Source organism: Odontesthes bonariensis, chromosome 12 (genome assembly GCF_027942865.1).
Source record: "Odontesthes bonariensis isolate fOdoBon6 chromosome 12, fOdoBon6.hap1, whole genome shotgun sequence".
Lineage (NCBI taxonomy): Eukaryota > Metazoa > Chordata > Actinopteri > Atheriniformes > Atherinopsidae > Odontesthes > Odontesthes bonariensis.
The window spans coordinates 13077288-13221466 of record NC_134517.1 but is presented as its reverse complement, the minus strand read 5'-3'; the positions used below and the strand labels follow the sequence as shown (position 1 = coordinate 13221466).

Here is a 144179-nt window from a genome sequence, read left to right as displayed (position 1 = left end):
ATAACCTTTTAATCCGCGGGGCCGTTTTCTCCCGTGTTCGGACATACAGGAACTCGGGGCTTTCTCCCTTAGTTCCTATAACTATTTAGCTCCTTCTCCGGGTCTTTTCATAGTTCTATAGAACTAATCTGACAGAGGTGTTTGGTGGTCGGTAGCTACGCCCCATGCCATGCTATCACGGCTAAAATGTTTCCCGGCAGTGTTTAATAAGTTAAACTTACACTGGTCTCATTTGTCTGCAGCGCTGCTCTCCTTTCTTCCTTCATGAAATGAAAAAGTATCGTCTCCTGCTCTGTGAGCTTTTCCAGCCTCGATATTAGACGCCTGATGTGATTGTCCATGATTAATATCACCATCATGTAGACCATAAACACGGTGGCCTCCCCGCTCTCCATATTAGCTTCTTGGTGGTGTTTTTTCTTCTCTCCTTACTTTTACCGTTTTGTTTTGTGTTTGAATGTAGAGCTAAACGGCTAACACGTCACTGAAGCAGACGGCTGTGCGCGGCGCATCAGTCCCTATCAGGTCCCGACTCATGTGTGAATGCAGACTGAAACAGTTCCTTCCGCTGGGGAAGGACAGTTATCAGAACGAAATTCGAGGAGGGTAGTTCTGATAACTACTTTCTTAGAACGGTCTGTCCGAAAGCGGCTATTGTTATTTAAAAGACGAGCCATGGGCCAAACCATCTGAAACATTTGGGAGGAGAGAATTCCCTTACATGGTAGAACCTATTTAATCTGCTGTGATGCAGCAGGCGGCTGCGCTGCAATGGTGAATTTATGCAGACTACAGTTGAATTGATATTAATGTAAGAATAAGATAAGTGACAAAAATTAGTTACAACTATTTTCCCCATGGGCCAAGCAGCCCAGGTCGATGGTTTGGGCCGGGATAGGTCCCGGATAATACCATTGCCAAACCGGCATTGACTGAGAACTCTGCCCTCAAGGAGTCATTGAAATCCCTTACAGAAGGAATGACCCAACTCCGAGAAGAACACATCAAAGAGATGGTGATCTCCAGGCCCGCTGCCTGAGGGACAATCTTGTTTCTTCAGGTATCCCGGAGCATGAGGAAGATTCCAAAACAACAGTATGAACTTCAGACACCTTAAACTTCCAGATGACACTTCCAAAAACATTGCCTTTTACTGAGTTCACTGCCTGGGAGGGAAGAGAACAGCTGGCCCCCGTCTGAGACTGATTGTGGCCATATTCAAACATTTCAAGCAGATGGAGCAGGTAAAATGCAGCGGCAGTGAACTTCGAAGAACAGACTTCAGCGTCAATGACCAGTTCCCGAGAGAGATCCAGGAGCAACCCAAGGTTCAACTTCGTTGACAAATTTTACGTCAATGGGCAGCTCTACCGTGATCTGAACACCACTCCTTATAAACTCAGGTGATTGCTGTAAAATATTTCTGTTTTCTCCCTTTTGGTGATAGATATAGGCACTTAACTCACTGACACAAATGTTGAACAAGAATATTATCATCACTGTCTTTACTCAAAAAAGAAAAACTATCAGTTTATTCCAGTTTCTTCACTCAAACATGTAGTTTGTACAGAAATAAAATATGTCTCTAAGATGGACATGATTCATTTATGTATTTTATACTTAAAATCTTACAACTCAGTATTTACTTGATTAATTATAGTTGTACTAAGATGAAAGAATCAAGTTCATACGCATTCCAGAGAAATCTCTAAAGCTATCGCAACCTTTTTTTAATAGGCATAAAATGTACAATGTTCAAAGTAGGAAATTACCCAAAAACAGGCAAAGGTCCTTTTCTCATTTCTTCTGTAGGTCAAATTACAGAAATTTAGCTGTAAATGTAAGACAAGCCTGGGGAAGGTCCAATTCATTGTATTCTTAATGAAGACCATGTTGATTTTGTCAGAAAAACTATTGTCATATAAAGTTGGAATTTACCTGACGCTAATATTTTTCATCACAAAAAAAAACATTTTTTAATTTTTGATTGCCTGGCCTCAAAAGCTTAATGTTTTTAAAGAGTCTAAAGAGTCTTACAATACAAGATCAGAGTTTTACAAGTTCAAACATAGACTTTGGCTACACTACTCAAAATCATTTTAATAGATCACAACTTTAACCTCTTTTATTACTAGTTTAAAAGCAATTTATTTTAAATTAATGCCAACTTTCATTTACTGGTAATTGTTCTCCTGTCCTGTCCAGTATTACTGATTGGTGGTTGACACCAATTGGTTGGTTGATGTGCGCGGTGTGGTGAAGGAGGACTCGGATGCAGATATTTCAAATGAAAAACTTAATTTCTTTAAATCCAGACAAAAAACCTGACTATGACTGGGAAAAACATGGGGAAAAACATGAGAACAAACCTGACATAGACGAACCTGAATTGAAATGAATTGGCTGTGACTTCAGTGACGATGAGGATCTGGCAATGTGCATGAGAAAACCTGGAAACTAAATACTGAGGAGGGTGATTGGTGATGGAGTGCAGCTGAGGGGAGAAACACAGGTGATGTGAGTGAAGCTGATGGCAGGGCAAGAGAAACTAAGGAACACAGGGCAAAAACTAAAGACTAACCAGGAGCTTAAAACCTAAAAAAACTAAAAGACATGACACTGATCATTTCTGCCACAGCAGTGACTGCTGTTAGGAGGAAATCACTTTTGTCAGGAAAAGAATTTCATTGTTATTTGTTTTTCAAATACTCCACAGACCTAATTGTGGTTTTTGCTGAAAATCTTGTTCCCCATCGCCATAGCATCTTTGTTATATCTCACAAATATCTTGTTGTGATAGCTGATTCCATTTAAGAACATTAGAACACAGGGTTAGAAGTTTTTTATTTGTTAGTTTAGATGTTTGGTTTCGAAGTATTGTTGTGGAGAAAAGAGTAGTCGGACTCAACCTTGCAGTCTCTTATGGGGAATTTATTGATCGGAACAACATAGACATGTGCATGGCAGCATACACAGAAATTCCCAACGACCTTAGTGTGTGAGATCCTCTTATACTTCCTGATATCATTTGTGCATATGTGGCCTAAACCCAATCTCTGTCAGGCACCTCTGTCATGCGCTTTTTCTCTGTTCTCTTTTTTCTCTGTGTACATATGTGTACATATGTCGTTAACTTGTGTTTCTCTTACTCAGCAGGTATGCCTGGTCTGGCGTTATGATGTTTGTTGTCCCATTTTTCCTGTACTCTCAAACCCTAGCTGGTTGAGGCAGATGGCCACCCTTCCTCAGTCTGGTTCTACCAGAGGTGTCTTCCTATTAAAAGGAATCTTTTTTTTTTTCTTTCCGCAGTCGCCTTGTACATGGTCAGGATGGGAGATTTGATTGAAGAGAAGTTTCAGTGCAATCTGTTGGTTATCCAAAGTTATCATTATCCAAATTGAGCTGTTTCCTTGGGACCTGCGGTCCAAACACCAATGCTAAGTGGGTGTACTTTGTTACAGTTTAAAGACAAACCCAGCTTTTTGATGTAGCACTTTACCCTTTCCAAGTGGTGTTTGCTTTACTCTCATGCTGAAACGTTTGTCATGCCTGTGCTATTATATAATAACTGCTCTTCTATGTGAACAGCAGGATACTCTCAGAGTTTTCAACATTATTCCGATTTATCTGATCTTTGACAATATTCTCACTGCCCTACTGCTACAAAGTTTTTTTCATGATTACATAGTACAGATTGTTAGATACCTTCTGTGGTATGAAGGTGAGGTAGGCTCAATTAAAATGAGTCATGTTTGGCTCCGAAGAGTATCTAGTTGCGTACAGCTGGTTCTTGAGCCTTATTGAACCTTTTCAGTTTAATCTTAAGGCCGAAATAAAATACATACATACCTATAAACAAAAGCACTCATGCCTTGTTATTGTCATGATGTGTTTCGGGGAGGACCCAGGTGCAGACACGACGGGAGGCAAAATAAAGTTAAAGGGTTTATTTGACAAGGGAAAAAAACCAAAGGTGCAGCAAAGCTGGAATATCACAAACTAAACTGGACATGAAACTAGAAAACCACAAAACACTACCAAAAGGACAGACGAGGAAGGCGGACTAGAAATAACAGACCAGGGGGACAAAACCAGACCAGGGGACATGACGAGACTAAAGACCAAAGAATCGAAGACCAAAGTTGTGGAGGAAATTAAGAGGATCCGGCAAGGAGTGGTTGGACTAGACAGACACATATACTGGGGAGGTGATTACTGGAGTAGGAACTGGTGGTTGATTGGGAACAGGTTGCAGGTGAGTGAATGAGAGCAGAGGGCAGGAGAGAGACTGAGGAGAAAGAGAGATGGCAGAACACAGGGGGCGAGAGAGAGCACACTAAGGGAATACACAAGGAGAAAATAAAACAGAACTGAATATTGAATAAACAGAACTAGAATGAAACAAAGACTAAATCTAAATATAGAAAACACAAAGTACAGAATAAATACCAATATCCAAGCCACAAGAACACAACTTAAATTCCAGATCCTGACAGTTATCTCATTTCCTGCCTCCATTCTGTGAAACATTGTCTGCTATTTTTAGAAATGAGAGAACCAAACAGTTCGCCTGATGAGCAAAAAGTATTTGCAGATGTTAGACAAGCCCAAGCTCATTTGCCCAAATCATGGAAATTATAACTTCCCAATGTAAATACCACTCATGGACGGGGGTGGAAAAGGTGACATTACAACGAGTCAGCTCCTACACTTTTGCCACTCTGAAAGGTCTTTTCAGGACAACCAAGGACTATGAAATACAGTCCCACCATTTTTCATTCTTGATTTTGTCTTAAAACATAATTACAGTCCAAGAACATGTACATTTGTTAAGTTGCCATGGCTGCTGGCAACTGCATTGATAGATTCCAGCTGTCAATAACAGACACCCATTGAGAGTTCAATGGTTGGCATTGTTCAGTCAGCTTGATGAGTCAGAAAAGCAACAGAGGAAAAGAGACTGTGTGGCTATACTTGGCACAGCAAGTGGGAAATGTGATACACGAAAGGCAAGCTAACCGTTGGAAAGACGTTGAGTCCCTGCCCCTTTTGTGGGAAAGAGCAGGAGCCAGAAGAAATGCTTCCTTTCTTTTTTTCAGAATAGGCAAACTTCTCTGAACAATACTAGTTGTCAGGAGTTAAATTGTAAATGGACTGTACTTGTATAGCTTTTCTAGTCTAGTTGACTACTCAAAGCGCTTTTACACTACATGCCACATTCCCTCATACACTTACAGCACATCTTTATCCATATACTGACTACAGTGCTTTCTTCTACACATTCACACATATTCATACACAGATGGATGTGGGCTTCAGGGTCTTGCCCATTGACGTTTCGAAATGTGGTTTGGGGAATCAAATTACTGACCTTCCGATTGGTAGGTATGGTGAAAATCTGACACAAATGAAGACTGTGAGCTCAGAATGGTCTTCAACAGATCATTTTTATAAACCTTTGCAAATTGATTACAGAATTCCGTGAAGCCTGCAAGAAATCTGCATGTGTCTGATAATGAAAAACAGAGTTGGTGAGTATTCAAGAACTTTAGAACGGAGAAGAAAAGTTTTTAGGGGAGTATTAGCCACTTGAGTCCATTAACTTGAGGTTGTAAAACAAATCTGTCTCCTAAAGCAAATCCAGATATCTCTCCTGTTACTTATGGCCCTGTCACACTGTTGCGTATGGCACTAGTGTTTGAAAATTATCACTCATACGCTGGTATACGCTGACATACGCCAGGGGAACGTTAGGCATAGGTTGTATACGTTTCAAGCACGCTGGCATACGTTGGCATACGCTGAGGCAGAAATAAAATTTTGAACATGCTCAAAACTTTTGTGCGTATGGTTAATACGCTAAGCATACGCTAGGCATACGCTGAATACGCTATAGGTACGATATAGGTACGTTACTGATGGGTCGAGAACGCTGGACATAAATTGCCATATGTTGGCATGAAGGTGTACCGTACAGCTAGCGTATTTATAGCCTCCGCCCGTCTGCCGCCGATTCACGGGAGCGGTCAGGAGGAGGAGTTGGGGATCTTGATCGCTCAGAAGCATGTAACTCATCAGCCGCAGGTGCATCAGGCATTTCAGCAGGTTTTGGTGAGAATGATTCTTGTGTTTTTTTGCCTTTTCCTCGGCCCAGGGCACGGGGAAACGACGATTGCTTCTTGGGAGGCATGATCGAGATGAATGTCTCGAGAGATGTTGATAGCGCGTCGTCTACTGCAATAATGGAGCAATGTGGAAAGGCTGCTGAGTTAATGGCGTTGCCCCTGGCAACCAATAGCGTCTTCTGCCAACATGGCCAACCGGCCGACCGGAGTCACGTGACTCCTCATTCTCAATAGGCGCGTTGAAACGTACGCTGGGCATGCGCAGTTCATATGCTACTCATACGCTAGTCATTCTTTATTTTCAAGGACTTTTCGTGCATATGATTAATTTTCATATGCAACTCATACGCTTCTCTCATACGCAACAGTGTGACAGGGCCTTTAGAAATGCACTCACACTAAAGAAAATCTACCACGTAGGTAGAGAAGTATATAAATTGTTAAATGACAATGAATTGCTAATTTTTCTACTACATAGATGACTGCTCTTACTTCTGATCTACAGACCCTCCCACAGGCCCAGTTATTAGTTTGCAGGCCCAGTTGATGCATTTTCCCAAAATATGCAGTCAGAAAGTGTATTCAGTTCAATACAGTTTTATTCAAGGCACCAATGTATGATGACATGAACTCTTTAAAAGATGTGCAGCCCACAATGTAATCTATTGACTTTTGAATACAGAATTATACTTTCGTTCCCAGTGAGACGGTGTGTGTCATAGGGAGAGGGTGTGGTTACTGGTCAGTTATTCCATCGTTGTCACGGAGACAGAGGTGTAACAGTAGCCAGGGGTTGGCCATTATGAAAACTATGGAATGTTACAGAATCACGTTCCAAAACCAAAATGAGTATGGAAATGTTCATGTATGATTGGGCATGTTACTGAGGTCTGTTGCTCAAAATGACCTGTTAAAAAAAACTGTGGAAACATATTTCTAAAAAAAAAAAGAACTGGGTAATAACACTGACTGAGATGACTTGTTCCTTCATTCTGAGTTGTAGAAAAGCCTAGACAAGAGATATGATGCCTTACGTTCACTGCAAATAGTGGCCTGTTTTGTATGAATGCTAACAGTGAAGAATAGAAATTGATGCATTTTTACATGTTATATAGTTTATATAAATCTGTTTGTGTAACATGAGTGCCAAATTCATTGGGTTTATTCATATTCATTATAAACTATATTTCCAAGTTATACCAGATTGCTTTCTAGCTGTGTTAAAAAAATTGGCACCATAATCTTCAATATATCATATTGTGGAGCCCAGAGTTAGAAACAATACGATTCATACATGTACATGGCAGACTAGAGTTTTGTCTAAAGCAGCTTTAATGCATGCATACTTTCTGCTGCTCCAATTAATTTCATGTATATGATTCTGAGTACTGATTAGATGTTTGTGAGGCTCTGGACTATGGCAAACAACTCTTTCAGCATTTTCAGTAAGGTAGCGTTCTGATGTTGACCTTCTCTGTCCTGTGTCCTGCATTACTCTTTGATGCTTAAATGACTGCAGACTCTAAATCATCTTTTGCTTTAAAATCTCCCAAAGTGTGTTACTTGGAGCTTTCATCAAACCCCCCCCCCTGATGATACATGAGCTTTTTGACAAAATATTGTTTGGTTTGACCTCTACATAACCACAAAGTGAAAAAGCTATTTTCTGCCTCGGCATTAATGTTATAATTTAAAGCATTATGTAGGTATAGATTTCTCTTGCATAATGCTTTCACTTTATCATCTTATTACTGACAGCATATCAATGTCAAATGAAAAGATCTTGTTTATGTCCAACACTATGGTGTTGGACATATGGTCCCTTTTTTATTTGAAATAAAATAAAAAAAGCTCTTGTATCACTTGACAGTTTTGCAATGTCTGCGCAAAATCTTAAGACCACATGAGGATCTAGGTATGATATAAAAAAGGCCACATCAATGTGATGTCCACCAGTGTGCATCATCTGGACAGCTTGGTGTCATTCCAGAGTGCCAGTGTTTAGTCCCAATAAGAGTGAGGGAAATCAAAGGAAATTGGATGACTGAAGGATAGTACACAGCTGTGCTCCTCATGTGTGCAACACATTTTCATTTTATAACTCCTTCTGGGCCTAAAAAAATTCTTTCACTTTTTTCCTCTTGGCCAGCTGTCAGGCTTGTCTGCTTCCCATTTGGGTTTTGTTTTTCAAAGTTCCTCAGTTTCTTATTGACGCCTTAGGTAGTGTCAAAGCCACTGATTAAAATTAAAGCAACATATTGATATGCTTGTTAATCCTACGAGGGATGTTCTGCAGGTAAATATTTTAGTTCTCAGCTAAATTTACATTTAACATTTAGCTCTTTTCAAATCACTTGGAAGTCAATGAAAAGGGAAATTGCACATGCTCTTTCAGTCATAGCCTTTGATTGTTTATTTCACAAAAAAAAACAAAAAGCCTAATAAAACACATCATAATGCTAAAGCAGAGGTAGGTGGAAGCCTCACACTATTCAAAAAGAGCCAAATAAAAGACCTTTTATGCCTGTCATCTACATGTCTCACATTTGTTTCACTGTTTATCCATAATGTTCTCAGAAGTTTAATTGCTGAGCTTTGAAGCTCAAGATAATGAAATAGAAAAGGGCTTCAAGGCCACAAGCTTTTCTGCCTCTTCTCTATTACATTACATTACATTACGGTCACTTTTGCAGACACTTTTATCCAAAGCGACTTACAATAAGTGTGTTCCACATCGGTAGGCAAAAGAACTTCAGGTCACAAGAAATCATAAGTGCATTTCCTTCCAAAACCAAGCAGCTAAGAGCATATCATCCCTGCCAATTAAAAAAAATCTAGATAACAAAGCTAAACCATCAGTGGGATGAGGGGGTTACAGCATCTCTACAACAGAAGGTCAAGCATTTTGGTAATTAATTTAAGGGTCAGGGCTCATCCTTTCAGAGGAAACAGCCTGTATAAATAGATTTTGGCCTTGTTTGGAGGTTTGTCCCTTAGCAACACACACAGACACACAGTAATACAAATACAACTAAATAAATAGAGAGAGAGGAAGTATGGCATTTCATGTGATTTGCTTGCTTGCTTACAGCGAGATGAGCTGGGACAATCTACAAGCTCTTTATTATTGTGATAACTATGAAGTTATCACGACCATCTAGTTGGGAATACCCCAGGACAAATTATATACAGCATGGTTTAGTGTCAAGATGACAAGATCAATAAGGTTGAATTTAAATCAGCTCACAGATGAAATACAACCTTCCCTTGAAGTTAACATGAATAGTTATTTTTCATGTCATAATTACACCATACGAAGTAGGATATTTTGAAAAACCACAAACAAACTCACACAAAAGTGAGTCATGTCTCATGACTCAGCAGAAGTGTGGGTGGGTATATTTCTTGGCAGAGATACAGCCCCCCGTTTCTGTTCAGGATGTTTTTTGGACAGAAGTTGAGTAGACTCCAGTTAATCACAATGTGTAGTTACTTCTATACATTTCTACTACACGTATTCAGAGTCTGTCTGCAGTGTAGAAATTTTTACATGAAATCTGATGACTGAACAGGCTCCCACAATGATGTCATTTTTGTTTTGAAATTGAACTGTGATGAAACAACTGGTATTTCAAGTTTTACATGATTTACTGCTTTGTCCTTCAACTCACTCAAGATTGAAGTCTTATCCTCTTTCTGAAAACTGCAGCTGCTCTAAAAGAAGTTTAAATGCTGAATTTTGTATAATAATCAGTTTGTATTTAAAAGTACATGGTCCAGTTTCCAACTGTAGTGACAAATCCAGATCACTAAGCCTGATTTAATACATTTACTTACTACAAAAAACCATTTAGACAAAAGAAAATGCAAAAAAAGATATGTTTTAGTACTGAACTTGAGACAACAGTGCTATGTTGACTACTATTCTATTAAGCCTCCATTATAATTTCCAACCACGAGGCCAAACTGACACCTGGGGCCCGTTGCACAAAACTAAGATAAGGGATTAAGCCGGGATATGTTGGCTATCCTGGCTCAACTTATCCGTGATCCAGTTGCACAAAAGTGGGCTAGAGGGAAGTGGGATATGTTAGATGTAAGTTACCATGGAGATTCATTCTGTGAAGCTAGCCTGCTCCAGACCAGGCTAAGTTCCAGGATCTATTTAATCTCATTCCTTATCTCAGTCAGCGGTCGCCACAAATGGAAACCAATATTTATTCCACTGCCTAGAACATATTGTTAAAACATTTAACTATACCCACTATCATTATTGAAACATTTGTGATCATTAATTACAATCGTTTTAGATAACTGATGATTTTAGATGAACTTTCAATCATTAGATAATTTAGTTTCCCACAGACTACACATAAAGTACATCACCATATAGATATAAATACACATTAGAGAGTACCATGATGTTCCTTTATTGAACAAGGATGAATCAAAGTAAGTAAACCATCAGCTCCTTTCAAAACTGAAGTCACACAGTGCTCTACAAGACAAAAAGCACAGAATCAAAGCATGCAGTTTGAGACAAACTGTTTGTAAAAATGGGCTATACAAATAAAATTGCCTTGCCTATACAGCACAAAAACCTAACAAAAATTCCTCTGCCATTGCAGGCCCAACTTAAATCAACATGCATATTGATTAAAATAATTTAACACATATTGGTCTCTGACCAGCCGACCACAGTCGTCATCCCGGAAGATGGCAGGAATGTCCCAGTCTATGAGAGCTGGCACTGGGGGCCCTCTCCTTTCTCAGGCAGGCCACATTGAGGAGGACAGCACAGGCCACAATGATATCACATGCCCTGTCTGGGCTGACTCTCAGGTGGTTCAGACACTGAAAGCGTGCCTTCAGTAGGCCAAATGTCATTTCTATCCGGGCCCTTGTTCTGGCATGGGCATGGTTGTATGCCAGTTGTGCCTCCAGAGGGTCTGCAAATGGAGTGAGCAGAAAAGGTTGGCAGGCAAACCCTCTGTCACCCAGCAATACACCCAGGAATTCACCTGTGAATACAAAATGTTACAATCACAACCTCATAAGTAGTGACATTCTTAACACAGCCATGATGTTAAAAGTGGTTCTCAATAGAGGTTCTGTGGCTCACCTTGTGATAGGCGCCAATAGATCTCTGAGTTCTGAAACACTCGGGAGTCGTGGACCGAGCCGGGCCACTTTGCCACAACATTACTGAACAAATAGTTAGCATTGCAGACCATCTGAAATGATAAGATGTTAAACCTATTAATGCACATCACAGGCAATTTACAGTGTTCATTAATTAACTTTATCAAAAGTCATGTTCACCTGTACATTGATGCTGTGGAAGTTTTTCCTGTTCACAAAATCCCCCTCATGGCCACCTGAGAGGGATTTTATTTTGATGTGTGTGCAGTCCACTGCACCAATGACATTGGGGAAACCTGTAATACGATGCAATGAGTATCTTACTCTGAATGTTAACATTGTAATTGTAACTGTAATTAAAAAAAAAAAAAAAAAAAAAAAAAAAAAAAAAGTCTTACATGCAATCCTATAGAACTCCTCCTTGATGTCACAGAGTCTTCTATGCCCAGGGAAGGAGATGAAGATGCTTGCAATTCCTTTAATTACGTTTTTTTTTTTTCACTGCTAAAACAGTACAGGCAATGTGTGGGCAGGCACATTCTTAATAAAAAGTACACTTGTTAAGTATTTGTCAGGGGACTTACCATTCTGCAGGATGTTCTTATATTTTACTTTGACTTGCTGCCATGTTCGTTTTGGCCCAGTCATGTTAAATCTACACACACAAAAACACAATGAAACAGTGGAGGAGCATGGAGTTACATTTAGATAGTTTCACTCACATGCAGTCAATTTCAACTTATTCATAATCAAGTAGGCTACAAATATCTTTTCAAATATGTTAAGTAACATTTTATTTGGAGTGGTGAGTGTGTATTTGTGCACTACTTACGCATTCAGGCGGTCAGCAATGGTTTGCCACGCTTGCTCCCTTTGTTTTTTAATTGTGGCAGTATTTCCTTTTTGTTTTATTTTCTCCTTCACCTCTTCATATGCTTCCATTAATAGTTCTTGCGCCGCTGGGGAGAAATACGCCGCCCTTGTTGCCATGGTGAATCAGTGAATCTATGATAGCATGTGGGGTCTATTTAAGCAAGCCGTGTGCAGCACTTATCCAGGATTGGTTTCACCTGGCTTAATGAATCGGTGTCTGCTCATTCTGGCTTGGCCTTTGTGCAACCAACTAAGCCTGGGCACCCATGTTTTGGATTCCTTGAACCTGGCTAAGTAATTCATCCAGGATGTCTAAATCCTACTTTTGTGCAACGGGCCCCCGGTATCAGGACAATCTGACTTCACCTGACAAAAATGCAGTTAACAGTCTAAACTCCAAATGGTTTACACCAGAATAGGAAACCCATCACATGTTCAAATAGTATCAGGCACAGTAAAACACAAACATTTACAGCCTCAAGCTGTAAATGTTTGTAGACATTTACATCCCTACCAATGTCTGTTAGCAGTTTACTTTAACACCTGAACACACCCACAAATTAGTGCACATCCGGTACATCTGTCAGAGTTCTGGCATCTAAAGTATCTCTGTAGCTCATGACATGAAAAAGGTTTTGAGAACCTCATATCAAGACATTTTTTAGTATATATTCTTTTTACTTCTGTGGCTAATCAGATGACTGTAAGGACTGCTGTTGCTCAGGAGGAAGAGTAGTCATCTGCCAATTGGAAGGTTTGTGGTTCCCTAACCACATGTTAAATTGTTTTTGGGGCAAGACGCTGTACCCTACATTGCCTCTGATGTGTCCATCTGTGTGTGAATGTGTGTGATAGAGAAAAAAAACCACTGTTTAGCCTATACTACTCTATAGACTAGGACGCTTTGTATGAGTGTGTGTGAATGGGCAACTGTGGCCGGTAAAAACGCTTTGAGTGGTAAATTAGACTAGAAAAGCGCAATATAAGTACAGTCCATTTACTATTTATAGTATATAGAGATTATAGAATGCCACTGATTGTTTAATGAATTGACGGCAATAACTTTATTATATCTGGCACACTTTAATTTCCTAAGGGCAGCATGGTAGAACAGGAAGTCAAAATAACCTAAGGAAAATCTTCTTTTTATTGAAGAAATACAATAAATAATCCACAATGGGATGGAAAGAGAAAAGGAACTGTTACATAACCTAAAATCGAAGACAGAAAATTCCCAAAAGAATAGTAAATGGCTATAATGAAAGTGACTTAATACAAATTATATAATTGAATCATAAAACAAACTTGAAACAATACGTAAATTTTGTTGCACTCACCCATTACACATTCACACAGTGACCAATTAACAAGAGACAGATGTGTGGGAGAGCTGAGGAAAACCAAACCAAGGGAATTGGGGACTACTACTGTTGAGTATGTGAAACAAAGATAAAATAAACTAGAAACTAAGCTGAGGTCAGGACTGAGAGATAAACACAAAACCAGAATTGTGGCAAAACAACAATAAGACTACATTAGATAAATTTAAAACAAAGTCAAGAATAACAACTAAGGCAAGTCATAAAAGAGAAACTAGAAACAAAAAGGCCCATGAGGTATAGATTGATACAAACGGAGCATAAATCCTAATTCACACCCAGAACTCCAAAATAGCATGAACACAAACAAGACAACAGAATCAAACAAAGCACAGAAAAAACTAAGACAAGTAAATCAAACCCAAAGTCTCAAATAAAAAAAACCCATCTACTATGATACCTTTTGGTAATTCAGCTCCATTCAGTTATGATCATGGTCATAGCCATTTGGTCTGAGACACAGGTACCAATTTCAACAAAATATTTCCTGTCCTCCAGATAGGACTTGAACCAGTTTAAAGCACTACCAGAGATTCCCACCCAGTCTTCTCTGTAATAAGATTGCATGGTCAACTGTGTCAAAGGCAGCACTCAGATTCAATAGAACTAAGACTGAGACTTTGCCTGCATCTGTGTTCAGGCGAATGTCGTTTGTCACCTTGATCAGAGCTGTCTCAGTGCTGTGGTGGGGCCTAAAGCTTGATTGGGAAGTTTTAAAAGCATTGTTAGACAGGAGAAAGTCAGTAAGCTGTTGGTATACAACTTTTTCTAGGACTTTGCCTCAGAATGGCAGGTTTGATATGGGCCGGTAGTTGTTCAGTACTGTGGCATCAAGATTGCTATTCTTTAGAAGAGGCTTAATGACAGCAGTTTTTAAGGCCTTTGGAAATGTTCCAGTCTGGAGTGAGATGTTAACTAGATGAGCGAGTTGTGATAACAAACTGCTCAACACAGACTATCAAATCTAGTGGGCAACTCATTGATGAAACTGGAGGGTTTGTTAATTTGTTCACTGTAGCAAACACTACACAAGAGTTGTTAATGCAGTTTTTGATGATTTCAGAAAAATAACTCTCCCTTGTTCTGCGCAAAATAATGTTACTTCCTTCCTTGTCAGTCACAAACGTTGCAAAATAGCGCATTAAAACAAAAGAAAAACCTTGCTTACCTCCATTTTGTAAACTAATCTTTCTTCTTTTCTCTTGCACACATTCTTCTTCTCCGGTTCAATGTGGGGACAAGTGGGCGGAGCCAAACGTTGAACTCCGCCCACGTTGAGTGGTCTGCAGTCAGGGGCAACTCTTTTGCTCTGGGAGAGACTGCTGTGGTCAGCTCCCAGATGCACTAGCTTACTTGTGAGCTTGACTATGGGTCTTATGTTCCCCTACGTATGCCTCAGACTGATACATAGCTTTAATTTGCGGTCTTGTTCTCCTTTCATAGCTGTCATGTTAGGTGGTTCTTTCTTGTCTTGTGTCCTTGCTCTTTCCCTGTTTTCTCCCATCTGCTTCATCTCTTTCCACTTAATGAAGAAAATATTTGTCAATATGGAAAGCTGTCTAGGAAGAAATTCTACCACTCTTGAGATTAAAATATTGTCCTATTCTTACCCCAGACTACTACATTCATTGCTGTCCCTCTAGTGGTCATCTGAGCTGCATCAGTGGTTATGTTATTGCTTCTCTCTTGTCTCCATGCTTTACTCTTTCTCTGTTCTTGGCCTCCTCTGCTGCTTCTCTCTTCATAGTAACAACTTTGTTGAAAGTAAATTTACACGGCCTCTGTCTTTGCTGAAATGGCATCAGAAATGATCTTAACTTGTTTACATTGCTGTAATTTGTTGTCTCTTTCTCCATCTCTTTGAGCTGCATCAGTCCTTAAACCTTTTGGTTATTCCTTCTCTCTTCTCCATCCTCTCTTTTTTCCCCTTTCTCTGTCTCTGATTCATTTCTTTCCAGAATAACTGTTTAAATGATAATAAAAAATTAGACCGTCTTCAGTCTTGTTGTCTAAACAGTCTTTTCTGACTTGGAATCAAAAATTTAATCAACTATACATTGCTGAAATTTGTTAGCTTTGTGCTGCATCAGTGCAAGTCTTTCTGATGGCCCATTCTTCCATACTCTGTTTGGTCCTCTGTCTCCTCTGCTTCATCTCTTTCCACTTGATAAGAGCTCTGTTGAAATTAAACTGCAGTACACCACTCATATTCAAGAATAGATTATTTCTTAGTAAGCAGTTCTCTGATGAGTAATATTTCAGACACCAAAATCCACCCCATCACCATCAGTGATCACGCTCCAGTTTCTATCACACTGAAGAATAACAGAGTTACACCACCAGTTAGAAATTGGAGATTTAATACATCATTACTTAAAGACCCTGATTTTATTGATTATTTCAAAAGAGAATGGTCTATATATCTGGAAAATAATGACCTGCCACGAATGTCAGCTTGTGTTCTCTGGGAAGCGGGAAAAGCAGTTATGAGAAGCAAAATAATCTCTTTTTCATCAAATAAGAAAAAGAGGGAAAGTTCAAGAATATCAAATTTAGAACTCAGGATTAAATCATTAGAAGTTGTCTACAGTGTCTCCAAAAAGGAACACATACTGAATGAATTAAGGAAAGCTAAACTTGAACTAAATGAAATTATTGATAAACAAATACAGTTCCTGAGACAAAGACTTCGCTTGGAGAATTTTGAGCATGGCAATAAATCTGGAAGGTTCCTAGCAAATCAATTAAAGATTAACAAAGAGACAACAACAATCTCTTCGGTTAGGGATTCGGAAGGAAATATTACTCATGACCCTGATGTAATCAACAATGCTTTTAGGGACTTCTATAAAGCCTTATATTCATCACAAAATGATCCACCAGACAGAAACATAGATCAGTTTCTTAGTAACATCAACCTTCCAAAATTACTTGAACAGGCCATAGCTCTAGATTCACCTCTCTCAACAGAAGCCCTTCAACATATGCCTAGTAACAAAGCCCCAGGACCAGATGGTTTTCCAGCTGAGTTCTACAAAGAATTTTGGACTGTTTTGGAACCTACATTTCACAAAATGGTGTTACCAGTCAAGGAGAATTGCAGATTATCCCCTAACATGAACTCTGCTAACATTATCCTTCTACAGAAACCAGGAAAAGACCCTGTACTCCCATCCAGCTACCGCCCAATATCACTAATAAATGTAGACCTCAAAATAATCTGCAAAGCTCTCGCCAAAAGAATAGAAAAAAATAACTCCCCTTATAATACATCCTGACCAGACAGGTTTTATAAAGGGTAGACACTCATCCACTAACACACGCAGACTAATTAATCTCATGAATTATTCTACCATCAACAACTTGGAAACCACAATTGTCTCTCTAGATGCTGAAAAAGCATTTGATAAAGTTAACTGGAAATTTTTATTTGCAGCATTAAACAAATTTGGGTTTGGGTCGTACTTCATTAACTGGATAAGGATACTATATAGCTCCCCAAATGCATGTGTCAGGACAAATGATCAAATTTCTCCAAGCTTCAGTCTGCAGAGAGGTACCAGACAGGGTTGCCCACTTTCACCCTCACTTTTTGCCATCTTCATCGAACCTTTAGCAGCTGCTAGCAGACAAGATGGAAATATTAAGGGCATCCATCCCAAAAATATTGAACATAAAATAAGTCTTTATGCTGATGATGTATTACTTTTCCTTCAGAACTCAGAGACATCTCTCACTCACACGATCACACTCATAAATAAATTCTCAGCACTTTCTGACTACTCTATCAACTGGTCTAAGACCACCATTCTGCCCATCAACTGTAGTTTCAAGAATATACCTGCTATCACTTTACAGTCAGGAAATATTAGATACTTAGGCATAAACATTTCCTCCAGGCTGTCAGAGCTAACAAAGTTAAATTATGTTCAACTCTTAAAGACAGTAGTGGAGGATCTCACTCGTTGGAAGTCATTACCCATATCACTTATGGGGAGAGTCGCTACCATTAAAATGATGGTATTACCAAAAGTTAACTATTTGTTTTCAATGATCCCCATAAAATCATCCGCTACTTGGTTTAAGTCACTAGATTCATGCATCTCCAAATTTTTGTGGAAAAACAAACCACCACGTATTAGTTTAAAAACTCTACAGAAGACCAAGGACAATGGTGGATTAGATTTACCTAATTTTCAGCACTATTTCTTAGCCAATAGGTTACAATATATATCAAAATGGTTTAAATCTAGCCCACTAGATGAACCATGGATAAATATAGAACAAGCTTTATGTGATAATATGGAAATCTCGGACCTGCCACTTATTAGTCCAAATGTAAAACATCACAAATGCTTCAAAAGCATTAACATCAGCACCTCTCTCACAGCCTGGTGGGAATTTCTTAAAATTACAAAGTCCTCACTTCTCCCGTGTAAACTTACACCCATCTGGAACAATCCTGACATCCTGCAAAACAAAAAAATGCTAAACTTAACTCTATGGAAGAACAAAGGAATAAAACATCTGGAACATGTTGTCCAAAATGGAAATTTTATTTAATTCGATGCGCTCATATCACAACATGGGTTAGGAAGCAATACATTTCTAGAATACCAACAACTTAAATCTATAATAACTAAGAAATATATCCTCCAACAACCAGACTTACAACTCCCCATTAGAGTAGCAGAATTTTTAAGCTTCTGCACACCAAAACTGCTATCAAAAATATATAAATTACTGTCTAAGATGGATGATACAATTTCTTTACCATCCTCAAAATGGGAGGCAGATCTATCCCTCAGTTCTAATTCTAACCATAACTTCTGGCCACAAATATGTTTGAACACCTTCAGAATGACTCGAAATTCTAATTTGCAGCTCATACAATACAAAATCCTTCACAGAACGCATTATACAGGACCAGGGCTCTCAAGTTTTCAAGTTTGCTTGGAGTGAGATTCGGGCGGGGCAGGGGCCGGGCCATGTGCGTGGGGGGATTTCTTTCGTTTTTTTTTGGGGGGGGGGTCCCTTGCAGTATCCCATCGCCATAAACTAGCTACTTAAAGAACAAAGAAATTGTTTTATTTATACCAAAATCACAAATCTTCACTTTTACACTAAATTCTGCTATATTTTAAAATAAATTGTTTTAGGTATGCAAAGTCTTAACAAAAAAAAAAACAGACAAATTAAATTAAGAAAAACAAACATAACCCCAAATGGGCCCCTTGAGCAGTCCCTCTCTGTGTGTGTTTGTTTATGAGTGTTGTTGTAAGTGTTTGTGGCAGATTTTGATGTTTGATGACAGATATTGGGGGCTCTCATTTAAAGCACTGTGGCTCAATGTCAGCCATTTTCACAGTCATGATGGATGACAGAGTTCCATTCAGAAACAGTGTTCCTGGTCTTGGTTTTATTGAGCCCCACCATGGAAAAAACCCTCTCTGCATCAGCATTTCAGTGTGGCAGAACTAATACCAGTTTGGCAATTGTAGATAGCCTTATTGGGAATCTGCTCATACCAGTCACCTTTGAAAAAAATTAACCACGGAAGCCTAATTACACTCCTACATATTTTTCATTTTTCATTAAGTTGCTCATGTCAAAGGGTGTGTGCTGAATATTTAGGTCTACTACTCCAACGAACACTTTAATTGGCAGGTATTGGTCTTTTACAAGGAGTAGGAAAACTATAGTAACTAATAAAAGATTCAAATAAATGAAGATATGACCTGCTGATGATCCTGACGGTTCTCTTCCACCTCCAGCTCCTCTACAACTTCTGCACGCATTCAGAGCATAATAGGCTATGTCCGCTGTGCATTCATGGGACGCGTGCTTGCAGCTGAAAGCTATTTCACACCCGGCAACAAGAAATTCTGTTTTCTGATTGGCTGAGAAATTCTATTTTGTGATTTGCCGATGGGTTGCTAAATCAAGACAGCTGTACCAGAGCTATAGTTCTGAGCTGTACGAGCGCACAGTAACCTGCCATTGACTCGTTTATAGTATCGGCCATTAGAATTTCTGTGCGACGAAGTTGATCATTTCTCAGCGTGAGAAATGGCATGTGTGGCGTGTGAGCGTGTGAACTTGTTGAAATGCGTGTGTCTCACGCTCATTGCGTGAGACTTGAGAGCCCTGTACAGGACAAAGGATGTTCAGGATGGGTCTAACACACTCAAATATCTGCTCGCATTGCACAGATAACACACCTGATAATTATGCACACGCTTTATGGTTTTGTGCGCCTGTCCAGAAGTTTTGGCTTGAGGTCTGTGAGGACCTATCAACATGGCTTAAGTGTAGTATTCCTGCATGCCCCACACTGTGCATACTGGGTGACTTGGACAACATCAACATGGAAATTAACTCCCCACACATGGTCCTCACAGTGCTATGTATCGCAAAGAAAACTATTCTCATGAACTGGAAAGCAAAGAGGAATCTGTGTATTAACCAGTTTAGAACTTTTCTTTTAGATTATATTAGCATGGAAACAATGTCTGCCTCCTCAAAAGATCAACTGGTTGAATTTCATTCTCTCTGGTCCCCGCTGATTAGCTTTATCACATAGTGGGGGTGGTGTGTTGCTGTCCCGCCGCTCTGGGCGGTCGGTTGTGTGCTGGGGGGGGGGCTGTGTGGCTTCGGGTTTCTGGTGGTCTCTCGGGTCATGGGGGCTGGGTTGATCATTGCTGGGGGGGACTGTGTGTCTGGCCTGGTTGACAGTTTGGGGGACTTGGGTGGGTGGAGCTGTCTTGCGGTGTTGGGCGTGGTCTCTAGGTGGGCATGGGGGGGTGGTCGCTGGCTCTGGGTCGGGTGGCCACGCCGCTCTGGCATGGGGTGTAGTGCTGGGCCTGGGCCCTGGTGTCTGGGCGCTGCCTTGCGCCCCGGGGGGTGCCCTGTCTGTGCCCGGGGGGGTCTGGTTGCCCTGTTCACGCCGCCGTGAAGGTGGGTCGGTGCGGGCCCTGGTGTCGGGCTGGTTCCTCTGGGGTCTCTGATATGCCTGCAGGCTGTTCTTTGTTAGGGTGGGGTGGCGTGTGGTGGGGTGTGGCAGTGCTTATCCTCTGTTGGGGGCGGCTTGGGTGGGCCTGGGTGATGGTGGGTCTCAGGCCCGGGCTGTTATGACTGGAATGATTGTGTGGTTTGTTTGTTGTGTTCTGTTTTGTTTGTTTTGTTCTTTTCTTTATTTGTAGGGGCCGTCTGGGGTGGGGCGGGTGGGTGCCTTCGGGTTGCCAAGTGGCTCCCCGAATACGCTGCGGGCCCCGGACCTGGTGAACATCGAGCCCTCCTGCTCTGTGGCGGATCCCAGGAAACAGGGGTGCCTGTTGCAGCCATTCCGTGGCTGCCCTCTCCGGGGGAGTCTCTCTCCCCCGGTCTTCTAGATCCCCATACCCCTCTCCCTTCTGGCTCCTGTACACAGCACACATTCACACACGTAGGGTTTGAGGGCGGGTGTGTTCTGTGGGGGGCAGCGGATGGGTCCACGTAGGTGGTCCCCTTTGCTGCACTCTGCAGCCCCCCGCCCTTGTTTTAATTACACCTTAGACATTACTAATCATGAGACACACACACACACACATTAGGTTTTGGGGGGCGATAGCACTGAGTGGTATCTGGTGGGCGGGGCTCTTTGGGTATGTAGGCTGCCCGGAGGGCCACGCTCCCAGTTCCACAAGGTTGCTTGGCCCTCAATTTTAAATGCTCACTATTAGAAAATATCAAAGAGCCAGAGGGGAGAGGGGAGGGGTCTTCCCGCACCTCTGTTGCCTGGTTGCTGCCTGGGGCGGGGGGGCCAGGAGGAGGAGTTGTCCTGCTGGTTTGGGGTCTGTGGTGGCTGGGGGGCTGCTGCCCCCCGGATGTGCCCGCTACGCCACACTCCAGCGGATGTGGGGGATGGATGCATGTGCTGTGCAAGTGTTTGTGGATGTGTTTTTGTTTTGTTTTGTTTTTTTTCTTTATGCATGTATGTATGTATGTATTTATTTATTTATTATTATTATTCTTTTTTTTCTCTTATATGATTTATGGGGTGACTGGGTCTGGGTCTGGGTCCTGCTGTCCTCTGGCCTGCTTGTGCTGTTCCTGATGGGGGGGGGGGCATTGCTTCTCCCCGCTGCTCGCGGCTTCACCCACCTGTGGGCACGTCTTGACTCCATTGGGGCTTGCCCAGGGGCACTGGGGCAGGCGCTGGCCCACTGCGGTTGGCTGTCTGGGGCGCCTGGCCCTCTTGGGTGTTGGGCGGGGCCCCTGCCGGGGGGTTTTGGTGGCGCGTCGGGCTCGCTCGGGCCTGTTCCGGCGCGCGGCCCATGTCTGGGTGGCGGGGGCCTGGCGGGGCTGGTAGGCTGCCGCCTCTGGTCGCCGGGGGGGCTCTGCCCGATGCTTGTGGGGGCTCTGTCCGGGAGCTTCCTCTGCTGTCTTCTGGGTGGATGCGTGGTTGTCCCTATAGTGGGCTTCCCGGGTTCTGTGCTCCTTGGGGGCTTTTGGTGGCCTGGGTCTGGGGGCCTGCTTCTGATTGCTGGGGGGGGGGGATTGTGACATTATACACTGATATTTAAGCATGGTTATTATGTGGGACCATCTATGTGTATTGCATGTTCATGCACACACACACACACACACACACACACACACACACACACACACACACACACACATTCATTAGCCCAGTAGCATGCTCACTAAGCAGTTGTTGTGCTGTCCTGTGGTTTAAGGTCACCTGTGTATCACAAGAGATTGCTGCTGCTTGTGTTTTTTTGTTTGTGTGTTTGTTCTCTGCTTGTCAGCTTACAGGTGCTCCTGGTGCTTCTAAGGTTGGATTCCCCACAAAAGCCGTGAATTGTCTTCAGTTTTGTTTTTACAGGTGTAGCAGCTGGTTGTCGGATTTTTCATGTTTGTCTCTTCGTGTTTCTGTTTTTTTTGTTTCTTCTTCGCTTTCCCTCTCTCTCTGTCCCCCGGTCCAGTTTGGCACTATTAACATATAATATTAAATATTGTAACAAAAATAAATAAATAAAAATTAGGAAAAAAAAAGAGAAATTAAACTGCTCTTGAGGAGGACCAAGCTCTGGAATGAGAATCAGATAGGTGAGGTTTGTGGTTGTCAGTGAATTTCTGAATCTTGTTTTAATCCTGTTTTGTGTGCTGAATCCACGTTCATATGACACACTTGCTATTGGTATGACCAAAGCTATTTTAATCAGCTTCTCCATTAGCGTGAACACACCACTATGTTAATTCAAGACAGCTTCTGCAAACTGTTGAAAGGAAAATGAGGCATACAAGTCACTGGAAACCATAATTTGCTTTAGCATAGCAAACTATGACCGTGTATCCTCTGCACTTACATTACTTGAGAATTGTGTCAGTAGGTTATCGAGCTTCTCTGCACCATACTGAGAAAAATTATCAGACTGTTTAGCCACAATGGCTTTTTTTGGCTTGAAAATTGTGAACCAGGACAGAACATCCGGTGTGTCAGAAGGGATTCTTCTGTCAATTTCTCTTATCAAGGATCCAACATACCTGCTCTTCATGTCATCAAAGGCTGTTTTTTGAGAGTGGGTTTAGAAAACCTTTTCTCCTTTAAACTTGGTACCTTGAAGAGAGCTGAAGAATTCCTCTTATCTTATCTTTGAAAATATTTTGAGAGAAGAACCACATGCATCAGTATGTCCTTCATCATGTGACAGAGAGCAGTTGAACTTTCTGACAGCCATCAGTAGACCTTTGGCTTTTTCAGCATCTTGAGCATCAGAGGAAGCCATGTGCTCCAGGACATCTCTCAGGGATTTCAGTGATCTACGCACTACTGACACACACTGTAAAACCTGATGAGTTAGTTGAACTCAAACCGCTTGAGGAAACCGATTGCCTTAAATTATTGAAGTTTATTAACTCAAACGTTTAAAGTATAATGAATAATTTTTCCTGAGTTAAAGCAACCTCCGTCATTTAAGTTATAATTATTTAAATGGTTGTTAAGAATAGTTCAAATGATTCAATTGATCTTTTCATATGAATTGAGTACCATTAAATGCTCGTTTTTAATGGTACTCTTTAATGGCACTGTCAGGCCCAGAGAATGGAGGACGCAGGAGCAGGAGATGTTGTATCCACAAGTTTTTAATCAAGGAGCAGGAGTTCACAAAGCTCTCCAAGAGCACGTTTGAACCAACAAATACGACACACTGGCACAAGACAAGGGGAGACGCAGACTCTTAAACACACCGGGTTAACAGGGAACAGGTGGAATCATTCATGCGACAATCAGACTGGGACATGAGAGGAAAGGCAAGTGACCTGAAACGAGAGGGGAGTTAATCTTTCAAAATAAAACAGGAAGTGACAAAACATGACATGGAGACGAGACAAAAAACCCACTTGACCTCACCACGGTGTGACAGGTAGACTTTTTACACAAATTACTACACCTAAGTTTAGCTTACTTTGTTTTTCTTTGTTGAGATTAATCTTTACATTCTAGTTGCTTTGCAATGTTTACTCAGTACACTTAAGGAAACTGATTGTCTTAAACAGTTTAAGTTGAATGAACACTAATTAAACGTTATTTTACACAACTTTAACTATTTATTTTAAGAAACTACAAACATTTATTGCTGAACATTACATTTTCCATGTACAAAATGTGCAACTATCCTGTAAACATTTTCAAGTCAGTCCTCCAGATATCTTTAACTTTAATTTTTGACATTTAGCTGATATGTTTTCATTAACAGTACTGAATTTATGATCAAAGCCAATAAAACAAAGAGTGACTCTATCAACAGAGAGTGGATTTATGAACAGTCCATATTCAACTACTTTCCACAAATGTTATCAACCAGCTTACTTTGTGAAAATCTTTGGAAACGGCAGGGTCAGCTTTAAGGAAACAAAAGCCAAAAAATGAATCCGAGATTTAAATCTAATTGTTTAATGGGTTTTGTTAACATAACAAGGCACTTGCAAAATGGTATATAAAACAGTGACATTACAAAATAAAGTGCTAAGTCTCAAAGTAAGCTAATCCTTACATCTTCAAGACAAAACCAAAAACCTTGTATAGATTTCTCAACTTGAATTACAATATGTTATTTTATTTTGTAATTTAGCTACAAAATGTAATCATGCTGTCAAAAACAGACTTTTGAAACCTCTAAATATGTCATTTAGGTGAAATAAGTTGTTAATGATCCTTACATCAAAGTAGAGGCTGACTGATTTGAGTTTTAGATACTAACACTGAAAAAGGGAGAAATAATATGACAGAATACAAAATGGAAGATAATTTCACATGGTATTCAAAACAGAAAATACAGCAAACGCCATATAAAATCACAATGGTGAAAACTACAAATTTGAACTAACATCATTACGTCAAGTGAAGTGCCTGATCCAACACATATCAATGACAAGCTAGATCAGATGCTTTTTAAATAAAACACTCTTTCTAATCTGCCCTCAAAAACCCAAACCTCCACCACTTCATTCAAGCTCATTTCTCAAGGCCTGCAACTTAGGTTTCAGCTGCTTTCTACCATCATCAAGGTTCAAGAAGACAACCTGGATAAACTCAAAGAACCCGCTCAGCTTCTCAGGCTAGTTCAAATGCAGCGCATAGATAAGTCCAAACAAAATCACAAGTGCATCAGGCCAAGATCTGTGAGACATTACAACCTGACCCTCGAGGATGACTGGCACATGGTGTGTTTCCAAAGGAAGTCTAGCTGGTCCCTCCTCATCGTTGACCAGAGCCACCAGAGTCACTGCTTCTCCCTGGGTTGCCTCCAACTCATCTTGCAAAGCAAAAAATGTTCAGTATACCCATCTTATTCAAATAAATAAAAAGAAAAAATCAAATCTGCTTAAAAGACAAATTTCTGTTTTGTAACTGGACCAATGATTTTATTTCTTATTGAGCCGAATTGCTAAATTTGTTTTCCATTAGTGGTTACCAATGATTACTGATTAACTTTGAGAACAGAATAGCCAGTGTATATGGGAAAGATAGTGTATAATACCTGGCAAGTTTTGAAGACACCAGAAGAATCCTCCTTCAGGTAGAGTGTAAGGCCGTACAGGGCTGCTGACCTCGCTGCACCAACGTTGTTCTTGTCCTGAAGTACACATAGACAAGGTGTGCATATAGGGGATTAGGCTGTGTAAGCAGTGCTCACATTTCATCATTAATTTAGTTATATTCACACCTGCTCGCCATATGCCATCAGAAGTTCTTGCATCTTTTCACGAAAACTTCCAGCCTTCCTTCCAGAGCTTTAGAAGTTGAGGTGTATACTTGTCAAGTGCAGCAAAGAAGGAAAATGGAAGATTCTGATTGGCGATTCTTTGGAATTCACAGTAAAGCTGCATGGAACACAAAAAGGACAGGTTATAAAAATCCATTCGTTTTCAAACAGTGCCCAGTTCACAATGTAGAAGTGCCACATCTCAAATTTGAACTTCTGATACAAATTATGCCAATAGAAAAATGGTGACTTTGGCATTACATGTGACCTTTTAAAAGTTTCTCACCTGGGCTTCACAAAAGAGTGCAACCATCTTGCGACAACTTCGACAATGGGTGGGCCTGAATTCACCATCTCTTCACACCTCAGTGCAAAGGTCGGCTGCATGTGTTGATTAGGGCTGTAGCTATCGAATCCTTTTGTAATCGAGTAATCTACTGATTATTCCATCGATTAATCGTGTATTCAAAACTAAGCCCATTTATTGCAACTTACCCATTTAGTACTTTTACGTGCCAGTGCCCCTTGGATCTCCGCCATCGCGCCAACTGAATTCCAAATGTAACGCCATAGATATAAAATACGTAGAAGCCTCATGGCGTGCTGGAACGTAATCCAGCGTTGCCGCCATATTGGGTGGGTCTCCTCACTCTAGGCAAAATGTAAATGTAAATGGACTGTACTTGTATAGCGCTTTTCTAGTCTAACTGACCACTCAAAGCGCTTCTAACACTACATGCCACATTCACCCATTCGCACACAGCACGTCTACATCTATACACACTACGTGCTTTATAATCATTCACACAACCATTCATACACTGACAGATTTATCGGTAGGCAACGTGGGGTTCAGTGTCTTGCCCAAGGACACTTCGACATATAGCCCATGGAAGCCAGAGTCGAACCACCGACCTTCCGATTGGTGGGCGACTGCTCTTCCTCCTGAGCTACAGCACCTGAGTCAATCGGAGTCAACGGAGAGCAAGCAACTATCCCCGTATTTTGTGCAGTTTACGGTTGCAATAACCAGCACAGTATTGATACCAAATCGCGTGGGTTACCTTTCACAAGTAAGATTGAACAATAATTTAGGTTATTTTACCATATATAATATTATGTCATTGTAACTAATGTTAATTACGTGTAACGTTAGCGGGAACTGGTACTGTCTCTCATCGTCTCTTGCTTTTTTCTTCTTCATATTTTGAAGGTTTCCCAGTGATACAGGCTTGAGGAGGCAATGAGAAGTTGCGGGAGGGTTTTGTTGCGACTGAGTCGTCAAAGCTCTGTAGTGAGCACTTCAAGCCTGATGATGGGGATGGGTGTGTGAGTGTGTGAGAGAGAGGGAAATAAATTCAAATGAACAATCAAACTCATTTCTTTATTAAAATATACAATGAATTAATTTATACATTTATCAATATGCCATAGCCTACCATATGTATTTGTTAAAGAGCATAATACAAAGTCTTTCAGCATGAAAGCACATATTTTTAATGTGTGACAGCATCCTGTATCATAACCAAATCTCTACCGTTTGTAACAAACTAAACCGTGTGAAAAGCCGGTAAAAATTTGGGGAGTTATGATTATTGTAGTTGGGGATATACACCTTCCTCATTCGAAATAAATGCAATGGGGGGGCACTGGGGACCCATCCCAGATGGCGCTGATACATCAGCTCCAATAGGCAGCATCAGTCTATGAGGCGTCTACGTATATTATGTCTATGTGTAACACCATAGACATATAAAGTCTTTTCTTTTTCTTCTTTTCTTTATATGTCTATGTGTAACATGCTCTAGTGGTGTGCTTCCTCAGAAACGGCACGTGTGGAACAATGATCCCTGCACTGAGCAGGGAGCATAATGCGCATTATAGGAATTTAACGAAGCTTCAAGGCAGAGTTTTTGACTCAAGGATTTTTTGTAATCGAGTTACTCGAGTAACTCGAGGAATCGTTTCAACCGTAGTGTTGATGAATGAGAATAACGTCTCTCCGTTGAAGTCTTATTAACTGCTCCACAATCTTGAGTCTCTGCGTCTCCAGTGTGCTCTTAGTCTGTCCTTGAGGGTAATTCGGAAGAAAGTTGACTTTTTTGGGTCTCTTGATGTTGACCCTCATGCTGCCTACCTTCTGGATTGGTCCTGCTGCGCTTCCCCGAGTTCACAGGAACATCTTTTATGCCTGCCCTGCTCTATTTAGTTCTGTAGTTGCCCATTTTAAAGCGCAAGCTTTTCTTCCACCCATCATATCCTGATTTTGAACCACTTTCATTAAGGCATGGGTGTTTGCACACAAGGGCCTCTGCAGCTTTGCCAATCTGTTTGCTGCTGGGATATATTTCAGAAGAGTTGGATTTACGTTTTAACCAGCGGTCCGTGTTTGGATTGCCTTTCAGTTAAACACTGAATCCAACAACTGTTCGTTTGCTAGCGAGAGATAATGCGAGGGATTTAGCAACTTAAAGAAAAGTGGAAAGCATGCCAAGGATATCTTTTTCTTCATTTTATTTTCATCATCTTCTTCTTCTTAGTTTTATTTTTATTTTAGTTTTATGGCTGCGTTTCAAATATGTGCATTATTACACATCACTGTAATGGTATGCTTAGCGTACTCAAGTGTGGAATTAATACAAACTTAACCCTTTGGAAGACCCAAACATTCCTGTGGGGTTTTTCTGTGTAAGAACCAGATGTAGGCCTAGGACAACTTCTTCAAAGGAAAAGACTGAGAGACTAATTCACAACAACCTTCGGCCTATGACAGCATTTGGGAGTGTATTTAGTAACAGTACTGTGCCATAAAACCTATGCGGCGTGCATTAACAATTTAAGCTGAACAAAAAAAGAACCCTTTTTGGAGAAATGGGAGACTAACCCATTCCCTACTTTATCTGGACTAAGTAAATCAAAGGTGACATTTTCCCCTCGTCCACCCAGATAAGAGAACCAGACGCCAAAATAGAACTGAGCATTACTTTACTCAGAGTCACTTTCAGTCGAATCTTAAAACTGTACTAAATGTGTTTGTTATCTTTGTACAAGTTCTTTCAGGTTCTCAGTGAAATCAAGTTTGCAGAAGAAGAAAGAGAATCATGCAGAGGTTTTCAGAATGATGTGAAGAGAATGAATCATGAAGAAGAAAGTTCAGAACAGAGAAGAAGATGGGAAGACTAAGACAAGATAGAAAGATGAGGAATAAGAAAATCCGAACAACGAAAGAAACAGAATGAAAGATATATGTTTTGTGTTTTTGTTCTTCACTCGTCATCCATGTCTTTTTACGTCGCACGTTTTTAACCTTCGCTGCTGCACGTTATCACATAGTTTTTCTTACAAAGAAAGCCAGCGTCAAGCTTGTCAACTTTTTGTTAATATTTTGTGAACTTAAGTTCACCTCATCATAGTTGGTAAGCAACCAACCAACTCCCGACACTTGGACAATTTTGTCATTTTGTACGGTGAAGTCCTCGGTACCAGCCAGTCCCGTCGCCTTGGCAACGAGAAGCACCGGTGGACTGCAAAGTCCGCTAAAGTCATCCATAACCAAAGGAAGGCTCTGAGACGCGGAACCGAGAGAAATCCACTCCGCTGGCTATCACCTGGTGTGTTGCGAGCTGACTAACGACTACAGTGAAGTAAGGTCGGCCCGTTTCTTTCATCTTTCAGATGGAAATGGATGGGTGTTTTGAGATTTTCACTGTTAAAATGATAAATGAATCCAAGATGTCAGTCTTTAGCTACAAATAGTAAACAAACCTAAACTATTTAAGTAAATCCGGTACCTCTCCATCCCCCTCTATTTTATTTTCAATTCACTAAGTGTTATAGGTTATATAAGTGTTATATGTGTTATATAATCACCCATATTCAACGTATATCTTCTTTTTGTTTTAAGGTTCATGTTTTGGTCATATCGTTTTAATAAATAGTTCATATATATATGAACTATTTATTAAACTATTTATTAAAACAACCTGTTAATTTTATATATATATATATACATATATATATAATTAACAGGTTGTGTTGTATACTTTATTTACGTAATGTCTGTCAAACCAAACGAGAATTCACGAAAGTAGCGAGATATGAGACTAAGTTAATATTTCAATTAATAATCAAAGACAGAATCGTTTTTCCTTCTTTGAAGGTGCTGCCCTACATACGAGGTTAAATAAGGTTTATTGAGATAGTGAGAGTTTCTGGTAAATCCTTATATTTTATCAAGTGAATTTCCCGGATTATAAGAGCATGATTTTCGGGAGTTGATTGTATTATGCGGGATACTCGCAATCCCACAGTGAATTTCAGGCCCTCGGCAAAGAGCCATGCAGACTACAAGTCCTAGTTTGTCCGTAATTTTCCATCTCAGATCAGCTGTCCTTTTGTTGAGGCCATCGGGGCTTTTTAATGGGGCTTGGTACTCATTCTTGGATGGTGCAGATAATGAATTATCCCCCATGACCTGGCATCCTGGCTCCCCCTTACTGTAGCAACTTTATTGAACATAATTGTTTTCTCGATGTTATAGCATATTTTGTTTAAAAATATTAGAACACTAGGTTTTAAATAGTTTATTGTTAGTTTAGATGTTGGGTTTCAAAGTATCCATTGGTCCCACATCCTCTACATACATTTCCTCAAACTGGGATTGCTGTTATAGTGGAATCTCAGTTGTAATTTATGCTTCAATACAAGAAAGTCATGTTCCAGTAGCCCACTTTGCATCTGTATATCATCTGACGCCTTGCAAATCGAGGTGATGTCCAGGCTGGCATATTGTTCCTTGATTGAACACCATCAACCCTTCCAGGTTGGGGTAGCTGTAGCCAGTCCATGAGGTGGCTTTCTGGGGGGAGTTCCTTTCCTCCCAGTCCCATACATTCCCATACCTCTCTCTCTTCCTGGTACGCACAGCACCAAGGGGCCTCTGAGCAGCCCTGTCACTCTTCCCCGCGGTTCGCTGCTACACCCCCCTCTTTGGGTCCCGGGGCACTTTGCCAGGGGCATTGGGACGTGGGCTGTCCCACTGTTGTTTGTTGTCAGGGTCCTTTCTGGTATAGAGCCTGGTACAGGGCCTTCCTGTGCTGTCTTGTGGGTGGGCACATGGTTGTCCCTGAAACGGGCTGCCTGGGTTCCATGCTCCGTGGGGTTGCCCGGGTCTTGGGGCCCTTTCTGCCTGCCTCTAATCCCTGGAGTGTGGTGACAGCCTTCTGCACCCATTATTTAACACAATTAATGTAAGACCTATGCCATATATTTTGCATGCACACACACTCACTCACACACGCTCATTCACTCACATGCTTAATACATGTTCTGTGATTTTAATCATCAGCATCCACTTGTGTTTCATATACTTGCTGCTGGTGTTGCTGTTTTGTCTTCCTGTAGGTGCTCTTGACGGCTCTTCACTGTTGGGTGTTTTCTGTTAAGTTCAGCTACAGATTTAGCCGGTGGTTGTCTGGTTTTGCTTGGGATTTACTTATACATTTTTGTTGTTGTTCTCTTTCTCTTATATATTTGTCTCATTTCTCTTTACTCTCTCCCTTCCTATCTTCCCCCTGTCAGGTTTGGCATTATTATATAATTCTAACAATAAACAAAAATATTTCTTAAAAAAAGGAATTTTTTGGCTTCAATCAAGAGGAGCCATCCATAATGCTTCTCTTGGCAAAGTAAATATGTTTGGCACATCATTATGCTTGCCATGATACTGTACAGGACAGGGTAGGTAAAAAACACCATCAAACAGAAAAACTCACACCTTTTAGCTTTAGGGGTGGGAGCTATGTTTCAAACAGAAATCTGCAGTCCAAGAAAAGAGAGGGGATTTTACATTTCAATTCTTCCAGCAGTAGGCCGTATCAAAAACTAAGATTTCCTTTTCTTAATATCCTGAAGTGGAATATAGTGAACACATCTGGACTTACAAGCTGAGGGGTCAGTCAAAATATGGAACTCATCAAAGGACAATTCTCTAAAGCTGTAGCTTGAATATGTGGCTAAAACATAAGCTTAGTTTGTTTAATAAAAAAATGCTGAGTAATAAAACAATGCTTGCTTGCATTTTGACAATAGAAGGGCAGTTTTATTAAATTTCACTTCAGTAAAGTTTATGTATGTTTCTTCTGCAAATATTCGCTATATTATGTTCGCTATTCAATGTTCATATGAGAAGTACTTTAAACAACAAGTGGTACAACTGCATAACCACAGTCCACCGTAAACCTTGGTTTCTTCTTTGCAATGCATTATAGATATTGCCTCCAAGATTCCATTCAATTTCTGTTTACTTTGATCAATTAGAATGTATTCCATCAGTCTTGTTGTCTCCAGCTTCTGATCTGAACCACCAGAAGTAACTCAACCATCAGGGGATCATACACTTAATAGGTTTCTTGTACATTCTTTTATTTTCCCATGAAAAAATGAAAGTTGTTCATCTTCCCACAAGTAGATATCCCACAAGTTTAAAAACATTTTTTTTAATTTGTCAGACCACAAAATGTTAAGAAAAATGGCAAAAAAAACAGCTAAAAGATCAATCTCAGACTCAAAAAGTTGTTGAAATTCATGACAGTACAATTATTCTTTATACCAATCATTTTTCATAACTGTTTTAGCTTATGCAGCATCGCAGCCATAGGCTATAAGGCAGGGTACATCCTGGACAGGTTGACATGGCCAACAAAGAGTCTTCCTGGGGTAACCCGAGAGAGCCCATGTGCAACAAAAGTCCCCAAACAAGATTTAAATGAGACACCTTCTTGTTGTGAGGTGACAGTGTTAACCACCACACTATTGAATTCAATTCAATTCAAAATTGATTTATATAGCACATTTAAACAACCTCAGCTGACCAAAGTGCTTCAAAATAGCAACTGAATCACATATTAAGAAAGTCATCAATGAAATAGCAATAAGAATTGCTAGGAAGTGTCAGATGAGGCAGTAAAGTCCAGTCAGTGGATTTGGATTAGAAGAAGCAATTGTAGCTGGGGGCCCACCAGGGGGAGCACTTAGGGAAAACAGAGTCTTGGAAGAGACGAGGAAGAAACTCAGTATTTAAAGGTAGGGTAGGAGATCCTGGATTTTGAGTCCAGCGAAGCTGCATTTTGAAAATACACAGGTAAAAAGTCCCAACCCTTTTCTTCACTTTTCCCCCGAAGGCACGCCTCTAGAGTACATGAACGCGCACAAGCACGAAGGTGCACGAGCGCTGTTCTGACAGCAAGCATCGATCGTTGCCGTATTTAGTATTTAGTTTATGCTAACTATACGTTTAATAATGCTAGGTGCTAGCCAAGCTGGCTCTAGTTTAGCTTCCTGCCAAGCTTCTGGACGTTCACGGAGCAAGGTACGCGCACAGGGAGGAGCAGATTGCAGTTTGACAGACGGCATCAGTATCCAATCATTGTGAACGGTCCGTTCACAATGATTGGATACAGTTCTTCCTAGATTGTACGTTCTAGAGGCCACTAAAACTTTTCATATTTGTGTCAAAACTTTTAATTAATTGGTTGCAATGGGGGTGTGAAGAGTATTTCAAGCAATATGTAAAAAAATGTTCCAGAAAAAGATCCCCTACCCCGCCTTTAAGTGGAGGGTGTGGCCCATGTGAGCCTTTTGAAACCAGGTGGCCATTTTAGGTGAGTTGGCTGTTACGACTTTGTTTTTGCTGGCATTTTTAGTGATTGTAGGACTGTTTAGGTGAGTTTGTCTGCTGAATCTGATAGTGTCTCTTGTCATGCCTCCACCTCTGGCACCCTCTATACTTTCATTACCCCCTACCCGAACCAGGGTTTGAATCCCATTCCTACTTATCTTTACCTCTTCTATTCCCCCCACCCCTTACCCGAACCAGGGTTTGTATCCCCACCCCCGCTATGACTGGTGTGCAGTTGGTGAGAGGCTGGGATAGCTTGTGGTTGTGGAAAAAAAAAAAAAGATGGTTGTTGTGGTGTGAGGAGCAGTGATGGCTGGCATTAGGGGGGTGACTCTGGGACGCCAGTGGTCATTGGCTGTGTTCGAAACCGCCTACTTTTCCTACTATTCCTACTAGTCATACTTTTTTAAGTTCCCGGATGTACACTAGATGCATACTCGCCGAAATGTTGAGTATTCATCATGAGGTTACTTGTCACACTCAAACTACCCAAGATGCAAGTATGTAGTATGTAGTAGGCGGTTTCAAACACAGCCATTGTCTAGCCTCCTGGAGGTGTCGTGGCCCAACTAGGTGAAACACTGATTAAAGGAGGTTCCCATCTGATGACCCCAATGACATGTTGGTCAGCACTGCTCACTGATCTATATTATAGGGAGTATAGGGAATTATTCACTGAGTCTGGTCCTTTATTTTTCTTTAGCACAAGTTTCTTGTGTTTATATTGAATACAGCTTTAACTGTTCTCTGATATTCAGCGAGTCTATCTCTTAGGATTTGCAGAGAAACCTGAAGATGGTCTTTATTTCGCTCGTTTAACCAAGGTTGTGCCATAGATTTAATGCGCTTTAGTCTAAATGGGGCTACTGAGTCTAAAACCTCCATACAAGTTTCATTAAGAGTAAGTAAGAGAGGTGTTTATCCGGAGTAGGGTTTTGCAAATCCTAATGATACGTTTCACTGAAAGTGCCAGAGAACAGGGAAGCGGTTCTGGGAATTTATTGTGCGCGCCCGGCGTACTGGGGTGCAAGGAGTGATCACACCCTGTGACAGCGTTACCGAGAACAGTACAGCAAAGTGGTCAGAAAAGTGTGTTTCACAGATCTCACTCAAGGACAGCACCAGGTCCAGGGTGTGTCCTTTTTCATGTATTGAGACCGACACCGACTGAGTCAAGTTAAAAGAATCAATCAGATTTAAAAAGTATTCTGCTAGTGGTCTGGATTCACAGCAGATGGATATTAAAATCCCCGACAATCAGAAATAGGTCATAGATCAGCAATATACCTGTCACAAAGTCTGTAAAGTCCTGAATAAAATCTTTATTAAACTTAGGAAGGTGATACACCAGAGCACACAGGACTGGAGTATCAAAATTGATGACAAATGTCTGTGGCTCAAAACTGGAAAATTAATCTGCTGGTACCTGCCGACAGCTGTGACTGGATTTGTATACTGTTGCTAGCCCCCCGCCTCTACCAGTCATCCGAGGCAAGTTTAGATAGAGGCATTCGGGAGGAAAAACTTCTGAGAATGGGGTAAACTCACCGACTTGGAGCCATGTCTCCGTGAGCAATATAAAATCCAGTTTGTGAGACGGGAAGAAATCATTTAGGAGAAATGTTTTGTTGGCTAGCGATCTAGCATTTAGTAGGCCCAGTCGTAGAGTCACATCCTCGCAGACCCGCGGCGGGCTGCCGCGCAACGGCCGGAAGCATCAAAGATCCACTGCGTGGTGTCTGACAAGGTGCTTGGGTGGCAGCGCCCATAGTGGCAGATGGCGCAGGCCGATGTCCAGGCGCATGGGAGCCACAGGCTGGATCCACCGCAATCCATGTGTTCCTTGGAGCGCTGGACATCCAGGTTTATTAAGGAGGGGAGTGATCCCAAAAGTTGACCTCCAGTAGGCTCTGACTTTACCAGAACGCCTCCACGTCTTCTGGCCCGCTTTCTCGGCCCAGAGACAGGTATGCGCCACAGGTAAGCTGGTACTGAGACTAGATGAGGAGGGAGTCTGGATGTTTGATCCTCAAAGTTTTGGTTTAAAAAGTCTCATAAGATCGATTTAGATCAATAAGTGCCTGACGGTCATACACTGGCAACCCAGAGATATCTTGGCACAATATACAAAACAATGCAGCAATAAGCAACAGATAAAACAGGACAGGTAGACAACTGCCGGAGGAGTGGAGATATCGGCTGGAGGAGGCCAAGCAACCATTCATCATTGGGACTGATCACAAAAACCTTGCCTAAATCGAAGAGGCCAAGTGACTGAATTCCCGCCAAGCTCGCTGGTCATTATTCTTCGGCCGTTTTAACTTCTCCATTTCTTATCGCCCAGGTTCCCGGAACATCAAACCCAACGCATTGTCCAGACAGTTCGCCTCTGAGGAGGAATCTGATGAGCCTGGTCGGATCCTTCCCCCTACCTGCCTGGTCGGAGGTCTGTCGTGGCAGATTGACAATAAAATATGTCATGGACTTACCTTGGATCCAGACCCGGGCATTGGTCCTCCTGACCGTCGTTTTATACCCATCTCCACTCGAGCCGCTGCCAGGTTTGCATGCCACCCCGGAATCGACCGAGCCACCATTCTACTTCAACGCTACTTTTGGTGGCTCTCCTTGGAGAATGATACTAAGGAATACGTTAATGCTTGCTCAGTATGTGCCCGTAGCAAAAGCATTAATCGCCCCCTGTCTGGCTTACTACAACCTCTGGAGGTCACTGGTCGGCCCTGGTCACACATCTCCTTTAATTGTTACTGGTCTGCCCTCATCCCAAGGTAAAACCACCATACTCACCATTAATGATCGATTTTCCAAGTCTGCTCATTTCATTCCCCTGGACAAATTACCTTCTGCTGCTGAAACCACTGACCTGCTTACTAATCATGTTTTCCATCTCCATGGCATCCCAGCTGAAGTAGTGTCCGATCGGGGACCCCAATTCATCTCTCAGGTTTGGCGAAACTTCTGCACAGCACTTGGTGCCAAGGTTTCCCTTAATTCTGGTCATCACCCTCAGTCTAATGGACAGACAGAACGGCTTAACCAGGAGCTGGAAGCAGCACTCCGCTGCGTTTCAGCCAACAACCCCTCTTCCTGGAGTCAACATTTATCTTTGATCGAATATGCCCATAACTCTCTCACATCCTCTGCCAAAGGTCTGTCACCTTTCGAAGCATCACTGGGGTACCAACCACCATTATTTCTGGAAGAGGAGAGGGATTTGGAGGTCCCCTCCGTCCAGCATCATCTCCAATGCATTCAGCGGAAATGGATTCAGACCCGGAGGTCCTTTTATGCACTGCAGAACACAATAGCCGACTGGCAGACACATTCCTGCTCCTCAATACACCCCCGGTCAAAAAGTCTGGTTGACCAGTAAGGACATTCCACTAAAATTGGGAAATTATGAAGGTTTGTTACTTTCATTCACAAAAATGCATATCTTTTTAATGATTTTGCATCCGAAGAAAAGCTCTTATGGGCTTCAAGTGAATGAAGAAGTTATAGTAGTGTGGTTAAACCACTATCGCTGCACAGCCCAGTGCTGTTCCAGGGGTCCTGGAGCATCTTTTAAGAGTTTACGATGATGTCAGCAAAATAAAATGAAAAAAAAAAAAGATAATGCTAACATACTTATCCAATGAATGGGTGTTTGGTGAGTTCATGACTTCATGTTTCCTCTTCTTAATTTGTACAAAGTGAGCATGAACATAAACTGGTAAAGGCTATTTCTCTCCAGTCTAAATCAAATGAAGCAATCTTTAAAGGCAATCATTCTGTAAGCAGAGGTATATTAATATGTGTTCAGTGATTTAGTACTTGAATCAACAACACAGTAATCAAATATCAAAGTTTTTCAACAACAAGGACGCATATTTATGCTTCTGCTGGCTAAGTCAAGTCAAGTCAACTTTTATTATCAATGGTGCCATATGTACAGGACATACAGTGAATTGAAATAGTGTTTCCCTCTTATCCCTGGTGCAAACTGCAATAAACATGAAGTAAAATATAAAGTAGAAGATTAAAAAATATAATAAAAAAAATATACAAGCAAAAAGATATAAGAAAAGGCAGTGGCAAATCTGTATAGATATGACACATGGCAGCATAAACAGAATTAAGAGTATAGACAGAATTAACAGTATAGACAGTGAACTAAGCAAAGCTAAGCAGCTTTAAGATGGTCATAAAACTTCACTCCTCAGTATTATTTGCCATCATTTATGCAGGCTTCTTTAAAGCATCTATGAGTATTAATACTTTCGTCAGTGGAAATAGTACAAGCGAGCTAAGACCGATACAGCTCCCATTTATTTGCTTGTGCATGGATTCAATCAAAACCTTTTTCCTAAAACTCTCTAGTGAGCAGTTTGTTCCTAATGGTAATGTCTTTGCAGGAGGGGAAAGCAACCAGTTTGAATTCTGCAGTTATGTGAAAGGAAGTTTCATGCTTTTATTTGGTAATATAGTAAACACTGAACTGTGTTCAGTGTGTTGCAGGGCTTACAGGAAACATTTCCTTTGCTGTTCATAATTTCCACATATTGCGGGAACCACAACCACACCCAAATCATCATGTGGATCCTGAAGAAAACGGTGGCGTGTTTTAGTTTACATGTTTAATCCGACAAAAAGTTTACTGATTCTCATCTTTACCTCTCGGTTATGACTGTTGGCGAGTATTAATGAGAGAAACAAGGGTCGAGCAGCTTTTAAAGCATGACAGGTAACATTATGCACTTTGATGCACTTTAATCTTAGTTCAGCTCTGCCCTGCCTCAGTATGTCAGGCCATAGTTAAAAGCTGAGTGTGATTTATTTCATCTAACAGTGTCATTATGAGTTCTTGTTAGAACATGAAAGGTTTTGGTTTTCAAGGATCCATGTGGTCTCCATGAGCATTTGCTAAAAATATTTAATATCTTGTACATGTCAGGTTGACCTCATTTGACAAGATACAGTATTTGAATGTATTAAATAAGAGCACCATATTCAATCACCAGTTTTTATTTATCATTATTATATTTTGAGAAACTCTGGCTCCTTAACAATCTTTCTAACGGCTATAGCAGTGGTTGCCTAGCACCATCATAACAGTGCATAGCTGAGCAAAAAATGTTGTTGTATGAGTAATGACCTTCAGTCAAAGGGACATAGATGAACTGGGTCACTGTTCTAAATACTTCCATATGGTACATTCTGGAGCCTTTTTTTGGAGGAGGGATGGAGGGGGTGAATTGGTCAGCAAATTGAAATCCCAGCATAGTAATACTGCTTGATAATCAACTAATGTTAAGCTCACTTTTACAACTCTTATACACATATATATTTAAGAGTTTGACATTATAGGGCTGCTGAAAGAGTCCTTTTCTGTTGTTGTTGTATTGATCACAACTTTCTATTGAAAAAAAAAATAAAAAATATATATATATATATGCATATGTATATTTATAGATATTATTGTGTACATTAAGAAATGCGGTATGACTCTAGGTGGAATGTGGCTTGTAGTGTATAAGCACTTGCAGTGGTCAGCAAGACTTGAAAAGTGCTAGATAAATGCAATCCATTCAGTATTAGAATTTTCATTTTGTAGTTACTGGCTGCATAGGTCATGGCGGTCTGTCGTTGGTTTTATTTATCAGCATTAACATTTTAAAACTGCCAGCACACTGTCTGGCATATTCCTTTTTGGAAGAGTTTGTTTGCTTAAAGGTCAATTGGTGAAATTTCACTCCAAAATGACGAACAGGCAGTGCATCGTTATCAGCTGTCCAGGCAGTGTAATGTAAAGAGAAACAGTTTTTAATCAGTCATTAATGGATCTATCGATTGTAGTTCAGCATTATATAGCTTATTAAATTCCATTTTTTCCACCAAAAAAAAAGTGGTTCATTGCTAATGATAAAGAAGCACAAAAATCATCCTAATATCCAAAGCCTTACTTGGCCCGAGATGAGTCATGAGAAGGGCCCAACAGAGGAACAGGGAGAAATGGCAAACTGTAGAAAGAGAAAAACCCACTCTAACTTTGTGACATCATCCTTCCCACTGCTCACATCCAGACCAAACCAGGCTGTGTCTGGATTTCATTAACCCCCCCCCCCGCTCTCCTTACCCTGTTCTCTTCTTTCCCCTTAAATTTTTTCTCCTTTATTTGGAGAGAGTGGGAGGAGGAAGAGAGGTGGCAAACCTCCAGCAGTTTGGAAGTTTGTCCCATCCCAACCTTGAACTCAGCACCACAGCTCCTCTGTTTTGAGACTGTGAGGGTGCCTGTCTACTGTCTCAACCATTTCTTCCTTCATTCAGGACATCTCTCTTTGTAGCTCTCTTATCAGTGCGTCCTTATTACTGCCTGGTTCAGCTCCCTTTCATAGGGAGGTGGTGGAACAGCCAGCCTAAGGATTTTATCCGGACGATAATGACCAAAAGTCAAGCTTTCTGTCATTTTACATAACTCACAATTTTAATCTTCAAAAACAATTCAAGTGGAGTACAACAACTTCAGCTCAGGGTAAGTTTTAAATATGTGGTGTTGTTCGAAAAAGCTCGCATGCCTGCCTAATTTAACAACTTTAAGACTCATCTCAATTTGCATCGTATGTTCTGCAGAGCACTGACCATAGCATAGTTTCAAGTCATGACATGTAAACTCATGATGACTGTGATGATTATAGCTTTTCTCACAGATTTTGGCATATACCCTGTAAATATCCGAGAGCATACGTTTAGCAGTAAGACTGAACCTATACTTTAGTGGTGAGAGTGCTTCAAGGGCAAGAGGTGCGCCGCAGTGAGGTTGAAGGAAACCTCAGCAATGCTGTGCAGGATGCATGTGAATTCTAAAAAATGTTTTCTGTTACGCATTTTCATTTCTTTCTCAGTTTGATTTCAAATGACAAATAATCGTACTGAGTAAAACCGCTTAGATGTTGTGTCGCAGACCTTGAACTATGATATACAGTTAGGGTTTTAACTGTAAACTTGTAAGACATTGCCATACATAGTCATTTCATGGAGGTACTTACTTTCCATTAAAGAACACTTTTATGTAACAAATGCATAGCTAAACCTGCTAAATACAATTACACAAAAATTAAACTAATTTCTGTTTGTCAACAATTACCTCCCAATATCAGATTTTAGCCTTAGGTTGAATTCAGGAATGGTAATGTTCTAACAAAGAGTAAATGGATGGGTAGATTTTTCCACTGCAGTAGTTGCACGAAACCACACCCTCCCTGACATACAGGATTGGAAATGTGTGAAGAAGGTTTTTCCCATTTTTCTGGCCATATACACAGGGAGAACTGAAAAAGCTTTCTTCTGTAAGATAAGAATGAATAAATAAATGAATGTTATTTAAAAAAAAAGTGTTTAAAGTTAATGAAAAAGGTTAAATGGGTGGTGATGGAGGTGGTTTACTTGACCAGATGTAAACCATTAATCTTCCACCTCCCTTATTAGACTGTTTAAGCAGTGAGGCAAGTATTCTTTACAATGACTTGGGTTTTATCAATTGGGTTGTTTTATTTTCCTGACAATTAATATATTTGAATGACAATATATTTCTTATGAGGTACTTCATGTTTTTCTGTTGTAGTTGAGCAACGGAGTTGTTATAACCTGTTGCTATTATACCATCTTGGTCATTGTTAAAAAGACAAAAGAAAAGCTTTTATGAGTGGCAGATATGGTTTTATGCGTTTCAAGTATTTTCATGTAATTTACTACCAGCAGTACAAGGGTGCTGCAGCCCTCTTTATAAAATGCTTTTGGCAGTGGAAACATGAAGATACTTAACAGATGATTATTAGATACACAACATATATCAGCAATTGTGTGTTTTATGGCTACTCTCCTCACCAGTTTTTCATTTTTTTCTTTAATGCATACAGATGCCTAGAAATTGGAAGAGATACAACAAAGTTTGCTATTTAAGGAAGCAATCATCAGTAATGTAAGGGATGTAAAAAAACAGGACAAAAAACAGACCATACAAAATAATTTGCTGTGTCTGCAGGTTATTTTATCATCTCTCTCTCTTCTTTACCAAGCTGAGGTATAAAGTTTGATATGTAACAGGCTTAGATGACACATCTGTCAGATGCCAGACGGACTAACAAACACCAGCTGTGTGGAACAGCCTGCTGGATCTGTCTCCCCCTCCCTCTTTAAACTTTATTATTGATCCTCCTCTCATCTGCCCCACACATGTTATATCCCATCCTTCCAGATGGGGGCTGAGTTGAGGAAGCTGATCCCTGCAGCCTTTTGGTTAATTCATGCAAGTGTTATTTCTTTGTATGATGCCAGTTAGGGGCAGGGTTGGGTCTTACACCCAGAAGCTGCCATAAATTGTAGAAATGAGATTCATCCCTTTGGTTTACCACTTAGTTTCATGAGTAAAAATTGTACACTAAAAAGGATTTAGTTTGCAATGTGGGAGGTGTTAAGGAAGCTGTTACAGTTGAGACAAGTTAAAGTTTCATATAAGATACATGTTATCTTGTGCAAATTCTATTTGCTTCTTGTGTCGTGACAATTTAGTTATTTTGTTGTCTTGTGAAAGTATGTGTGTAAATTAATAATTATTGACACTGTTATGACTTAAGTAAACATTAGGTGGGATCAAATTTAGCATCTCTTTAAGAGTGGAGTAAGTGTGGCAGGATGTACAACTAGCTAGACTCACTCACTTTTAGTTTTCACTTTTAATTTTCTTAAGCGGGAACTGTTGACCACAGCTCCAAAACAACCAATGGTTACAAAATGGGCGACTATAAAGAATCCATAGACTGTTGTTTTGCATAGAGTAACATCCATGTGACATGACATGGAAATTGTGACCCATGAATACTCATGTATTTTGTAGCATATAAACCTAACCTTTTTATTTTATTTTACTCTTAACGATAACTACTCACAGGTGAGAGTTTATTAAAGTAAGGAATTGAAAGTAGAAGGGGAAGTAGAAAATGGCGAGGACTATGGTCAATATTGTGTGTAATAAGTCTGAAAATAGTGATCTCTTGCAGAAATGATTTGTGTTTTATACCATCCCCTCCTCTCTTTTACAAAAAGAGAGTCCGACTTCTTTTATATACAAAGTATATGCTATATTCTACATGGATTTTTATGTTGTAGAGTTGTGAATTTATTTTATCAATGGAGAAATTGAGGAGCCTTGCTTTGTTGTCTACAGTAGTAGATCAACCCTCATCTTACATTGAAGCTCCCAGATCAAGGAAGTGACGTCGACGCAGCTTTAGCAGCAGAGAAGCTATTAGGCTTGTGTTGATAATAATAAACTCCTGGACTATGTACAAACTTCCGAATGCATCGTTTTGTGAGTACAGACCATATTTGTACTACTGTAGAAGTTTGATGTCATGACATGTGATTTTAGTGTGGTAATTTTGGAGATACTGCCAGGGTCCGTTAGCGCTTGTACTAAGCTATTCGGAATAACTCGGTAACTCGGCTGATGTTCGGCGAAGATCGGAAAAACTTCGGGTGGGCTACTTGGCTGGATGTCACGGTTCAAATGACCGTAGGGTGAATCTACTCCGAACCATCAGCCAACTTTACAGGTTAGCAAGTTGTACCTTTACTTCCAGTCCAATGGAAGTAATATTCTCTCACTTTATTGATCTGTTTTAAAGTCCACAGTTTTCTAGGGAAAACTATGGCATTCAGTCACAAAATTTCCCACCATGTTCACGAGTTAGCAGCAAACTAAGCAGGCCATTTGTTGTTGGAAACGAGTCACACATTAGGGCTTTTTGTGTTTGTTTTTTTCCTTACTAAGTACAACTTCCATCTATGGCCTATAGAAAACAGCAAGACTGAACTCATTATTTATTTTTCAAGCTGGAAAAATATCGCAATTCATTAGCATTACAGTTGCATCCAGAGTTGGCTAATTATATGTGCAGTATGTTTTTAAATGTCAGTCCTCAGTGACCAGTGATAGGTGAATATAGCTGGCTTTATTTTATGGTTTTGATGAGCATCTCCATCTTAAAGGTTTTAAGCAATCATTTGTGAAGTTACCCACTGCATCAACCCTCTGTCCACAAGAACCCCAATGTCTCTCTAAAGTCACAGTAGCAAGTGAATCTTCCTACCCTAAAAGGTATTGCAGTGTTGTGAACAATCGTGTCAGTATCTGTCACCAAACCAAAAGAATCCATGGGCTGTTCTGCACTGTGAACTTGAGTGAGTATGTTTTTGTATGCATGTGCTAGTGTGTGGTCTTTACTAAAAATCTCTGAGGTCCAACTGCAAATGTGTATCAGAGTCCTTGTAAGGTACATCACAGTGTCTGTCTTTGGTGAATGTAAAAGAACAACTATGAATAACAGCAATAAATGAATATACTGCTGTGTACAGTGTACGGAGCAGACTGGTCAGTACTTTAATCCTCTTGTTTAGCTTGTCACCTTTTTCTGTTGAGAAAATCTGTTGACTCCAATTTAGCATACAAACACACTTGATATTAGTAGTTCGTCTCAGGTATGTAACTTGGTGTAGCTGGATAGTGCATGTGTCCACTAACTTCATAACGAACCATTTGCTTGAATAAAATGTAAATACTTTGGATTTTATTACATTTCTATGAAGGAAAATAGAGTGTATATCATATAAATACAACCCGGTAACACTTATATGAAATGGGCAATGAGCAATGTGATTCTATTGCAAACAAAACTGTTATTACATGTTTAAAAATGTTAATCCCATTGGGAATCAAAACTTGATGGAATGCCAGTTCTGAAGCTATGACCTCTGTGACTGGAGAGGGTGAGCATTTATCAAGCATTCTGGCTAATCCAGCTGTTGGTTATTGCATTTGTCCAAGAAATCTTTCCTCTTAGATAATTCCCCAGTCTGCCATTGTTTTGACTGCCTGTACCAAAGAAAACAGGACTCCACTGTGTTATGATGTTTTTCGCTGTGGAGTTGAGAGGAAGCCAAAGCGTTGTCACATTGGCCAAGCCTGGCAAAATATGAAGAGCCGTGGCTTTTGAGTGACCTGAAATCACATGAGCATGGATAACACAAACATTTGTGTACAAAGACGCTTACAGTTCCTTAAAATGTAGAAACTTTGTGACTCACTTCTTGTATCTGGATAGTGACAGCATTATGAGACTACGGGAATGAAATCTCTGGTTTTCAACTTTCTCGTTTGATTGAAATAAACTGTGTATATTTAGAATAGTTTAATGTTTAATGAAAACCTTTATAGATGTCATGATCCTCTTTTTGCACACCGTGGAAAGGCTTAATAACTGGCTCTTGTGCGCTTTTGTGTGACATAACACAGCTTTGCAGTAACTTATTTAGTTGTTGTTCAGTAGCTTCCAACTGCTTTTAAGTGCTTGCCAGTCTTTCAAAAGATGTGCTGTTATTTTAAGACATTCATTATAAGATAATGAATTGTTCTACAACTGTGAACGAACGACTGGTTACATGGTCTATTTTGCCTTTAGTGCTAAGTTTGTGTAACTCAGAAACTTAGTACTTAGTACTCAGTAGCTTATTCTCAAATACTTGTGTTGGAGTGAGTTTGTTTACAGTCCAAACAGCAAAAATAGGTCAACACCATAGCTTGACATGAAAAGATGAGCACGAAGCTAACATATAAATAGGTAAAAAAAAAATCTTAATGTGCTGTCTAGTAGGGGCTCATACACAACCCCACTGAAAATATTGGTGAGCAGGTTGAACAATGCCTCAACTCATGTCTGGTGGGTCTTACTATTTTTTCTAATGGAAAACACAAAGTTCAAAGACACATGGACTGGTAAAGAAATTCCACTGCTTTACTTATTTTCCCCTTCATTAGCTTAATTGTAAAGAATTAATGTGTTACAGTTCATGTCTTCCATTTGAGGGTGCTTTTCCGTTTGTATTCATAGCCTCTTATTAGAATCCCTGAAAACATTAAGAATCATGTGTCTGATATATTCTGTACTACAATTCAAATTTTTTTGATTCTGTAAAGCATATTATAACCACAGGATACATATAATATGCTATGGATGTGTGCATGTGTGTTCTGGGATTTGTATCTTCATGAAGTACCACTTTTTTAGTTTTTGAAAGTCCTCGGTTGGGATTTGCTTTGCACTGGATGGTTATCTTTAAAAATTTGGGTCATAAAATGACTCAAGTATAAAAGCAGCAATTCTTATGTGTCATAATATAAGTCCTTTATTATATGCTAAATCAGCAAGTGTTTCAACGAACAGTGTATGACATCTCTTTTGTTCCCTGTGACTTACTGCATGCGTCAAAGGAGGAAACGCTGACAGAACAGAAAACATACACTCCTGCTGTGAAACTGCTTTTTTTTGGTCGAACACCTTTTAGGAACAAATCATTATGTGTGTTGGAAAAATCTGTCCTTGCCAGGAGAGTTAATTACTGAAGTATTTTGGCTTGTCGCTCTAACAGGTGTTTTTGATCATTACCAGTCTCTGCCACCGATTTATCAACACAAGCAGCAATTGACATAAATAGATTTCTGTCAGAACCACTCTCGTCAAAACGAGACGAGAAACAGAGATGAATTTCAGAAGCTTATTCTGAATGCATACAATTATGTTTGGCGGTATGGCTCTGTTCGGAGGAAGTTCCCGACTTTTCCATGAGCTCCATGGAAGCCAAGACAGGGAACAGTAGCATCCTCAGGTGGAGTGCCTTCCATTTGCTGTAAAGGCAACAAACCCCCTAGAACAGAGCAAGCAACAATGAACAACAGTATGACATTGTTTGGCAATGAGAAGTCGGTGGACCAGGGGAGGTGGTGGGTGCAAGCAGAGAGCAAAAAAAAGCAGTGACAGCAAACCAAGTTTAAATGAAGTGCCCCAAATGCCAGCATCCAATTGCGAGCAGCAGCTGATTACCCATTGAGCGCAGCTGGCCATAAGGGTTGGGCCGGCGTCAGCCAATAGGCAAAGGGCGCGTTGACTACGTGGTCTGCCAGAACTAACGCGATGTTCCATATCCATGCAGGCTACTAGCACAAAAGCTTGATGATGATATGATAAGAAGTGCTTGTCATAGCTTAAAACAACTGAAATGTTCTGAGGCTGCACAGGCGGAATCAGTAGGAACTAACATCTTGCCATACAGTGTGACAGATTTTTTCTTGCTTGCCTGGTATGTCAGACATAAACTTTTGCACTGTCAATCAAAGTATTGGTATCAGGATGTGACCGTTGTTTTTGCTTTGAGGCTAATATCATATTGTCTTTGGTTTTACAGGTGTCCTCTTTGTTTCATCTAATGATGAGGAGGCATCGGTTTTTACCGTTATGTGCCCTTCTTGGTGTCCTGTTTGCAGGACTCCTCCCTCAACTCGATGCTCAGGAAGGTAGGCTAAACTAGTATAATCTCAGTAATCTCTCTGCTTGTATTTTTATTGTTATTTTTTTTCTCCAGTTATTTCGTTAGCAACTACAACTCTGCTTTCAAAAAAGTTGGGACCTGCACAAAACTGTTAATATAAACAGATGGCAATGATTTGCAAATCTTTAATGGATTATACAAACAACATGTCAGAATGCCAAAACTGAGACATTTATCGATCTTTTGAAAACTAATAAACTCATTTTTAATTTGATGTCAGCAATGTGTTAAAAAAAAAGGTTGTATTAGTTGTATTGCTAAAATGCAACAAAAAAACAAAACAAATACAAGCTTTCAAAGACGGTTATTTGGCAATGGGTTAATCACTGGAAATATAATGATCATTCTGGAAAGGTGGGATGTTTCAGTTTAATGTAAAGAGTACATTTCTCAATATAAAACTGCACAGTATTTGGAAAGTTAATTGTCTACATATACATCATTTACAGATTAGAAAAATCTCTGCTTACAAGGGAAATTCTGAAAACCAAAATACTGCCAAAGAGACTATAATCGTTGAATTTCTGTTGTGGAAATATCGTAAAAAAAATATCTTGTAAAAACAGAGCATGTTTCTGCATTCAAAAAGGAAAATCAAACTCATGCAAACCATATGAAAAACAAAATGGAGATTAAGAAACATTGTACTCACCTGCACAGAATTTTTTCCAGCTCTACATAAGATCTTTTTCTTATTATGGAGTGTACATGAGTTGCCTGTAGAATATTCCTACATAAGTTCTTTTTCTTCTTATGGAGTGTACATGAGTTGCCTGTAGAATATTCCATTCATATTCCTTATATGTTACAGATCATAGTCATCGCTTCACAGCAAAAAGTTTCCTGGTTAGCATCCTGTTTGAAGCCTTTCTGTATGGAGTTTGCATGTTCTCCCCATATACATGTGGGTTCTTGCTGAGTACTCCCTCCCACAGACCAAAAACACACAAGCAAGGTTAATTTATTACATTAAATTGACCCGAGGAGTGAGAGTAAGCATGCACGATTGTTGTCTCGGTTGGCCTTCTGATGGACTGGCAACCTGTCAATGGTATACCACCCAATGGCAGTTGGGATGAGCTGCCACTGGTTCTCAATCAGTGAATTAAGAGAACAGCCTCATGCGGCTGCAGCTGTGTAGAGGGACATAATGTGGTAGTGAGCCATTATGTCCCTCTACAAATTTGATCCAAAGCCATATCCCAACCATAACTTGTGTATTCCATCACCCCCAAAGTGTTTCCTTTGTTTCAAGCTTCCATGTTGGTCTGCACCAGCTCTGCTGGATCTTAAAGGATACACCATAAAGCAGTAAATATAACCCATGAAACAAGGGTAGTCTTCTCTGCATCTGACTTAATCTAAAATAGACTGTGCAGAATCGGAGAACTTTCCAGTGTTCAAATAAATATTTGACATTCTTTTTAGAAAACATATGGCCAAACATTGGCCATATGGTGACATGACATTTAGTGCATTATTGAACATGGCATGGGTAACTTGAACATCTGTGAAGAAACCATTAATGCCTATCAGAGTAAACTGGCTTTTAAGCAACAATTGCTACCATTCAGATGATGTCTCTCAGAGAAGGTTTTGTCTATTTCAGCAAGACAATGCCAGATCCCATTCGGCATGCATTAAAACTTCATTGCTCTGCAGTAAAACAGTCCAGCTATCCCATAATGTTCAGCTGCTGAAATCCATTATCAAGCAAGAGCAAGAAACTATTTTAATTTCAGCAGTTCTATTCATTTATAGAGAAAATTCGAGAGTTAAACAGAAAAAATAATGTAAAATAGTCAACTTAACCCTGTCTAAACTTTTTATAAAGGTATTCTCTCTGCAAGTGAATAAAGAAAGAATGAAAAAAATATCTATTAATTTTCTTAGTTAACTAGTACGGTTTAAATAATTTGCAAATCATTACACTCTGTTTTTTGTTACATTTTCGATGGTGTGGAAAAACTACAAATATAATTTAAATCTGCAAATGCTCAAAAGAAAACGTGGGGATTATACATACATATATACAGTACCAGTCAAAAGTTTGCACACATTTCCATACATTTTGAATGAGTGAATCTGTCCAAACTTCTGACTGGTAGTGTACATACATATATTTATATATATATGTGTAGATACACACATAAACAAAATGGATAGGTAGATAGTTGATAGATAGATAGAATATTCAACTAAACTTCTAAATTCTTTCAGTCTCAGATAAGAAAAGTAGAAGCCTCAAGGAACATGAGAGTACACTCTCAATCTTTTAATAAAAAGACAACGTTATGAAACACAGTTGAACTTTGTTTTGCAAAACATACTGTTTGAAGGAAATATATTTTGATACCATGTTCCAAACATCTTTTCACTGGTCTTCAATTCTGTCCTCCAAATATTCCCCTATGAAGACTGTGCACAAGGGTTGGCAGCTGATATGTACTTTCTAGTGGATTCATCCTGGAGTATCGGAGAGGAGAACTTTGAACATGTCAGACAATTTCTGTACAGCTTGATAAAATCACTTCACCAGGTTGGAGAAGACAGGTTTAAATTTGCCCTGGCACAGTACAATAGCAGGCCGGAAACTGAGTTCCACCTAAACAGCTACCCAACAACACAGGAAGCTCTGGCACACATCGAGCGCATGACTTACCTTGGTGGGGGTACCCATACTGGCCTGGGTTTGGAATTCCTGATACGTACGCACTTGACAACCGCTTCTGGCAGCCGTGCCGCTGACGGGGTGGTCCAAGTGGTGGTGGTGATAACAGATGGGCACTCTCAGGATGACGTGGCTGAGCCAGCTCAGGTGCTGCAGATGGCAGGGGTGGAGATGTTTGCAGTTGGAGTTCAAGATGCGGTGGACTCTGAGCTCAGGGAGATGGCTAGCCAGCCTCACGACACTCATGTGTTCAATGTAGACTCTTTCCTCAAGTTGCGGGATATAATCCAAGATTTAGTAGTGAGTCTTTGCAGCTCAGTGACCCGGTCAGGGGGTGCGCCTGTGGCAAATGAAGCCCCGGTAACTGGAGGAGGGACAGGTAATTAAATGGAACTAGTGTCGCTATTATACTAACGTGTCTACATGTGCAGGAAGAAGCTGCTGCATATGTGATCAAGACTGGACTTTATCATTAACAAAACCAGTGTTTTGTTGTTTTTGTTTTTTTACCACTATCACCTTTCAACCTCCACCTTCTAAATTAACATAGCTTGTTTTCTCTCACCATATTTAATAGGGCCCTAATGCTTTTCAAATCTCAATAAGAATTGCATGTGATTAACATTAATATGACTTTTTTAGGTTATGGTTTTAAATAGGTCATATTGGTAAAGATACAATCTGCCCTGGGTGCTTTTAAATCACGAAGATGTCTTAGTACTAGAAATATAGTTTATTCATGATTTAAGATTTCATGTGATGATTGTTTGTGTTGGAGTAGACAAAAAATATCATGCAAAAAGACCCAAAAATAACCAAATTTCTTCTGATCTTTGAAAGAGAACATAACATCCGGGGTGCTTTTCCCTTGAAAACATCACCACTCAAAATCAGTTAATGAGCTTTTAACAACAATCTAACATGCACCAATGCTTATGTCACCTGCACATGTATGTTTGTCTTTATCAGTCACAATGTCTATGTTAAATATGTGCAACATTCTGTTATTGAAACAGTAATGAACCTTCCTGGAGTCATCAATGACCTGCAAAAGTACCTTGAGATTGTTAACAGTTGAGTTATAGTATGACATAGCGCTGGAGAAAAATTACTTGGAAACTAAACGTGTAAAATGTCCAGCGCTAGTGGAAGTACAAGATATTGAAAAATGAATTGAAAGCATCACCAAAATACATGCTTTTGTTCATTTTATATGGACTCATGTTTGAGATGTTCTAAAGTTCTAAAAATATGCAGGCAGTAACGATGGTCCACAGGGTCATGACTGGTCACTTTACCTGAGGTCTATAACAAGAGTCTGCATGGGATGGCTGAACTCAATGGAAATTACCAAGGGGACAATAAAACAAATGGGATATGTTATTTATATTGCATATTGCTTTGTGACACTATTTTTTTGTTTGTTTTTCATCTTGACTTGGAATTCTCGATACACTACAACAACAAATTGATATAATGCTCACACTTTAGACTTGTGTTCTTCCCACATGTTTTTAATCATTTTCAATTGATGGCTTAAAGTAGCAGTCATGATGCCATACCTACATGTCCTTCCCAAATGAATGAAAACAGTTTCTCCCATAAGAATCTAACTTATGCCAACTTTAACTTACTGTATTGGGGTTTTAATCTGCTACACATATTTGAAAACATGTGTTCATATATGGTACAGACAGTTGGCTATACTCTACAACATTGTACTGTAGTTGATAAGTATTCCTCATAGTCATTGATTTTCTATCCAGGTCATTACTCAAAAAGACAAAAAAAAAATTCAACAAATTTCCCGACAATAAGCAATCTCCTTGGTTCAGCCTACATGCAGTATGATGTGTTTTGCAGTGTTTTTTATTTGTTCACTGTCAATGTTACGTCACACATGCAATGATATGCTAACTCGAGTTCTTTGATTGAAGTCTCTCTTTGTCTCACTTGGTTAATGCTTTCACAATTTCCATTTTGTCTTGTTTTCTCTCTTTCTCTCTCTCCTTAAAGCACAAGATTCAGCTGACCTAGTACTCTTAATTGATGGATCACAGAACGTTGGAGCAGCAAACTTCCCCTATGTGCGTGATTTGATATTGAGAATCATTGAGCCCCTTGATGTAGGCAGGGACACTATTAGGGTGGCGTTGGTCCAGTACAACTCTGACCCAGAGATAAAGTTCTATCTGAATAGTTATTACAGCAAATCAGCACTCTTGGAAGCTGCAAAAGGCCTGACCTACTCAGGGGGTGATGAATCTAACCTGGGGGCTGCCTTGGAGGAAGTGGCTGAAAGCCTTTTAAGTGAAACAGCTGGGGGCAGGGCAGACGAAGGTGTGCCCCAGATGTTGATTATTATCAGTGCTGGGCCATCGGATGATGATACTGGTGCTGGTGACCGGGCCCTTAAAAGGGCCAACGTTATCACATTCGGTGTGGTGATTGGTGACACTGCCACTGCAGATCTGGAAGAGGTTGCCACAGATAAAAGTTTTGTCCTGACAGCCCCTGCTTTCAGAGCAGTTGCAAGCATGGGTGATCAACTCCTTCCATACATTAACGGCGTGGTCCAGCGCACCATTATAGTTCAGAATGAGTTCACTGAAGGTATGTAACATCTATGTTGTTGGGGTATTATAGTTGTTAAAGGGAACTTAATACTGACAATCCAGGTATTCTGTACGAGGTAAGATGTACCTGTTCTAAACTTTATATTTCTTCAACTATGTTTAATCATACAAAGGTTTTTTTTGTCCGATGTGTAGAACGAAGTATTACTTGGCTGCTAAACTGAGATTGCAGCCAAATGAATACTCCCACTTAAACCTTGAGTGAGTGGGAGAAACTTTGATGGTCTTGAAAAATGTGAAACATCAGCCCTAGAGCTGGTGTTTGGTTTGTTCTATCTGTGTTCTGTCTTACATTAGAAATGTGATTCTGATTTCCATACAATATAACATCAGCAAAATATAGTCATTATATTTAATTTCTGCAAACAGATCCCCTAAATGTTACATACTTAAATTTCAGCAGAAGAGATGATAAGTCTGGGACACTGACTACATATTTATTTTTTCTTTTGAAATACAATTGTAAAATTGTATTGTATTTTTAAAGCTTAAACATATATTTTAGAAAACATTCATTAATTTAGAATCCCAACCCAACATTTTGGTGATTTTATGGGTTTGGATAATAATTTTTCTTATGGACAGATGAAGAAATATAGAGTGACCAGCTTATAGAGGATTTACAAATCTATGCAAGGTATTCGACTCTCTTAATCAGCAAATATAATATTCCAGCAGGTTATAAGTACCTGGCTGGTGTGATGTTGAATTACTGATAAAGCCCACTTATTGTTTATGTAAAAGAAAGCATCCAAAATTAAAATATTTTAAAACAAGCAAACAAACAATAGCATTTTTCAGCTTCAGTGTTTGACATGTTTTCTAAAACACATCAAATTTGGTATTTCAATGATCTGCAGATTGCATTGTGTTTTTATTCACATTTTACACAGCACCCCTTCCTGGAAACAAGCTTGAAATAAAACAATAGAACAGACTTAAGCACTCTTGCTTTCTGCTGAATCCTTTAATTTGATATTAATAAGATAGACTGTTATACTGTATACAATATTTTGAATTCATAAGTACCAGCATTTGATTAAATAATTTTGTTGTAGAAAAAAAACATACAATTTGCATATCTTTGATTTCACATTTTTAGAAATTCTTAACTATTATTAGTCAGGGTAAAGATGCATGATATAAAATAGGAAAAAAAATTCTAAACCAATAATTGAAAAATACAGTTAAACTTTGACAATTAGTTGTGCATTAGTTTGCGTGAAAAATCTTTAAGGAAAAAAAGCGTGCATCTTTTTTTTCTGTGTAAACAATACTTAAAATGTAACTATGATTATTCAAAATAACTGTAAAGATGTAAATCTAACAATATGGCATGCTTTAAGGGCTTTGATATAATTTAAAACAAATGATCTGTTACTTTTATTCTAATATTATTTTTCTCTTTTTTCAGTCGTGACTGTTGGAAAACGAGACGTCATTTTTCTGATTGATAGTACAATGGGAACAGCAGTTATCAATGGTTTTCGTGAATTCATCAGGCGGTTTGTCAACAAAATGCCAATTGGTCCAGATGAAGTTCAAGTGGGTATTGCCCAGTTTAGCACTCAACCGAGACTGGAGATGGACCTCAACACCCATGCAACCAAGGAGGCATTAACTGCTGCTTTGGGTGCTATCAGACCAAGACCAGGACAGACCGTGAATATTGGAGCAGCTTTGAATTTTGTGCGGATGAATATGCTAAGACCTGACAAGGGTAGTCGTATTCAGCAGGGGGTACCTCAGCTTGTTCTCTTGTTGACCAGTAAGAAATCCAGTGACAGCGTGGAGGAACCTGCTCTGGCCCTGCAGAGAATGGGTGTACTAACACTGGCTGCAGGCTCAAAGGCTGCTGTTGAGGAGGAGCTGAAGCAGATTGCCTTTGCCGATAAAGTTGTGTTCATGCCGAAGGACTTCCGCCAACTCTTTCGCAACCCAAGAGAAATTATTGATGCACTCTCGACTCTTGCTGGGGTGGTGGTAACAGAAATACCCACTGAACCAGGTAATCCTGTAACTTTGATCCTAACTTTGATCAATAACGAGAAATCTTATACAAAAAAATGGGAGAAACAACAAATGTAGATGTTTCCAAACAAGAAAATTGAATATGAATAGATAAGCCAATGAAACACAATTGGATCTGCTATGTACAAACATGTTCGGACTAATTTCTATGTAACTGACTTGATGAATTCAGCCCTTACTTGCAAATCACTCAACACACGTTGCTACATCTAGAGAGAGTTGCTTAAAAGTTTTCTTTTTGTGTTCATTTGATAGTATTTCCCTACATTGTAGTTGAATAAGTGTGATATGAGTTTCATTCTAATCCTTATGTTCCTTTGAGTAGTTTTAAAACAGAGCAGTTGGTTTACAAAATAAATTTTTTATTCAGATTTTTTTTTTTTATAGCTGATGCAAAATAAACAATTTCATTAAAAAAACTCTCTAACCTAATGCATAGAAGAGTTTGGACAGTGGATTACGAATATCCCTTTAGACGGTCTTTTGGAATAAATAATCATTCAAATTAATCAACAGACTCTTACTGCAGCTACTGCAAAACAAAACATATACAACAGAGAACTCTTTCTGTGGGCATCAATTGATTTTTTTATGGTTTACTAATACTTAACACATTGACTACCAGCGGTTTTTACAGAATTATGTCGTAGACTCCCAGCGTTCTAAACCATTTTTTTGACGTTATTTGTACAGTCACAGCATATTATGTGATAGGGCCACTGAAACATGTTATGGCTCGTTTGAAAATTGAGACTTTAAACTCTTTGTGGGTCAAAACCGCGTGTCTCTAGGTGCCGCCATTAGCGAGCTATCCTTAGCTAAACCAAGGCGGGTATCCACCAAAATCAACAACAAACTGAGATATCTGGGCTTTTGTGAAACGTGCGCTCTTTCAGCCTGTCGCACTTTAGATACTTACATATCCGGGTCAGAGGATTTGCGTCGTGTCGCATGTGGCAAAGCTAACCTGTTCATAAGACCGCCTCCTTAGACTTGTCGCGTGTCTTCTTCTCCTTCTTATTGTTTGTTTATGTTACTTTACCGTCACCCTCTGGAAACCGACACGTGCGATTGGACAAAATGCGGAAATGCACAACAATCAATGCAGCGTTATCAAAATTGTTCTTGAGTTGACGCAAAGCCATTGCCGTAATGATCAAAATGTCCAGATGATGACACCAGTTTTTGACTGCCATCTATGTCAGTTCTGTTCATCACATAATTACAAAAATCACACAGAATGTGCATTAGAATGTATAGATTCAGAATCCATAAAAAAAACGTAAAAACGTATTTTTACCATTTGGGAGCCAACGCATGGGCAGTAAAAACGTAGTTTTACGTGACTTGGGAGTCAATGTGTTAATGTACATGTTCATGCTATTACACAGTGAGTAATTACTTTCTATTGGTGTGTTTCCTCAGTGGTGGAGATTACAACAGTGCAAACCCAAAAAGTGGTACGAGATATTGTCTTCCTTGTGGATGGCTCAAACTACGTTGGAAGCAATAACTTGCCATATGTGAGAGACTTTATGATCAACGTGGTCAACCAGCTGGATGTACGCCCTGACAGGGTCCAAATTGGTCTCCTGCAGTTTGCAGAACGGCCAAGAATAGAATTTTACTTGAACACCTACAGAAACAGACAAGATGTTGTGAATAAAATCTCTCAACTCAGGCTGGTTGGAGGCTCAGTGTTGAATACGGGAGCTGCTATGAATTACGCCCTGGCCAATATGTTCCAGTCATCAGCTGGGTCACGCAGGAAGGAGGGAGTCCAGCAGGTGTTGGTTCTGATCACTGGTGGCCCAGCCCAAGATCAGCTTAAGTCTGTGGCTGATAAATTGGCTTTGGCTGGTGTTTTGACTTTTGCTGTTAGTTCAGGACAAGCAGATGAAGACTTACTGAGGACAGTTGCCTTTGTTCCAGAACTGGCTTACCATCAAAGCAGTTTCTCAGATTTTCCAGCTTTGGCTGAAGTCATCATGCCAAAACTAACAACAGTGGTTGGTGATACAGAGACATCAGTGCTGGAGGAAGGTAAGTGCTGTATTTATTTATTTCTATGTCAGTGTAACAAACCTTAAGGTATTACCTGATAATATTTCATTCTTTTTTCTTTCTTTTTTTTTACAACAGAGGTCCTTACTTCAGTTCAAAGGGATGTTGCTTTCCTCATTGATGGCACAGATAGTGTTCGAGAAGATTTTCCCTACATTCGGGATTTTATCCGTAGAGTTATAGAGCCCCTTGACATTGGGATTGACAAGGTACGAGTTTCAGTTGTTCAGCACAGCGAGAGACCAACCCCAAGTTTCTACCTTAACACTTATAAAACCAAAGAGGAGGTTATTAGAGCTGTCGATGGGATGACACTGGCAGGCGGACGTAGTTTAAACACAGGATCTGCTTTAAGATTCATGAAGAACACCATCATGTCTGAGAGCTATGGCAGCCGGTCCGCTCAAAATGTGCCTCAGTTCCTGATTGTTTTGGCTGGAGACAGATCAATGGATAATGTGAAAGAGCCAGCAGGTGAACTAAAGACAGAGGGGGTCGTACCATTTGGAGTTGGTGTCAAGAATGCAGACCCAAAGCAGATTGAGGCCATTTCACACAACCCCTCATTTGCCTTCAATGTGAAAGAATTCAGTGATCTTGAGACCATTCCACAAAGGCTCAATACCTATGTTAGCCTTCCAAAGGAAGAGCTGACAATCCTTCTACAGCAAGGTAAGACAAAAATGTCTCTTGTAATCTCTTGTTTGCTGTATAAAAATATTTTTCGTGTACTTTTCCATGATATTTCAGTGCTATGTTAAAGTAACTGAACCTTATTTGTGTCTTAGTGCAAAATGATGCCACAAAAAGAGATATTGTGTTCTTACTGGATGGGTCTGATAACACCAGAGATGGATTCCAAGACATAAAAAGCTTTGTTAAAAACATTGCGGAAAGCCTCTATGTTGATGAAAACCAAGACAGAGTGTCTGTGGTTCAATTTGCTGATAACCCTAAGGTCAACTTTTATCTAAATTCTCACAAGACAAAAAATGACAACTTAAATGCCATTAGTAATTTAACGCACAAGGGCGGAAGGCGTCTTAATATCGGTGCAGCTCTACAATTTGTGAGGCACAGAGTCTTCACCTCCTCTAGAGGCAGTAGAAGACTGGAAGGAGTGCCCCAGATTTTAATTCTTCTAAGTAGCAAACCATCCACAGATAATGTGAGAGGACCAGCTTTTGCTCTTAAAGAGCATGAAATTGTCTCAGTGGGGGTTGGAGTGGGAGATGTCAATATTGAAGAGTTGGAAATGGTTGCATTCAAACCTGGTTTTACATACAAGGTCACCGATTTTTCCAAACTGCCCTCAATCCAATCACAACTTGTTGCTACACTGAATGTACACAAAGACAATGAAGAAACCATGAATGGAATTCCTGACTTTTTAGGTAAGAACATCGTATTCACATTTTTCAGACTTGAGTATGTTTTCTTTTTGTAACCTTGTTTTACCTATAAACACTGAAACCTTTATATAAATTCTCTAACTCCTAGACTCTAATAACTGACGATTTGATAAATGGTCATGGATTATAGTGGGTCACTTCAGTTCATGATTTCTCTCGATGGAATATCCAGAGCTCTGTATTTCTCTTTTCTTTTCTCCTTTCTTTTCAATTGTTTACACTCGTCTAACTGTAATTTTAGCATCCTGATGTTTCTCCCCCAATATTGGAGACAGGCACTTGTGCACATTCATTTATCTGTCAGGTTTCCGATATGTGTCCCCCCCAATGTTAAACTCATTCCTACGCCCTTGATCCTACTCTTGTGGGAAAGAAATGTCACAAAATAGTAGTTGATAATTCACACGCGTTCCTACTTATGTTTCTTTTGTAAGTCTTTGACTTGTGATGAAACTGCATCATTCTCTAAGAACATTAGTCGATGCCAAGCTGTGTTGTTTCTTGTGTGGCTCTCGTTCTTTTCCTTGTGGAACCTCTGAGACCTCTCCTTTGTTTCCTTAGCTCTTCCATGACTGACTGGATGTTCATAGTTAAATTTTTAAAACATTGTCATTGTTTTTCTTCATCTTTCATTTGTGAAAAAGGAATATTCTCCTCTATTTACCAATTTTCTAAAGTATTCTGGCATGTAAAACTTTTTTAGTTGTTTTAATCGGTCTGTGTTTCTCTATCAGGCTTATGGTTTGCCAACAATGTAATATGTAATTATAGCGAGGAAATATCTTTTAGTTTTTGTGTTTAGACTAATTCTTAAACCAGATTTTCATATTCTCTTCTAGTTGAATTAGAGTCCCCTCAAAGAGACATAGTGTTTCTTTTGGATGGATCAGATGATACACTCAGTGGCTTCCCAGCAATGAAAACTTTTGTCCAACAAGTTGTTGAAACACTCAGTGTTGGTGAGAACAAAGATCGTGTTTCTGTGGTTCAGTATAGCCAAGATCCACAGACAAATTTTGATTTAAAAACGTATGTGGAAAAACAAGACGTTCTTTCGGCAGTCCAACAGCTGAACCATAAAGGGGGCAGAATCCGCAACATGGGTGAAGCTCTTGACTATGTGAGGATTAAAGCTTTTGCAGAGTCCTCTGGGAGTCGGAATCAAGAAGGTGTCCCTCAAATATTGATTCTGTTGAGTGGGGGAATATCTCAAGATGATGTTGCAAGTGCTGCTGCTGCCCTAAAACAGCAAAAAGTTGTTCCATTCTGTGTAGGTACAAGAACCGCTGACATAATTCAGCTCCAAGGGATTGCACATAACCCTTCCTATGCATTCTCTATACGTAAATTTGATGATATTGGGAGCATTCATCAACAGCTTGTGTCCTTTGTGAAAAGGGTGCCACGACAGCAGCTAAAAGTAAAACCACAGATTACAATAGGTAAGTCTGTGCACATATCTATCTATATGATTGTATTATATGTTAAGTCAGCATCCTCATGTCTGTAATTTATTGTCTGTTAAGGTTCCACACGACAGAGAGAATCCATTCAACGAGATATTGTGTTTTTATTGGATTCTTCTGATGACATGCAGAATGACTTTAAGGCAGTCCGTACCATTGTTGAGAGAGTGGTGGAGAGACTGAATATGGATGAGAACAAAGATCGTATTGCTGTCGTGCAGTACAGCAAAGACCCTTCTGTTGAATTTTTTTTTAACACTCATAAAACAAAGCAGAGTGTTACTGACAGTGTGCAAAGTCTGAGACATAAAGGTGGCAGACCTCTCAATACTGGTGCAGCCCTGAATTATGTCAAGGATAATATTTTAACAGCCTCCTCTGGAAGTAGGCGCCAACAAGGCGTCCCTCAAATTCTAGTTCTCTTAACTGGTGGACAATCCAGTGATGATGTCAGAAATGCCGTTGAAAACTTGAAAGAAATTGGTGTGATGGTTTTTGCAATGGGAATAAAGAATGCTGACATCCTTGAGCTACAGTCAATTTCACAGGAAGCAAGTCATGCCTTCCTTGCAGCTGATTCCAGTGATATGCTCAATATTGAACAGCAATTAATTTCAGCTTTTGAGAAGAATGAAAAGCCTGATATCGCATCAGTTTCATACGGTAAGATAATAAGGTCTAGATCATACACTGCATGAACAACTTGATGCAACTTGATTGTTGTAGACCAGAAAAGATCCATTTTAAATGAGGATGAGTGACAGATGATACAGAAACATAGTAGTGGCATTTTCATCACTGGTTTCAGGTGATAGAAAAATGTGATTTTTCCGAAACATGAAAATTACAGATGAAACAGCACAAGTTGTCCACGCAGGATTATTTGCAAGGAAAGTTAATCATAGTAGTGATGTAGTGACAACAAGGTTGTTTAAACTTCTGTGTGATTACAGATCCCAACAGAAGAGACATTGTATTTTTGCTGGATGGTTCTGATGATTCTCAGAAAAGATTCCCAGATATAATAGACTTTGTACAGAGAATAGTAGGAGACCTAAATGTTGATAGCCACAAAGACCGTGTGGCTGTGGTCCAGTACAGCAACACAGCCAACATTATTTTCAGCCTGAGTCAATATGTAACAGAAAATGATGTGCTGGAAGCAGTAAGAGGTCTGACTCACAAAGGAGGTTCCCCGAAAAATATTGGAGCTGCTCTCCAGTATGTGAGAGAACATGCATTTACTCCTGAGTCTGGAAGTAGACTCCAAGAGGGAGTTCCACAAATACTAATACTACTGACTGGTGGTCGATCTGGAGATGCCATAAGAACCCCAGTTAGAATGCTGAAGAATATTGGTGTTATTTCACTTGCCATTGGAGCTGCTGATGCTGACACGCTGGAGCTACAGACAATATCTCAAGAACCCAAATATGCACTCTCAATTACTGATTATGGAGAACTTCCTACTACTAAGCAGGATGTGTTATCATTATTAAGTGAAGCTTCACAACATTTTGTGCACAGGGGTTCCACAGTAGGTTTTGGTAAGATGTATTGCTTTTACCTTTTCACAAAAATAGTTTTTATAAAAGAAGATAATGGGGAATTTAAGGGACTGTGATAATGGCAACTTGTCTAATAATTGCAGAAAATGATATTACCACTGATTTATATTTGTTATCTGTTTTGTAGATTCAACGAGAAGTGATGTAGTTTTTCTAATTGATGGATCGTATGACTCACGAAACAACTTTGAAGAAATACGGGACTTTATTGAAAAAATTGTTGAAAATCTAAATGTGGGTAATAATGAAGACCAAGTAGCTGTTGTTCAGTACAGCCGTGATGCCACAGTCAATTTCTACTTAAATTCGTATTCATCCAAGAATGATGTGCTTAGTTCCATCAGAACAATGAGGCATAAGTTGGGAAGACCTCTAAACATTGGAAAAGCACTAACATTTGTCAGAGACAATGTCTTTGCTGCTTCAGTTGGAGGCAGAAAAGCAGATAAGGTCCTCCAATATCTTTATGTTTTTAGTGGTGGAAGATCTGGGGATGATGTCAGAGGACCAGCACAGTCGCTTAGAGACAATGGAATAAAGACTTTTAGTATTGGAACAAATAATGCTGATACTTTGGAAATGCAAACCATCTCTTACACACCAGCATATTATTTTTATGTTTCAAACTATAACAATCTGCAAAGCATCCATGCATCTGTGGAGGCCAGATTGAAGGGGGTCATGGAAACAACAGAATTCCCAACTCTTGGTAAGCATTAGAAGAAATAACAGCCTTTAAAGAATGGTTCCAGATGAACTTGCAAACTATATGCTCAGATTTTTTTCCATAGAAAATCTGTTTTGGTAAAGTGTTTCTTTGTATACATTTCAGAAAATTCCACAGCTGCAAAAACAGAACTCCAGAGTGTTGATATTGCATTCCTTCTTGATGGATCTGATGATATGCAGATAAATGAAAGACTAATTTTGGACTTTGTCATAGAGTTTGTCAAGCAAATAGAAATTGGGCCAAAAAAAGCACAAGTTGCTTTGGTCCAGTACAGCACAGAGCCCACTACTGATTTCATGCTGAACAAATACTCAATGAAAGATGACGTCTTGAATCATTTGAGAAATGTTAAATTGAAAGGGGGGTCTCATGTAAATACTGGGAAAGCCCTTAATTTTGTGCAAAACACTGTCTTCACTGCATCATCTGGAAGTCGAGCCCAGCAGGGAGTCCCACAGGTACTCATCCATGCAAGGGGGACAAAGTCAGATGAGGATATTTTGGGTCCAATGGAACGGCTAAGAAATGCTGGAATTGTTTTCTTTGGAATTGGAGTGAATACTGCAGATAGGTTTGAGATGGAGCAATTAGCTCCAAGTGCAGTTTATTTTGTAAAAGAGCCTTCCGATGTTCCACTTGCAAGAGAAAGGTTGATTTCAGCCATTGCCTCTCTCAAAAGCTCGATCAGCCTTGATGTGGGTGATGTGGGTGAGTGAAAAGATTTAACTAATTTAACATATACTGAGTTACTATATACATATACTAAGCTACATGTATTTTGGTGAGTTTGTTAGTAATTTGTTTGTTTGTAAGTAATTAACAATATTTTTCATACTTGTGCACCTTTCTAGGTTCAAACACCACCATAAAAAGAGATATTGTGTTTCTCATTGATGGATCTGATGATATCAGGAGTAGATTCAGGGATATACTTGAATTTGTTTCAAAAATTGTTCAAAGCTTTGACTTGGACAAAGAAAAAGATAGAACTGCTGTTGTTCAGTATAGCAACAATGCTGAACTCTCTTTCAATCTAGATACTTACAATACAAGAGAAGATGTTCTCAAACACATTGCAAGTCTAAAACTGAAAGGTGGAAGGCCTCAATATATTGGAAAAGCTCTACAGTTTGTAAAGGATAATGTCTTTGTTTCACAAGCTGGAAGTCGACATGGTGAAAGAGCAAAGCAGATACTTATCTTATTGGCTGGTGGAAGATCTAGAGATTCTCCAAGGGGTCCAGCAAGTGCAATCAAAGCCAAAGGGGTCACAATATTAGCAATTGGGTCAGGTTTCACAAATCCAGCTGAGCTGCAACTAATTTCTTCTGAATTAAATTATACATACTCTGTTCCTGACTTTGTAAATCTACCGCGCATTGAAGAAAATTTTCTGAGCCATCTTTCTGAAATGAGAGGAAAAGTAACTAAAGAAGGTAAGAACATAGATTTGAATGTTGAAAAAAATCAAAAATGAAAAAGTAAGCTTTCATTTTCTGACTTCAAGATAGGAAACATTTGTTCCATGACTTTAATCATATCACACTCCTTATGTTCCCCAGTGGTGGTGAGACAGCCATCAGGAAGGGATATCATATTCCTCCTGGATGGTTCTGATGGCACAAGGAATGGCTTTCCCGCCATGCGTGATTTTGTTGAAAGTGTAGTGGAAAAACTCAATGTGGGAGAAAACAAAGACCGTTTCTCGGTTGTCCAGTACAGCAGAGATGCAGAGGTCCATTTCTATTTGAACACATATAGCACAAGAGAGGATATTTTGGATGCTGTCAGGGGGCTTAGACACCGAGGAGGACGACCCCTCAACACTGGGGCAGCCCTCCAATACGTCAGGGAAAATGTCTTTACAAACTCCTCGGGGAGCAGGCTCCTGCAAGGTGTTCCACAGATCTTGATACTGCTAACAGGGGGAAGGTCTTTTGACAGCGTAGATGCAGCAGCATCTGCTCTCAAACAGCTGGGTGTCTTTGTATTTGGCATTGGAACAAGGACCTCTGACAGTAGAGAGCTGCAGAAGTTATCATATGAGCCTAGTTACGCTCTGCCAGTGACTGAGTTCACTGACCTCCCCAGTGTCCAAGAACAGCTCTCCACTGTAATGAGCACAGTGCCAGTAAGGGCCACGCCTTTGACCCCAACAGTGACTGGTAAGAAAGCAACACATTTTACCTTCAAACATAGGATGCAATTTGAACTGTATTAGCATAGACTTCACTAAGTTTAGGTCAGCCACTAGTTGTGCCAGCTTAAACATAGTAACTTGGAAATATGGATTTCAGCATTCATGAAGTTGCTTCAAGATAGGAAAGATTTGTTCCATGAATTTAATTATGTCCCACATGTTGTGTTCCATAGTGGTGAGACAGCCACCAGGAAGAGATGTCGTGTTCTTGCTAGATGGATCTGATGGTACTAGAAATGGCTTTCCAGCTATGAGAGACTTTGTCCAAAGAGTAGTAGACACACTCAGTGTGGATGACAACAAAGACCGTGTCTCAGTGGTTCAGTACAGCAGAGATCCATCTGTCCAGTTCTATCTGAACACATACATAACAAAAGGCGAGATCCTTGACACTGTCAGAGGTTTGAGGCACAAAGGCGGAAGACCTCTGAACACTGGAGCAGCTCTCCAGTACTTGAGGGATAACGTCTTCACCGCCTCTGCTGGAAGCAGGCGCCTGGAAGGAGTTCCACAGGTCCTAATATTACTAAGTGGTGGAAGATCTTTTGACAGTGTCGATGCAGCAGCCTCTGCTCTCAAACAGATGGGGGTCTTGACCTTTGCAATTGGAAGCAGAGGCTCTGATAACAGAGAACTGCAGAAAATATCCCACGACCCCAGTTACGCTCTGTCTGTGTCTGAATTCACTGACCTTCCCAGTGTCCAACAGCAACTTCAGGCCTCCGTGGAGGCTGTGGTTATTGATGTCACCCCAGAATCACCAACTGTACATGGTACGTTTAAAACATGGCCATTTACTGGCCGGAGGGGCCAGCTGACTTGTTTCAAACACACTCAAGAAGGGAAATGAAGTGCGATACATGTTTAGCTCCAAGATTGCATTTTATGAGAAGTAGTAATGTTGTTTCCTATTGCTCACAGTGCAGATAGTGGGTGGCGGGTAGCAAGGTGTCCTTGCAATGCAGTTTTCCAGTTTATGATTATCCAGTGAGGCTACTTTTAGCAAAGGTTTTTACTTTTTGTCCTCCTTTCTTTTCTCAGTTGACACTGCCAAAAAGGATATTGTATTCCTCCTGGATGGTTCTGATGGCACAAGGAATGGCTTTCCCGCAATGCGTGATTTTGTTGAAAGTGTCGTAGAGAAACACAATGTGGGAGAAAACGAAGACCGTTTCTCTGTGGTCCAGTACAGCAGAGAAACAGAGGTCCATTTCTATCTGAACACATATAGAAAAACAGAGGATATTGTGGATGCTGTCAGGGGGCTTAGACACCGAGGAGGACGACCCCTCAACACTGGGGCAGCCCTCCAATACGTCAGGGAAAATGTTTTTACAAACTCCTCGGGAAGCAGGCTCCTGCAAGGTGTTCCACAGATCTTGATACTGCTAACAGGGGGAAGGTCTTTCGACAATGTAGATGCCCCAGCATCTGCTCTCAAACAGCTGGGTGTCTTTGTATTTGGCATTGGAACAAGGACCTCTGACAGTAGAGAGCTGCAGAAGTTATCATATGAGCCTAGTTACGCTCTGCCAGTGACTGAGTTCACTGACCTCCCCAGTGTTCAAGAACAGCTCTCCACTGTAATGAGCACAGTGCCAGTAAGGGCCACGCCTTTGACCCCAACAGTGACTGGTAAGAAAGCAACACATTTTACCTTCAAACATCTTGGTAGGATGCAATTTGAACTGTATTAGAGTAGACTTTACTAAGTTTAGGTCAGCCAGTAGTTGTGCCAGCTTAAAAAAAGAAACATGGAAATATAGATATCAAGGTTCATGAAGTTGCTTGAAGATTGCAAAAATGTTTTCCGTGAATTTAATTGTGTCCCACATCTCATGTTCCATAGTGGTGAGACAGCCACCAGGAAGAGATGTCGTGTTCTTGCTAGATGGATCTGATGGTACTAGAAATGGCTTTCCAGCTATGAGAGACTTTGTCCAAAGAGTAGTAGACACACTCAGTGTGGATGACAACAAAGACCGTGTCTCAGTGGTTCAGTACAGCAGAGATCCATCTGTCCAGTTCTATCTGAACACGTACATAACAAAAGGCGAGATCCTTGACACTGTCAGAGGTTTGAGGCACAAAGGCGGAAGACCTCTGAACACTGGAGCAGCTCTCCAGTACTTGAGGGATAACGTCTTCACCGCCTCTGCCGGAAGCAGGCGCCTGGAAGGAGTTCCACAGGTCCTAATATTACTAAGTGGTGGAAGATCTTTTGACAGTGTCGATGCAGCAGCCTCTGCTCTCAAACAGATGGGTGTCTTGACCTTTGCAATTGGAAGCAGAGGCTCTGACAACAGAGAACTGCAGAAAATATCCCACGACCCCAGTTACGCTCTGTCTGTATCTGAATTCACTGACCTTCCCAGTGTCCAACAGCAACTTCAGGCCTCCGTGGAGGCTGTGGTTATTGATGTCACCCCAGAATCACCAACTGTACATGGTACGTTATCAAACATGGCCATTTACTGGCCGGAGGGGCCAGCTGAAATGATTCAAACACACTCAAGAAGGGAAATTAAGTGCGATACATGTTTAGCTCCAAGATTGCATTTTATGAGAAGTGGTAGTGTTGTTTCCTGTTGCTCACTGTGCAGATAGTGGGTGGCAAGGTGTCCTTGAAATGCAGTGCTCCAGTTTATGATTATCCAGTGAGGCTACTTTTAGCAAAGGTTTTTACTTTTTGTCCTCCTTTCTTTTCTCAGTTGACACTGCCAAAAAGGATATTGTATTCCTCCTGGATGGTTCTGATGGCACAAGGAATGGTTTTCCCGCCATGCGTGATTTTGTTGAAAGTGTAGTAGAGAAACACAATGTGGGAGAAAACAAAGACCGTTTCTCGGTTGTCCAGTACAGCAGAGAAACAGAGGTCCATTTCTATCTGAACACATATAGCAAAACAGAGGATATTGTGGATGCTGTCAGGGGGCTTAGACACCGAGGAGGACGACCCCTCAACACTGGGGCAGCCCTCCAATACGTCAGGGAAAATGTCTTTACAAACTCCTCGGGGAGCAGGCTCCTGCAAGGTGTTCCACAGATCTTGATACTGCTAACAGGGGGAAGGTCTTTCGACAACGTAGATGCCCCAGCATCTGCTCTCAAACAGCTGGGTGTCTTTGTATTTGGCATTGGAACAAGGACCTCTGACAGTAGAGAGCTGCAGAAGTTATCATATGAGCCTAGTTACGCTCTGCCAGTGACTGAGTTCACTGACCTCCCCAGTGTCCAAGAACAGCTCTCCACTGTAATGAGCACAGTGCCAGTAAGGGCCACGCCTTTGACCCCAACAGTGACTGGTAAGAAAGCAACATATTTTACCTTCAAACATCTTGGTAGGATGCAATTTGAACTGTATTAGAGTAGACTTTACTAAGTTTAGGTCAGCCAGTAGTTGTGCCAGCTTAAACATAGAAACTTGGAAATATAGATATCAGGGTTCATGAAGTTGCTTGAAGTTGGCAAAAATGTTTTCAGTGAATTTAATTGTGTCCCACATCTTATGTTCCATAGTGGTGAGACAGCCACCAGGAAGAGATGTCGTGTTCTTGCTAGATGGATCTGATGGTACTAGAAATGGCTTTCCAGCTATGAGAGACTTTGTCCAAAGAGTAGTAGACACACTCAGTGTGGATGACAACAAAGACCGTGTCTCAGTGGTTCAGTACAGCAGAGATCCATCTGTCCAGTTCTATCTGAACACGTACATAACAAAAGGCGAGATCCTTGACACTGTCAGAGGTTTGAGGCACAAAGGCGGAAGACCTCTGAACACTGGAGCAGCTCTCCAGTACTTGAGGGATAACGTCTTCACCGCCTCTGCCGGAAGCAGGCGCCTGGAAGGAGTTCCACAGGTCCTAATATTACTAAGTGGTGGAAGATCTTTTGACAGTGTCGATGCAGCAGCCTCTGCTCTCAAACAGATGGGTGTCTTGACCTTTGCAATTGGAAGCAGAGGTTCTGACAACAGAGAACTGCAGAAAATATCCCACGACCCCAGTTACGCTCTGTCTGTGTCTGAATTCACTGACCTTCCCAGTGTCCAACAGCAACTTCAGGCCTCCGTGGAGGCTGTGGTTATTGATGTCACCCCAGAATCACCAACTGTACATGGTACGTTATCAAACATGGCCATTTACTGGCCGGAGGGGCCAGCTGAAATGATTCAAACACACTCAAGAAGGGAAATGAAGTGCGATACATGTTTAGCTCCAAGATTGCATTTTATGAGAAGTGGTAGTGTTGTTTCCTGTTGCTCACTGTGCAGATAGTGGGTAGCAAGGTGTCCTTGCAATGCAGTTTTCCAGTTTATGATTATCCAGTGAGGCTACTTTTAGCAAAGGTTTTTACTTTTTGTCCTCCTTTCTTTTCTCAGTTGACACTGCCAAAAAGGATATTGTATTCCTCCTGGATGGTTCTGATGGCACAAGGAATGGTTTTCCCGCCATGCGTGATTTTGTTGAAAGTGTAGTAGAGAAACACAATGTGGGAGAAAACAAAGACCGTTTCTCGGTTGTCCAGTACAGCAGAGAAACAGAGGTCCATTTCTATCTGAACACATATAACACAAAGGAGGATATTTTGGATACTGTCAGGGGGCTTAGACACCGAGGAGGACGACCCCTCAACACTGGGGCAGCCCTCCAATACGTCAGGGAAAATGTCTTTACAAACTCCTCGGGGAGCAGGCTCCTGCAAGGTGTTCCACAGATCTTGATACTGCTAACAGGGGGAAGGTCTTTCGACAACGTAGATGCCCCAGCATCTGCTCTCAAACAGCTGGGTGTCTTTGTATTTGGCATTGGAACAAGGACCTCTGACAGTAGAGAGCTGCAGAAGTTATCATATGAGCCTAGTTACGCTCTGCCAGTGACTGAGTTCACTGACCTCCCCAGTGTCCAAGAAAAGCTCTCCACTGTAATGAGCACAGTGCTAGTAAGGGCCACGCCATTGACCCCAACAGTGACTGGTAAGAAAGCAACACATTTTACCTTCAAACATCTTGGTAGGATGCAATTTGAACTGTATTAGAGTAGACTTTACTAAGTTTAGGTCAGCCAGTAGTTGTGCCAGCTTAAACATAGAAACTTGGAAATATAGATATAAGCATTCATGAAGTTGCTTCAAGATAGGAAAGATTTGTTCCATGAATTTAATTATGTCCCACATCTTATGTTCCATAGTGGTGAGACAGCCACCAGGAAGAGATGTCGTGTTCTTGCTAGATGGATCTGATGGTACTAGAAATGGCTTTCCAGCTATGAGAGACTTTGTCCAAAGAGTAGTGGACACACTCAGTGTGGATGACAACAAAGACCGTGTCTCAGTGGTTCAGTACAGCAGAGATCCATCTGTCCAGTTCTATCTGAACACATACATAACAAAAGGCGAGATCCTTGACACTGTCAGAGGTTTGAGGCACAAAGGCGGAAGACCTCTGAACACTGGAGCAGCTCTCCAGTACTTGAGGGATAACGTCTTCACCGCCTCTGCTGGAAGCAGGCGCCTGGAAGGAGTTCCACAGGTCCTAATATTACTAAGTGGTGGAAGATCTTTTGACAGTGTCGATGCAGCAGCCTCTGCTCTCAAACAGATGGGGGTCTTGACCTTTGCAATTGGAAGCAGAGGCTCTGATAACAGAGAACTGCAGAAAATATCCCACGACCCCAGTTACGCTCTGTCTGTGTCTGAATTCACTGACCTTCCCAGTGTCCAACAGCAACTTCAGGCCTCCGTGGAGGCTGTGGTTATTGATGTCACCCCAGAATCACCAACTGTACATGGTACGTTTAAAACATGGCCATTTACTGGCCGGAGGGGCCAGCTGACTTGTTTCAAACACACTCAAGAAGGGAAATGAAGTGCGATACATGTTTAGCTCCAAGATTGCATTTTATGAGAAGTAGTAATGTTGTTTCCTGTTGCTCACTGTTCAGATAGTGGGTGGCGGGTAGCAAGGTGTCCTTGCAATGCAGTTTTCCAGTTTATGATTATCCAGTGAGGCTACTTTTAGCAAAGGTTTTTACTTTTTGTCCTCCTTTCTTTTCTCAGTTGACACTGCCAAAAAGGATATTGTATTCCTCCTGGATGGTTCTGATGGCACAAGGAATGGCTTTCCCGCAATGCGTGATTTTGTTGAAAGTGTCGTAGAGAAACACAATGTGGGAGAAAACGAAGACCGTTTCTCTGTGGTCCAGTACAGCAGAGAAACAGAGGTCCATTTCTATCTGAACACATATAGAAAAACAGAGGATATTGTGGATGCTGTCAGGGGGCTTAGACACCGAGGAGGACGACCCCTCAACACTGGGGCAGCCCTCCAATACGTCAGGGAAAATGTTTTTACAAACTCCTCGGGAAGCAGGCTCCTGCAAGGTGTTCCACAGATCTTGATACTGCTAACAGGGGGAAGGTCTTTCGACAACGTAGATGCCCCAGCATCTGCTCTCAAACAGCTGGGTGTCTTTGTATTTGGCATTGGAACAAGGACCTCTGACAGTAGAGAGCTGCAGAAGTTATCATATGAGCCTAGTTACGCTCTGCCAGTGACTGAGTTCACTGACCTCCCCAGTGTTCAAGAACAGCTCTCCACTGTAATGAGCACAGTGCCAGTAAGGGCCACGCCTTTGACCCCAACAGTGACTGGTAAGAAAGCAACACATTTTACCTTCAAACATCTTGGTAGGATGCAATTTGAACTGTATTAGAGTAGACTTTACTAAGTTTAGGTCAGCCAGTAGTTGTGCCAGCTTAAAAAAAGAAACATGGAAATATAGATATCAAGGTTCATGAAGTTGCTTGAAGATTGCAAAAATGTTTTCCGTGAATTTAATTGTGTCCCACATCTCATGTTCCATAGTGGTGAGACAGCCACCAGGAAGAGATGTCGTGTTCTTGCTAGATGGATCTGATGGTACTAGAAATGGCTTTCCAGCTATGAGAGACTTTGTCCAAAGAGTAGTAGACACACTCAGTGTGGATGACAACAAAGACCGTGTCTCAGTGGTTCAGTACAGCAGAGATCCATCTGTCCAGTTCTATCTGAACACGTACATAACAAAAGGCGAGATCCTTGACACTGTCAGAGGTTTGAGGCACAAAGGCGGAAGACCTCTGAACACTGGAGCAGCTCTCCAGTACTTGAGGGATAACGTCTTCACCGCCTCTGCCGGAAGCAGGCGCCTGGAAGGAGTTCCACAGGTCCTAATATTACTAAGTGGTGGAAGATCTTTTGACAGTGTCGATGCAGCAGCCTCTGCTCTCAAACAGATGGGTGTCTTGACCTTTGCAATTGGAAGCAGAGGCTCTGACAACAGAGAACTGCAGAAAATATCCCACGACCCCAGTTACGCTCTGTCTGTATCTGAATTCACTGACCTTCCCAGTGTCCAACAGCAACTTCAGGCCTCCGTGGAGGCTGTGGTTATTGATGTCACCCCAGAATCACCAACTGTACATGGTACGTTATCAAACATGGCCATTTACTGGCCGGAGGGGCAAGCTGAAATGATTCAAACACACTCAAGAAGGGAAATTAAGTGCGATACATGTTTAGCTCCAAGATTGCATTTTATGAGAAGTGGTAGTGTTGTTTCCTGTTGCTCACTGTGCAGATAGTGGGTGGCAAGGTGTCCTTGAAATGCAGTGCTCCAGTTTATGATTATCCAGTGAGGCTACTTTTAGCAAAGGTTTTTACTTTTTGTCCTCCTTTCTTTTCTCAGTTGACACTGCCAAAAAGGATATTGTATTCCTCCTGGATGGTTCTGATGGCACAAGGAATGGCTTTCCCGCCATGCGTGATTTTATTGAAAGAGTAGTAGAGAAACACAATGTGGGAGAAAACAAAGACCGTTTCTCGGTTGTCCAGTACAGCAGAGACGCAGAGGTCCATTTCTATCTGAACACATATAACACAAAGGAGGATATTTTGGATACTGTCAGGGGGCTTAGACACCGAGGAGGACGACCCCTCAACACTGGGGCAGCCCTCCAATACGTCAGGGAAAATGTCTTTACAAACTCCTCGGGGAGCAGGCTCCTGCAAGGTGTTCCACAGATCTTGATACTGCTAACAGGGGGAAGGTCTTTCGACAACGTAGATGCCCCAGCATCTGCTCTCAAACAGCTGGGTGTCTTTGTATTTGGCATTGGAACAAGGACCTCTGACAGTAGAGAGCTGCAGAAGTTATCATATGAGCCTAGTTACGCTCTGCCAGTGACTGAGTTCACTGACCTCCCCAGTGTCCAAGAAAAGCTCTCCACTGTAATGAGCACAGTGCTAGTAAGGGCCACGCCATTGACCCCAACAGTGACTGGTAAGAAAGCAACACATTTTACCTTCAAACATCTTGGTAGGATGCAATTTGAACTGTATTAGAGTAGACTTTACTAAGTTTAGGTCAGCCAGTAGTTGTGCCAGCTTAAACATAGAAACTTGGAAATATAGATATCAGGGTTCATGAAGTTGCTTGAAGTTGGCAAAAATGTTTTCTGTGAATTTAATTGTGTCCCACATCTTATGTTCCATAGTGGTGAGACAGCCACCAGGAAGAGATGTCGTGTTCTTGCTAGATGGATCTGATGGTACTAGAAATGGCTTTCCAGCTATGAGAGACTTTGTCCAAAGAGTAGTAGACACACTCAGTGTGGATGACAACAAAGACCGTGTCTCAGTGGTTCAGTACAGCAGAGATCCATCTGTCCAGTTCTATCTGAACACGTACATAACAAAAGGCGAGATCCTTGACACTGTCAGAGGTTTGAGGCACAAAGGCGGAAGACCTCTGAACACTGGAGCAGCTCTCCAGTACTTGAGGGATAACGTCTTCACCGCCTCTGCTGGAAGCAGGCGCCTGGAAGGAGTTCCACAGGTCCTAATATTACTAAGTGGTGGAAGATCTTTTGACAGTGTCGATGCAGCAGCCTCTGCTCTCAAACAGATGGGGGTCTTGACCTTTGCAATTGGAAGCAGAGGCTCTGATAACAGAGAACTGCAGAAAATATCCCACGACCCCAGTTACGCTCTGTCTGTGTCTGAATTCACTGACCTTCCCAGTGTCCAACAGCAACTTCAGGCCTCCGTGGAGGCTGTGGTTATTGATGTCACCCCAGAATCACCAACTGTACATGGTACGTTTAAAACATGGCCATTTACTGGCCGGAGGGGCCAGCTGACTTGTTTCAAACACACTCAAGAAGGGAAATGAAGTGCGATACATGTTTAGCTCCAAGATTGCATTTTATGAGAAGTAGTAATGTTGTTTCCTATTGCTCACAGTGCAGATAGTGGGTGGCGGGTAGCAAGGTGTCCTTGCAATGCAGTTTTCCAGTTTATGATTATCCAGTGAGGCTACTTTTAGCAAAGGTTTTTACTTTTTGTCCTCCTTTCTTTTCTCAGTTGACACTGCCAAAAAGGATATTGTATTCCTCCTGGATGGTTCTGATGGCACAAGGAATGGCTTTCCCGCAATGCGTGATTTTGTTGAAAGTGTCGTAGAGAAACACAATGTGGGAGAAAACGAAGACCGTTTCTCTGTGGTCCAGTACAGCAGAGAAACAGAGGTCCATTTCTATCTGAACACATATAGAAAAACAGAGGATATTGTGGATGCTGTCAGGGGGCTTAGACACCGAGGAGGACGACCCCTCAACACTGGGGCAGCCCTCCAATACGTCAGGGAAAATGTTTTTACAAACTCCTCGGGAAGCAGGCTCCTGCAAGGTGTTCCACAGATCTTGATACTGCTAACAGGGGGAAGGTCTTTCGACAACGTAGATGCCCCAGCATCTGCTCTCAAACAGCTGGGTGTCTTTGTATTTGGCATTGGAACAAGGACCTCTGACAGTAGAGAGCTGCAGAAGTTATCATATGAGCCTAGTTACGCTCTGCCAGTGACTGAGTTCACTGACCTCCCCAGTGTTCAAGAACAGCTCTCCACTGTAATGAGCACAGTGCCAGTAAGGGCCACGCCTTTGACCCCAACAGTGACTGGTAAGAAAGCAACACATTTTACCTTCAAACATCTTGGTAGGATGCAATTTGAACTGTATTAGAGTAGACTTTACTAAGTTTAGGTCAGCCAGTAGTTGTGCCAGCTTAAAAAAAGAAACATGGAAATATAGATATCAAGGTTCATGAAGTTGCTTGAAGATTGCAAAAATGTTTTCCGTGAATTTAATTGTGTCCCACATCTCATGTTCCATAGTGGTGAGACAGCCACCAGGAAGAGATGTCGTGTTCTTGCTAGATGGATCTGATGGTACTAGAAATGGCTTTCCAGCTATGAGAGACTTTGTCCAAAGAGTAGTAGACACACTCAGTGTGGATGACAACAAAGACCGTGTCTCAGTGGTTCAGTACAGCAGAGATCCATCTGTCCAGTTCTATCTGAACACGTACATAACAAAAGGCGAGATCCTTGACACTGTCAGAGGTTTGAGGCACAAAGGCGGAAGACCTCTGAACACTGGAGCAGCTCTCCAGTACTTGAGGGATAACGTCTTCACCGCCTCTGCCGGAAGCAGGCGCCTGGAAGGAGTTCCACAGGTCCTAATATTACTAAGTGGTGGTAGATCTTTTGACAGTGTTGATGCAGCAGCCTCTGCTCTCAAACAGATGGGTGTCTTGACCTTTGCAATTGGAAGCAGAGGCTCTGACAACAGAGAACTGCAGAAAATATCCCACGACCCCAGTTACGCTCTGTCTGTATCTGAATTCACTGACCTTCCCAGTGTCCAACAGCAACTTCAGGCCTCCGTGGAGGCTGTGGTTATTGATGTCACCCCAGAATCACCAACTGTACATGGTACGTTATCAAACATGGCCATTTACTGGCCGGAGGGGCCAGCTGAAATGATTCAAACACACTCAAGAAGGGAAATTAAGTGCGATACATGTTTAGCTCCAAGATTGCATTTTATGAGAAGTGGTAGTGTTGTTTCCTGTTGCTCACTGTGCAGATAGTGGGTGGCAAGGTGTCCTTGAAATGCAGTGCTCCAGTTTATGATTATCCAGTGAGGCTACTTTTAGCAAAGGTTTTTACTTTTTGTCCTCCTTTCTTTTCTCAGTTGACACTGCCAAAAAGGATATTGTATTCCTCCTGGATGGTTCTGATGGCACAAGGAATGGTTTTCCCGCCATGCGTGATTTTGTTGAAAGTGTAGTAGAGAAACATAATGTGGGAGAAAACAAAGACCGTTTCTCGGTTGTCCAGTACAGCAGAGAAACAGAGGTCCATTTCTATCTGAACACATATAGCAAAACAGAGGATATTGTGGATGCTGTCAGGGGGCTTAGACACCGAGGAGGACGACCCCTCAACACTGGGGCAGCCCTCCAATACGTCAGGGAAAATGTCTTTACAAACTCCTCGGGGAGCAGGCTCCTGCAAGGTGTTCCACAGATCTTGATACTGCTAACAGGGGGAAGGTCTTTCGACAACGTAGATGCCCCAGCATCTGCTCTCAAACAGCTGGGTGTCTTTGTATTTGGCATTGGAACAAGGACCTCTGACAGTAGAGAGCTGCAGAAGTTATCATATGAGCCTAGTTACGCTCTGCCAGTGACTGAGTTCACTGACCTCCCCAGTGTCCAAGAACAGCTCTCCACTGTAATGAGCACAGTGCCAGTAAGGGCCACGCCTTTGACCCCAACAGTGACTGGTAAGAAAGCAACATATTTTACCTTCAAACATCTTGGTAGGATGCAATTTGAACTGTATTAGAGTAGACTTTACTAAGTTTAGGTCAGCCAGTAGTTGTGCCAGCTTAAACATAGAAACTTGGAAATATAGATATCAGGGTTCATGAAGTTGCTTGAAGTTGGCAAAAATGTTTTCAGTGAATTTAATTGTGTCCCACATCTTATGTTCCATAGTGGTGAGACAGCCACCAGGAAGAGATGTCGTGTTCTTGCTAGATGGATCTGATGGTACTAGAAATGGCTTTCCAGCTATGAGAGACTTTGTCCAAAGAGTAGTAGACACACTCAGTGTGGATGACAACAAAGACCGTGTCTCAGTGGTTCAGTACAGCAGAGATCCATCTGTCCAGTTCTATCTGAACACGTACATAACAAAAGGCGAGATCCTTGACACTGTCAGAGGTTTGAGGCACAAAGGCGGAAGACCTCTGAACACTGGAGCAGCTCTCCAGTACTTGAGGGATAACGTCTTCACCGCCTCTGCCGGAAGCAGGCGCCTGGAAGGAGTTCCACAGGTCCTAATATTACTAAGTGGTGGAAGATCTTTTGACAGTGTCGATGCAGCAGCCTCTGCTCTCAAACAGATGGGTGTCTTGACCTTTGCAATTGGAAGCAGAGGCTCTGACAACAGAGAACTGCAGAAAATATCCCACAACCCCAGTTACGCTCTGTCTGTGTCTGAATTCACTGACCTTCCCAGTGTCCAACAGCAACTTCAGGCCTCCGTGGAGGCTGTGGTTATTGATGTCACCCCAGAATCACCAACTGTACATGGTACGTTATCAAACATGGCTATATACTGGCCGGAGGGGCCAGCTGAAATGATTCAAACACACTCAAGAAGGGAAATTAAGTGCGATACATGTTTAGCTCCAAGATTGCATTTTATGAGAAGTGGTAGTGTTGTTTCCTGTTGCTCACTGTGCAGATAGTGGGTGGCAAGGTGTCCTTGAAATGCAGTGCTCCAGTTTATGATTATCCAGTGAGGCTACTTTTAGCAAAGGTTTTTACTTTTTGTCCTCCTTTCTTTTCTCAGTTGACACTGCCAAAAAGGATATTGTATTCCTCCTGGATGGTTCTGATGGCACAAGGAATGGTTTTCCCGCCATGCGTGATTTTGTTGAAAGTGTAGTAGAGAAACACAATGTGGGAGAAAACAAAGACCGTTTCTCGGTTGTCCAGTACAGCAGAGAAACAGAGGTCCATTTCTATCTGAACACATATAACACAAAGGAGGATATTTTGGATACTGTCAGGGGGCTTAGACACCGAGGAGGACGACCCCTCAACACTGGGGCAGCCCTCCAATACGTCAGGGAAAATGTCTTTACAAACTCCTTGGGGAGCAGGCTCCTGCAAGGTGTTCCACAGATCTTGATACTGCTAACAGGGGGAAGGTCTTTCGACAACGTAGATGCCCCAGCATCTGCTCTCAAACAGCTGGGTGTCTTTGTATTTGGCATTGGAACAAGGACCTCTGACAGTAGAGAGCTGCAGAAGTTATCATATGAGCCTAGTTACGCTCTGCCAGTGACTGAGTTCACTGACCTCCCCAGTGTCCAAGAAAAGCTCTCCACTGTAATGAGCACAGTGCTAGTAAGGGCCACGCCATTGACCCCAACAGTGACTGGTAAGAAAGCAACACATTTTACCTTCAAACATCTTGGTAGGATGCAATTTGAACTGTATTAGAGTAGACTTTACTAAGTTTAGGTCAGCCAGTAGATGTGCCAGCTTAAACATAGAAACTTGGAAATATAGATATCAGGGTTCATGAAGTTGCTTGAAGTTGGCAAAAATGTTTTCTGTGAATTTAATTGTGTCCCACATGTTATGTTCCATAGTGGTGAGACAGCCACCAGGAAGAGATGTCGTGTTCTTGCTAGATGGATCTGATGGTACTAGAAATGGCTTTCCAGCTATGAGAGACTTTGTCCAAAGAGTAGTAGACACACTCAGTGTGGATGACAACAAAGACCGTGTCTCAGTGGTTCAGTACAGCAGAGATCCATCTGTCCAGTTCTATCTGAACACGTACATAACAAAAGGCGAGATCCTTGACACTGTCAGAGGTTTGAGGCACAAAGGCGGAAGACCTCTGAACACTGGAGCAGCTCTCCAGTACTTGAGGGATAACGTCTTCACCGCCTCTGCCGGAAGCAGGCGCCTGGAAGGAGTTCCACAGGTCCTAATATTACTAAGTGGTGGAAGATCTTTTGACAGTGTCGATGCAGCAGCCTCTGCTCTCAAACAGATGGGTGTCTTGACCTTTGCAATTGGAAGCAGAGGCTCTGACAACAGAGAACTGCAAAAAATATCCCACGACCCCAGTTACGCTCTGTCTGTGTCTGAATTCACTGACCTTCCCAGTGTCCAACAGCAACTTCAGGCCTCCGTGGAGGCTGTGGTTATTGATGTCACCCCAGAATCACCAACTGTACATGGTACGTTATCAAACATGGCCATTTACTGGCCGGAGGGGCCAGCTGACTTGTTTCAAACACACTCATGAAGGGAAATTAAGTGCGATACATGTTTAGCTATAAGATTGCATTTTATGAGAAGTGGTAGTGTTGTTTCCTGTTGCTCACTGTTCAGATAGTGGGTGGCGGGTGGCAAGGTGTCCTTGAAATGCAGTGCTCCAGTTTATGATTATCCAGTGAGGCTACTTTTAGCAAAGGTTTTTACTTTTTGTCCTCCTTTCTTTTCTCAGTTGACACTGCCAAAAAGGATATTGTATTCCTCCTGGATGGTTCTGATGGCACAAGGAATGGCTTTCCCGCCATGCGTGATTTTATTGAAAGAGTAGTAGAGAAACACAATGTGGGAGAAAACAAAGACCGTTTCTCGGTTGTCCAGTACAGCAGAGACGCAGAGGTCCATTTCTATCTGAACACATATAACACAAAGGAGGATATTTTGGATACTGTCAGGGGGCTTAGACACCGAGGAGGACGACCCCTCAACACTGGGGCAGCCCTCCAATACGTCAGGGAAAATGTCTTTACAAACTCCTCGGGGAGCAGGCTCCTGCAAGGTGTTCCACAGATCTTGATACTGCTAACAGGGGGAAGGTCTTTCGACAACGTAGATGCCCCAGCATCTGCTCTCAAACAGCTGGGTGTCTTTGTATTTGGCATTGGAACAAGGACCTCTGACAGTAGAGAGCTGCAGAAGTTATCATATGAGCCTAGTTACGCTCTGCCAGTGACTGAGTTCACTGACCTCCCCAGTGTCCAAGAAAAGCTCTCCACTGTAATGAGCACAGTGCTAGTAAGGGCCACGCCATTGACCCCAACAGTGACTGGTAAGAAAGCAACACATTTTACCTTCAAACATCTTGGTAGGATGCAATTTGAACTGTATTAGAGTAGACTTTACTAAGTTTAGGTCAGCCAGTAGTTGTGCCAGCTTAAACATAGAAACTTGGAAATATAGATATCAGGGTTCATGAAGTTGCTTGAAGTTGGCAAAAATGTTTTCAGTGAATTTAATTGTGTCCCACATGTTATGTTCCATAGTGGTGAGACAGCCACCAGGAAGAGATGTCGTGTTCTTGCTAGATGGATCTGATGGTACTAGAAATGGCTTTCCAGCTATGAGAGACTTTGTCCAAAGAGTAGTAGACACACTCAGTGTGGATGACAACAAAGACCGTGTCTCAGTGGTTCAGTACAGCAGAGATCCATCTGTCCAGTTCTATCTGAACACGTACATAACAAAAGGCGAGATCCTTGACACTGTCAGAGGTTTGAGGCACAAAGGCGGAAGACCTCTGAACACTGGAGAGGCTCTCCAGTACTTGAGGGATAACGTCTTCACCGCCTCTGCCGGAAGCAGGCGCCTGGAAGGAGTTCCACAGGTCCTAATATTACTAAGTGGTGGAAGATCTTTTGACAGTGTCGATGCAGCAGCCTCTGCTCTCAAACAGATGGGTGTCTTGACCTTTGCAATTGGAAGCAGAGGCTCTGATAACAGAGAACTCCAGAAAATATCCCACGACCCCAGTTACGCTCTGTCTGTGTCTGAATTCACTGACCTTCCCAGTGTCCAACAGCAACTTCAGGCCTCCGTGGAGGCTGTGGTTATTGATGTCACCCCAGAATCACCAACTGTACATGGTACGTTATCAAACATGGCCATTTACTGGCCGGAGGGGCCAGCTGAAATGATTCAAACACACTCAAGAAGGGAAATTAAGTGCGATATATGTTTACCTCCAAGATTGCATTTTATGAGAAGTGGTAGTGTTGTTTCCTGTTGCTCACTGTGCAGATAGTGGGTGGCAAGGTGTCCTTGAAATGCAGTGCTCCAGTTTATGATTATCCAGTGAGGCTACTTTTAGCAAAGGTTTTTACTTTTTGTCCTCCTTTCTTTTCTCAGTTGACACTGCCAAAAAGGATATTGTATTCCTCCTGGATGGTTCTGATGGCACAAGGAATGGCTTTCCCGCCATGCGTGATTTTGTTGAAAGTGTAGTAGAGAAACACAATGTGGGAGAAAACAAAGACCGTTTCTCGGTTGTCCAGTACAGCAGAGAAACAGAGGTCCATTTCTATCTGAACACATATAGCAAAACAGAGGATATTGTGGATGCTGTCAGGGGGCTTAGACACCGAGGAGGACGACCCCTCAACACTGGGGCAGCCCTCCAATACGTCAGGGAAAATGTCTTTACAAACTCCTCGGGGAGCAGGCTCCTGCAAGGTGTTCCACAGATCTTGATACTGCTAACAGGGGGAAGGTCTTTCGACAACGTAGATGCCCCAGCATCTGCTCTCAAACAGCTGGGTGTCTTTGTATTTGGCATTGGAACAAGGACCTCTGACAGTAGAGAGCTGCAGAAGTTATCATATGAGCCTAGTTACGCTCTGCCAGTGACTGAGTTCACTGACCTCCCCAGTGTCCAAGAAAAGCTCTCCACTGTAATGAGCACAGTGCTAGTAAGGGCCACGCCATTGACCCCAACAGTGACTGGTAAGAAAGCAACACATTTTACCTTCAAACATCTTGGTAGGATGCAATTTGAACTGTATTAGAGTAGACTTTACTAAGTTTAGGTCAGCCAGTAGTTGTGCCAGCTTAAACATAGAAACTTGGAAATATAGATATCAGGGTTCATGAAGTTGCTTGAAGTTGGCAAAAATGTTTTCAGTGAATTTAATTGTGTCCCACATCTTATGTTCCATAGTGGTGAGACAGCCACCAGGAAGAGATGTCGTGTTCTTGCTAGATGGATCTGATGGTACTAGAAATGGCTTTCCAGCTATGAGAGACTTTGTCCAAAGAGTAGTAGACACACTCAGTGTGGATGACAACAAAGACCGTGTCTCAGTGGTTCAGTACAGCAGAGATCCATCTGTCCAGTTCTATCTGAACACGTACATAACAAAAGGCGAGATCCTTGACACTGTCAGAGGTTTGAGGCACAAAGGCGGAAGACCTCTGAACACTGGAGCAGCTCTCCAGTACTTGAGGGATAACGTCTTCACCGCCTCTGCCGGAAGCAGGCGCCTGGAAGGAGTTCCACAGGTCCTAATATTACTAAGTGGTGGAAGATCTTTTGACAGTGTCGATGCAGCAGCCTCTGCTCTCAAACAGATGGGTGTCTTGACCTTTGCAATTGGAAGCAGAGGCTCTGACAACAGAGAACTGCAAAAAATATCCCACGACCCCAGTTACGCTCTGTCTGTGTCTGAATTCACTGACCTTCCCAGTGTCCAACAGCAACTTCAGGCCTCCGTGGAGGCTGTGGTTATTGATGTCACCCCAGAATCACCAACTGTACATGGTACGTTATCAAACATGGCCATTTACTGGCCGGAGGGGCCAGCTGACTTGTTTCAAACACACTCATGAAGGGAAATTAAGTGCGATACATGTTTAGCTATAAGATTGCATTTTATGAGAAGTGGTAGTGTTGTTTCCTGTTGCTCACTGTTCAGATAGTGGGTGGCGGGTGGCAAGGTGTCCTTGAAATGCAGTGCTCCAGTTTATGATTATCCAGTGAGGCTACTTTTAGCAAAGGTTTTTACTTTTTGTCCTCCTTTCTTTTCTCAGTTGACACTGCCAAAAAGGATATTGTATTCCTCCTGGATGGTTCTGATGGCACAAGGAATGGCTTTCCCGCCATGCGTGATTTTATTGAAAGAGTAGTAGAGAAACACAATGTGGGAGAAAACAAAGACCGTTTCTCGGTTGTCCAGTACAGCAGAGACGCAGAGGTCCATTTCTATCTGAACACATATAACACAAAGGAGGATATTTTGGATACTGTCAGGGGGCTTAGACACCGAGGAGGACGACCCCTCAACACTGGGGCAGCCCTCCAATACGTCAGGGAAAATGTCTTTACAAACTCCTCGGGGAGCAGGCTCCTGCAAGGTGTTCCACAGATCTTGATACTGCTAACAGGGGGAAGGTCTTTCGACAACGTAGATGCCCCAGCATCTGCTCTCAAACAGCTGGGTGTCTTTGTATTTGGCATTGGAACAAGGACCTCTGACAGTAGAGAGCTGCAGAAGTTATCATATGAGCCTAGTTACGCTCTGCCAGTGACTGAGTTCACTGACCTCCCCAGTGTCCAAGAAAAGCTCTCCACTGTAATGAGCACAGTGCTAGTAAGGGCCACGCCATTGACCCCAACAGTGACTGGTAAGAAAGCAACACATTTTACCTTCAAACATCTTGGTAGGATGCAATTTGAACTGTATTAGAGTAGACTTTACTAAGTTTAGGTCAGCCAGTAGTTGTGCCAGCTTAAACATAGAAACTTGGAAATATAGATATCAGGGTTCATGAAGTTGCTTGAAGTTGGCAAAAATGTTTTCTGTGAATTTAATTGTGTCCCACATCTTATGTTCCATAGTGGTGAGACAGCCACCAGGAAGAGATGTCGTGTTCTTGCTAGATGGATCTGATGGTACTAGAAATGGCTTTCCAGCTATGAGAGACTTTGTCCAAAGAGTAGTAGACACACTCAGTGTGGATGACAACAAAGACCGTGTCTCAGTGGTTCAGTACAGCAGAGATCCATCTGTCCAGTTCTATCTGAACACGTACATAACAAAAGGCGAGATCCTTGACACTGTCAGAGGTTTGAGGCACAAAGGCGGAAGACCTCTGAACACTGGAGCAGCTCTCCAGTACTTGAGGGATAACGTCTTCACCGCCTCTGCCGGAAGCAGGCGCCTGGAAGGAGTTCCACAGGTCCTAATATTACTAAGTGGTGGAAGATCTTTTGACAGTGTCGATGCAGCAGCCTCTGCTCTCAAACAGATGGGTGTCTTGACCTTTGCAATTGGAAGCAGAGGCTCTGATAACAGAGAACTGCAGAAAATATCCCACGACCCCAGTTACGCTCTGTCTGTGTCTGAATTCACTGACCTTCCCAGTGTCCAACAGCAACTTCAGGCCTCCGTGGAGGCTGTGGTTATTGATGTCACCCCAGAATCACCAACTGTACATGGTACGTTATCAAACATGGCCATTTACTGGCCGGAGGGGCCAGCTGAAATGATTCAAACACACTCAAGAAGGGAAATTAAGTGCGATATATGTTTACCTCCAAGATTGCATTTTATGAGAAGTGGTAGTGTTGTTTCCTGTTGCTCACTGTGCAGATAGTGGGTGGCAAGGTGTCCTTGAAATGCAGTGCTCCAGTTTATGATTATCCAGTGAGGCTACTTTTAGCAAAGGTTTTTACTTTTTGTCCTCCTTTCTTTTCTCAGTTGACACTGCCAAAAAGGATATTGTATTCCTCCTGGATGGTTCTGATGGCACAAGGAATGGCTTTCCCGCCATGCGTGATTTTGTTGAAAGTGTAGTAGAGAAACACAATGTGGGAGAAAACAAAGACCGTTTCTCGGTTGTCCAGTACAGCAGAGAAACAGAGGTCCATTTCTATCTGAACACATATAGCAAAACAGAGGATATTGTGGATGCTGTCAGGGGGCTTAGACACCGAGGAGGACGACCCCTCAACACTGGGGCAGCCCTCCAATACGTCAGGGAAAATGTCTTTACAAACTCCTCGGGGAGCAGGCTCCTGCAAGGTGTTCCACAGATCTTGATACTGCTAACAGGGGGAAGGTCTTTCGACAACGTAGATGCCCCAGCATCTGCTCTCAAACAGCTGGGTGTCTTTGTATTTGGCATTGGAACAAGGACCTCTGACAGTAGAGAGCTGCAGAAGTTATCATATGAGCCTAGTTACGCTCTGCCAGTGACTGAGTTCACTGACCTCCCCAGTGTCCAAGAAAAGCTCTCCACTGTAATGAGCACAGTGCTAGTAAGGGCCACGCCATTGACCCCAACAGTGACTGGTAAGAAAGCAACACATTTTACCTTCAAACATCTTGGTAGGATGCAATTTGAACTGTATTAGAGTAGACTTTACTAAGTTTAGGTCAGCCAGTAGTTGTGCCAGCTTAAACATAGAAACTTGGAAATATAGATATCAGGGTTCATGAAGTTGCTTGAAGTTGGCAAAAATGTTTTCAGTGAATTTAATTGTGTCCCACATCTTATGTTCCATAGTGGTGAGACAGCCACCAGGAAGAGATGTCGTGTTCTTGCTAGATGGATCTGATGGTACTAGAAATGGCTTTCCAGCTATGAGAGACTTTGTCCAAAGAGTAGTAGACACACTCAGTGTGGATGACAACAAAGACCGTGTCTCAGTGGTTCAGTACAGCAGAGATCCATCTGTCCAGTTCTATCTGAACACGTACATAACAAAAGGCGAGATCCTTGACACTGTCAGAGGTTTGAGGCACAAAGGCGGAAGACCTCTGAACACTGGAGCAGCTCTCCAGTACTTGAGGGATAACGTCTTCACCGCCTCTGCCGGAAGCAGGCGCCTGGAAGGAGTTCCACAGGTCCTAATATTACTAAGTGGTGGAAGATCTTTTGACAGTGTCGATGCAGCAGCCTCTGCTCTCAAACAGATGGGTGTCTTGACCTTTGCAATTGGAAGCAGAGGCTCTGACAACAGAGAACTGCAAAAAATATCCCACGACCCCAGTTACGCTCTGTCTGTGTCTGAATTCACTGACCTTCCCAGTGTCCAACAGCAACTTCAGGCCTCCGTGGAGGCTGTGGTTATTGATGTCACCCCAGAATCACCAACTGTACATGGTACGTTATCAAACATGGCCATTTACTGGCCGGAGGGGCCAGCTGACTTGTTTCAAACACACTCATGAAGGGAAATTAAGTGCGATACATGTTTAGCTATAAGATTGCATTTTATGAGAAGTGGTAGTGTTGTTTCCTGTTGCTCACTGTTCAGATAGTGGGTGGCGGGTGGCAAGGTGTCCTTGAAATGCAGTGCTCCAGTTTATGATTATCCAGTGAGGCTACTTTTAGCAAAGGTTTTTACGTTTTGTCCTCCTTTCTTTTCTCAGTTGACACTGCCAAAAAGGATATTGTATTCCTCCTGGATGGTTCTGATGGCACAAGGAATGGCTTTCCCGCCATGCGTGATTTTATTGAAAGAGTAGTAGAGAAACACAATGTGGGAGAAAACAAAGACCGTTTCTCGGTTGTCCAGTACAGCAGAGACGCAGAGGTCCATTTCTATCTGAACACATATAACACAAAGGAGGATATTTTGGATACTGTCAGGGGGCTTAGACACCGAGGAGGACGACCCCTCAACACTGGGGCAGCCCTCCAATACGTCAGGGAAAATGTCTTTACAAACTCCTCGGGGAGCAGGCTCCTGCAAGGTGTTCCACAGATCTTGATACTGCTAACAGGGGGAAGGTCTTTCGACAACGTAGATGCCCCAGCATCTGCTCTCAAACAGCTGGGTGTCTTTGTATTTGGCATTGGAACAAGGACCTCTGACAGTAGAGAGCTGCAGAAGTTATCATATGAGCCTAGTTACGCTCTGCCAGTGACTGAGTTCACTGACCTCCCCAGTGTCCAAGAAAAGCTCTCCACTGTAATGAGCACAGTGCTAGTAAGGGCCACGCCATTGACCCCAACAGTGACTGGTAAGAAAGCAACACATTTTACCTTCAAACATCTTGGTAGGATGCAATTTGAACTGTATTAGAGTAGACTTTACTAAGTTTAGGTCAGCCAGTAGTTGTGCCAGCTTAAACATAGAAACTTGGAAATATAGATATCAGGGTTCATGAAGTTGCTTGAAGTTGGCAAAAATGTTTTCTGTGAATTTAATTGTGTCCCACATCTTATGTTCCATAGTGGTGAGACAGCCACCAGGAAGAGATGTCGTGTTCTTGCTAGATGGATCTGATGGTACTAGAAATGGCTTTCCAGCTATGAGAGACTTTGTCCAAAGAGTAGTAGACACACTCAGTGTGGATGACAACAAAGACCGTGTCTCAGTGGTTCAGTACAGCAGAGATCCATCTGTCCAGTTCTATCTGAACACGTACATAACAAAAGGCGAGATCCTTGACACTGTCAGAGGTTTGAGGCACAAAGGCGGAAGACCTCTGAACACTGGAGCAGCTCTCCAGTACTTGAGGGATAACGTCTTCACCGCCTCTGCCGGAAGCAGGCGCCTGGAAGGAGTTCCACAGGTCCTAATATTACTAAGTGGTGGAAGATCTTTTGACAGTGTCGATGCAGCAGCCTCTGCTCTCAAACAGATGGGTGTCTTGACCTTTGCAATTGGAAGCAGAGGCTCTGACAACAGAGAACTGCAAAAAATATCCCACGACCCCAGTTACGCTCTGTCTGTGTCTGAATTCACTGACCTTCCCAGTGTCCAACAGCAACTTCAGGCCTCCGTGGAGGCTGTGGTTATTGATGTCACCCCAGAATCACCAACTGTACATGGTACGTTATCAAACATGGCCATTTACTGGCCGGAGGGGCCAGCTGACTTGTTTCAAACACACTCATGAAGGGAAATTAAGTGCGATACATGTTTAGCTATAAGATTGCATTTTATGAGAAGTGGTAGTGTTGTTTCCTGTTGCTCACTGTTCAGATAGTGGGTGGCGGGTGGCAAGGTGTCCTTGAAATGCAGTGCTCCAGTTTATGATTATCCAGTGAGGCTACTTTTAGCAAAGGTTTTTACTTTTTGTCCTCCTTTCTTTTCTCAGTTGACACTGCCAAAAAGGATATTGTATTCCTCCTGGATGGTTCTGATGGCACAAGGAATGGCTTTCCCGCCATGCGTGATTTTATTGAAAGAGTAGTAGAGAAACACAATGTGGGAGAAAACAAAGACCGTTTCTCGGTTGTCCAGTACAGCAGAGACGCAGAGGTCCATTTCTATCTGAACACATATAACACAAAGGAGGATATTTTGGATACTGTCAGGGGGCTTAGACACCGAGGAGGACGACCCCTCAACACTGGGGCAGCCCTCCAATACGTCAGGGAAAATGTCTTTACAAACTCCTCGGGGAGCAGGCTCCTGCAAGGTGTTCCACAGATCTTGATACTGCTAACAGGGGGAAGGTCTTTCGACAACGTAGATGCCCCAGCATCTGCTCTCAAACAGCTGGGTGTCTTTGTATTTGGCATTGGAACAAGGACCTCTGACAGTAGAGAGCTGCAGAAGTTATCATATGAGCCTAGTTACGCTCTGCCAGTGACTGAGTTCACTGACCTCCCCAGTGTCCAAGAAAAGCTCTCCACTGTAATGAGCACAGTGCTAGTAAGGGCCACGCCATTGACCCCAACAGTGACTGGTAAGAAAGCAACACATTTTACCTTCAAACATCTTGGTAGGATGCAATTTGAACTGTATTAGAGTAGACTTTACTAAGTTTAGGTCAGCCAGTAGTTGTGCCAGCTTAAACATAGAAACTTGGAAATATAGATATCAGGGTTCATGAAGTTGCTTGAAGTTGGCAAAAATGTTTTCTGTGAATTTAATTGTGTCCCACATCTTATGTTCCATAGTGGTGAGACAGCCACCAGGAAGAGATGTCGTGTTCTTGCTAGATGGATCTGATGGTACTAGAAATGGCTTTCCAGCTATGAGAGACTTTGTCCAAAGAGTAGTAGACACACTCAGTGTGGATGACAACAAAGACCGTGTCTCAGTGGTTCAGTACAGCAGAGATCCATCTGTCCAGTTCTATCTGAACACGTACATAACAAAAGGCGAGATCCTTGACACTGTCAGAGGTTTGAGGCACAAAGGCGGAAGACCTCTGAACACTGGAGCAGCTCTCCAGTACTTGAGGGATAACGTCTTCACCGCCTCTGCCGGAAGCAGGCGCCTGGAAGGAGTTCCACAGGTCCTAATATTACTAAGTGGTGGAAGATCTTTTGACAGTGTCGATGCAGCAGCCTCTGCTCTCAAACAGATGGGTGTCTTGACCTTTGCAATTGGAAGCAGAGGCTCTGATAACAGAGAACTGCAAAAAATATCCCACGACCCCAGTTACGCTCTGTCTGTGTCTGAATTCACTGACCTTCCCAGTGTCCAACAGCAACTTCAGGCCTCCGTGGAGGCTGTGGTTATTGATGTCACCCCAGAATCACCAACTGTACATGGTACGTTATCAAACATGGCCATTTACTGGCCGGAGGGGCCAGCTGACTTGTTTCAAACACACTCATGAAGGGAAATTAAGTGCGATACATGTTTAGCTATAAGATTGCATTTTATGAGAAGTGGTAGTGTTGTTTCCTGTTGCTCACTGTTCAGATAGTGGGTGGCGGGTGGCAAGGTGTCCTTGAAATGCAGTGCTCCAGTTTATGATTATCCAGTGAGGCTACTTTTAGCAAAGGTTTTTACTTTTTGTCCTCCTTTCTTTTCTCAGTTGACACTGCCAAAAAGGATATTGTATTCCTCCTGGATGGTTCTGATGGCACAAGGAATGGCTTTCCCGCCATGCGTGATTTTATTGAAAGAGTAGTAGAGAAACACAATGTGGGAGAAAACAAAGACCGTTTCTCGGTTGTCCAGTACAGCAGAGACGCAGAGGTCCATTTCTATCTGAACACATATAACACAAAGGAGGATATTTTGGATACTGTCAGGGGGCTTAGACACCGAGGAGGACGACCCCTCAACACTGGGGCAGCCCTCCAATACGTCAGGGAAAATGTCTTTACAAACTCCTCGGGGAGCAGGCTCCTACAAGGTGTTCCACAGATCTTGATACTGCTAACAGGGGGAAGGTCTTTCGACAACGTAGATGCCCCAGCATCTGCTCTCAAACAGCTGGGTGTCTTTGTATTTGGCATTGGAACAAGGACCTCTGACAGTAGAGAGCTGCAGAAGTTATCATATGAGCCTAGTTACGCTCTGCCAGTGACTGAGTTCACTGACCTCCCCAGTGTCCAAGAAAAGCTCTCCACTGTAATGAGCACAGTGCTAGTAAGGGCCACGCCATTGACCCCAACAGTGACTGGTAAGAAAGCAACACATTTTACCTTCAAACATCTTGGTAGGATGCAATTTGAACTGTATTAGAGTAGACTTTACTAAGTTTAGGTCAGCCAGTAGTTGTGCCAGCTTAAACATAGAAACTTGGAAATATAGATATCAGGGTTCATGAAGTTGCTTGAAGTTGGCAAAAATGTTTTCTGTGAATTTAATTGTGTCCCACATGTTATGTTCCATAGTGGTGAGACAGCCACCAGGAAGAGATGTCGTGTTCTTGCTAGATGGATCTGATGGTACTAGAAATGGCTTTCCAGCTATGAGAGACTTTGTCCAAAGAGTAGTAGACACACTCAGTGTGGATGACAACAAAGACCGTGTCTCAGTGGTTCAGTACAGCAGAGATCCATCTGTCCAGTTCTATCTGAACACGTACATAACAAAAGGCGAGATCCTTGACACTGTCAGAGGTTTGAGGCACAAAGGCGGAAGACCTCTGAACACTGGAGCAGCTCTCCAGTACTTGAGGGATAACGTCTTCACCGCCTCTGCCGGAAGCAGGCGCCTGGAAGGAGTTCCACAGGTCCTAATATTACTAAGTGGTGGAAGATCTTTTGACAGTGTCGATGCAGCAGCCTCTGCTCTCAAACAGATGGGTGTCTTGACCTTTGCAATTGGAAGCAGAGGCTCTGACAACAGAGAACTGCAAAAAATATCCCACGACCCCAGTTACGCTCTGTCTGTGTCTGAATTCACTGACCTTCCCAGTGTCCAACAGCAACTTCAGGCCTCCGTGGAGGCTGTGGTTATTGATGTCACCCCAGAATCACCAACTGTACATGGTACGTTATCAAACATGGCCATTTACTGGCCGGAGGGGCCAGCTGACTTGTTTCAAACACACTCATGAAGGGAAATTAAGTGCGATACATGTTTAGCTATAAGATTGCATTTTATGAGAAGTGGTAGTGTTGTTTCCTGTTGCTCACTGTTCAGATAGTGGGTGGCGGGTGGCAAGGTGTCCTTGAAATGCAGTGCTCCAGTTTATGATTATCCAGTGAGGCTACTTTTAGCAAAGGTTTTTACTTTTTGTCCTCCTTTCTTTTCTCAGTTGACACTGCCAAAAAGGATATTGTATTCCTCCTGGATGGTTCTGATGGCACAAGGAATGGCTTTCCCGCCATGCGTGATTTTATTGAAAGAGTAGTAGAGAAACACAATGTGGGAGAAAACAAAGACCGTTTCTCGGTTGTCCAGTACAGCAGAGACGCAGAGGTCCATTTCTATCTGAACACATATAACACAAAGGAGGATATTTTGGATACTGTCAGGGGGCTTAGACACCGAGGAGGACGACCCCTCAACACTGGGGCAGCCCTCCAATACGTCAGGGAAAATGTCTTTACAAACTCCTCGGGGAGCAGGCTCCTGCAAGGTGTTCCACAGATCTTGATACTGCTAACAGGGGGAAGGTCTTTCGACAACGTAGATGCCCCAGCATCTGCTCTCAAACAGCTGGGTGTCTTTGTATTTGGCATTGGAACAAGGACCTCTGACAGTAGAGAGCTGCAGAAGTTATCATATGAGCCTAGTTACGCTCTGCCAGTGACTGAGTTCACTGACCTCCCCAGTGTCCAAGAAAAGCTCTCCACTGTAATGAGCACAGTGCTAGTAAGGGCCACGCCATTGACCCCAACAGTGACTGGTAAGAAAGCAACACATTTTACCTTCAAACATCTTGGTAGGATGCAATTTGAACTGTATTAGAGTAGACTTTACTAAGTTTAGGTCAGCCAGTAGTTGTGCCAGCTTAAACATAGAAACTTGGAAATATAGATATCAGGGTTCATGAAGTTGCTTGAAGTTGGCAAAAATGTTTTCTGTGAATTTAATTGTGTCCCACATCTTATGTTCCATAGTGGTGAGACAGCCACCAGGAAGAGATGTCGTGTTCTTGCTAGATGGATCTGATGGTACTAGAAATGGCTTTCCAGCTATGAGAGACTTTGTCCAAAGAGTAGTAGACACACTCAGTGTGGATGACAACAAAGACCGTGTCTCAGTGGTTCAGTACAGCAGAGATCCATCTGTCCAGTTCTATCTGAACACGTACATAACAAAAGGCGAGATCCTTGACACTGTCAGAGGTTTGAGGCACAAAGGCGGAAGACCTCTGAACACTGGAGCAGCTCTCCAGTACTTGAGGGATAACGTCTTCACCGCCTCTGCCGGAAGCAGGCGCCTGGAAGGAGTTCCACAGGTCCTAATATTACTAAGTGGTGGAAGATCTTTTGACAGTGTCGATGCAGCAGCCTCTGCTCTCAAACAGATGGGTGTCTTGACCTTTGCAATTGGAAGCAGAGGCTCTGATAACAGAGAACTGCAAAAAATATCCCACGACCCCAGTTACGCTCTGTCTGTGTCTGAATTCACTGACCTTCCCAGTGTCCAACAGCAACTTCAGGCCTCCGTGGAGGCTGTGGTTATTGATGTCACCCCAGAATCACCAACTGTACATGGTACGTTATCAAACATGGCCATTTACTGGCCGGAGGGGCCAGCTGACTTGTTTCAAACACACTCATGAAGGGAAATTAAGTGCGATACATGTTTAGCTATAAGATTGCATTTTATGAGAAGTGGTAGTGTTGTTTCCTGTTGCTCACTGTTCAGATAGTGGGTGGCGGGTGGCAAGGTGTCCTTGAAATGCAGTGCTCCAGTTTATGATTATCCAGTGAGGCTACTTTTAGCAAAGGTTTTTACTTTTTGTCCTCCTTTCTTTTCTCAGTTGACACTGCCAAAAAGGATATTGTATTCCTCCTGGATGGTTCTGATGGCACAAGGAATGGCTTTCCCGCCATGCGTGATTTTATTGAAAGAGTAGTAGAGAAACACAATGTGGGAGAAAACAAAGACCGTTTCTCGGTTGTCCAGTACAGCAGAGACGCAGAGGTCCATTTCTATCTGAACACATATAACACAAAGGAGGATATTTTGGATACTGTCAGGGGGCTTAGACACCGAGGAGGACGACCCCTCAACACTGGGGCAGCCCTCCAATACGTCAGGGAAAATGTCTTTACAAACTCCTCGGGGAGCAGGCTCCTACAAGGTGTTCCACAGATCTTGATACTGCTAACAGGGGGAAGGTCTTTCGACAACGTAGATGCCCCAGCATCTGCTCTCAAACAGCTGGGTGTCTTTGTATTTGGCATTGGAACAAGGACCTCTGACAGTAGAGAGCTGCAGAAGTTATCATATGATCCTAGTTACGCTCTGCCAGTGACTGAGTTCACTGACCTCCCCAGTGTCCAAGAACAGCTCTCCACTGTAATGAGCACAGTGCCAGTAAGGGCCACGCCTTTGACCCCAACAGTGACTGGTAAGAAAGCAACACATTTTACCTTCAAACATCTTGGTAGGATGCAATTTGAACTATATTAGAGTAGACTTTACTAAGTTTAGGTCAGCCAGTAGTTGTGCCAGCTTAAAAAAAGAAACATTTAAATATAGATATCAAGGTTCATGAAGTTGCTTGAAGATTGCAAAAATGTTTTCCGTGAATTTAATTGTGTCCCACATCTCATGTTCCATAGTGGTGAGACAGCCACCAGGAAGAGATGTCGTGTTCTTGCTAGATGGATCTGATGGTACTAGAAATGGCTTTCCAGCTATGAGAGACTTTGTCCAAAGAGTAGTAGACACACTCAGTGTGGATGACAACAAAGACCGTGTCTCAGTGGTTCAGTACAGCAGAGATCCATCTGTCCAGTTCTATCTGAACACGTACATAACAAAAGGCGAGATCCTTGACACTGTCAGAGGTTTGAGGCACAAAGGCGGAAGACCTCTGAACACTGGAGCAGCTCTCCAGTACTTGAGGGATAACGTCTTCACCGCCTCTGCCGGAAGCAGGCGCCTGGAAGGAGTTCCACAGGTCCTAATATTACTAAGTGGTGGAAGATCTTTTGACAGTGTCGATGCAGCAGCCTCTGCTCTCAAACAGATGGGTGTCTTGACCTTTGCAATTGGAAGCAGAGGCTCTGACAACAGAGAACTGCAGAAAATATCCCACGACCCCAGTTACGCTCTGTCTGTGTCTGAATTCACTGACCTTCCCAGTGTCCAACAGCAACTTCAGGCCTCCGTGGAGGCTGTGGTTATTGATGTCACCCCAGAATCACCAACTGTACATGGTACGTTATCAAACATGGCCATTTACTGGCCGGAGGGGCCAGCTGAAATGATTCAAACACACTCAAGAAGGGAAATTAAGTGCGATATATGTTTACCTCCAAGATTGCATTTTATGAGAAGTGGTAGTGTTGTTTCCTGTTGCTCACTGTGCAGATAGTGGGTGGCAAGGTGTCCTTGAAATGCAGTGCTCCAGTTTATGATTATCCAGTGAGGCTACTTTTAGCAAAGGTTTTTACTTTTTGTCCTCCTTTCTTTTCTCAGTTGACACTGCCAAAAAGGATATTGTATTCCTCCTGGATGGTTCTGATGGCACAAGGAATGGCTTTCCCGCCATGCGTGATTTTGTTGAAAGTGTAGTAGAGAAACACAATGTGGGAGAAAACAAAGACCGTTTCTCGGTTGTCCAGTACAGCAGAGAAACAGAGGTCCATTTCTATCTGAACACATATAGCAAAACAGAGGATATTGTGGATGCTGTCAGGGGGCTTAGACACCGAGGAGGACGACCCCTCAACACTGGGGCAGCCCTCCAATACGTCAGGGAAAATGTCTTTACAAACTCCTCGGGGAGCAGGCTCCTGCAAGGTGTTCCACAGATCTTGATACTGCTAACAGGGGGAAGGTCTTTCGACAACGTAGATGCCCCAGCATCTGCTCTCAAACAGCTGGGTGTCTTTGTATTTGGCATTGGAACAAGGACCTCTGACAGTAGAGAGCTGCAGAAGTTATCATATGAGCCTAGTTACGCTCTGCCAGTGACTGAGTTCACTGACCTCCCCAGTGTCCAAGAACAGCTCTCCACTGTAATGAGCACAGTGCTAGTAAGGGCCACGCCTTTGACCCCAACAGTGACTGGTAAGAAAGCAACATATTTTACCTTCAAACATGTTGGTAGGATGCAATTTGAACTGTATTAGAGTAGACTTTACTAAGTTTAGGTCAGCCAGTAGTTGTGCCAGCTTAAACATAGAAACTTGGAAATATAGATATCAGGGTTCATGAAGTTGCTTGAAGTTGGCAAAAATGTTTTCAGTGAATTTAATTGTGTCCCACATCTTATGTTCCATAGTGGTGAGACAGCCACCAGGAAGAGATGTCGTGTTCTTGCTAGATGGATCTGATGGTACTAGAAATGGCTTTCCAGCTATGAGAGACTTTGTCCAAAGAGTAGTAGACACACTCAGTGTGGATGACAACAAAGACCGTGTCTCAGTGGTTCAGTACAGCAGAGATCCATCTGTCCAGTTCTATCTGAACACGTACATAACAAAAGGCGAGATCCTTGACACTGTCAGAGGTTTGAGGCACAAAGGCGGAAGACCTCTGAACACTGGAGCAGCTCTCCAGTACTTGAGGGATAACGTCTTCACCGCCTCTGCCGGAAGCAGGCGCCTGGAAGGAGTTCCACAGGTCCTAATATTACTAAGTGGTGGAAGATCTTTTGACAGTGTCGATGCAGCAGCCTCTGCTCTCAAACAGATGGGTATCTTGACCTTTGCAATTGGAAGCAGAGGCTCTGACAACAGAGAACTGCAGAAGATATCCCACGACCCCAGTTACGCTCTGTCTGTGTCTGAATTCACTGACCTTCCCAGTGTCCAACAGCAACTTCAGGCCTCCGTGAAGGCTGTGGTTATTGATGTCACCCCAGAATCACCAACTGTACATGGTACGTTATCAAACATGGCTATTTACTGGCCGGAGGGGCCAGCTGACTTGTTTCAAACACACTCATGAAGGGAAATTAAGTGCGATACATGTTTAGCTATAAGATTGCATTTTATGAGAAGTGGTAGTGTTGTTTCCTGTTGCTCACTGTTCAGATAGTGGGTGGCGGGTGGCAAGGTGTCCTTGAAATGCAGTGCTCCAGTTTATGATTATCCAGTGAGGCTACTTTTAGCAAAGGTTTTTACTTTTTGTCCTCCTTTCTTTTCTCAGTTGACACTGCCAAAAAGGATATTGTATTCCTCCTGGATGGTTCTGATGACACAAGGAATGGCTTTCCCGCCATGCGTGATTTTATTGAAAGAGTAGTAGAGAAACACAATGTGGGAGAAAACAAAGACCGTTTCTCGGTTGTCCAGTACAGCAGAGACGCAGAGGTCCATTTCTATCTGAACACATATAACACAAAGGAGGATATTTTGGATACTGTCAGGGGGCTTAGACACCGAGGAGGACGACCCCTCAACACTGGGGCAGCCCTCCAATACGTCAGGGAAAATGTCTTTACAAACTCCTCGGGGAGCAGGCTCCTGCAAGGTGTTCCACAGATCTTGATACTGCTAACAGGGGGAAGGTCTTTCGACAACGTAGATGCCCCAGCATCTGCTCTCAAACAGCTGGGTGTCTTTGTATTTGGCATTGGAACAAGGACCTCTGACAGTAGAGAGCTGCAGAAGTTATCATATGAGCCTAGTTACGCTCTGCCAGTGACTGAGTTCACTGACCTCCCCAGTGTCCAAGAAAAGCTCTCCACTGTAATGAGCACAGTGCTAGTAAGGGCCACGCCATTGACCCCAACAGTGACTGGTAAGAAAGCAACACATTTTACCTTCAAACATGTTGGTAGGATGCAATTTGAACTGTAGTAGAGTAGACTTTACTAAGTTTAGGTCAGCCAGTAGTTGTGCCAGCTTAAACATAGAAACTTGGAAATATAGATATCAGGGTTCATGAAGTTGCTTGAAGTTGGCAAAAATGTTTTCTGTGAATTTAATTGTGTCCCACATCTTATGTTCCATAGTGGTGAGACAGCCACCAGGAAGAGATGTCGTGTTCTTGCTAGATGGATCTGATGGTACTAGAAATGGCTTTCCAGCAATGAGAGACTTTGTCCAAAGAGTAGTAGACACACTCAGTGTGGATGACAACAAAGACCGTGTCTCAGTGGTTCAGTACAGCAGAGATCCATCTGTCCAGTTCTATCTGAACACGTACATAACAAAAGGCGAGATCCTTGACACTGTCAGAGGTTTGAGGCACAAAGGCGGAAGACCTCTGAACACTGGAGCAGCTCTCCAGTACTTGAGGGATAACGTCTTCACCGCCTCTGCCGGAAGCAGGCGCCTGGAAGGAGTTCCACAGGTCCTAATATTACTAAGTGGTGGAAGATCTTTTGACAGTGTCGATGCAGCAGCCTCTGCTCTCAAACAGATGGGTGTCTTGACCTTTGCAATTGGAAGCAGAGGCTCTGATAACAGAGAACTGCAGAAAATATCCCACGACCCCAGTTACGCTCTGTCTGTATCTGAATTCACTGACCTTCCCAGTGTCCAACAGCAACTTCAGGCCTCCGTGGAGGCTGTGGTTATTGATGTCACCCCAGAATCACCAACTGTACATGGTACGTTATCAAACATGGCCATTTACTGGCCGGAGGGGCCAGCTGACTTGTTTCAAACACACTCATGAAGGGAAATTAAGTGCGATACATGTTTAGCTATAAGATTGCATTTTATGAGAAGTGGTAGTGTTGTTTCCTGTTGCTCACTGTTCAGATAGTGGGTGGCGGGTGGCAAGGTGTCCTTGAAATGCAGTGCTCCAGTTTATGATTATCCAGTGAGGCTACTTTTAGCAAAGGTTTTTACTTTTTGTCCTCCTTCCTTTTCTCAGTTGACACTGCCAAAAAGGATATTGTATTCCTCCTGGATGGTTCTGATGGCACAAGGAATGGCTTTCCCGCCATGCGTGATTTTGTTGAAAGTGTAGTAGAGAAACACAATGTGGGAGAAAACAAAGACCGTTTCTCGGTTGTCCAGTACAGCAGAGACGCAGAGGTCCATTTCTATCTGAACACATATAGCAAAACAGAGGATATTGTGGATGCTGTCATGGGGCTTAGACACCGAGGAGGACGACCCCTCAACACTGGGGCAGCCCTCCAATACGTCAGGGAAAATGTCTTTACAAACTCCTCGGGGAGCAGGCTCCTGCAAGGTGTTCCACAGATCTTGATACTGCTAACAGGGGGAAGGTCTTTCGACAACGTAGATGCCCCAGCATCTGCTCTCAAACAGCTGGGTGTCTTTGTATTTGGCATTGGAACAAGGACCTCTGACAGTAGAGAGCTGCAGAAGTTATCATATGAGCCTAGTTACGCTCTGCCAGTGACTGAGTTCACTGACCTCCCCAGTGTCCAAGAACAGCTCTCCACTGTAATGAGCACAGTTCTAGTAAGGGCCACGCCTTTGACCCCAACAGTGACTGGTAAGAAAGCAACACATTTTACCTTCAAACATCTTGGTAGGATGCAATTTGAACTGTATTAGAGTAGACTTTACTAAATTTAGGTCAGCCAGTAGTTGTGCCAGCTTAAAAAAAGAAACATGGAAATATAGATATCAAGGTTCATGAAGTTGCTTGAAGATTGCAAAAATGTTTTCCGTGAATTTAATTGTGTCCCACATCTCATGTTCCATAGTGGTGAGACAGCCACCAGGAAGAGATGTCGTGTTCTTGCTAGATGGATCTGATGGTACTAGAAATGGCTTTCCAGCTATGAGAGACTTTGTCCAAAGAGTAGTAGACACACTCAGTGTGGATGACAACAAAGACCGTGTCTCAGTGGTTCAGTACAGCAGAGATCCATCTGTCCAGTTCTATCTGAACACGTACATAACAAAAGGCGAGATCCTTGACACTGTCAGAGGTTTGAGGCACAAAGGCGGAAGACCTCTGAACACTGGAGCAGCTCTCCAGTACTTGAGGGATAACGTCTTCACCGCCTCTGCCGGAAGCAGGCGCCTGGAAGGAGTTCCACAGGTCCTAATATTACTAAGTGGTGGAAGATCTTTTGACAGTGTCGATGCGGCAGCCTCTGCTCTCAAACAGATGGGTGTCTTGACCTTTGCAATTGGAAGCAGAGGCTCTGATAACAGAGAACTGCAGAAAATATCCCACGACCCCAGTTACGCTCTGTCTGTGTCTGAATTCACTGACCTTCCCAGTGTCCAACAGCAACTTCAGGCCTCCGTGGAGGCTGTGGTTATTGATGTCACCCCAGAATCACCAACTGTACATGGTACGTTATCAAACATGGCCATTTACTGGCCGGAGGGGCCAGCTGAAATGATTCAAACACACTCAAGAAGGGAAATTAAGTGCGATATATGTTTACCTCCAAGATTGCATTTTATGAGAAGTGGTAGTGTTGTTTCCTGTTGCTCACTGTGCAGATAGTGGGTGGCAAGGTGTCCTTGAAATGCAGTGCACCTGTTTATAATTATCCAGTGAGGCTACTTTTAGCAGAGGTTTTTACTTTTTGTCCTCCTTTCTTTTCTCAGTTGACACTGCCAAAAAGGATATTGTATTCCTCCTGGATGGTTCTGATGGCACAAGGAATGGCTTTCCCGCCATGCGTGATTTTATTGAAAGAGTAGTAGAGAAACACAATGTGGGAGAAAACAAAGACCGTTTCTCGGTTGTCCAGTACAGCAGAGACGCAGAGGTCCATTTCTATCTGAACACATATAACACAAAGGAGGATATTTTGGATACTGTCAGGGGGCTTAGACACCGAGGAGGACGACCCCTCAACACTGGGGCAGCCCTCCAATACGTCAGGGGAAATGTCTTTACAAACTCCTCGGGGAGCAGGCTCCTGCAAGGTGTTCCACAGATCTTGATACTGCTAACAGGGGGAAGGTCTTTCGACAACGTAGATGCCCCAGCATCTGCTCTCAAACAGCTGGGTGTCTTTGTATTTGGCATTGGAACAAGGACCTCTGACAGTAGAGAGCTGCAGAAGTTATCATATGAGCCTAGTTACGCTCTGCCAGTGACTGAGTTCACTGACCTCCCCAGTGTCCAAGAAAAGCTCTCCACTGTAATGAGCACAGTGCTAGTAAGGGCCACGCCATTGACCCCAACAGTGACTGGTAAGAAAGCAACATATTTTACCTTCAAACATCTTGGTAGGATGCAATTTGAACTGTATTAGAGTAGACTTTACTAAGTTTAGGTCAGCCAGTAGTTGTGCCAGCTTAAACATAGAAACTTGGAAATATAGATATCAGGGTTCATGAAGTTGCTTGAAGTTGGCAAAAATGTTTTCAGTGAATTTAATTGTGTCCCACATGTTATGTTCCATAGTGGTGAGACAGCAACCAGGAAGAGATGTCGTGTTCTTGCTAGATGGATCTGATGGTACTAGAAATGGCTTTCCAGCTATGAGAGACTTTGTCCAAAGAGTAGTAGACACACTCAGTGTGGATGACAACAAAGACCGTGTCTCAGTGGTTCAGTACAGCAGAGATCCATCTGTCCAGTTCTATCTGAACACGTACATAACAAAAGGCGAGATCCTTGACACTGTCAGAGGTTTGAGGCACAAAGGCGGAAGACCTCTGAACACTGGAGCAGCTCTCCAGTACTTGAGGGATAACGTCTTCACCGCCTCTGCCGGAAGCAGGCGCCTGGAAGGAGTTCCACAGGTCCTAATATTACTAAGTGGTGGAAGATCTTTTGACAGTGTCGATGCAGCAGCCTCTGCTCTCAAACAGATGGGTGTCTTGACCTTTGCAATTGGAAGCAGAGGCTCTGATAACAGAGAACTGCAGAAAATATCCCACGACCCCAGTTACGCTCTGTCTGTGTCTGAATTCACTGACCTTCCCAGTGTCCAACAGCAACTTCAGGCCTCCGTGGAGGCTGTGGTTATTGATGTCACCCCAGAATCACCAACTGTGCATGGTACGTTATCAAACATGGCCATTTACTGGCCGGAGGGGCCAGCTGACTTGTTTCAAACACACTCATGAAGGGAAATTAAGTGCGATACATGTTTAGCTATAAGATTGCATTTTATGAGAAGTGGTAGTGTTGTTTCCTGTTGCTCACTGTTCAGATAGTGGGTGGCGGGTGGCAAGGTGTCCTTGAAATGCAGTGCTCCAGTTTATGATTATCCAGTGAGGCTACTTTTAGCAAAGGTTTTTACTTTTTGTCCTCCTTTCTTTTCTCAGTTGACACTGCCAAAAAGGATATTGTATTCCTCCTGGATGGTTCTGATGGCACAAGGAATGGCTTTCCCGCCATGCGTGATTTTATTGAAAGAGTAGTAGAGAAACACAATGTGGGAGAAAACAAAGACCGTTTCTCGGTTGTCCAGTACAGCAGAGACGCAGAGGTCCATTTCTATCTGAACACATATAACACAAAGGAGGATATTTTGGATACTGTCAGGGGGCTTAGACACCGAGGAGGACGACCCCTCAACACTGGGGCAGCCCTCCAATACGTCAGGGAAAATGTCTTTACAAACTCCTCGGGGAGCAGGCTCCTGCAAGGTGTTCCACAGATCTTGATACTGCTAACAGGGGGAAGGTCTTTCGACAACGTAGATGCCCCAGCATCTGCTCTCAAACAGCTGGGTGTCTTTGTATTTGGCATTGGAACAAGGACCTCTGACAGTAGAGAGCTGCAGAAGTTATCATATGAGCCTAGTTACGCTCTGCCAGTGACTGAGTTCACTGACCTCCCCAGTGTCCAAGAAAAGCTCTCCACTGTAATGAGCACAGTGCTAGTAAGGGCCACGCCATTGACCCCAACAGTGACTGGTAAGAAAGCAACATATTTTACCTTCAAACATCTTGGTAGGATGCAATTTGAACTGTATTAGAGTAGACTTTACTAAGTTTAGGTCAGCCAGTAGTTGTGCCAGCTTAAACATAGAAACTTGGAAATATAGATATCAGGGTTCATGAAGTTGCTTGAAGTTGGCAAAAATGTTTTCTGTGAATTTAATTGTGTCCCACATCTCATGTTCCATAGTGGTGAGACAGCAACCAGGAAGAGATGTCGTGTTCTTGCTAGATGGATCTGATGGTACTAGAAATGGCTTTCCAGCTATGAGAGACTTTGTCCAAAGAGTAGTAGACACACTCAGTGTGGATGACAACAAAGACCGTGTCTCAGTGGTTCAGTACAGCAGAGATCCATCTGTCCAGTTCTATCTGAACACGTACATAACAAAAGGCGAGATCCTTGACACTGTCAGAGGTTTGAGGCACAAAGGCGGAAGACCTCTGAACACTGGAGCAGCTCTCCAGTACTTGAGGGATAACGTCTTCACCGCCTCTGCCGGAAGCAGGCGCCTGGAAGGAGTTCCACAGGTCCTAATATTACTAAGTGGTGGAAGATCTTTTGACAGTGTCGATGCAGCAGCCTCTGCTCTCAAACAGATGGGTGTCTTGACCTTTGCAATTGGAAGCAGAGGCTCTGACAACAGAGAACTGCAAAAAATGTCCCACGACCCCAGTTACGCTCTGTCTGTGTCTGAATTCACTGACCTTCCCAGTGTCCAACAGCAACTTCAGGCCTCCGTGGAGGCTGTGGTTATTGATGTCACCCCAGAAACACCAACTGTACATGGTACGTTATCAAACATGGCCATTTACTGGCCGGAGGGGCCAGCTGACTTGTTTCAAACACACTCATGAAGGGAAATTAAGTGTGATACATGTTTAGCTATAAGATTGCATTTTATGAGAAGTGGTAGTGTTGTTTCCTGTTGCTCACTGTTCAGATAGTGGGTGGCGGGTGGCAAGGTGTCCTTGAAATGCAGTGCTCCAGTTTATGATTATCCAGTGAGGCTACTTTTAGCAAAGGTTTTTCACTTTTTGTCCTCCTTTCTTTTCTCAGTTGACACTGCCAAAAAGGATATTGTATTCCTCCTGGATGGTTCTGATGGCACAAGGAATGGCTTTCCCGCCATGCGTGATTTTATTGAAAGAGTAGTAGAGAAACACAATGTGGGAGAAAACAAAGACCGTTTCTCGGTTGTCCAGTACAGCAGAGACGCAGAGGTCCATTTCTATCTGAACACATATAACACAAAGGAGGATATTTTGGATACTGTCAGGGGGCTTAGACACCGAGGAGGACGACCCCTCAACACTGGGGCAGCCCTCCAATACGTCAGGGAAAATGTCTTTACAAACTCCTCGGGGAGCAGGCTCCTGCAAGGTGTTCCACAGATCTTGATACTGCTAACAGGGGGAAGGTCTTTCGACAACGTAGATGCCCCAGCATCTGCTCTCAAACAGCTGGGTGTCTTTGTATTTGGCATTGGAACAAGGACCTCTGACAGTAGAGAGCTGCAGAAGTTATCATATGAGCCTAGTTACGCTCTGCCAGTGACTGAGTTCACTGACCTCCCCAGTGTCCAAGAAAAGCTCTCCACTGTAATGAGCACAGTGCTAGTAAGGGCCACGGCATTGACCCCAACAGTGACTGGTAAGAAAGCAACATATTTTACCTTCAAACATCTTGGTAGGATGCAATTTGAACTGTATTAGAGTAGACTTTACTAAGTTTAGGTCAGCCAGTAGTTGTGCCAGCTTAAACATAGAAACTTGGAAATATAGATATCAGGGTTCATGAAGTTGCTTGAAGTCTGCAAAAATGTTTTCAGTGAATTTAATTGTGTCCCACATCTCATGTTCCATAGTGGTGAGACAGCAACCAGGAAGAGATGTCGTGTTCTTGCTAGATGGATCTGATGGTACTAGAAATGGCTTTCCAGCTATGAGAGACTTTGTCCAAAGAGTAGTAGACACACTCAGTGTGGATGACAACAAAGACCGTGTCTCAGTGGTTCAGTACAGCAGAGATCCATCTGTCCAGTTCTATCTGAACACGTACATAACAAAAGGCGAGATCCTTGACACTGTCAGAGGTTTGAGGCACAAAGGCGGAAGACCTCTGAACACTGGAGCAGCTCTCCAGTACTTGAGGGATAACGTCTTCACCGCCTCTGCCGGAAGCAGGCGCCTGGAAGGAGTTCCACAGGTCCTAATATTACTAAGTGGTGGAAGATCTTTTGACAGTGTCGATGCAGCAGCCTCTGCTCTCAAACAGATGGGTGTCTTGACCTTTGCAATTGGAAGCAGAGGCTCTGATAACAGAGAACTGCAAAAAATATCCCACGACCCCAGTTACGCTCTGTCTGTGTCTGAATTCACTGACCTTCCCAGTGTCCAACAGCAACTTCAGGCCTCCGTGGAGGCTGTGGTTATTGATGTCACCCCAGAATCACCAACTGTACATGGTACGTTATCAAACATGGCCATTTACTGGCCGGAGGGGCCAGCTGACTTGTTTCAAACACACTCATGAAGGGAAATTAAGTGCGATACATGTTTAGCTATAAGATTGCATTTTATGAGAAGTGGTAGTGTTGTTTCCTGTTGCTCACTGTTCAGATAGTGGGTGGCGGGTGGCAAGGTGTCCTTGAAATGCAGTGCTCCAGTTTATGATTATCCAGTGAGGCTACTTTTAGCAAAGGTTTTTACTTTTTGTCCTCCTTTCTTTTCTCAGTTGACACTGCCAAAAAGGATATTGTATTCCTCCTGGATGGTTCTGATGGCACAAGGAATGGCTTTCCCGCCATGCGTGATTTTATTGAAAGAGTAGTAGAGAAACACAATGTGGGAGAAAACAAAGACCGTTTCTCGGTTGTCCAGTACAGCAGAGACGCAGAGGTCCATTTCTATCTGAACACATATAACACAAAGGAGGATATTTTGGATACTGTCAGGGGGCTTAGACACCGAGGAGGACGACCCCTCAACACTGGGGCAGCCCTCCAATACGTCAGGGAAAATGTCTTTACAAACTCCTCGGGGAGCAGGCTCCTGCAAGGTGTTCCACAGATCTTGATACTGCTAACAGGGGGAAGGTCTTTCGACAACGTAGATGCCCCAGCATCTGCTCTCAAACAGCTGGGTGTCTTTGTATTTGGCATTGGAACAAGGACCTCTGACAGTAGAGAGCTGCAGAAGTTATCATATGAGCCTAGTTACGCTCTGCCAGTGACTGAGTTCACTGACCTCCCCAGTGTCCAAGAAAAGCTCTCCACTGTAATGAGCACAGTGCTAGTAAGGGCCACGCCATTGACCCCAACAGTGACTGGTAAAAAAGCAACATATTTTACCTTCAAACATCTTGGTAGGATGCAATTTGAACTGTATTAGAGTAGACTTTACTAAGTTTAGGTCAGCCAGTAGTTGTGCCAGCTTAAACATAGAAACTTGGAAATATAGATATCAGGGTTCATGAAGTTGCTTGAAGTTGGCAAAAATGTTTTCAGTGAATTTAATTGTGTCCCACATCTCATGTTCCATAGTGGTGAGACAGCAACCAGGAAGAGATGTCGTGTTCTTGCTAGATGGATCTGATGGTACTAGAAATGGCTTTCCAGCTATGAGAGACTTTGTCCAAAGAGTAGTAGACACACTCAGTGTGGATGACAACAAAGACCGTGTCTCAGTGGTTCAGTACAGCAGAGATCCATCTGTCCAGTTCTATCTGAACACGTACATAACAAAAGGCGAGATCCTTGACACTGTCAGAGGTTTGAGGCACAAAGGCGGAAGACCTCTGAACACTGGAGCAGCTCTCCAGTACTTGAGGGATAACGTCTTCACCGCCTCTGCCGGAAGCAGGCGCCTGGAAGGAGTTCCACAGGTCCTAATATTACTAAGTGGTGGAAGATCTTTTGACAGTGTCGATGCAGCAGCCTCTGCTCTCAAACAGATGGGTGTCTTGACCTTTGCAATTGGAAGCAGAGGCTCTGACAACAGAGAACTGCAAAAAATATCCCACGACCCCAGTTACGCTCTGTCTGTGTCTGAATTCACTGACCTTCCCAGTGTCCAACAGCAACTTCAGGCCTCCGTGGAGGCTGTGGTTATTGATGTCACCCCAGAAACACCAACTGTACATGGTACGTTATCAAACATGGCCATTTACTGGCCGGAGGGGCCAGCTGACTTGTTTCAAACACACTCATGAAGGGAAATTAAGTGCGATACATGTTTAGCTATAAGATTGCATTTTATGAGAAGTGGTAGTGTTGTTTCCTGTTGCTCACTGTTCAGATAGTGGGTGGCGGGTGGCAAGGTGTCCTTGAAATGCAGTGCTCCAGTTTATGATTATCCAGTGAGGCTACTTTTAGCAAAGGTTTTTACTTTTTGTCCTCCTTTCTTTTCTCAGTTGACACTGCCAAAAAGGATATTGTATTCCTCCTGGATGGTTCTGATGGCTCAAGGAATGGCTTTCCCGCCATGCGTGATTTTATTGAAAGAGTAGTAGAGAAACACAATGTGGGTGAAAACAAAGACCGTTTCTCGGTTGTCCAGTACAGCAGAGACGCAGAGGTCCATTTCTATCTGAACACATATAACACAAAGGAGGATATTTTGGATACTGTCAGGGGGCTTAGACACCGAGGAGGACGACCCCTCAACACTGGGGCAGCCCTCCAATACGTCAGGGAAAATGTCTTTACAAACTCCTCGGGGAGCAGGCTCCTGCAAGGTGTTCCACAGATCTTGATACTGCTAACAGGGGGAAGGTCTTTCGACAACGTAGATGCCCCAGCATCTGCTCTCAAACAGCTGGGTGTCTTTGTATTTGGCATTGGAACAAGGACCTCTGACAGTAGAGAGCTGCAGAAGTTATCATATGATCCTAGTTACGCTCTGCCAGTGACTGAGTTCACTGACCTCCCCAGTGTCCAAGAAAAGCTCTCCACTGTAATGAGCACAGTGCTAGTAAGGGCCACGCCATTGACCCCAACAGTGACTGGTAAGAAAGCAACACATTTTACCTTCAAACATCTTGGTAGGATGCAATTTGAACTGTATTAGAGTAGACTTTACTAAGTTTAGGTCAGCCAGTAGTTGTGCCAGCTTAAACATAGAAACTTGGAAATATAGATATCAGGGTTCATGAAGTTGCTTGAAGTTGGCAAAAATGTTTTCAGTGAATTTAATTGTGTCCCACATCTTATGTTCCATAGTGGTGAGACAGCCACCAGGAAGAGATGTCGTGTTCTTGCTAGATGGATCTGATGGTACTAGAAATGGCTTTCCAGCTATGAGAGACTTTGTCCAAAGAGTAGTAGACACACTCAGTGTGGATGACAACAAAGACCGTGTCTCAGTGGTTCAGTACAGCAGAGATCCATCTGTCCAGTTCTATCTGAACACGTACATAACAAAAGGCGAGATCCTTGACACTGTCAGAGGTTTGAGGCACAAAGGCGGAAGACCTCTGAACACTGGAGCAGCTCTCCAGTACTTGAGGGATAACGTCTTCACCGCCTCTGCCGGAAGCAGGCGCCTGGAAGGAGTTCCACAGGTCCTAATATTACTAAGTGGTGGAAGATCTTTTGACAGTGTCGATGCAGCAGCCTCTGCTCTCAAACAGATGGGTGTCTTGACCTTTGCAATTGGAAGCAGAGGCTCTGATAACAGAGAACTGCAGAAAATATCCCACGACCCCAGTTACGCTCTGTCTGTGTCTGAATTCACTGACCTTCCCAGTGTCCAACAGCAACTTCAGGCCTCCGTGGAGGCTGTGGTTATTGATGTCACCCCAGAATCACCAACTGTACATGGTACGTTATCAAACATGGCCATTTACTGGCCGGAGGGGCCAGCTGACTTGTTTCAAACACACTCTTGAAGGGAAATTAAGTGTGATACATGTTTAGCTATAAGATTGCATTTTATGAGAAGTGGTAGTGTTGTTTCCTGTTGCTCACTGTTCAGATAGTGGGTGGCGGGTGGCAAGGTGTCCTTGAAATGCAGTGCTCCAGTTTATGATTATCCAGTGAGGCTACTTTTAGCAAAGGTTTTTACTTTTTGTCCTCCTTTCTTTTCTCAGTTGACACTGCCAAAAAGGATATTGTATTCCTCCTGGATGGTTCTGATGGCACAAGGAATGGCTTTCCCGCCATGCGTGATTTTATTGAAAGAGTAGTAGAGAAACACAATGTGGGAGAAAACAAAGACCGTTTCTCGGTTGTCCAGTACAGCAGAGACGCAGAGGTCCATTTCTATCTGAACACATATAACACAAAGGAGGATATTTTGGATACTGTCAGGGGGCTTAGACACCGAGGAGGACGACCCCTCAACACTGGGGCAGCCCTCCAATACGTCAGGGAAAATGTCTTTACAAACTCCTCGGGGAGCAGGCTCCTGCAAGGTGTTCCACAGATCTTGATACTGCTAACAGGGGGAAGGTCTTTCGACAACGTAGATGCCCCAGCATCTGCTCTCAAACAGCTGGGTGTCTTTGTATTTGGCATTGGAACAAGGACCTCTGACAGTAGAGAGCTGCAGAAGTTATCATATGAGCCTAGTTACACTCTGCCAGTGACTGAGTTCACTGACCTCCCCAGTGTCCAAGAACAGCTCTCCATTGTAATGAGCACAGTGCCAGTAAGGGCTACGCCTTTGACCCCAACAGTGACTGGTAAGAAAGCAACACATTTTACCTTCAAACATAGGATGCAATTTGAACTGTATTAGCATAGACTTCACTAAGTTTAGGTCAGCCAGTAGTTGTGCCAGCTTAAACATAGAAACTTGGAAATATAGATATCAGGGTTCATGAAGTTGCTTGAAGTTGGCAAAAATGTTTTCCATGAATTTAATTGTGTCCCACATCTCATGTTCCATAGTGGTGAGACAGCCACCAGGAAGAGATGTCGTGTTCCTGCTAGATGGATCTGATGGTACTAGAAATGGCTTTCCAGCTATGAGAGACTTTGTCCAAAGAGTAGTAGACACACTCAGTGTGGATGACAACAAAGACCGTGTCTCAGTGGTTCAGTACAGCAGTTATCCATCTGTCCAGTTCTATCTGAACACGTACATAACAAAAGGCGAGATCCTTGATACTGTCAGAGGTTTGAGGCACAATGGCGGAAGACCTCTGAACACTGGAGCAGCTCTCCAGTACTTGAGGGATAACGTCTTCACCGCCTCTGCCGGAAGCAGGCGCCTGGAAGGAGTTCCACAGGTCCTAATATTACTAAGTGGTGGAAGATCTTTTGACAGTGTCGATGCAGCAGCCTCTGCTCTCAAACAGATGGGTGTCTTGACATTTGCAATTGGAAGCAGAGGCTCTGATAACAGAGAACTGCAGAAAATATCCCACGACCCCAGTTACGCTCTGTCTGTGTCTGAATTCACTGACCTTCCCAGTGTCCAACAGCAACTTCAGGCCTCCGTGGAGGCTGTGGTTATTGATGTCACCCCAGAATCACCAACTGTTCATGGTACGTTATCAAACATGGCCATTTACTGGCCGGAGGGGCCAGCTGACTTGTTTTAAACACACTCATGAAGGGAAATTAAGTGCGATACATGTTTAGCTCCAAGATTGCATTTTATGAGAAGTGGTAGTGTTGTTTCCTGTTGCTCACTGTGCAGATAGTGGGTGGCGGGTGGCAAGGTGTACTTGGAATGCAGTGCTCCAGTTTATGATTATCCAGTGAGGCTACTTTTAGCAAAGGTTTTTACTTTTTGTCCTCCTTTCTTTTCTCAGTTGACACTGCCAAAAAGGATATTGTATTCCTCCTGGATGGTTCTGATGGCACAAGGAATGGCTTTCCCGCCATGCGTGATTTTATTGAAAGAGTAGTAGAGAAACACAATGTGGGAGAAAACAAAGACCGTTTCTCGGTTGTCCAGTACAGCAGAGACGCAGAGGTCCATTTCTATCTGAACACATATAACACAAAGGAGGATATTTTGGATACTGTCAGGGGGCTTAGACACCGAGGAGGACGACCCCTCAACACTGGGGCAGCCCTCCAATACGTCAGGGAAAATGTCTTTACAAACTCCTCGGGGAGCAGGCTCCTGCAAGGTGTTCCACAGATCTTGATACTGCTAACAGGGGGTAGGTCTTTCGACAATGTAGATGCAGCAGCATCTGCTCTCAAACAGCTGGGTGTCTTTATATTTGGCATTGGAACAAGGACCTCTGACAGTAGAGAGCTGCAGAAGTTATCATATGAGCCTAGTTACGCTCTGCCAGTGACTGAGTTCACTGACCTTCCCGGTGTCCAAGAACAGCTCTCCACTGTAATGAGCACAGTGACAGTAAGGGCCACAACTTTGACCCCGACAGTGACTGGTAAGAAAGCAACACATTTTACCTTCAAACATCTTGGTAGGATGCAATTTGAACTGTATTAGAATAGACTTTACTAAGTTTAGGTCAGCCAGTAGATGTGCCCCCAGAAACATAGTAACTTGGGAAATATAGATTTCAGCATTCATGAAGTTGCTTCAAGATGGCAAAAATTTGTTCCATGAATTTAATTATGTCCCACATCTTATGTTCCCTAGTGGTGAGACAGCAACCAGGAAGAGATGTCGTGTTCTTGCTAGATGGATCTGATGGTACTAGAAATGGCTTTCCAGCTATGAGAGACTTTGTCCAAAGAGTAGTAGACACACTCAGTGTGGATGACAACAAAGACCGTGTCTCAGTGATTCAGTACAGCAGAGATCCATCTGTCCAGTTCTATCTGAACACGTACATTACAAAAGGCAAGATCCTTGACACTGTCAGAGGTTTGAGGCACAAAGGCGGAAGACCTCTGAACACTGGAGCAGCTCTCCAGTACTTGAGGGATAACGTCTTCACCGCCTCTGCCGGAAGCAGGCGCCTGGAAGGAGTTCCACAGGTCCTAATATTACTAAGTGGTGGAAGATCTTTTGACAGTGTCGATGCAGCAGCCTCTGCTCTCAAACAGATGGGTGTCTTGACATTTGCAATTGGAAGCAGAGGCTCTGACAACAGAGAACTGCAGAAAATATCCCACGACCCCAGTTACGCTCTGTCTGTGTCTGAATTCACTGACCTCCCCAGTGTCCAAGAAAAGCTCTCCACTGTAATGAGCACAGTGCTAGTAAGGGCCACGCCATTGACCCCAACAGTGACTGGTAAGAAAGCAACACATTTTACCTTCAAACATCTTAGTAGGATGCAATTTGAACTGTATTAGAGTAGACTTTACTACGTTTAGGTCTGCCGGTAGTTCTGCCAGCTTAAACATAGTAACTTGGAAATATAGTTTTCAGCATTCATGAAGTTGCTTCAAAATGGCAAAAATTCGTTCCATTAATTTAATTATGTCCCACATCTTATGTTCCATAGTGGTGAGACAGACACCAGGAAGAGATTTCGTGTTCTTGCTAGATGGATCTGATGGTACTAGAAATGGCTTTCCAGCTATGAGAGACTTTGTCCAAAGAGTAGTGGACACACTCAGTGTGGATGACAACAAAGACCGTGTCTCAGTGATTCAGTACAGCAGAGATCCATCTGTCCAGTTCTATCTGAACACGTACATAACAAAAGGCGAGATCCTTGACACTGTCAGAGGTTTGAGGCACAAAGGCGGAAGACCTCTGAACACTGGAGCAGCTCTCCAGTACTTGAGGGATAACGTCTTCACCGCCTCTGCCGGAAGCAGGCGCCTGGAAGGAGTTCCACAGATCCTAATATTACTAAGTGGTGGAAGATCTTTTGACAGTGTCGATGCAGCAGCCTCTGCTCTCAAACAGATGGGTGTCTTAACCTTTGCAATTGGAAGCAGAGGCTCTGATAACAGAGAACTGCAGAAAATATCCCACGACCCCAGTTACGCTCTGTCTGTGTCTGAATTCACTGACCTTCCCAGTGTCCAACAGCAACTTCAGTCCTCCGTGGAGGCTGTGGTTATTGATGTCACCCCAGAATCACCAACTGTACATGGTACGTTATCAAACATGGCCATTTACTGGCCGGAGGGGCCAGCTGACTTGTTTCAAACACACTCATGAAGGGAAATTAAGTGCGATACATGTTTAGCTACAAGATCGCATTTTATGAGAAGTGGTAGTGTTGTTTCCTGTTGCTCACTGTTCAGATAGTGGGTGGCGGGTGGCAAGGTGTACTTGGAATGCAGTGCTCCAGTTTATGATTATCCAGTGAGGCTACTTTTAGCAAAGGTTTTTACTTTTTGTCCTCCTTTCTTTTCTCAGTTGACACTGCCAAAAAGGATATTGTATTCCTCCTGGATGGTTCTGATGGCTCAAGGAATGGCTTTCCCGCCATGCGTGATTTTATTGAAAGAGTAGTAGAGAAACACAATGTGGGAGAAAACAAAGACCGTTTCTCGGTTGTCCAGTACAGCAGAGACGCAGAGGTCCATTTCTATCTGAACACATATAACACAAAGGAGGATATTTTGGCTACTGTCAGGGGGCTTAGACACCGAGGAGGACGACCCCTCAACACTGGGGCAGCCCTCCAATACGTCAGGGAAAATGTCTTTACAAACTCCTCGGGGAGCAGGCTCCTGCAAGGTGTTCCACAGATCTTGATACTGCTAACAGGGGGTAGGTCTTTCGACAATGTAGATGCAGCAGCATCTGCTCTCAAACAGCTGGGTGTCTTTGTATTTGGCATTGGAACAAGGACCTCTGACAGTAGAGAGCTGCAGAAGTTATCATATGAGCCTAGTTACGCTCTGCCAGTGACTGAGTTCACTGACCTTCCCGGTGTCCAAGAACAGCTCTCCACTGTAATGAGCACAGTGCCAGTAAGGGCCACAACTTTGACCCCGACAGTGACTGGTAAGAAAGCAACACATTTTACCTTCAAACATCTTTGTAGGATGCAATTTGAACTGTATTAGCATAGACTTTACTACGTTTAGGTCAGCCAGTAGTTGTGCCCCCAGAAACATAGTAACTTGGGAAATATAGATTTCAGCATTCATGAAGTTGCTTCAAGATGGCAAAAATTTGTTCCATGAATTTAATTGTGTCCCACATCTTATGTTCCATAGTGGTGAGACAGCCACCAGGAAGAGATGTCGTGTTCTTGCTAGATGGATCTGATGGTACTAGAAATGGCTTTCCAGCTATGAGAGACTTTGTCCAAAGAGTAGTAGACACACTCAGTGTGGATGACAACAAAGACCGTGTCTCAGTGGTTCAGTACAGCAGAGATCCATCTGTCCAGTTCTATCTGAACACGTACATAACAAAAGGCGAGATCCTTGACACTGTCAGAGGTTTGAGGCACAAAGGCGGAAGACCTCTGAACACTGGAGCAGCTCTCCAGTACTTGAGGGATAACGTCTTCACCGCCTCTGCCGGAAGCAGGCGCCTGGAAGGAGTTCCACAGGTCCTAATATTACTAAGTGGTGGAAGATCTTTTGACAGTGTCGATGCAGCAGCCTCTGCTCTCAAACAGATGGGTGTCTTGACATTTGCAATTGGAAGCAGAGGCTCTGACAACAGAGAACTGCAGAAAATATCCCACGACCCCAGTTACGCTCTGTCTGTGTCTGAATTCACTGACCTCCCCAGTGTCCAAGAAAAGCTCTCCACTGTAATGAGCACAGTGCTAGTAAGGGCCACGCCATTGACCCCAACAGTGACTGGTAAGAAAGCAACACATTTTACCTTCAAACATCTTAGTAGGATGCAATTTGAACTGTATTAGAGTAGACTTTACTACGTTTAGGTCTGCTGGTAGTTCTGCCAGCTCAAACATAGTAACTTGGAAATATAGTTTTCAGCATTCATGAAGTTGCTTCAAAATGGCAAAAATTCGTTCCATTAATTTAATTATGTCCCACATCTTATGTTCCCTAGTGGTGAGACAGCCACCAGGAAGAGATTTCGTGTTCTTGCTAGATGGATCTGATGGTACTAGAAATGGCTTTCCAGCTATGAGAGACTTTGTCCAAAGAGTAGTAGACACACTCAGTGTGGATGACAACAAAGACCGTGTCTCAGTGATTCAGTACAGCAGAGATCCATCTGTCCAGTTCTATCTGAACACGTACAAAACAAAAGGCGAGATCCTTGACACTGTCAGAGGTTTGAGGCACAAAGGCGGAAGACCTCTGAACACTGGAGCAGCTCTCCAGTACTTGAGGGATAACATCTTCACCGCCTCTGCCGGAAGCAGGCGCCTGGAAGGAGTTCCACAGGTCCTAATATTACTAAGTGGTGGAAGATCTTTTGACAGTGTCGATGCAGCAGCCTCTGCTCTCAAACAGATGGGTGTCTTGACCTTTGCAATTGGAAGCAGAGGCTCTGATAACAGAGAACTGCAGAAAATATCCCACGACCCCAGTTACGCTCTGTCTGTGTCTGAATTCACTGACCTTCCCAGTGTCCAACAGCAACTTCAGGCCTCCGTGGAGGCTGTGGTTATTGATGTCACCCCAGAATCACCAACTGTACATGGTACGTTATCAAACATGGCCATTTACTGGCCGGAGGGGCCAGCTGACTTGTTTCAAACACACTCATGAAGGGAAATTAAGTGCGATACATGTTTAGCTACAAGATCGCATTTTATGAGAAGTGGTAGTGTTGTTTCCTGTTGCTCACTGTTCAGATAGTGGGTGGCGGGTGGCAAGGTGTCCTTGAAAAGCAATGATCCAGTTTATGATTATCCAGTGAGGCTACTTTTAGAAGAAAGAAAGTAACACATTTTTCCATCTAAGAATTTGGTAGGATTTAATTTTTACTGTTTTGGCGAATACTTCTATTTAGTGATAGCGATACTACTTCTAACAGAGCCAATGGCACTCTTACAGAGCCGTTGTGACAGCAAAAATATAGTAATTTTGAAGTCAGGTGTTTGTAAGGTGTTACACAGATACCTATATTTGTAATAGATGGAATATATTTTGACAGTGTATATACACCAGCTTCAGCTCTCAAATAGATGATTGTCTTTAACTATGCAGTTGGCACCACAGGCTATCAAAATATAGAACTGCGGAAAATATCGAACAACCTTAGGTATGACTTTTTATGACGTTTTTCTAGTTTAAATGTAACATATAATACAGCACATATAATACAGTAGAAATAATTTTATAATGCACAAAAACTTTATATTGCACTCATATAAAATTGCCCACATTGTCAAGTAAGGATATTTCACATTATTGCGTTCACCATAACTCACAATGTACAGTAGAGTTGTAGAGTCTTATTGCTGTGGAAAGTAAGGATTTCCTGTGGCGTTCAGTGGCGTACCCCATGCTTGTGAGTATGTAGCTAAACGTGCTCCTCCGTCCTACCACAGTGTCATGGAGTGGATGGTGCTCGTTGTCCATGATCAATATGAGTCTTGACACCACTCTCTTATCAGCCACTGACTCCAAAGAGTCGAGTTCCTTCCCCATCACTGAGCCAGCTTTCTTGATCGGTTTATTTAGTCTATTTATGTCGGCCACCTTCAAGCATATGGATGACAGCCCTGCGACAGAACTGTTCATTGTGGGGCTCCTGTGTGGCACAGTATTGTATCAGACACATCTCCTTGTAGCCTCACAAACTGTGGCTTTTCCGTGAGGTAGTCCATAACCCACAAGATTAGGTAAGCATCTACTTCCATAGCATACAGCTTATTGCCAGGCCAGGCTCGTTGAATGGTGTTAAAAGCACTGGAGAAATCAAAGAACATAATTCTCAGAGTCCCTCCAGGCTTGTCTAGATGACTGTCGACACCGTACAGCAGGTAGATGATGGCATCATCCACACCCACTTTGGCCTGATAGGTGAACTGTAGCGGGTCTAGTGACAGCCTGACCAAGGGACGGAGGATCCCCAGTATTAGTCTCTGCAGGGCCTTCATGCAGAGAAAGGTGAGTGCCACCGGCCTGTAGTCTGATGGGGAACTGGGACGTGCCTTCTTCGGCACTGGAACCAGGCACAATGTTTTCCACAGCACCAGCACTTTCCTGACACTGAGGCTCAAGTTGAAGATCCTCAGCAGTACTCCACACAGCTGGTCGGCGCAGCTCTTAAGCACCCTTGGATTGATGCAATCCAGGCCAGCCGCCTTGGCTGTATGTAGCTTGTGGAGTTCCTGTCTCACCTGGTCCTCAGTTATGGTGGTTGTGGTGGTGAGTTGCCCGATGGAGCACTGGTCATGGCCGGTCTGGGAGTGACATACGCTGTGGAGGTTGGAACGAAGCTGAGAGGCAGGCAGGATTAGGTACCTTTGTCGAACCTGTTAAAATGCCCATGAAATAAAGAAATTCGACTTTGAAAAAAAACAAACAAACTTTTCTCAGGGCTCAACAAACTTATTCCTGGGGCCTTTAATTAATTCATTCTACACTTATTAATTTCTATTTGGTCATGCCACATTTATTTATTTTCAGAGACTTTTGTTTTCAGATTTTTCTTTTTCTCTACATTTTTTATATTCAAATGAGAGCTGTAGCTATCAGGTTAAGTCAGTCTGAGCCATATCATTATTCTAAAGTATCTATGCATAAGATACTAGATTCCACGATATTCCACACAGACGTGTAAGATTATGTATTACAGGAGAATTTCCTGTAATCCTGTATAAAGAAAACTGCTTTTGGAATGGGTGAATATATACTGCAAAAAGGTTAACATGATGCATGCATTGTGGTATTCCTTTCAGGTACATTGTCTGACTTAGTGAATTCTTATGTTATATCCACTCGAACTCATTGTTATGCACAAGGATTAATTTATCAACAAATTCAGTGATTCAGTGACTTCCTACATCATCTTTTTTCTTTCTTTCTTGCTTTAAAAAAAAAATCCATTAGCAACAATTCTAGCAATTATTAGGAGTAGCATCACATGTACTATTCTACTGGAGTGAGTTCTCTCTCCTGCTGCAGAAAAAATATTATTCTTATTCTGCTTTCAACCCTCTCAAGCAGCAGAAAGCAGTCCTTTGTGGCAGAGAGCTGCATCAGCTGCACCTGTTAGCTGCTTGCACATGCACAGTGTTGTCCGTCTGGATTGTTGCTGGAGAAGGTTATTAAATGTGTGAGAAAACATTTCATACGTTCTATAGCTTACAACTTTGTCAATTGTGCGTGTGAATAATTCGGTTAAGCTCTATATCGCTTAGTTGTTATGATTACTCCCAAAAGATCCAAACCTTCTAAACTCAGTAGGCTGTTCTAAAATCTTTAGAAAATCTTATAGTCACTTGTGAGTGACTTTTAATGAAAACTCATGCTAAAATAATATAATGCAGTAAACACACACACAGTGAAGTTGCCTCGTCTGTTTTTTGGTATTTTCATACACACAATAGGCGCATTCCCACTGTAGAAACCTTTGGCAGTTCCTATAAACTTTTCAGGAATAGGGCCGTTTTTTCCCGCATTCGGACATACAGGAACTAGGGCCCTCAGTTCCTATAACCATTTTAGTTCCTTCTCCAATGCTGGGTGTTTTCTGGGTTTCATAGGAATACATATGATGTAGGTGTTTGGTCGTTGGTAGATACGCCCCTTGTCAGATTTCCGCTTCTTCATGTTCCTAATCTGCTCAACGCAAACAGTAGAATAATGGCTGAAATGTTTACTCATACGACACGGACACAACCGGCGCGTGTTTAATAAGTTAAACTTACACATCGTCTCCTTTGTCTGCTCTGCTCTGCTCTCCTTCCTTCCTTCATGAAACGAAGAAGTATCGTCTGCACTCGATTCTTCGTCTCCTGACTCTCTCTGTGTGCTCTTCCAGCCTCGATGTTGGACGCCCGATGTGATCATCCATGATTAATATTACCGTGATGCAGACCATGAACTCGATAGCTTCTTGGTGGTGTTTTTTTCTTCTCTCCTTACTTTTCGCGGGTTTTGTTTTGTTTTGTTGTTGAGTGTGGCGCTAAAATAACACGTCACACGGTTGCGTCTCATCAGTCCCTATCAGATCCCGACTCATGTGCGAATGCAAAATGAAACAGTTCCACTGGGGAAGGGCAGTTCATTGAACGGAATTCGAGGTGGACTGTTCTTAAAACTGCATTCTTAGAACTGCTCTTTACAAATGAGGCTAATGATGATAAATGGCTCATCCCATCCATTTAGAGGGGATATTATCCGTAGTGGAAAATTAGTGAAGTTAAATTATCCCATACCATACCGCCATGTAATGGAAAAACCGTCAAAATAAATGGCAGTTGTACTGGCCTTGAAAGTAACTCATTATGCTACTGAGTAAAGAAAAGTAAATCAATAGTAGAGTATTTTTGAGTTATTGAATATGAACACTCTTTTTAAGTTCTTGTACACTTTGGTGATGATGTCAGTGTTGGAAATATACCGACTCTTCATTGCATTACCTTCTTTATGGTTTATAATTGTAAATCCATGTATGTGTACCAGAAATGTGGTAATATATTATTTTGTAATATATGGATAATGAAATGGAAATGGCCAGAATATTTGCAATACCCTGTTAGCTCTCTAGTAACAAAATGGGAAAATTTAAAAAAAATGGACCACTGACTTTGTCAGTTGTTGCCCTACACTATTTTTTATTTTTTGGCTCACCTATTTGTTTAAAAAAAACATTAGGCGAGCAGTCTGTTTAAAGGCTGTCAAATATTTATGTCTAGTTGATTCTGCATAGCATAATGTTGTCTTTTCTCTGTCTCTTTCAGCGGAGGATTCCGGCCCCCGGAAAGATATTGTTTTTCTTGTGGATGGATCTGATGGTGTTGGCAGGGAATTCGCTATCATCCAAGAGTTTATCCGTAAGGTGGTGGAGAATTTAAATGTGGGCGAAAATAAGATTCGAATAGGTGTGGTCCAATATGGGGATTCTGCTCAGGCTGACATGTATCTGAATACACATACAACAAAAGAGGGTGTTTTGAACGGCATCAGGGAAATGAGCCAGCGAGGAGGAAGACAGCGTAATCTGGGTCAGGCTTTGCAGTTTCTCACACAGGATGTTTTGACACCAGCAAGAGGAAGCAGGAAGCAAGAAAGTGTGCCACAGTTTGTGATTGTTGTGTCCAGTGGGTCCTCTACAGATGACCTAGGTCCTGCAGCATCTTCCCTCAAACAGTCAGGAATTCTTCCCTTCAGCATTGGCACCAGAGATGTTGACCCCAAAGAGCTGCGGGTAGTGTCATATGTTCCCAATTTTGCCTTCACTGTGGATGACCTCCCTGGCTTGTACACAGTCCAAGAATCGCTAATCAACACACTCACGGAGTTGTCAGATGATGAGATCGCAAGGTTGAGGCCAGTGTTTCCAAGTTATACAGGTAATTTTACTCACTTGAATTTTGTCAAAATGTTAATATTGACACTACTACAGTATGTGTGGAAGCCGTGCTTGAATCTCTACTTGTGACTTATTCTTTGCATGACACTTGATTTCATCTTCTTAATTACACCTAACTATCAACTCAAATACTAATCGCACTTTGTTATTTATGGTTGCATTCTTTTTTAACAGTAATCACACCAAGACCTACAGGTGAAGAAAAGAAGGATGTCGTATTTCTTATTGATGGCACAACAGCAATACGAAGTGAATTCCCGTCCATCCGCGAAATGATAAGAAGAGTTGTGGACAAGCTTGACATAGGATTGGATAAGGTCCGAGTTTCAGTGGTGCAGTACAGCGATGAGCCCAAGTTAGAATTTCTGCTCAATGAATTCTCCACCAAAAATGAGGTACACCAGGCTATTATGAAAATTAGAAGCAAAGGTGGGAATCGTCTAAATACAGGTCGGGCTATAGAGTGGGTCTCCAGAAACATCTACCAGAGGTCGGCAGGAAGCCGCATTGAGGATGGCGTGCCTCAGTTTCTCATTGTAGTTACAGGTGGCAAGTCTACAGATGATGTATCCACACCAGCTAAACAACTTAAGAAGAATCCGATTGCACCTATTGCCATTGGTTCAAGGAATGCAGACCAAAATGAACTGAGTACAATTTCCTTTAAGCCAGAACTTGTGTATAATGTTGACAGTTTCCAACAACTTCCAACAGTGGACTCAAAGCTCATTGATTCAATCACATCAATATCCCTCACTGACATCAAAACTTATGTTCCTCCAACCTCAGTTCCTGGTAAGAAGTTATATATTTATCTATTTAAGTAAGATAAGTTTATTTTAGCACAACTTAGTTTAACTTATCAGTACAAATGTAACACAGTGTTTTTACAATAGAAAAGCAAGAAATATGAGGAAAAAAACTTAAAATTGGACATGCAATTACTCTATAAAGTCTTCATTTGTCCTGATAATTAATTTTCCTTTCAGTGTTATATCAGTCTTTTTATATGATGATTATCTTAGTTTCACATTTTTGCTTATGTACTCATCTTGCAGAAATACCGGATCTTGGGAAAAAGGACATTATTTTCCTAATTGATGGCTCAGATAAGACAGGTTCTGCTGGGATTGCTCATATCCGTGACTTCATCCTCAACATTGTCCAACAACTTGATGTGCAGCCTGATCAAGTGCGTGTGGCTGTTGTTCAGTATGCAGACAGAGTTAAAACGGAGTTCTCACTTAACTCACACAACAACAAGCCAGCTGTTATCTCTGCTGTCAAAAGGCTTCGCCAAATGGGTGGACGGTCATCAGAACTGGCAATTGCCATTGACTATGTCCTACGAAATGAATTAAAACCATCGGCTGGTGTTCGTTTAGCTGATGCCTCTCAGCATCTTGTGGTTCTTACTGGTGGACGCTCCACACAAGATGTTTCTCTCTATGGACCTCTGCTTAAGGGCTCTAGGATCGATTGCATTGGTATTGGAGCTGGTGGTGTGGACACAAAGCAGCTGTCCCAAATTGCCTCTACCCCAGATGATGTTCTTCAGGTTCCTACATTCCCCAGCCTTCCAACAATAAAAGAGAGATTTATTGCCAGACTGGCCAAGCTCCCAATGGAACCTCTACCAGAGATTCCAAGTAAGTTTCCGAAACTTAAGTTTTTTTTTCTCACATATAAGATGTGTGGTTTGTGTTGTAGTTATGGTCTAACAATGATTGTCTTTTTCAGTATTGTCACATTTTCCATTATACCTCTCTTTTCCTTCTCATAGCGGAAGGCCTTCCTCCTCCTAAAAAGGCTGATATAGTATTTTTAATGGATGGCTCCATTAACTTGGGCAAGGGCAACTTCAATGAAGTGAAGGATTTCATCTTCAACCTAATTGACCTGTTCTACACTGAGAGAGACAACCTACGAATTGGCCTGGCGCATCATGCTGCAGATGTGACTGATGCCTTTTATCTCAACTCGTACAATGATAGGCAAGATATTCTAAATGCAATTAGCCAAGTAGAGTACAAAGGGGGACGAAAAATCAATACTGGAGCAGCTATTCGCCATGTTCAAGATGTTCACTTTACTAAGGAAAAAGGCAGTAGGATGGATGAAGGCACTCCTCAGATCCTTATGCTTATCACTGGAGGACGCTCAGCTGACGACAGCAAAACAGCAGCCCTTGGTTTGAAGAACAAAGGTGTAAGAGTCTTTGCAGTGGGAGTGGGCGACATTCAGGATGAGTTAGAGAACCTGGCAAGTGAGTCCTCCACTGTGGCTCGTGCAAGCAACTTTCTGGGACTTTCAGAGCTCAATGAGCAAATCCTGGAGACTTTGGATGATGAAGTAAAGGGGAAGCTGTGTGTTGGTGTGCAAGAAATGCCTAAAGGTAATGGAATATAGGATTTTGTTTATTACTCACTTGCTTTATAGTTAATCTGTAGTAGATACATTTTTCTTTATAATATACATTTTTTATGTTTTTAGATGTTTTCTGTTGTTCATCAAGAATATCTAAACTCAAATCCTTATTTTTTTCCAGTCTGCGACATTGAAGTGTTAGTAGGCTTTGATGTGAATGCCCAGAATATCTTCAGTGCTCAGACTAACCTCCAGAGCAAGATGGGTGCTATTCTGCAAAGGATTTCCAAATTGGCACCTATCAGTTGTTCAGGTGGACAGACTCCCACTGTACAAGTGGGTATGCTGGCTTTGGATTCTGCCTCTGAGCCTGTCCAGCTGGACTTCACAAACGATCCTGATCAACTGTTGGAGAACTTCAGAGCCCTGCGGAACCGTGGTCCCTTTAATTTTAATGCCCAGACAATCTCAACTTACATCAATCGGTTCAAAGTCAGACAGGGCAACACTGTCAAGGTTGGTCACAGTAAGCAGTATGAACTAGAGATGTCCCAGTCAAATACTTTATATACAAAAATGTTGATATCTGACAAAAAAAAATGTCAGCCAATTCAATTTAAGTTGATGTTTCTAAAGTTTTCTCTCTGAAATCTGACATTTCACTTTCAGTAATTACATTCTCAAATAAACAACTTAAAAACTCAATCAAGGACCTGCAGTATTTCGATAAATGATTTTGCAGCTTATATGTGTCAAAGTCTTAGATGTATGATCATCCTTTAGTTAGATGTGATAATTAATGTGGACTTATTTTCAGCAGATACCAAAAATGAAAGGGTCAGGTGATGATTGGGACATCGCTACTTCAGGTTTACCAATAAAAAAGACTCATGGAAATGCTAGAAAATCTGAAATTAAATTGTGTGTTTCCCCTTAATACTCCGAAGGTAATAATTCATCTAACTGATGGTCTTGATGCTTCATATTCTGAAATGAAAAGACGAACTGACGAGCTTCGTCGATCAGGTAAATCAGTTATATAGTACTGACAACCTTTGAAGACTACCCTAAAAAACTTTTGAAATCATGGCAATGTCACACTGAAACATAATTAGTCATTTCTGTGACTTAAACTTCTTGCAATACAGGAATACACAGCTTGATTCTGGTTGGCCTGGAGAAGGTGCAAAAATTTGAGGAGGCTTTGCTTTTAGAATTTGGCCGTGGCTTCAGGTACACCAGACCCTTAAGACTCAACGTCATGGACTTGGACTATGAACTCATGGAGGAACTGGTCAGTGCTGATAATTCCAAAAATGTGATCTTTTGTTTATCTTTTCTATATATTTCTTGATGTATGTGTACTTTTACAACATAGGACAATATTGCAGAGAGGGAGTGCTGCGGAATACCATGCAAATGTACTGGTAACAGAGGAGACAGAGGAGGAGTTGGACAGCCAGGGTCTAAGGTAACTTTTATCCAAAAAATGTAAAAGGACCTTTCTTTTCTAAGCCCTTTTTTCAAGCTAATGTTTGTTATTGTGTCGTTCAGGGTAGTCCAGGATTATCAGGAAGCCAGGGACATCCTGGTGATGAGGGTGGACCTGTAAGTTGAAATTTTTTTTTTAAGTTTATGACCCATGTTTTTTATTTTAGCCACGTTTTTTTGGTTTGACAACACTTTGTGTTCTACCTTCAAAAAATTCTTTAGTTTTTGGTTTGAATAAGTTTTAAATCAAAAAATCAAAAAAATAAGTCTTTTTCTGTAATTATAGGGAGAGAGAGGTCCTCCTGGTGTGAATGGAACTCAAGGTTTCCAGGGATGTCCTGGACAGAGAGGTGTCAAGGTAAAAAAAAAAATCACATTAACTTTGACATTCAACTTCTGAACATATAAATAATATAATTGAATGGTATACCATTCTGCTTCTTCTATTCAGGGCTCTCGTGGGTACTCAGGAGATAAGGTAAGTGTATCTCTCACTCTATCTCTCTTTCTCTGAGTATTTATGAACAAAGTTGTGAAAAGCTAATTGCTAACAATTTCCTAACCAAGTGCTGCTCCGTTGTAGGGTGAATCTGGAGAAATTGGGCTTGATGGCATCAATGGAGAAGAGGTGAGTGCTTTTTATACATTTATACATTTTATTTTTTTAAAATCTCACCCAAAAGCAGAATCAAGATCTTCTACTTTCGCCTCATGTTTTTAGCTCACTGCCATACGAATCTCATCAATGTGTTTGTGTGATAAATCATGAGTTTTATTTGATTCATGCTAGACTACACACTTGAACTAACATCTTAAATATGTCTGCAGGGCAAAAGTGGAGTTGCTGGGCCCCCGGGTGACAGAGGAAACTCTGGCAGACGAGTTAGTAACTGAACAGTTTTAACTTTTTTCCCTCGTACCTAATTAAGAAAAATAGAAGAAGAAAAAAAGAAACATATAATTGGTACTGATAAGTGTTACTTTTTTCATTTTAGGGTCCTAAAGGTGCCAAAGGTCAAGCAGGAGACATAGGGAAAATGGGAATCAGAGGAGACCCTGTTAGTATTATCTCTAAATACCTGAATAAAATGATTTTATGTGGATAACCTGTTAAATGTTAAAGTACATTTGATGGATATACATGAATTGTGTCACTAATTATCTGCTTTTAATTTTCAGGCCAGGTTGCATTGAGTCAGCAAGTTACATTAATTTATTCATTAATGGCTATCATTTATATGTTTGCCCTCTGGACAGTGGTCATTGGTAAAAATAAGAACAGTTATTTGAAAATTCCTTTGTTTACATTTCTTCATCCTAACATTTGGTTTACAAGCAGTAAATGTATGAATAAGAATGTGTATATATTTTTTTATCTTCGTTACAAAAATTGTTTTTAGAAATGCTTTATTAACAGAAATTGAAAAAGGGATATTTTTTTTAACAGGGAGCAAGTGGACAAGACAACAACCGTGCAGGACCGAAAGGAGACCCTGGTGATGCTGGACCGGCGGTAATGTCATCTCAAACTTATATTGTTTGAAAAAACACACACATATATATATATATATATATATATATATATATATATATATATATATATATATATATACACACATCACTGCACACATACTTTCCTTTTGAGTTGTTTGGTATGTTGTGTTTGTGTTTAAAATGTCTTCTAAAATGACAGGGAGAGGCAGGTGAGGATGGAAAGAAGGGAAGCCCCGGTGGAGTGGGAAGAAAGGTAACTTATTCTTTCTCTTGTTAAGAAACACCTTCTAACACTTCCATCCCACAGTTTCTTATTAACTAAACCATTTTCCTATTCCTACTTTGCAAGGGTGTCGAGGGCAGAAGAGGTCTACCGGGACAAGCTGTAAGTCTTAGTTATGGGATATCATAAATTATTAGATACTTATTGGAGTAACTCTCATACTTACATGACTGTAACATTTTGATGCCTCTATAAAGGGAAATGCTGGAAAGCCAGGTTCTGGTGGTTTGCAGGGAGAGCCTGGTATTGTAGGATCCAGGGTAAGTTTGCCACTTTTTCCATAATGCTTGGCAGATTATTGAATCTATGAATATGCATGCCAAGAGATGAAATGAAAGTATTCAGTTAATTATTAATGACTGGTAGTAGTTTTCTTGGCTGCAGTATCTATGTGATAAATTGTTTTGGCTTGATTCTGACTAGATTGTTTTTTTTAATCACCATTAAATATCTCATTATTCCTCACAGGTTTATTATCCAACTTTGAAATGCGAAAACATTGTGCATCATTGACATCTGTTTTGTCTTTCTCAAGGGTCTATCTGGACCAAATGGTGTACCAGGATCCAGAGGAGAAGATGGGAATCCTGGGCCAAGAGTGTGTAAACCCGACAGCTTTTCTAAAAAAAAAATGATCTAAACTTATCAATAATGTCATGATGTTTTATTGTCTAGGGTCCTGGAGGTAGCCCAGGTTCTGCTGGTGAAAACGGTAGAAGAGGACCTCTTGGTCGCAAGGTACTGAATGTCATGTGGTGTGTTTCCTGTTCTTCCATAACAACCTTGTTTAATTTCTAAACACAGTCTAAGCCAAGCTCTCTCACATTACTGGACACACATTTGGATTCCATTTGAGCAAAAAGGCATGAGCTGTGAATAAAACATTAAGTCCTGCCTGCAAAAAAGGCAGATGTGCTGTATTAAATCTATAGAACCTGACTTAACAGTTTGAAGATGTATTTCAGTACATATTTGAAAATTTCTTTAAGCCTTAACCTCTGTCTGGTGTTGTGCAATGTCTCGATCTGTTTATCATGTTTAATTTGTAGGGAGAGCCAGGAGACCCAGGACCCAAGGGTGTTATTGGACCCCTTGGCCCCCGTGGAGAACCTGTAAGAACAAAGCATCTGTGGAAAGCTGATAAGCCCTTAACCAAGAAAAACAATTGGTTAAGCAATATTTGTCTTTACCTTTTTGCTTTATAGGGTGCAGATGGTAGAGAAGGGATTGGTCTTGAAGGTCCAAAAGGAAGAAAGGCAAGTGATCTTTGAGGTCTAGTAAATGCTGTAAAAACTGCTTTTTTTTACTGTAGTAATTAAAGTCCTTTCCTACACATTTGCTCCTGAAATAATGAATAAATCTAAAGGTGACCGTTCTGACACATTTTATGATGTATTTATCTACAATACATAGCAAATTCACAACTGACAAAGCAATTAATACCAAATAGTCTCTAATAGCCTCATTAGCCTGTGATTGAAAGCCCTGTATACTGTATATGAGTATATATAATATAGTGCTGCGTGAGTATTTTTATGAATGGGAGACACATTGTCAATTACTTTATAAAACTTAATGTCTATAATGTTAGAAAGCCACTATTTGAATTCAGGCCATTAATCATTTCCTATCTTATTTCAATCTTACAATGTGCTTTTCTCTACAGGGTGATGAAGGTTTTCCAGGATTCCCTGGACCTAAGGTAATGGAAAATAATTAAGATTAAAGTAGAATTTTAACCAAAGTTGCAAATTCAAGTGTGAATTCCAGTGGTAACCTGATGATATTTGGATTTATTTACCTTCATCAATGGTTTCAGGGAGCAGCTGGGGATCCTGGCACCCAGGGTGGACCTGGACCCAGAGGAAACCATGGACAAAGGGTAAGTTCTAAGACCATATTTATATGAAATAACTTACATACATTATGTAGTTTCACTCAGTGAAATCCTAAAACCCCTTTTTCAGAGCTTCACAGCACACATACTGTATGTTAGCTGTGCAAGTTTTGATTCAAATATATAGCATGTATTCTCAGCTGAGATCAGTTGCATGTACTTTGTGTTTTTTGTTGCTTTAAAAGTGAATAATTCCCTTTCCCTGTTAATTCTTTTCAGGGTGTCCCTGGGAATATTGGCACACCTGGACAGAAGGGAGATGTTGGATATCCTGGGCCATATGTAAGGATCATAAAATTCTAAACTAACCTTTCATGTTGTGTTAATCCAGTACCAATGATAACGTGCCACAAAAGACAAAAGAATCAAACTTATCTAAGAAAAAGCTCTGCAAGAAAAGGAAAAAAAATAAAATAATTTCCAAATATATGAATACAAACATAACCATCCACTTCAAAAAGATTACACTTAGAAAATTGAATGAGCAGTAACTGGTAAGAGGACATCTAACTATAATGAACAGTGTATGAATACAGAGAGGTGTTATGAGTAACAGTAATCTTTAAAATGAAACCAGTTGTAAAACCAAAACCATGGTTAGGTTAACCAACTGCAATACCCAAAAGACAAGCAGTTTCTAGATAAAAAAGACAGTAAAACTAACTTCCAGGACACAAACCAAAGGTCACAATCCAATAAAAACAAGTAAGGAATCAAAACCACCTACCATGAAAAAATAATACAAAAAATAAAGTGTTCTGTCGTGCTGTATATAAATACACCTTATTATATTTGTGAATGTATTTGCTCCCACAGGGTCTGAAAGGACCAAGAGGACCAGGTGTTATGGTATGTGCTCATTTACTAGTTATTTACTAGCAAACAGAGGAAACATTTTTTTCTATAATGTCTACAAATTGGTCCACATTTTGTTTCTTAAATTCTCTTTATCCTTTCAGCAATGTGACCTGGTCAAGAAGATCAGAGAAAACTGCCGTAAGTATATATAGGTTTCAGTGATGCTTTTTTATAATATGAATGTTAATGGTCTATGAGGTTAAAAATGGCTTAACATGGTTTGTGTTATTTTCTTTACCAGCATGCTGCTATGGTAAGTAAAAAAAACACGCATTTTAATTGGAAAATAATGCTTTGAATGCTGTGTGGGTTCTTTGCCCATCACTTTGCAGTGAACAAGATTTCTGTCTGCACACTATTAGGTAAGCAGGAATGCCCACTCTACCCCACTGAGCTGGCCTTTGCCCTGGATGTCTCTCAGGGCCTTGACCGTTCCATCTTCAACAACATGCGTAACACAGTTTTGAGCCTAGTCAGAAACATTACCATCGCTGAGAGTAACTGTCCAAGAGGGGCTCGAGTTGCTCTGACCCTGTACAACAACGAAGTGATCACGGAAGTCAGGTTTGCTGATGCAATGAAAAAACGGGCCCTGCTGGAGCGCATTGAGGGACTGCAAATACCACAGACATCAAAGCCTCAAAGCTTGGAAACAGCCATGAACTTTGTGGCCCAGAACACCTTCAAAAGGGTGCGAAGTGGTTTCCTTATGAGGAAAGTAGCCATTTTCTTTGTTGGGAAACAGGTTGGTCAGGCACAGGCAATTACTAATGCAGCTATTCGCCTCCATGATGCTGGAATTGCCACTTTGCTATTGGTGAACCGTGCAGACAGAGCACTCAGCAGAGCTGTGCAGGTAGGGGGAATCCTTACAGATATCACAAACATTATAGTACATCAGTTTGTTCGGCCAAGTCATGTCCTTAGTGAAAAACAGATATGGTATTTTCAGTGTTTCTTGTGTCTCCCTGTACACCAGGTCAACAACACAGCGCTTGCTCAGGTAATTGTTCTTCCTTCTCCTGGAAGCTCACAGTACAATTCAACCATCCAAAAGGTTATGAACTGCCATGTCTGCTTAGGTAAGAAGTTTTTCTTTGTGCCCTATTTATATGAAAGTAAGGACTTTCTTCTTCTTCTTCTTTCCTCGAGTTTTTGCATTTTTCATCCCATTTATTTTTGGAAAGTAAAAGAAGGAACTAATCATTGTTATTCTAAAGCATTATTCAAAAAAGAATGATTTCATATAGTTCACTGATCCTAATGTATTTGATAAATATAAAGACATTGCCTCCATGTAGAGCATCGTGCAAAAGTATTGAGCGACCTCTCATTTCCTCATAGATTCATAGATTCATAGATTCCTCATAGATGCTTTTTGATTGAATGGTTGAATATTTTCAGGCTCATGTTAGGTGACTAATGAAACAAAATACACGTTTCTCTGAAAATTATAAGATGCAAAAACTGGACTGAAATTAAGAGTAAAAAGTGCCCAATGTTTAAAGAAAAAACCTTTAAAGACCCTCAGAAAACCTGTAAAACTATCGCTCTGTACAAAAGGAAAAGAAAGTTTGGCTCTTTGGAAGGAAGCAAAATAAAGAAATGAGAGGTGGCTCAGGACTTTTTCACAGAACTATAGCAATAGAATTTGTATTAAGTTATTTGCTTTTCTTTTTCAGATGTCTGCTCTCCAGATCAGATGTGTGACTTTACACCCCCATCCATCGGCAGGGATAGGAGGTCGTTCACCTCTGATGTGGACATCGACATGGCTTTTGTCATAGACAGCTCTGAATCAACTTACCCATCCTTCTTTCTCGAAATCAAACGATACATAGCTCACATGGTAGAGCCACTACATGTGTCTTCGAGTCCCACATCATCTAGTCACCACGCTAGGGTGTCTGTCATCCAGCAAGCTCCTTACGAGTTCCTCTACAACAAAACTGGCTTTCCCATTCATGTGGACATTGGCTTGACTGACCACCACTCAGCTCAAGATATTGTAAAATTCTTGCTTGAGAAGACACAGCAGTTAGAGGGTGGCCTCGCACTGGCTGCTGCTATTGAATCAACAGTGGAGCAAGTGTTGGAGAAGGCGCCTCTTCCTCGTGACAGGAAGGTGCTTGTACTATTTGTCACAGGAAGCGTGGAAGAAGAAGAAGAGCAGCTGGTACGCATTGCCACTGAAGTCAAGTGTAGAGGCTACTTCATAGTCATCTTGGGTGTGGGTGAAACACTGAGTACCAGGGACGCTCGTGTCCTATCACGCATGGCAAGCGAACCTTCAGATGTCTTCTTCAAACGGCTGGGCAGCATATCTCACTTTTATGATAAACACATCCAGACCTTTGGCCACCTGCTGCCAAAGTATATCACCTGTAAGTTCAAGATACAGTAGATTTCAGTGCCAATCATAAGTTTTCAGTGTTTTTTTTCTTTTCTTTTTTATGTAGTGTTTCAGTATGAATGCCATTCGCTGCATAAGTTTAACCAACTGTTGTTTTTTTTCTCATTGCTTTGGTCTTCAGTTGATAAAGCTTTCTACATGTCCCCTGAGCAGTCCAAAAATTGCAAGTGGTTACAGAATGACCAGCCACTAAAAAACCCATTGACACCATTGCAACAACATGAGTAAGTTTTGTAACAAAAAGTCTTTTACACCATTTTACACTATTGTATTGATTTGTTAGTCAAATTTGGGGATTCATTAACATTGTACTCATATATGAATAGGGAATATCGAAAACATCGCGAAAGTCACCAAGAAGTTCATCAAAGAAAGCAGAATGGTAATATGTTCTTCTTTTCCAGACAATGTCAGCCTAAAGTGTCATTTCATATTCACATTCAAGCTAATCTCTAACAATGGCTGTTTTTAAATCAGCAATCAGCTTTATTTTTCTCATTTATCTTAAGGTGTTGTTACATTATTCACACACACACAATTACAGGAAACAAAATGTGACAGCTCAGTTTGTAACTGAACATGTAAAGTCACTTCATGTTTCACTTACACTGTCATCTGTGTACCTACCCTTGTTTGTGGTGACTTTACTGAACATATTCCTGCTGTGACACCTTTCTGCTTTCACCCCTCAGACGCAGACGAGCTGCACGTCTCTAATGTCACATCAAACAGCTTGAAGTTGCGATGGACCAGCTCAGACTCAAAGCCCTTTGTTTACTTTCAAGTAGTGGTGACACGTTTGCTCGACCATGCCCTGGTACTGAAGACCAACGTATCAGGCACAGAACTTTCTGTGGACAACTTGGAAAGTGCTCAAACATATCATGCTGTGGTCACGGCCTACACAGCAGAGGGTCAAATTGTCTCCACCCGCAAAGGAGTCATTACTACCAGTGAGTCAAGAAATACACGCACAAATAATCCAGAAATTATCCAGACTGATTCACTTACTCACATATATTGTTTGGGATATTTCAATAAAAATAGAATAAAAAAAAAACAATGCATGCACACATCCTAATGATTGCCAAACCTAGTCATATAAGCATACATGCGCATATTCACAAAAAAAAAAAAAAAAAAAAACAGAAAAAAAAAAAAAAAAACAACAACTCAGGGGAGCCACAGGGTTGCAAGCAGATCGCCACAGACTCCGGGAAGCATTCCTATATTTTAGGTGTACTCAGTCCAAACATTTCCAAGGGGCTCTGTAAGAGTTATAGGGACTGAGGCTCTCCCCAAAAGACAATATACTTTCAGGAACAGTTTATCTGGTTCGATTTGTAGTATAGACAACAATGCAGCAGTAGCAATCAGTCGTTTGGTACAGACATTTAATGTGTAATTCCTCTGACACATATAGGTTTGATCAACCTTGGGCATCATTGTCATTCAGTTGAATTTTGTTTAGCTTTGTCTTTAAAGGGGAACTCCGGGGCATTTGAAGCGTGTTTCCATTGCTAGGGGTTGTCAAATATTAAAATTACAAGAATATTACTGGGCATGTATTGTTGTAATGTTTTAAATACTTGAACGCAGTTTTTCTAGAGAATATAATTGTTTTGTATATGGGATTATTCTCCATGGACTCTTTTGGGCTTTCACATGCGCGAGCCTACAACCAGCCGGTGAGTTACATGCTGTTTATAAAGTTGTTTTGTAACGTCCCCATGCCAGTAATGTGAGAACCATGCATATGGTTTTGATGGTAAGGCTTGTGACTTTATTGTCGGATGGGTTATAAAGTGGTGTGACGTTTCTGCAGTGTGCAAGTTGTTGTTTTACGTGGAAGGGTTAGCGCTTGCCCCTTAGCCACCCCGTATTAGCCTCGCATGACATGCTGTGCGGACAGAGCGATCTCCACACAGGGAACGCAGATACGCACCTCTCTGTGTCCTACTATCACTATTTGACAACCCCTAGCAATGGAAACACGCTTCGAATGCCCCGGAGTTCCCCTTTAAGAGGCAAGCATTGCCTGAGAGGCTAAGATTGATCTGCATCACAGATGATTTCCCTCATACTGGGAAAGCTCCTATGGCAGAGCTAAAAAACTTCCCTATGAAAGCAGTTCGGTAAACTGCAATCAGCCACAGTTCCTGTAGAGCAGTCACAATAAGAAAGGGAACTACCTCCAATGGTAACAAGAACTGTGATAAAATTCCTGTGGTCCGAAAACACCTTTTTTTGCTTTCACCATGCTACACTATAGACAGGGTATTAGTCAGATGAAGAATAGTGCCTGGTGTTGCCATGAATTCTTAAATTTGACTCTCCAGATAAAAGAATAGTTCTTTATCGTCATTCCAAGTGCCGTATGACCGTATGTCTTGGACACTCAAGCGAAGAGAGGGGCAGAGCTGTCACCCCCATTGATCTGTTGGTGGGGAAGACTGCTCGACAGACCTGATTAGCCCAAATGGGTAGTGAACTGGGAATGTTTTGCATAAGCCCTGGTTCACAAGATCTTCAACTAAGATCTCAAGGACAACTTTTTTCTCATCGACCAGGGGAGATTGGGAGATTTTTGTTACAATAAGCTTGATCAAAAAGGAAGGTTTTAAGCCTAGTCTTAAAGTTAGAGAGGGTGTCTGCTTCCCGGACATTTACTGGCAGCTTGTTCCACAAGAGAGGGGCCTGATAACTGAAGGCTCTGCCTCCCATTCTACTTTTAGAAACTCTGGGAACCAGAAGTAAACCTGCAGTTTGGGAGCGAAGTGCTCTGTTGGGAAAATATCTTATATCTAATGAGATATTTAACATATCATTTAGCTTGTTCATTAAGAGTTTTATATGTGAGGAGAAGAATCTTAAATTATATTCTGAATTTAACAGGGAACCAATGAAGAGAAGCTAAAACTGGAGAAATGTGATCTTTCCTATTAGTTCTCATCAGAACTCTGGCTGCAGCATTTTGGATCAGCTGAAGGCTTTTCAGAGAATATGTGGGACAGTCCAATAATAAAGAATTACAGTAGTCCAGTCTTGAAGTAGCAAATGCATGTGCTTGTTTTTCTGCATCACTCTGAGACAGGATGTTCCTGAATTTGGCAATATTACGACGGTGAAAGAAGGCAGTTCTAGAAAGCTGTTTTATATGTGCGTCAAATCATCAATTATGGTCAAGAATTACTCCAAGGTTCCTCACTGTAGAACTACAAGCCAAATAAATACAATCTAAAGTAATTATATAGCTAGACAATTTATCTTTGAAGCACTCAGTTCCAAAGATAATGACTTTGGTTTCATAAATAAGTATATGTTGCAATGTCATATGAAGGTCTAGGACAATGCCTGCTGATTGGCAGATTCCCCTTTTTAAGAAAGGGGACCAGAGAGTGTGTTCCAACTAAAGGGGGATCATGCTACTCAGTTTCCCTGGGAAAAGGTGCTGAGGAGGCTCCGACCAATTGTACAGGAGGAGTAGTGGGGTTTTCTCCCAGGTTGTATAGCAGTAGATCAGATCTTTACCCTTGCAGAGTTACTGAGGCGTTCATTGGAGTTTGACCGGGGAGTTTGAAAGTTGGAGAAGGCTTACAACTGTGTCTTTGTGGACTTTGTGGGGAGTTCTGCAGGAATATGGGCTACCAGAGTCTCTGTATACCCAAAGCAAGAGCTGTTTCCACATTTTTGGCACAAAGTCAAACTCATATACAGTGCATGCCAGGGATGCCCCTGTCTTGGATAGGGAGGCTTCTGGTTTGCAAAACTCGGGGTCGCATCTGCGCTTTGTGGATAATGTGGTTCTGTTGGCGTCTTCAAATAATGACCTTCTATGTAGACTGCAAAAACCTCCCACAGTATTGTATTTGTCCTATGATTGCTTGTATTACTTTACAGAAGCAGCAGAGTACAAAGCAGCCAGCCAAGACATCAGTTCAAGGAATACCACACCACTGGACAAATCAGAAACTGGTAAGTGACTTTGCATGCACATGTTTATCTGTATTATGAATGTATGGAAACATTTATAATGTTATAGTAGATCTTATATGACAATTCACAAGTGGCTTCAGGGCAGCATCACACTGGAGTGACAACCAAGAAGGTCAAAAAGCGTATTGTCTTTAAACTAGCCTACATTGTGTTTATTGGGATTCAATGCCAATGATAACTATGTTCAATTCAATTCAATGTTGTTTTATTTATATAGTATCAAATCACAACAAATGTCATTTGAAGCCACTTCAGATACACAGTTCAATTCAGTCCAATTAATTAAAATCTAAATTAGTCCAATTTTACATACTGCTAATTAGAAAAAAAAACCAGATTGCATCAAACATGTAAAAAAAGAAAAAGAAAACATTTTTTATTATCTAACTCACCAGTACATGCCAATACTGTATATTGCTCACAGCAGTTGAAGCTGAAATATTTGTCGCTTTGGAAGTTATATGACTTTAGACTTTAGACTTTATATGATGTTAGAAAACAAAAACACCAATTTAACCTTACATCTGCTGCCTTTTCTGGAAGCCGCACAATGTAAGGGTGACGTAGATTCTCATACATGATACATAAGAACATCTTTTGGGCGAGTAATTCAAGACGCACTTGGAAGAGTCAAGGTTCTCCATGTGCAGCATATACATTTAGTCATGATTATGAAAACGGCAACGTGGACATCATTTTTACTAAGTCACTGAGGGTAGTGCTAGAAATGTTGAATATTGAATTTAAAAACTGATCTTTTTCTAGTAACAAACTAACTGATCAGTCATCTCTATGTGAGTAGACAGATTTAAAGGTCTGCAACCATGCAAAAATTAAGACACAATGCAAGCATAACAACAGTGGGTTTTGACTGAATTTGCTATGGATAGGAATGAGCGTGATTTTGTGATTAGAACATGAAGAAAACCTGGACCATACAGCCATGTACATCCCATTTTACTAAAATTAACTAACAATTAATTGTAGCTGTACTCTTAAAGGGGAAGTTTTTTTTTGTTTTTTTTAAACCTGGACCTTATTTCTGGCATAAAATACGTTCATCTACTCACTGATAACAGTTTGGTGAAAGTCGGCGTCCTTCGGAAGATATTTAGATCGCTCAAGATGCACGTATAGCCATATCAGCGGGAGAGAACAGGGCATAGACAATACTGCCTCTAAATAAGGCATTATCTGTCTTTATTTCACCAATACTTTAAGACGAATGAATGAATAAACGCGTACTATTGCACTGTTAGCTCATAGTTGCCGTGTTGTTGTTATCCGGGGCTATCGGGGGACTTATAGGGAGCTTTCTACACACGTGTCTAGTGGGATGACTTCATTAACGCGCGCCGCTGCAGCACAGCTTATTCACTCCGGTAAGGACGTCCATCATAATCTGATAAATATCCTGCCATGTTGCACAAAACTAGCAGTAGCAAACTCCGTGTGAAGTTAGCCGAGTGTCACAGAGCACGGAGTAAATAAGCTCTGCTGCAGCGGTGCAAGGCGATGAAGTCATCCCACTTGACACGAGTGTAGAAAGCCCCCGATAAGCCCCCCGATAGCAACAACATGGCAGCTATGAGCTAACAGTGTAATAGTACACGTTCATTCATTCATTCCTCTTAAAGTATTGGTGAAATCAAGACAGATAATGCATTATTTAGAGGCTGTATTGTCTATGCCCTGTTCTCTCCCGTTATATGGATTTACGCAGATCTCGAGTAATCTAAATATCTTCCGAAGGACGCCGACTTTTACCAAACTGTTATCGGTGAGTAGATGAACGTATTTTATGCCAGAAATAAGGACCAGGTTTAAAAAAAATTAACTTTCCCTTTAGCTAACTTCAATTCATCTGGAAATTAACCTACTTTCATTCTATCAACAGCTTTTAATTCTTAAATGCAAAAACTCTTAATGCAATTTTCCTGATATTGCTATAAAATGTAGTGCCATGTTGAGTGCCATTTCTTTCCCTCTATAGAAATAGCCAACTGACATGATTATCCTCTAAGCTGCCAATATGATTTTTTTACCAGAGACTTTTTAACATCACAGTATCTGCTGTATGTCTGGTGTTGTAAATTTAATCTCACTAAAAAAAAACATCCTCTCTCCCTGTCTGTCCTCATTCGTGGCTGTTTTTTTTCTGGTTTGTTTTTGCCCTCTTTGCATGTAAATGAACTTGCAGACCCATGCTCACTTGACTATGACCCTGGAATGCCTTGCAAAGACTATCAGGCTAAATGGTTCTTTGACAAAAAGAACGGGTTCTGTACACAATTCTGGTATGGAGGTTGTGGAGGCAATGAAAATAGGTTCAACACTGAGGCCCTCTGCGTGAAAAACTGCTTGAGTTCAGGTAAGTCACTGCCAGGAGCTCTAGAGGAATGTGCTACTGTGTGTACAGTATATTTTGTGTTCTACCTCAGACACAAGTAAAATACTTAGATAAAGTTATCTACTCTTAGAATATAAGGTAAATGGCTACCCAAAGAAATTACTTTGTTTTATCCCCACAGTTATCAGCTATCTGCTGTTTATCATAATGTTGCATTGTATGTTCTCTTGTCAGACACCAGCCAAATAAAATGTGATGTAGAAGTTAGATTCCAGGCAAAAAAATAGAGCTTTACTGATGAATGACTAAATATAGAAACAAATGCCATTTCAGCTGACAAAATACATGGCAGTTAGCTTAAGATAAGACAAAGTATTTGCACACGTCTCTAAAACTGGGAACAGAGCCTAAAGATTGAATTTTACAGTGGCATTTCTGTTGTAAATTTGCCTCTCTTCTGATTGTAAAATTAGTTAAAACTACTAATTGGTGTGTTCCTTCTATTGTGTATCTTCCAGAGTGACAGGTTATTCAGTCATTTAAAGTAAGATTCAGGGAGGGGAGTGAACAAGCAGTTCATAGATAACTATGCAGGGAAGGATGACAAGCAGGATTACCGGTCAGTCATTGGGGTGCTAAAAAAGAAAGAACTTCCTAAAAAGATTACAGAAATCTATTGGCTTAGTATTGTAATAGTAACTCTTATCATTTTTGATGCACTTTAATAGAATAAATAATTTAAAAAAAAATCTGTTGCAGTAAATCAAACACTTAAAATTTTCTTATGAGCAAGTTAAACTTACATCAGTTTGGCTAGCATAGAGTTATTTATTTCAGCTAACTTTAATGTCAGTTGTAAGTGCTAAAATGACAACATACGCAAAGATTGTATTAAATGTGATTTAATTACCGAGGTAATGTGAAATGTTACCTAAATTGGTGATCCTGGGTGTGCTGTATGAAGAAATTTTGTCAGGCAAAGTACCCGTTAATGCACATCTGTTGAGCAGGCATCGGGGGATAGGGAGTATATGTACTGTGGAATAGAATGCAACTACATGTCTGTGAGAGGGAGGGGCATTAGCATCCTAATTGGAATATGAAACTTTTTTTTTCCTGTTAGAACCTTTTATTTATTAAGCTAATGGTAAAAATGCTGTACAAAGTATCATTGTTGAGGTATTGATTGTTGAGAAATTAGGAACAAATGTGGATTAAAGTATAAGTAGGACAAGAAAAGCAACTTGACAGTGTGGATAATTAGAGAAAAATTATAATACAAACCGTCCACACTGCCAGAAAGCTACTTTTTTTGTAGCAGTCTATTATTTTGAGATGAAATTCCATTCAAATCAAATATTTCCACAGCACCACAGCCAGAGGGGCAGATGGTTGAACAAGTGGAGATCCTTCCAGCACCTGGTGAGACCTGATATTCACTTAATGACAACAGTTTCTGTAGGCATATTATTTCTAATTTATTTCTTATCTGAGCTTTTTTTTTCTTTTTCTTTTTCTTCTTTTTTTTATGTTATTAGTTACATGTATGTGTGTGCGTACATGGATGTTGTACAAATACTTGCTAGTGAGAAAGAAAGACACTGCTTGTTTGGTTGAATTTAAAAAAACAAACAAATTAACATTGAAACACAAGCTGAATTAAACCTTTTTAGACCACTCATCATGTTTGGCATGTATCTAAACATCAAGTCACCACACATGCATCCTAAATCATGGTTACATAATTAAATTTCTACAAACTGTGCTCAACCTTAGGTGACCTAGTTGATATACATGTAAAACAAGTATAAATCATGCATGGAAAAAAAGAAAAGTTGTGCCTTTTTCAAATTAATAAGCCAAGTCATACCGACTGAGAAACTTTTCATTCATTACTAGTCATCAAATTACACATAATGATTATGATATGCTTAACGGTGATCGCACCTCTCATTTATGCTCATTGAATTTTCTTTCTAGTTGTTGTTAATATGTCACTTCTTTCCCAGCGCATTCTGTGGATGTGGACATCTGCCAGCTTCCCAAGGAAGAAGGAACTTGTGCCAAATTTGTCCTAAAATGGCACTATGATGCCTCCAGCAAGAGCTGCACACGTTTCTGGTATGGAGGCTGCGGTGGAAACCAGAATCGCTTTGACACACATGAACAGTGTGCGGAGGCTTGTGGAACACAAGGTGCATATATTAACCTTTCGTCAAAACTTCATTGTGCCTGACAACCACAAAATCTTTCATCACCCTCTATGGATTCAGTATTAGTACTATGTGTATATCTGAAAATAATTTGCCCTTATCTGATGATTAGAAATTGTTATAGATGATTAGAAACTGTGAAACTACATGGTAATTTTTTTAAACAATATTTATATTAAGGGTCTCCAGAAATCCTTGAGCAGAAATACAATGAGCTTTCATACATACACCCTACCTTTTCAATAACCTATTTAGAATTTTTTTTCAGGTTATTGTAGCTTCAAACAAGATATTTCAACAAAATGATTTTTTCACAAATTCCTGATTACAATTAGAGTACTACTGTGCACATACAATAATAATGTTGTTTGAGTTGCGATTAAGCTCAAAATGAACAACTCTTTACACTACACCTTCTCCATCTATTTCCTCCACAAGGGAATTCAGTTTTTTCTAATAACCAGACAAACATACCTAATGTTATAAATTGATAATGCTGATGTACATGCTGCAAAATAACAAAGGAGCTAACTATGTTTTTCTTCTCTCTTCATCACCAGCACCGGTTAACCCAGGAATTATCACTACAATAAGAACGTAGGACAAAAGTGACAAACATGACCAGCTTTTCCTTTGTTTAGAGGATTCTTAAGAGAACCATCCAAAATGGCCATACTGTAAGGATGCATTGCCAAAGTTGGCTGCACTGGATTCCGCAAACATGAACTATATCCTCCAAATTCTTTGAGTAGTATTTTCACAAGGATAAAGGCAACACATTTGCATGAACTGTTTGAACCCAATGGTGCTACCGACATAATAGGTTTGTTTTACATATGAAGTTGTTAAGTGATTGCCGCATTTTGTGGAAGTCAAGTTTTCTGGAACAATGATGTAATGCAAGTTTGTCAAGTTTTTTTCAAATGGAAGTTTTATAATTAAACAAGGAACATATATGAATATGTTGGACAGAGATTAGTAGTAAATCAGTACATTCAGGATCGGCATTATTCAATACAATCACCTTGTTTCAAGTTGTGTTTTGTTTTTTCTCTGAAATTCCACATTCATGTTGTAACATTAACTTAAGTTGTTGTCATGCTCACACAGTCCCCATGGAATCTTTGCTTTACTATTTCACCCTCAGAGAATTCACATCAGTGTTTAGACAATTGTTTTATGGCGGTGTGTGTATTTAGACGACACTGACCAACTGCTCAGATGCATACATTAATGTAATGTAAAGTACCCTTCTGGATCCATTGCCTCTAACAAATGTTGTCCAGCTATGGAAAAATGGAATGCACTTGTCAAGCTGAATTTTTTGATACATTTGACTTTACTGAAATTTATGTTTCATCTGTGTATACGAGAAATAAAAATGAATTCAACTTTCTAATAAACATGAGCAACTGATTTATTTATTTATTGTTTTGAATCAGATATTCAATTCAGTTTTATTTATATAGTGCCAAATCACAATAAATGTCATCTCAATGCACTTCAATAATACGGTCTAATTCAAGCCAATTAGAGTCCAATCAAATCCAATTAATTAAATTCAAAATTAATCCAATTCAGAGCCAATTCAAAAATAATTTCCTAGCTAAGGAAACCAACAGATTGCACCAAAACTTCACTTCGGTCCAAACTCCTGCCCTGAGGCGACTGTGGAGAGAAACGACTCATTTTTGGCATTTTAAGAGTTTACATGATCTATCAGAACGCTTGAAGTTGAAAACGGTGACCTCCGTAGTCGCAAAATGCAAGAAATGCTTATTTCTTAACCGAAAAATAAAAAGTTATTCAACTTCCTGTCCCGCCCCATTAAAACACATGAGAACTCGTGCACGTAGACGTGCACGCCAGATGCGCCTACACGACTCCTCATTCATCAACTCACCTGTCATTTGCGATCATGGAAGACACAGTAAGTAGACTAGCCCGTAATGAAGTTCAATAGTCCAGATAAATAAGCGTGGGGACGAGCCTACCTTGTGTCGCGCGTGCACAATCGGTGATTGACAGGCAGCAGAGCCCAGCTCGTAAACCTGATTGGTTACCTTTTACCGGTCCGGTCTGCAATTTTGTAAACAAACCTGCTGGCTTTGGAGGGACCTAGCGGGACATATAGGGGACCTAGAGAACTCTTTTTTTTTTTTTTTTGTATTGGGGTATTTAATGTACTACTTTCAGAATCCCCGGACAGTTCCAGGCATTATGCTTGAAAAAGAGTTGCAGACTGCAGCTTTAAGAGATGCCTACACTCTGACCAACCTATTGGTTTCATAGATAAGTACAACGGAGTATCATCAGCATAGCAATGGAAATCTATGCCATGCTATCTAATAATGTTACCGAATGGAAGCATGTTTAAAGTGAAAAGAATCAGCCCCAGCACAGAACCTTGTGGAACCCCATGATTTACTCTGGTGTGTGAGGAAGATTCTTCGTTTACAAGAACAAACTGGAATCTATCAGATAAATATGACTTAAACCAGCCTAATGCAGTTCCTTTAATCCCAATAACATGTTCAAGTCTCTGTAAAATAATGCTGTGATTGATTGTATCAAATGCAGCACTGAGATCCAACACCACAAGCACAGACACAAGTCCGCTATCAGAAGCTAAGAGGACATCATAGGTAACTTTCAGCAGTGCTGTTTCTGTGCTGTGATGCACTTTGAATCATGACTGAAACTTTTCAAACAGATTATTTCTCTGTAAATGATGACAAAGTTGAGCTGCAACTATTTTTTCAAGGACTTTAGACAAAAAAAAGAGAGATTGGACATAGTTCAATAATTAGCTAACTCTTATGAATCAAGAGTAATTTTTAAAAAATAAAGGTTTAATCCCAGCAACCTTAAAAGTCTGAGGTACATTTCCTGTCAACAGAGGGCTTTCTTATTTGTTATTAAACTATCTTTCCAGACTAAATGAGACTCTTCTAAATAAGAGAAAAGCCACTGTCTCTCCAGCTTTCTTGCAGTCTGCTTTAAAGCATGCTGCTGCAAATTGTACCAGGGAGCCAACCTCTTCTGACTGATTCCTTTTAAGAGGGGAAACATTGTCCAAGTATGCATTCAAATTGTAGTGCTGTCAACAAGAGAGTCAGGTTTTCCTGGAGTAAAACTTAGGTAGCTGTCCTCTGTAATATTATAATAATACAGTACATGATAATAATATTTGCACATGGCAGCAAAGAAAAGGAAGAAATAATTAAATCTTTAAATCTGGTGACAGCATTCTCTGATAGACGCCTTCTATATGTACATTTCTTCTCAGAAGCTCGTCAAGTAATGCAAAGGTTATCAAAAAATGGTCAGACAAGACGGGGTTATGAGCGAATGCTGTTAACTGTCCACTCTCAATGCAATAAGTCAGCACAAGATCAAAGGTACAATTAAGACAGTGAGTAGGTCTATGGATCTAATATAGAATGTAATATAGAATTAAAGTTCATATTTAGGCTGTCATTTTGAACATCTACATGAATATTAAAGTCACCCACAACAATGACTTTATCTGTACTTGTTGTGGAGAAAAAGAAGTCGGACTCACCTTTGCAGCCTCTAATGGGGAATTTATTGAAGAGACCGTCACCGAGACATGTACATTTCAGCATGCATGGAGATTCCCAATGATCTCAGCTTTTTACCACCTCTTATACTGTTCTCCATCATTCTGTGTGTATGTGGCCCAAACCTAATCTCTATCTGACGCCTGCTGTCTGAGAATGCTGCTACAACTTCGTCATTGTCTAGATTGTTCATCCTTACCTTGAACAATATATGGTTCGAGCAGCATCAAGACATGCGGAGAACGCTTCGAGCAATGTCAATTCTGTGCTCTCCCACATAATCCCCCCTGAAATCGCTTATCAGGGATTTAATAAAGAAATAACCTAACCTATCACCACCCATAATTAACACAAAATTATTAAAGCAAACTAAAATAATCAATTAAAACATGTTCATCTAAAACTGAAAATAATATGGAGTGTCAACGTAAACCCTGAACCAAAAATTAAACACTATCACATCTCAGTATTAGTATATATAGTATATATGAGCCCAACATTTTTTTTGAAGACCTTTAACATTACCATCGGGATCGTCCTCTGTTCGCTGTGCATAGGAGCGAAAAACCCGCTGGCTGCTACTTACGTAACTCATGTTCTTATTTCACGGGAAATTTCTCCTATAGCCCCATCCCCACTTGGCGACCAACCGCTTAATTACTCTTTCAGTGCTCAAGGTCCCGCTTCGAAAACAGTTGGTTCACACCAATGGCAATGTACATATGTGTGATTGGCTATGATTGATAACTGGTAAACTTAAAATGATTAAGCAACAATATTAATTGAAAGAGTTACCAAATAATTAAACAAAAGGCTTTTTGGAAAATAAAAACATAACCAATACATTAAACAACCAAACGACCCTCATTGTGGATCGTCACGAAACACAAATCAATACTCAACATTTAGCCATGACATGTGAATATGATCATTTCTTTTAAGTGAAAATCTTTTTATGATGACCATGTGCAGTCGTGTAGTGCAGCTCAGTCTCCTCTGGTCCAATCTTGTCACTGCTTGGTGTTTGGTTCTTCTTCTGACTGAACATCAGTTCAGCAGTCTGATCCAGAGCTAACTCGGAAGGAGAGGTTAAGAGCACTTACTTCCATGAAGGAGTCTTTACCACCCCTTATTCCCTAACTAATCTGCTTTAGGACAATTCAGGAGAGAATTCAGATAATTTGGTTGACAGTGGTTGAAGATTGTGTGATTGTTAAGGAGAATGAGACCAAATTTTTGTGAGTGATTTTTTTCTCACTTATTTCAAGAAAGTGATTACAAAAAATACTCTGACCTTGGTAAATAGAGCTCAACTTTTCTAAGGAAAATGACTGAAATAGAAGGTAACTGATGTTCTTTTCTTGGTTCTTGAAGATGTGTCACTTCTCACCCTAAAGGTTTCTTCAGTTCTAACTGACTGGTCAAACTCATAACTGTTGCTACGATATTCACACTTAGTGTCCCACATGTGACCTCAATGACTCTTTCCCCCCCTTCATGCTGTGGTTTGTTAAAATAACTGTCACATGCGACTTGTTTACCTATCTAACCAACATTAGAGATTCTTTTTTTTTTCATAAGATCTAAAATGTCAATGATTGTGTTTTTATGTATGTTTCCTGTACACACAAAAAAAACAAATTATTGGGTAAATTCAACCAACCTGAACTTCGAATGTCCGACTGTACGTCACACATACTGAAGCACACGTACTGAAGCACACGTACTGAAGCACACGTACTGAAGCACATATAAGTAATCTTTGTGTCTGCATTTGTCTGCAGTCATGTACCAAGGCCCCGAGGGAGAAGAGAAGAGACTCTGAAGCAGCAATGTCAGGGCTGATTGTGCCACTGAATTGTGACATCACAAATTGAAAATGCACTAAACTCCATCTTTGTCTGTGTGTGCTGCTGTCGCAGAGGTTGTCCTCCAAAGAGTAGCTGAGCTGCTACAATTTATAAACATGTTTGTCTGACCAAAATATTACTAAATCAAGTTTCTCAAAAATAGACTAATGCACTTACATAACACAGTTGGGGACCAAATCACTGCTTGTGACTCTGTTCCAATAAAATTTTAAATTATATAACCACAACATCATCTGACAAAATCACTAATCATGTAACTTGAAGACATCTGTTAAATGAATTTGGCTATACTTACATGCATAATGATCTAGAGAGTTAGAAGAGAGTTAGAAGCTGAAAAACATTTACAGTCCACACAGCGCTGTAGCATCAGACATAGTTCAGTCACTAACTCAATTCTGCTCCTGTTCACGTACACTAGGGCAAGGACAGCGGTCCAGTTAAATGGTCAAGTCAAGCTTTACCTTGACTCAACTGTGCATGTAACTGTACAGACTGTGACTTTTCCAAGTCTTTTAACAGTCATAGAATTCATAATCGACTGCAAAGAAATCTACTGAAATTATCACTGTTAAAATTGATGTTCATTTAACTTTCCCTCAGTGGATGGACTGTGATATTTATGAGGACATTTGAACAAGGTGTATGAACAGTGCTTGTTCAAACACATTCATTATATTCTTTCATATAACTCCAGTACTCCTAAAAAAAAAAAAACATGGCCAAACAATCAATTGAAAATGAAAAATGATTAATATTCCAGATCATATTTCACTCACTTTAGCCTTGTTCCCCCAGAAGGCTACAGCCAACTCAGAATTAGTTTAACAGCTCTTCTTGGTGTTAGTCACTGCTGCCTGCTGGTTAGCGTGCCTGCCCGTGGAGCTCTGATTTCGGATTTCAGATGACGACCATGACGGTTTATTCTCAGGTCATTGTACCACCGCTGCTGCGCCGTCAAGCCAGGATGACACATCTTTCCTCAAGCTGTACCACCGTGCAGCTGAAAAACTTAAAGGCCGCGGTATGCTTCTCTGTCGCTATCCGTCAATCCGACTCCATGGTCAATAAACCTTTCGAAGTTCTCCGTCGTGATGTCAGATACGCAAGGCAGTTCACCTCCCGATCAGTAGGCGTCGCTACGTTAGACGACCCAATCTTGCGACGTCTATCGTGAAAGTCGTTGATTGATTGTTTACCTTCCGGCTCCGTTCCACTCCTCACAGTGAATGATGGCGACTGAGAGAGAAAGACTGTTGTTGGAGTTGGAGCTTGTTGAAATTGAAATGCAAATAATTTTGACCAAATGTGGACCGGCACACAGTAAACTCTTTCAAAAATGGCGGTGTTGTTGTTCTGAGAGGAAGGAGCTAAACCGGAAAAGTGATTCCGGAAATGATGTTGTTAGCCGACCAATATCAACCCTTGCGGTCTCCGCGAGTCTCCGTCGCCTCGACGGATAGATTGGAATTTTGGCCGACGCACGCAGGCGACGGATAGCGTCTCTGGGAGGGTCCCCGCTCTCCGTAGACGACCATAATTCAGGCTTAAGGTGGA

General features: G+C 41.8%; 2 protein-coding genes across 5 annotated transcripts; both read left to right on the top strand.

Moving 5' to 3' along the window:
• The first annotated feature begins 39723 nt into the window (after positions 1-39723).
• Positions 39724-138570, top strand: LOC142396416 (collagen alpha-3(VI) chain-like). Of its 4 annotated transcripts, XM_075479118.1 has the most exons (46): positions 39724-39983; positions 46748-46856; positions 49309-49941; positions 51579-52175; positions 53613-54206; positions 55655-56272; positions 56372-56965; positions 117174-117785; positions 117980-118600; positions 118864-119454; positions 119589-120200; positions 120354-120688; positions 121120-121198; positions 121321-121466; positions 121551-121643; positions 121727-121780; positions 121950-122021; positions 122115-122141; positions 122247-122291; positions 122492-122545; positions 122659-122721; positions 123111-123176; positions 123357-123410; positions 123507-123542; positions 123638-123700; positions 123976-124038; positions 124116-124178; positions 124490-124552; positions 124646-124696; positions 125107-125142; positions 125260-125322; positions 125557-125619; positions 126154-126186; positions 126297-126333; positions 126437-126448; positions 126558-127051; positions 127175-127277; positions 127878-128579; positions 128730-128832; positions 128935-128990; positions 129301-129561; positions 132509-132583; positions 134805-134975; positions 136323-136376; positions 136964-137149; positions 137728-138570. In XM_075479118.1, the coding sequence occupies exons 2-46, from the start codon at positions 46769-46771 to the stop codon at positions 137766-137768; spliced, it is 9477 nt and encodes a 3158-aa protein (XP_075335233.1). In that variant the 5' UTR covers positions 39724-39983; positions 46748-46768; the 3' UTR covers positions 137769-138570. The 4 variants fall into 4 exon arrangements, with proteins under 4 accessions (XP_075335233.1, XP_075335235.1, XP_075335234.1 ...); XM_075479120.1 differs by lacking the exon at positions 49309-49941; XM_075479119.1 differs by lacking the exon at positions 134805-134975.
• Positions 109129-113025, top strand: LOC142396289 (collagen alpha-3(VI) chain-like). The gene is made up of 5 exons (XM_075478848.1): positions 109129-109651; positions 109866-110465; positions 110735-111328; positions 111544-112143; positions 112358-113025. Exons 1-5 carry the CDS (start codon positions 109129-109131, stop codon positions 113023-113025), a joined length of 2985 nt encoding a protein of 994 aa, XP_075334963.1.
• Positions 138571-144179: the final 5609 nt, after the last annotated feature.

Coding starts and splice junctions, on each gene's coding strand:
- LOC142396416 (XM_075479118.1), top strand. CDS start 46,769: ATGATGAGGAGGCATCGGTTTTTACCGTTATGTGCCCTTCTTGGTGTC. Junction 56,966..117,173: donor GACAATCCTTCTACAGCAAG/GTAAGACAAAAA, acceptor TGTCTCTTTCAG/CGGAGGATTCCGGCCCCCGG. Junction 134,976..136,322: donor GAAAAACTGCTTGAGTTCAG/GTAAGTCACTGC, acceptor ATATTTCCACAG/CACCACAGCCAGAGGGGCAG.
- LOC142396289 (XM_075478848.1), top strand. CDS start 109,129: ATGAGAGACTTTGTCCAAAGAGTAGTAGACACACTCAGTGTGGATGAC. Junction 109,652..109,865: donor ATTGACCCCAACAGTGACTG/GTAAGAAAGCAA, acceptor TATGTTCCATAG/TGGTGAGACAGACACCAGGA. Junction 112,144..112,357: donor ATTGACCCCAACAGTGACTG/GTAAGAAAGCAA, acceptor TATGTTCCCTAG/TGGTGAGACAGCCACCAGGA.